Source organism: Thunnus maccoyii, chromosome 1, assembly GCF_910596095.1.
Source record: "Thunnus maccoyii chromosome 1, fThuMac1.1, whole genome shotgun sequence".
Lineage (NCBI taxonomy): Eukaryota > Metazoa > Chordata > Actinopteri > Scombriformes > Scombridae > Thunnus > Thunnus maccoyii.
The window spans coordinates 7,690,952-7,835,130 of NC_056533.1; the positions used below are offsets into that span (position 1 = coordinate 7,690,952).

At 38.7% G+C, this 144,179-nt stretch overlaps 4 long non-coding RNA genes across 5 annotated transcripts; 1 reads left to right on the forward strand and 3 right to left on the reverse strand.

The window, feature by feature from the left end:
- Positions 1 to 14,734: 14,734 nt before the first annotated feature.
- LOC121899473 lies at positions 14,735 to 20,122 on the reverse strand. The gene is made up of 5 exons (XR_006096713.1): positions 19,911 to 20,122; positions 18,292 to 19,260; positions 16,349 to 16,442; positions 15,722 to 15,808; positions 14,735 to 15,636 (listed from the first exon to the last, which is right to left on the reverse strand). It is a non-coding gene; the product is annotated as an uncharacterized LOC121899473 (long non-coding RNA).
- A 15,051-nt stretch (positions 20,123 to 35,173) lies between these two features.
- LOC121900977 lies at positions 35,174 to 74,153 on the forward strand. Its single transcript, XR_006097153.1, has 2 exons — positions 35,174 to 35,890; positions 73,623 to 74,153. It is a non-coding gene; the product is annotated as an uncharacterized LOC121900977 (long non-coding RNA).
- An 18,680-nt stretch (positions 74,154 to 92,833) lies between these two features.
- LOC121896890 lies at positions 92,834 to 97,232 on the reverse strand. The gene is made up of 6 exons (XR_006096139.1): positions 96,305 to 97,232; positions 95,462 to 95,522; positions 95,333 to 95,364; positions 95,177 to 95,219; positions 94,187 to 94,334; positions 92,834 to 93,571 (listed from the first exon to the last, which is right to left on the reverse strand). It is a non-coding gene; the product is annotated as an uncharacterized LOC121896890 (long non-coding RNA).
- Positions 97,233 to 97,320: 88 nt separating this feature from the next.
- On the reverse strand, positions 97,321 to 99,260 carry LOC121896931. Of its 2 annotated transcripts, XR_006096144.1 has the most exons (4): positions 98,849 to 99,260; positions 98,594 to 98,764; positions 98,274 to 98,396; positions 97,321 to 98,141 (listed from the first exon to the last, which is right to left on the reverse strand). It is a non-coding gene; the product is annotated as an uncharacterized LOC121896931 (long non-coding RNA). The 2 variants fall into 2 exon arrangements; XR_006096142.1 differs by having other exon boundaries at positions 98,594 to 99,260.
- Positions 99,261 to 144,179: the final 44,919 nt, after the last annotated feature.

The following is a 144,179-nucleotide window of genomic DNA, read 5'->3' on the forward strand; positions in this document are numbered from 1 at the left end:
GCTTTTTTGCTGAGAGGTAGATGAGAGGATTGATACCACTGTTTGTCAAAATTAATATGAAGTTGAAACCAGGAGATGGTGAGCTTAGCTTAGCATAAAGACAACCTGGCTCAGTGTGAAAGTAAAGAAAAATCTGTCTACCAGCACCTGTAAAGCTCCCTAATTAATACATTACATCTTGTCTGTTTAATCCATACAAACAACACAATGTTAAAATGACAATTAGTGGTTTTACAAGGGATGGTGTGTGGGACTATTTCTTGGCCGGGGCCAGAGAACTCACTGCTCCCAGCCAAGAAAGATAACCACCTCTGGCTCCAGCTTCATATTTAATTAAACAAACAAATATGAAAATGGTATCTGGTAATCTTCTCATATAGCTCTTTGGAAAACAGAAATTAAGCATATACTTCCTAAATTTGAAACTATTCCATCAAATCCACTTTGAAATTTGATACAAAAAAAAAAAAAACAACCTTCTAATGCCCTTATTTTTTTGCCTCATGATCATCAGATATAGACTTTTCTTTGTTGTCTGTACATCCATACAGGCCTACATCATGTCACAGCATTCACTCTGGTGTGGCAGTGTGAAGTAGTGCCACAAAGCCTCTCTTTCCACATATTAATGAGCCGTAAATGTATTTTCAATATACTTGTAAAACATACATTGCAAATTTGAGTAATGAAAAACTCTTCTTAATCAATTCACGCTTGCTTTATTTACTCATATATACTGTATATATTAATACATGTACCTATTTGCTGTGGGTAAAAACAAACAAGAAATGCAAAAAAATGAAACAATGTGAAACTGAGTCAAAGTTTTTCTCCTATAAACTGTTTCAGAACATATATAGCATCACTACCATGCAAAATGACTGCATTTCAGAGTAGCCTACCCATTCTGAAAATAACAGTAAATGTCATGTCACTAAATAAAGGCAGTGAAAACTGAGAAAAACAGCCCTAGGTTCAAAGAGTTTACTTGCACAATAGCAACTACTATCTATCATTATACAATTATATTGTTAATCTAATTATAATTTAACAGAGTTCCATATTTGTTGTAAATCCATTGTGCATTAGGTTGACACTTCCTCTGTGACAGTAGCAGCTGAACAAAAATCGTCCCGGGTAATTAAATTAACAGGGGAGCTTTTTGTTTTATTTTGGCCCAGTATCCTGACTCTATAGAGTGCCTTTGAAATGAAGGCAGGCACCACGTCAATAGATTTTAAAATAATCACTCTGACAAAATATGCAAAGACATACAATGTCATATTTCAGCAGCGAGAGGAGAGGATAAGCAACTCTCAGACAACAGTATTAGAGCGTCAGTTGAGACGAAGGGAATAGAGAAAAATGCCATACCCTCAGGTACATTGTTGCTTTGTTGCTCATTAAACTTGCATTGTTTGAAGTGTTTAGCTGCTGAGCTTGTTGACACAGAGGTGCCACGCGATGCATATGAGGCAAACAAGTTCCACTGCCAACCAGGAGCTGAGAGCCTATACTGGCGCAGTAATGAGCCTGGAGAAAATGTAAAGCAGGGGAAGATGAAACAGACTGTGTGATCCATCAGCTGTTCAACCTCGTGGCTTTCTAACAGCTCCTCTGAGCTGCAATGAAAAAGCTGATTGACAAGTGGAGCGGGTTGGACGGGGGCAGAACAGTAGCTGAGAGACAAGATGGGGTATCAGGTGGGGGAGAGCTCTGGGATTTTCACAAAAGCACATGTCTGAAATATTCAATTTAGTACTGATCAACAGTTGCCTTTTTCAAGCTCAGATTGAATTATCCTATATGGCAATGCCATTATGTTGGGGATTATTACATGCTCTCCAGGAGATTTGGTTTATTCATCTCGCCTATTGTTGACGATGACTGGAGCACTCCCCAGAGAGCAGCCCAGAGAATTGATTTCTGACAATCCATGATTCACCTCCTCGAGTCCCCCCTCTTCTCTGATACTTCTGCAAATCAACTTAAAGGCAGAGCCTGACAGCTCCTCACATCGCACTCCATATAAACAGCCATTATTTCTTCAGAAAGCTCTTTTTGTCTTGTACGGGGGCTTCAAAGCCAGCACATCCCTGTTAAGATGAGCCACGGTTTAGAAGGCACACAGTGGGACTTTGAAGCTGGGAAGACGTACACGACATGGAAGAAGGGATGAGGCGGGAGAGGCAGGTAACTTTCTCTAAAGCCAGATTAGTTATAGCTTTCACTGTTCAGCATCCCGGATGACAGTGTTAGAGCAGGAGAACGACCCCTAACTGTCAAGGTCACACAGTCAGGAGTTTGGGTTAATTAAAATGTATACATAGTGATGTTTAGTTACCTTTCATTTTACTGCCATTAATGTAATTTCCTTACTGGCAAACCCCACCATCGGCTTCTCCAAGCAGGTTATTTGCTTTGTTGCTGAGAGTTAGATGATTACAATGCCATTCTCACATGTTCATTCATATGAAGCTGAAGCTGGGAGACAGTAAACGTAGCTCTTAAGCTGAAACTATTAGCTTAAAGGTAGAGTCAGTCATTCTGGGAAAAACTGTTTTTGATATTTGAACTAAACACCCAAAGAAATACACCCCTCCCTTCATGCACCTTCAGAAGCTCTGCCCCCCAAATTCACGGATGTGCATCCAGAGCAATGCATCAGCTGGATAGTGACCTCTGTTCTTCTCACATTTTATCACAAGCAGAAAATTTTACTTATGTAAAATTCATAAAGATCTTTAAAAAAAAAAAAAAGGGTGGAAAAATTGTTTCATGTGAGCATAAAAAAGTCCTGCCACACTCTCCACCTCTCTGCAACCTCCCCACTTCTTAATCGATCTGTGTTCAGCGTCTCGTCCACAGAAGCAGCCATCAGTCAGCTGAGAGGACAGTGACTGGACAGACTGCCTTCACCAGGCTGACTGACAGCAGAAATTTCCTGAACCAAAATATGTGTCGACTCCACTGGAGGAAATCAACAGTGTTTGTATTTATTGATTAGCTGGTAGTTAATAAGTTCAAAACACAGATACAGCGGGATATTTGTGTGATTTATACAGCTGCCTGCTCAGATTATGCTTCAATAAACACAACAGAAACAGACTTGGAGCATAAAAAAATGTGGGGGGTCTGACTGATACTGTATCGGATTCAGTGTGGATTGACACATTTAATAAAACAAAAACAGAAGCATATCTACTCCATGAATTCTGTGTGAATTGACCACAACCTCTCTCTCTCCAGTTCGCCAGCCCTCCCTCACCATTGAGTGGATGCTGGATAAGGGAGACTCTCATGTCCTGACAGACAGCTGCTCTGATGACTTCCTCCTGTCCTGTGCACGAGCATGTACGCTCCTTGCTGATTGGCTGGAATGGTGTTGCGTGGCTCAATCCGAGCCACTTTGTTTATTTCCCATTTACAAAGCCAGGGCTGTGTATGAACACTCGAGATATTCGCTGAATTTGACAAAAGTGTGTTGAACAATCTTTCTCCAAAATCACTGACTCTACCTTTAAAGACTGAAAGCAGGGGAAACAGCTAGTCTGGCTCTGTACAAAATATACAGCCATGTTAGCATCTCTGTAAGGCTGTATGGCACATTGGTGCTTTGAGCTAAATGCTAACATCAGCATGCTAACATGCTCACAGTGACAATGCTAACATGTTAATATTAAGTAGATAAAATGTTTCCCATGTTCACCATCTTAGTTTAGCGTGTACATATGCTAATATTTGCTAATTAATACAAAAAGCTGAGGATGATGGGAATGTCATCAGTTTTGCAAGTGTATTTAGTCATAAAGCAAATTGAAATTTTGACTTGATGATGATCATCCTCAGCGAAAATGAATTATAAATAACACATTTCATGGCAATACATTCAACAGTTGAGGCATTTCACTTAAAACCACAGATGTGGATCTCATGGTGGCGCTAGAGGAAAAGTCAGGGGACTTCCAACAGCACCTCTAAAGCTCACTAATTAATATGTAATGTCTCCTTTGTTTAATCTGTACAAAAAAAGTATTGTAAATGAGATATATGTTAATCAGTGAACTTCAGATCTAGCCAGGATAGATGTCCCCACCTACTTTATCAAATCACAGCATTTAAGAACAAGATCCCAATCTAGGTTGGGTTTTTCTCACTGTAAATATGTGTGATAAACAGGCTTGGCCTCCAAGCAGATGCACTTAATCAATCACAAATTGAATTTGCAATGGTACAGATTCTTATTTAACGGTGTGTGGGCGATTCAACTGTGTCACAAGACATTCTGATGGATAAATGGTATAAGAATGGGCCCCCCTCCAGTCAACGCCTCTATGTTTCTGACATGGCCATTCCACGTCACACTGCTTGAAAAATGAGCTCCGTAGAGGCATGCAGTCCTGCTATGAGATTGCACTTCATAAAGGGGAACAGCTCACAGGGGTGAAATTCCACTGTAGGGTTATGGATTTTCCAGTACATCACTGATAGATTGCACTAATATAACCTCAATAAAGAGTTTGAGAACAACTTTATGGATGTTTTCCCTCTTTTGTCATCTCATTTTTCTCCTCTTTGATGTGTGCTCCACTTGATTTGTCTGTTTTTTCTCTTACTTTGTCTGGCTGTCACTCACGGGGTGCAGAGTAACACAGTCTCAACACATTAGTCATGGGATGTGAACCATGGAGTGTTTCATCCAAACTTTCACAACTAGAACCTCAAGCAGCTCATTTTGTTTGTTTTTGCTTCAAGCAGCAGCAGCAGCAAGATGTTTTGGAGACTGTGATGTGTACATTGTACATAAATTCCTGAGCAGCACCACTTGGCACAAAAGACAAGAAGGGTTCTTTAGAGCTTTCTCATTTAATCATCACTCCGAGCCATCTCTTCAATTCAAGATCAGCTACAGTTCACTGTAATTACTACAAATAATCAATGTTTGGGAAGCTACTTTGAAAGCATATTTTGCAAGCTTCACACTATATATAAGAAGTTGAACTACAGCAAATATACCCTAGGGAGAAATCTAGTTAATCTAGTTAACTCTAAATCTACTAAGAAAAAGTAGTTCAAATTACTTTGTAAAAAAAATGATCAAATTGACATATACAGGTGATACGAAATTATAACCAAATATAACAAAGTCACATGCCAGCAAAAAATTGCCACGCAATTGAGTTTATTGCAAAAAGTGCCTAGTTGTTCACAGGTCAGACACAAACCAAAAATAAAATAAAATACCACAGCCTTCATGGGAAAGTGCAAGGAATGTTAGTTTTTGTTTTTGTATACAATGTCCATCAGTCAGACACCTGCCGTCCAGAAAGTAGTGAGAGTCCAGGTGGGGGCATTTCACCGAGCAGTTAGCCAGGTAACTTCTAAAATAGCAAGCAACAACTTCTCTAAACATTTAATAGATAGCAATAATCTATACTTGTGACTAATTGACACCTAATATATTCAAGTTTAGTTTTACAAATTCAGATTCAAAACATTAACAACTACAGCCAAATATTTTTCACAGGTGACCTGACAATCCAGCTTCCTGGAATACCCCTGAAACGTAAACCTGCCCTAAACAATCTAATACAATCCCATCTGGGCTTCTCACAAGGACAAAATTGCAAGGACTGTTATATTTTAGTTGTAAACAAATCTGGATTTTGTATTATCCGACTACAACTAAAACAGTAAAGAAAAAAAAAGTAACTTGCACCTTTTTAGACCATTTGACTGGTCTAAAAAATGGGCACTATGTCTTGAACATACATACAAAGTTCTTATGTGTGAGGAACAGGAATAGAGCATAACTCTAATTTTTTTCAGTTCTTTCTCTATGGTAGTTCTTATCACTATGGATGTAATCCCATCTCTGACCACAGTGTGGGTCGAATTGGTAGACTGGCGCTGCCTGTATTTCTGCTCATTGAATCCATGTGCAGAAGAAGAAGCACAAGCAACATTGTTTATGAGGTATTTTTTATATATTTCTGAACATTAACATTACACAGTTCAATGGTAGCGCTTAAATCTAAATGTTTCAAGTCATTAACACTATGGATGTAATCCCACCTCTGACCACAGTGTGGGTTGCAATGGAAGAGTGACACTGTCTTTATTTCGACTCCACAGGCAGAAGCAAATCAATATCATCAATGTTATTTACAAGGTATTTCTATATATTTCTCGAGAACCAATAATCCAAACATCTTCACACATTGACATTGCACTTCGTTTTCTCAGCAAACCACCTGCCAGGTATGAAGTAGATCGGATGAATGGTTCTCAAGATATGTGAAAGACAAATACAGTGCTGCTTGAAAGTTTGTGAACCCTCTGCATAAATATGACCTAAAACATGATCAGATATTTACACAAGTCCTAAAACTAGATAAAGTGAACACAATTAATCATAATTAATCTTACATATTTGTGGGAGGCAAAAGTATGTGAGCCCTTGTTTTCAATTACTGGTGTGATCCCCGTTTGCAGCAACAACTTCAACCAAACGTTTCCAGTAACTGCTTATCAGCTCTTCACATCGGTGGAGGAATTTTAGCCCATTCCTCCTTACAGAACAGTCTCAACTCTGGGATGTTGGTGGGCTTCTTTGCATGAACTACATGCTTCAGGTCCTTCCACAGCATTTCTTAAGGATTAAGGTCAGGACTTTGATTTGGCCATTCCAAAACATTAACTTTCTTCTGCTCTAACCATTCTTTCGTAGAAAGACTTGTGCGTTTAGTGTCATAGTTTTACTGCATGACACACTTTCTGTTGAGCTGCAGTTCACAGACAAATACCTTGATATTTTCCTGTAGAATTTGCTGGTACAACTCAGAACTCATAGCTCCATCAATGATTGCAAGCTGTCCTGGTTCAGAGGCAGCAAAGCAGCCCAAACCACCATATTTTACAGATGGGATAAGGTTCTTAGTGACTTTTTTTCTTGCAACTCTGCCATGCACATCATTGGTGTTCAACGTTCTCCTGATGGTGGACTCATTAACATCGACTGTAGCCGCTGCAAGAGAGACCTTTAGTTTCCTAGACGTTACCCTGGGGTCTGTCGTGGCTTCCCAGACTATTACACGCCTGCTTTTGGTGTGATTTTTGTTGTTCGACCAGGTCTCTGTCACCACCTCTTCCTCCCTCTCATCAATGTCTTGCATGTTGGCAAACACTTGTCTTTACAAAGTTAGACCCATTGTCTGTGGTTGTGAGACTAACCTTGTGTTCCATCTTAAAATTTTTATCTTCCAACATACCAGCTAGAACATCAAACGTATGTCTCCATGTATGTCCATGTGTTCTTGCTGAGCAGACTGAATCTGGAGTGTGTTTTGGTCGATCCAATGAACAGTCACGCCCAAAAAGCTTGTTTTTTGGTTGACCATGCATCAGTTGTTGTTGCTACGTGTTCTTGCTGAGCATACCTGGTTTCAAAATATGGGAGGTTTGTTTGGTGGGGGGGAGACGGGGTTGGTTGAAATGAAAGATAACGTTTTTCTTGAGTTGACAATAACTATGCTCATTACTGTAAGTGCAACAAAAACTTTGCAAGTAAAAAGCCAATGAGTACTTTTTAAAACCACCTGTTCAACAAGCATAAACATGTAGAAAAGCGATATTTTCAACTGCTTTGCCCACAGTGTCCCATCTACTAACAGTATGTTTCACACAACCACAGCACGCTGTTTAAGCTAATGACACAAAAGCTGTCTGTATGTAGCCTAACTGTTTATCTGAGTTTGCCACGCATCTTAAAATCTGACAAATTCTTGCTCTTGTAAACTTAGCAGCAGACAAGATGAAACATGTGCTTCGGCTGCATTCACACAAAATCTGGCAATGCGGCACATTCCCACAGGGTTGCACGGAGGTGTCAGCCTGTTTATTTTCAATCAGAAAATAATGTTTTATTTATCTGATTCTCTGCTTTGTTCTCATGCGTTGCTCCCTCTCTTCATTCACTCTCTAGCTCGCTTGACCACCGCTGCTCTCTCTCTCTCTCTCTCTCTCACTCCGGTGTCATTGAGCCAAGGAGGAGGGGCCAACTTTGAATATTGTGTTTATAAAACACCAACCGACAAATCCTGCATAGTATGCCTTTAAACTAATAGTTTAATTACATGTAGTTCATTACTCCCAAAAACTGCAAATAATAGTGAGCAGAACATTAATTCCAAAAAATGGGATTAAATGGATGAATGTTTACAAAGGTCTCACAGTTGTTTCATTTATTAAACAGGCATAAACAGATGGGATTATGAATGTTAAAATTCATGGCATTTTTGCTTTAATCTACAGTAGCCTACATTATAGTACAGCAAGGCAGAAAGACCAGGAGGGGGGGAAAGGGAATGCAAGTACTCTTTAAGTTTGATAGTATTGTATGTGTCTAGAAACCCCAGGTTTCACTAGAAAAAATAATGTATGAACTATTCATATACACTGTAAACATACATATAGTGATATGGCAATAATGTTATACTGTAATCAGTGGTAGAAAGTAACTAAACATATTTACCAGAGTACAATTCTGTTGTGCTTACTTGAATATTTCAATGTTATGCTATTTTACACTTAGCTACATTTAAGTGGAATATACTCCACTACATTTATTTGAAAATGATGGTTTTATTTTTGTATATATCACAATTACATCCTTTCTCACCATCACTACCACTGCTCATTCTGTATATGTTGTGCCCTGTTTATATATCTCTATATGCACTTACTGTTTCCACTGTTTGGTTAATCTGTATTAAGTACTGGTACTTACTGTGTGTAATGACCACAAAATGTAATGTAATGTAATGTAATGTAATATAATGCAACATAATCTAATCTAATTTAACCACTGCAAAAAGCCTTGAGCAGGAGATTGGGTGGTTCATGTCTCCTACAACTTTTCCCTATAGAGTTTTAGTTACCTAAACTTAAGCAGACCTGGGGCCTCATTTATAACCGTTGTGTAACAATGTGTAACAACGCACAATGGCTGCTTTGGCATTGTTTAGGATGTGGTGATTGGAAGACTGCGGAGAGAGTGAATTTTCAGAGACCAGCAAGATATGCTGGCCAATGATGATGAGTGGCTTATGAGCCATTTCCGGCTTCCATGAGCTGTCCTCTTGGATCTCTGCGCTGTATTGGGCCAGCGTTAAAGAGACGCACCCGCAGAAACCACGCTGTGGCAGTCCCACTTCAAGTCCTGACAATACTGGGATTTCTGGCAACCAGCACGTTCCAAAGGGAAATGGCTGACAGGTCAGGGATACCTCAGCCAACCTTTAGCCATGTTATGCCAGACGTGTTAGGAGGTATAATTGGTTTGTCCCATCTGCACATAAAGTTTCTTTCCACAGTGGGTGAACAAGCAAATAAAAAAGCGCAATTTGCAGCAATGTCCAGTTTCCCTAATGTAAATGGAGCTATTTACTGGACTCATGTTGCTATAAGGGTGCTGAGTGAGAATGGATTTGCTTTCATTAATAGAAAGCAGGCGACAGCAGATATGGACTCAAGCAGTGGCTGCTAACCCCTTTCCCCAACCCACAGACCACAGAGGAGAGGAACTGCAATGTGTGCCACAGCCAGGCAGGCGCTGTTGTGGAGCGCACCATTGGGCTTCTTAAGTGCAGATGGCGCTGCCTCGATGCCACAAACTGGCGGCAAACTGTCCTGCAAGCCAGAAAAGGTGTGCCAAATTTTAAGAGCGTGTGCTGTGCTACATAACATGGCACAGCTACGGAATGTGCCTGTACCCCCTAACATGGATGGTCATGTTGGCCCCAATCCCTATCCGCAGGCATTTGATGTGATGCATCTTTTGTAAGACCATAGGGTTTGGAAACAAAAACTTATTTTTTGAGTACTTCTTTAAGTGTACAGCTTATGAAGGGTGATGCACAGGGTGCAGTGGAGACGCTGGGTGCACACAGCTCCTAAGCTGCAGCAGCACTGGCCCTGCCGGAACACACAGCAACTAAAAGATACAGAAGTGTCTTGATTATTGTAAATAAAGTCAATTGTTTTTGTGAATAATGTCTCAATTGTTTTTATGCATAGGTAAACAAGACTAATGTCTGTAAACAAGACTTAAATGCATTAGGTCCACTCATTTCAAACAAAAGCATACAAATTACATACCTGGTTCATTTGGTGCGTGCACATCTGTGTCCCCCCTCTGCCTCTATCACTGCTCCACTCAGGAGGGATTTCCTGATTATTGCAGCACCTTTTTCCTTGGTTCAACCTCCCCAATAAGGACCTTGATTTCACACTGAGTGAAACTTCTTTTTTTTGGCCTTTCTGTCAGCATTTACCATATCTGTCATAATGTAGTTGGTATGAATGAATATTTATTTTGGGCGTTTCACTGACTATTTATGGGCAACTATGGGCGTTACAAAGGTGGGACAAGACGCTTTCTCACGTGTGCCAAATTTCGAATTGATTGTGATTTATAAAGGCAAACCAGTGTAGGACATGTGTGCACACTGTGCTATAAATCAGAATATTTTTGTGTGTAAGCACTTTCTGTGTTTCATTTCTATGCAACCTTGTGATGTGAATTCTGCGCAGAGTTTTATAAATGAGGCCCCTGAACTGTAGGGTCATTTTGGAACACACTGACAAATACATCTTATTTTCACATTTAGTTGTGAGGTCTGGTAGAGCTCTCATTATGTTATTTTGTGATGCAAGGACTAAAGCAGGTTTCATATTTTGCAAATACATGTAGTTTACTCCAAAGGGGATTTAATGAGTGAATTTGAAAAGTCACTAGCTGCTCTCTTTGACTGACAACACAAACTCATAATTTAAATGAGGTAAGATTATGTCAGTTCAAAAGATATTAATTTTAAATATCTATATTTATATATTAAAAATACAGTCTATTTGTGATGCTTTGATGGTATTTGTATAAATATGGGGTTTAGAAGCTATAGGATCTCGTTCTCAACAATTCTGTCTGGACTAAACTAACGAGAATTGAATCCAGTCTCAGATCCTCTTAAAATAAGCCAGCATCTGTGGTCTGCACATCTGAGGTCTTGCTCACTCACCATGCGATACCTGCTGAGCCCATCTCCAAGTTTCCTGACCACTTGCTCCTTCCATTCGCTTCCAGTCCGAGACTCCGCTGTGCCCTTTTTCAACCAGGTCAGCAGGACCTTGCCCCCCACAGCTGTTACTGCACCACACAACCCTCCATCAGTCTCCCTTCTTTCTCTCTATCACTGTCCCTCCCTGCCACCTGGGGGAACGATTCAATCACCTATGACCCAATCCATCTTTTAATGATGTTCGGACACTCCAAGGCCCACCTGCACCCTATAAAAGGCTCTTCTCACAGTTTGTATTCTCTCCTTGGCGCATCTTCACTAAAACTGCAGGATATGTGTGTGTGTGATGGACCAGATGCATGTGTGTGAATAGCCCCTACGGCTTTTCCCCATATTCCTTCTCATCTGAGACCTTGACCAGTTTTTGGTTTGTTTATGAGTGCATGTTGGGAGAGTCCGGAGGAGGTGAGCCATGTGCCAGGAAAACCATATGGCACTGCTGGGATACAGACACCTGCCGTTGGACTGGTGAGAGCGCTCTCAGAATCATTAGGAATTAAAGGAATTTAATGACTTCACAAACAATGCAAATTCATTTCCTAGGTGGTTTCTTTTACCCCCACATAGATAACTTACTCCTTTTGCAATGCAACCTGGTGTGCCCTTGCTATAACTCTGTGTGGGGTGGTGTGTGGGGGGTAAGAAGGTTCTGTGAGGAATTACAACAAGAAACAGAACGACTTAGTGTGAAACATAAATGTAATGTGATTCTGCCATTACAACACCTAATGGACCATTTTCTAAACCCCTCCCCTAAATACTCATTGTCCAATCATAACTGAACAACCATGGTATGGCAGGCCTGTCAAGCTTTCTCTTTATGTGGAAGTGTATGCATAAGACTGTAGTAAGAGCAATATTTAGTTTCGGTTTGGAGGATGGAGTCTTTTTTTTTTAGCCATTCCAAAAGCACAAAACCACAAAGGCAAAAGTGTAAATGACTGGATAAAACAGTTTGTTTATCTGTTTATCTGCTATAAGCAGCAATCATTAGTTTGTCCATCTAACTAGCTTAATACCTATAGTAGGGACAGTATTAGCAAAACAATCAATGCTTTCTTTTCTGTGGAAGAGATTGAAAACGTTTTTTTTCCTTCTTTTTTTTTTTAAACCTCTCTCAGGATAAACTGACCTATCTTACCCCTCCATAGCATATCACTGAGGCTCAAATAACCTCTGGGACCCCTGCTGTGTCATGAAACGAATTTATGACACCCAACTGCAGCACTCACAGATTCTTTCTATTGATTCATCCGAATCAAAAGAACCTCAGGAGGAACACAGACACAAAGGATTAACAAAACTTTCCCTGGAAAAAAGACTTTAGGTTTTAGATGTGATTAAACGTCCCATCAAGTCTGTAATGAGATTAAAACAATCCTGCTATTGTTTCTCTCTCCCTGCCGCTCCTTCTTCTTACACACACACACACACACACACACACACACACACACGGTTTCATCACTTCAGAGGACATTACACTGACTTACATTAATTTCCTGGGGACTTCCTTAACCTTAACCATAACCACTACTTGCCTATCCCTACCCTAGTGTTAACATAACCCTAAACTTACCTTAACTTAAACCCAAGTCTTCCCCCTAAAATGAATGATTTACGTTAAGGGGACTTGCTTTTTGTCCTCATAAGGGAGGCGAGTCCCCACAACATGACTGTGTAAACAGATTCATGTTCTCACAATGTGAGGAATACATGGTCCACCCACACACACACACACACACACATACACACACACACACACACACACACACACACACACACACACACACACACCTCTGTCTCTCTCTCCCTCACCTAGACAAGACATACCAGGCCGGTCATAAATTACAGACTCATTCCTGAGTTTGAATTAACCCTGATATTCCCTTTCTAGTCTGAAGTCTGAATTAATGTTAAGTATCTGTCCAGCTATTCAGAAATCCAGTTAATATTACTCCGCAAATGTTCATGTAAGATGTTTCAATTCTGATGTCTGTGCAATATAAAATGACTGAGTTCGCCATTCATAGACTAACTGCATTAAATTACTTTCAGACTTTCAGACAAAGGACCAGGGGCATTTCACAATTTTTAGTGCGAAGTATTGAACCTCCGCCCCAAAACACACCCCTGCCTGCCAAACAGACAAAAAGCTGGGATCATTGTCTTGCTCGCTTCTTCTTCTTTCCGGTCTCTGGAGACACACGTCACATCTTGGAGTTTTTCCTCCTGTTTATTTTCCATACTTTTTTTGGGCTGAATCCACAAAGAATGGATTGCGCCTGCTTATAGCACCATGAATTGTGCAGCATTTGCACCCGCAATCTTTCCAGTTTTAAGGTCCTATTCAGAAAAGATTATGTGCTAATGATATGCTGAGTGCAAACACTCAGCTGTAAAACAAAAAGTTTTGCAGCTGAGTGCAATTTGCCTTTGTTTTGCATCTGTTTGAGTGATCGGAGTGGTTTCCAGTGTTTCAGGCTTTTCTTCACATTTCAGCACACAGACTGGTCCATAATGAAAACTGAAGAGAACATAAAAACCAGGTCATACTGAGTGGTGGCGATGTACTGTTGGGCACTGTATTGAATGGTGTTCCTAATATTTTGTCCACTCCATTAACATACATGATGGGGGCAAAATATTAGGAACACTTTTCAATATAATGCACTCCAGTACACCACCACCACCCACTACGACCTCGATATGAAGTTATTATTATAACTAAGGTTCAGGAACAAGACCACGCCCCTCTCTCTCACTAAATTCAATTACCTGCACCTCAGTAATTAAATCACCTGTGCATACCTATATAGACGTGTCTAACCCCTTTCTCTTCTGTTCGTCTCAGTTCTCACAGCCCTCCCCCTCAAACCCAATTTTTCTCCTCTCTCCCCTCTAAATGAACACTGGCTGTCCCAGGTCCTTTCTGTGTGGAGTTTGCGTGTTCACGTGGGTTTCCGCCGGTTGCTCCGGTTTCCTCCCACCATCAAAGACCTGCTTGTTAGGGTTAATACTTCCACATAAGTAATTCTTCTTGTCCTGTTTTAAGAACCACAGGGGGATGACGGAGCCGAAAGCTCATTGAGACATGCCCGCCACCCTGAGTCTCGACCCCTTGGTTCCTAGATGCTCCAGCTTCATTGTGATTCCATTTGGTCCCCGGTCATCCCCATGCCATCAACTCCCTTCATCCCTCTCCTCAACCCCATCATCCCACCGCACACAACCCCGACCAACCCTAGGCTCCCATTCATCCCCCGGCAATCGACCCCCCTTCATCCCTCTCCTCAACTCCCAATCAGCCCACCATACACTATCCTCATCCAATCCTGAGCCCTCTTGACAATCCAAATAAAATTACTTTTTATACCATTCAAATAGCGTGGTCTTTGTTAGTGAAAATAATCATAAAGTAGAATTATCACCTTTCTGACAATGTCAACAAAAACTGACAATGAATAAACTTTGTAAAAGTAGAAGTTATGGCAGAGCTGTTGTATTAAATTGCATTAGATTGCACAGGTGCACCTAATAAAGTGGTCAGTGAGTGTATATATTCATGTTACTACCTCATTTATTTATTTGTTAACAACATTTAGCTATAAATAAATGTTCCATTTATCCAGCGAGAAGTTGCTGTGAATGTTTCTTTAAATCAGAGAACCAGAGGTCAATGTGTCCAGAGAACTTACAGCTTTGGTTTATGAGAGTGAGTAATTTGATTAATTTATTTTCTCCTGATTAATTTATTATCTATCTTGAGCTATCTTGAGCTATCTTGTTGTCTTGGCATTCATTGTTAGTGGAAAGAAGGAGCCATTTTAGCTGGTAATTGTTGTAGGGATAAGTCTACTCCAAATCGCATCCTTTTCCTTTTCCTTTTAGTATGTACTGCCACTGCCCCTACAAAATAAATACTATTGCATGCAGTATGAATACAACTGGGACATACTACTTTCTCATAACATTGCGCCTTGAACTTTGACCCTCTTGTTCATACATCTGTCACAGACCGTAGCACAACATTTGAATATTGTTGAAAAATGGTTGGCACTGCATTTCTTACCTTGGAGATACAACAACAGATCCTCTTGGTACAGTAGCCCAGAATGGACAAACCAAACACTGGCTCTACAGAGAGCCTTTCGCGTTTTTCACAAGTTTCATGGCCACTTTAAGTTCTCCTATATGCTTGATAGGGAAGGGTGAGGGGAGGGGGTATAAAGTTGGTTGAAATCTGCAACTTCACTGCTAGATGCCACTAAATCTTACACACAGGTCCTTTAATGGTGTACAGTCATCCCGAATGACTGGATCAGCAACAGAGGGAGTTGAGACTACAACATTTTCCTGGCTTGCCGAAGGGATAAGCACTGGTGGGGTGATGGATGGCTTGCTGCCCAATGCCGCATCCATCACCCCATACCATTTCCAGGAGGCTTCTGTTTCCTCCCCTCCCTCTGTGCTGACCCCCCTCTTTAGGACACTCCAGATCCTGCAAATTAGATAACAAGAAGTTAATGATACTAAAGCATAGTAAATAGCTAATCAAATGCAAACACAACACTCCTGTAACTGACCTTGTATTTCTGCTTCAGGTTGTCCCACATCTTTTTTACCCAGGTGGTTGCACTTTGCCCTTCTGCCCATTATCCACCACAAACTTCCTAAAGGGACAGGGAACCCAACATGACCAGCAATGATAAATGTTCCTTTTATCACATTTTGGCAGATAGACTTAAGCGTTACTCATTCAAAACATTTAACAGGAGCATTCCTCTTTCCTGTGAAGAGGTCTTACTTCTCAGTCCTCCACCTTATCAAGGTTTCAGTATATTCATCAAACTCTAACATTAAAAATAAAGGCAACACTTTAGATTACAGTGGGTTGTAATTTAAAGTGTTACTGTAGTGGTAGTTCCGCTTTTGTTAATATAATTACAGGGTAACTACAGGGTATGCAAGTTGTAATCTAAAGCATTGATAGGTCCCCCCTTGTTACACTTAGTTACAGGGTAAGTATAGGGCATGCTTGTAATCTGAAGTACTGACAGTTCCCCCCTATTACATTTAGGTACAGGGTAACTGCAGGGTATGTGGGCTGTAATCTTAAGTGTACATTGTACACCTTGTATCATATTAAAAACAAAATCTTACATCTTTAACTTCAAACCTTTATTTACCATACTTCTTATTTCAAACTTAACTTTTTCCATCTTCCTTTCCACTTCTCATGAAGATGACAGGGTTGAGGTTGAGACAAGGGTAAAGAATATGGTACACCTAGGCCATATGTTGAACCTATAACGAAAAACTGCGTCAGTCTCAACAGTAATTTATAGTCTGAGATATCTGGATTTCTGACAGCTATGATGTTCCCCACTTGGTGAGAAGTCATAAGAATCAAAATGTTGGCCACACAGCTGCAAAGCCATCATCGCTGGTATTCTAGATTTGAATAAATACAATATTAATGGTGCACGTAAGGCTATGCAAGAAATACAGCTAACTAAAATCAGCCACTTGTTTCTAATTTGTCAACAAACCATTACAAACATGTGGCACAATGATAATGGAAAAGTTGAGGTTAATTTCCAATTATCTGGTGGAACATGCTTGCAACAAATAAGGCATGAATTTAGAAGCATGGGCGATTTTCCCTTTTATTTGAAAAGTCATCACAAGTTAATGTAAGCTCCGGTGAAGAAGTGCTGAAAGTTTAACCAGTGCAGTAGCAGATTAGCTTAGTGTAGGTTGCTATGTGAATAAAATCACCTGAACATGTATCAGCTTCTTAAAGACACAAACCCACAAGCATTATACTGTATTACATTGAATATAATGGCATAGTAAATTCTATTAGAGCAATCATTAATGTTATCTTTTAAAAACTGCAGGGTAATGATTTGCTCTTTGCGTTAGCTAGGATATGAACGTTCAGCGGCTAACAAACTGTTATCAAGCTAACACTTCAACAGCACTTTTCATTTATTCGGTTAACATTACATTTGACATGAGCCACAAACCAGACAGCTCTCTGCCAGTAAATATATTCAGGTACCCACCATATGTTTGCTGTAAAGTAGGTTAGCAGGGAACAGATTGGGTGTGTTCCTTCATTTCACCAGCGTATGCCAGAATGGTGAGCAAGCGGAAAACCTTTTCCATTTCTTTATAGAAAGTCAGTCCCCTATTGTGATCTGATATGAATGAAGTGTACCCATTCAAATCGAAATGAACTTTGATGACACTGATGTGAAAAGTTATAGGTCACAACTTTAAAAAAAAGCATATTGTTTGTCCTATCCAAATCTGCCACTTATTTGATTTACACTTTGTAGTTTGCCTGTTTGTTGGGAATATGTTGATACTAAGGTCATTTTGAAATAAAATCACATCAGGTTTATTAAGTACTGCAGAAGTCATTACTCCATCTTCCCTGAAACATCCAGATTTTTGTTCAGTGTTATGATTATAGTGTAACCTGTATTAATAGAAAAGTTACCCAGTAGTTAAAAAATAACTATAGTATGTTATTTGTAAGTTCCCAAATTGTTACCCCCTTATCTCATAACTTCATATCTTGCTCCACTGTACCTACATATATGTATCAGTACGTACTGTACTGGCACACCATTAATAAAAAAAGACTACATGGTAACTCCAGAGTAATTCAACTGTACATTGTGGGCTGTAATCGAAAGCATTACTAAAATGAATTATGTTTTCCAGTGAGACAAGGCAGGAGATTACTGACTAGTACTTAACTAATTAGCTAATATTCCTTTATAGGCGCATGCATCATCAACAACCCTAATTTGTTGTGAGGTGAATTGGTATGTCATACAGGCTAGCTAGCAATATAGCTAGCTTATGTTTTGTTTTTTTGACAAATTTGTCATTACTTAGCTAGTCCAGTTAGGTGACATTGCCATCAAAGTTCTCCACAAAAGTATAGGTAACTTCAGTTAGATACTGAGGTAAAATTAAGCTGGCTACCTGGAACGTTTTCTAAGCTTTCTAGGCTGAGGTAATTTTCCTTAAAATATAGGGTGACACTTGCACTCATTTATCCACTTAGCTTCTTGCAGCAATAGTATATTAATGTATAAATTATACAAACGAGTTGCAAAAAATATGTAGTACTTACACTTCAGTGCACTGTCATCTGTAATTGTGGCTTCCGTCATTACACTGTCAATGTGCTGTCATCAGTATGTGCTCTCTTGGTGGCTCAGTTGATGTGTCTTCCACTATGCAGAGGATTGTGGGTCAGAATAGCCAGAAAAGCATGCTGCTTACATTAGCCATTTTTGGCATACTGCATTTGACATACTATGTACTGGGACATAATAATTCTTTTTCTTGCATACTAAACATTATGGGTATTGGAACGAACCCCTAGTATGGGGGTGTGCTGACTCCAAGTGTCTGGCCACAGCGTCTAAAAGGGTCAGACTTGCGTCCTCTACACTGTGTTTTGCCTTGTAGGCAAACTGGAGTGGATACAGTCTCTCTGCCACCATGCTGGAGAGGTGGTCACACACTACTCTCTCCAAACATTTTCACAGCACCAATGTCAGGGCAACTGGACTGTAGTCATTCAGGTCCTTAACATGTGTCATTTTTTAGGGATTGGGATTATGGTGGATTCCTTCCACTGGCATGGAACACAGCCTGAATCCGAAAGGCACTGAAACAGCTTGGTGAAGACCCCACTTAGCTGAGTGGAGCAGTCTTTGAGCACCCTGCCTCTGAGCCTGTCAAGGCCAGAGACTTTGTGTGGATTGACTCTGCTCAAAAGAGGTCACCAACTGTTCATCTATGGTGAGAGCTTGGTGGCATGGGCCGGGGCTTGGGAGGGTCCAATTGGTTGGTGTGTTGCAGCTGTTAAACAAGCTGAAGATGCTGTTAAGCTGCTCTGCAAAGTAGGTGGAGTCGGGGTATTCAATCACTGCAGGTTTGAGGGCTTTACCCATCATGATGTTTAACACCTGCTATGCCTCCTTTGCATTTCCAGATACTAGTTTCTGCTCCATCTTGTCATTGTAGTGGATCTCAGCCAACTTGGTCTTCCTTCTGAACTCTTTCTCCAATTCCTTCACCCTGGGCTTGTCTCCTGTAAAAAAAAAAAAAAAGCCTTTTTCTTTTGAACCAGGCAGATTTTTATGTCCTTGGTGACCCATTGTTTATTATTTGGATGAAGAGCTAATTGTTTGGCAGGAGTGATAGTGTCCTCACAGTATGAAGAGGTCATTACATCGGTTAGTAAATTAAGATCACCACCACAATCATTAAAAAACAAATCCCAGTCAGTCAATTCAAAATACCCTATTAGTGTTTCAGTGGCCTCTATTCCAAACTTGAATGTTTTTTTGTCATAGGTACACCTCTTTTCAGTTGTGATCTGTACTTTGCTATTAACAAAAATGATGTTGTGGTCAGATTGACCTAGAGGAGGGCAGGGTTTTGAGATAAATGCATTAGGAATGTTGCCATAATTCTATGTTCTGCATTCTGGTAGGAGTTGTTACTGCTCCAGATTGGGTAAATGTGTGGTGATGTTGCATCTGTTAAAATCCCCCAGTAGAAATACAGGTTGTTCGCTAGTCCAATTGACAACTCTGTTATAACTGTCCGCCATGTGCTCAGCAGCTAGTGTGAAATCAGGCCCGGGTACAAACACTAAAATGACAGTTATCTGGGGTGACAGTGAACTGTCAAGGTAGTGCAGTCTAAAGGACACAGTCATCAATTCGCAGTGCTTACACCACTCAGTCTCTCTCATCATGAAGTTTGTTGCCAACTTATTGCTGATATCCATACAGAGTCCTCTCCCAATCGACTTCCATGTTTTCCTTGCGTTTGTGTCAAAGCGTATGATGTTAAACCCATCCAGATGAAAATCTGCTACATCCTAAGAGAGAAATGTCTCTGTAAACAGAAAAGACTGGTTTGCTGGTAGTCTGGGTCGAACCTCATGAGTGAGGAAAGCTGCTCTAATAAGAGGGAGGTAGAGAAAGAAGAAGGAAGAGCATGAATTATCATCCAGTCATACTGAGATAGGTTAGCTCTATCCCAGTTCCACGTCACACATTCTTAGGTAGAGTGTCATGTTTACATGATGGTCAGTTAATCAGTTAAGTCAGGTACTGCATTAAAACAGTTTGTTCAAGGACATGTTTCCACGGAAATAAAATTGGGCAGGGTGACTTGGAGCACCAATGCTGCAAGAATCACCAGCATATTAAATTATATAAATCTATATGAGAATTTGCACATATACAGCTTGTATCAGTGAGGTTAGCCTTGCCACCAACCCCATGAAAATGTCGGGGAGCATATGGAGCAGGGACTAAATTCTTGTCCACCACTGCAAAAAACATGGGTTCTATTTCCTGTCGTGCTGACTCCATCTTTCAACAAAAACCATTGTCAGTGTTCGTGTGGGAAGCTGGTGAGGGATCAAACCCATGTTGCTAAGCGACCTGCACTGATTGGTTGAGGAAGCTTTCCTACTGGCGAAACTCCATACTAGAAGGTGAAATTTGGGAGAGGGGTGAAAAAAAATTCTGTCAAAAAATTGTCTTACCTCTAACTAAGCTGCTGCGTTATAATTTCATCCTGTGTATGGAGTAATATCAGGCGATTGTAAGCAGTTTCAATGGTACGACACAGATGGGGAAAGTTTCCAATGATGGACTTTCTCCTCTTCAATGCAGTTGCCTTTACTGTGTAAATGACAAGTGTATTGATTAGCTAGTAAGCCTTGAGAGAACGGTGACTTGCCTACAAATCTGTGGTTTTGAGCAGTGCTACAAAAGGAATATTTATAATGTACTGACAAGATGTTTGTATTTAAATAGCAAATGGAATTTTTAGCTGGGCAAATTCTTAATAATTGTCTTGTAACAACAAAATGATACATGTATTTTTAATTTTAGCCTGGACCTTTATATTTTGTTTTGGCGTGACATCTCAAGGATTTTTTAAAAATCTTTTGATATTTCCTTTGTATAGTGCAATTTATATGATTTTCTACCTTGTTTTCCAGGCTTTAACTTTGATGGACAGAATCTGTCTTATCCTTTGACTGGGGGTGGTTATTTGGCTTCTATTGACATTTAGGTCAAGCAGTGAGACTTTTAGAGATGCTCTGATTTCCAGAAATGCTTGAACAGTATTCTGTAGTTCAGATTGATGCCCATACAAAATTAGAGGGGTGCCGGAAAATCATTGATCCGAGTCTGCTTGTAGATTACTGTTGTTTCCCTGGTTGCATGTTGTTTTTCTCCAATGTGGGCATCATGTTTATGCATGTCTCACATATGGCTTCAGCAGCCAGATGTGTCAGATGACTTTACACTTAATAGATGTGGGTGAGGCTTGGTAACATCAGTAAATGTACCAGTAAGGCTTTACCGCTGGCATTGTACTCTTGTTACAGTTGCTCCAGTGGTCCAAACCTGCTTGACAAAGGAAAGAACAGGGTTGTTACTGTACTTGTGCTGGAATATGTGTTACAGAGATTTGCATTTAGTGTACAGTGAGTGTGTGCAGAGGGAGAAACAGAGAGAGAAAGGAGGCAGGTTGTTGAGAGACAGAAGGGGAGTCAGTATTTTGATTAAACATTCATGAAGGCAGAGGAGGAGCCACTTACTGTCAGGTGTTAATTAAATAAAGGTCAGCCACTCAAATTTTGTTTATTGAAACAAGTTGTTTCCTAAACCACTGTACAGGAGTCTGCCCTTGTGTGAGTACACAGGATAACAGCTAAAGAATGTAAGTTGAAAATGATGAAATTGCCTCTAGTGAAGTTAGACAGAATACCTTAAAGAAATAGTTCAGTATTTTGGGAAATACAACAATTTTCTTTCTTACTGAGAGCTACATGAGAAGATCAATACCAGTCTTGTAACTGTCCTGTCTGATGAATAAGGCTACAGGTGGTTCACATAGCTTAGCATAAATGGGGAAACAACTAGCCTAACAAAAGGTCATGGGGGGTAAATGGACTGCATTTTTTTCTAGTGCTTTTCTAGTCTACTGACCGCTCAAAGCACTTTACAACACATGCACCCACATTCACACATTCATGGCAGCTTTTACAATGTTTCTGGACTGGAGGAGCTGGGAATCGAACCACCAACCATCTCGTAAGCAGACGACCTGCTCTACCTCTTGAGCCACTGCCATCCCAACAAAAAAGGTTAAGTTTTTACAGTTACAGTACGGATTAAACAAACAAGATATAACAAGTTAATTAGTGAACTTTTGTTTCCTTTGGGCAGATACAGGCTAGCTTTTTTTCCCTGTTTTAAGTCTTTGTGCTAAGCTAAGTTAGCCAGCTGCTGACCTTGGCTTCATATTTATAGACATTACAGATTAAAGTGGTATCAACCTCCTCATCTAATTCTTGCCAAGAAAGTGAATATATTGCCTAAAATGTCAATCTATATCTTGAAAGTGCTCTAGCTAAATAGGCTTCATATAGGCTAGATCACTATCTGCTAAATGTATGCATGGAGGATTAAGCTAGCTAAAAGTATTTCAAAGTATTACATTCTCTTCCCTTATATGCTACTTCTGTTACAGAGCTGAACTTAAAGAATGAATCAATCAAAGTCACTGTTGCACTAATATATAGCAAGCTACACTATTGTGTATGTGTGTGTGATAAAGGATTTCTTCACTGAAACCCATTTGCAAAATAGTTGTACTACTATGCATAATAATTATGTATTATGCAATAATTTAGTCTGGCTGAAGCACATCATTAAATAAATGAATTAAAATGTATTACACTGAGTAAATAATAGTACGTGAATAATATGTTATATATTAGTGAGCTACTAAAGCTCCTAGTTGCAATATTTCACTTCCCATTTATCATAGGACTAGAAGTGGTAAATTTTGTATTTGTTGTCATCTCTGAACACATAAATAGTTAACAGAAACTTATTTGGAGTGATCAGCTATTCCCTATTTTGTGAATGAAGGCCAGGAGCTGATGCAGCATTGCCTCTCCTATTATAAGTGCTCTTTTTTTGAGTGTATCGAACTGATTCTTGATTAACAATTGTAATCAATCCCAGGCTTTTACCACCTCAAGTCCACTCAGTAGAAGCCAATCTAGAAGACTGAATATTTTTGAGCACATTCACCACATGCTGCCCGCTATCACAAACCCACGGCACTTAGTACCAATCACATGAAGGGTCATGAATGGCGAATAGTGACAATCAGCAAATGGACCCAGACTGAACCAACTAAAGAATGAACACGCTTTGAATCTTTCACCTCTTATGCTTTTGATTTTCCTCTTAAATTACCCCTTAAGTTTCTTGAACTCAAAAGAAGAAATAAAAAAAAATATATATATATATATATATTTTTTTTCCTCACTTTATGACAATATCACATCCTGTATGTGCTTGTTCCTACCAAACGTTCAAACCTATCACTTTATGTACATTTCTCCGTAATTCAGCCTGACATATTTCATATATTTTAACTTAAATCTTCGAGAAGGTTGGTGTGTGTCACAACATGACTTTGTTAAAATAGACACACCAGTAGGTCGGGTCGAATTTAACAGAGCAGGGTACCAGTAACTGACTTGATATCTCTTATTTAAATCACAGGCGAGGATTTGCAGCTTCAAAGCATTTCATCCCTCAACTGATGTGACAGGTGGCACTTTTGGGCTCGCAATAAATCAAAAGGCAAACAGCACAGTAAGCTAATTATTCCTGGGTTTTAGGGATTGTATGCTCAGAGCTGCAGACCTACATACAGTCTTCCTGCATGCTCAAATATTTGCTTAGCGATCATGTTTGTTTGGATGTGTGGCCATTGATTTGCTGTGCAAACAAATTCCATGAGCAAGACCAAAATAGCACGTTCCACTTCACTGGCTGATTCACATTAAAGGAGGGGCTGAGGAAGAAGTGTTGACAGAAAATAACACCATATCTCAAAAGCCCAACAATGGTTACGGTGCTGAGGTAATGTTAAGCGTTAGGTCTCACTGGGCATGCAGAGAGGAGGGGCTACTTCACTGTAATAGCACCACTGATTAATATGGTAATGTGCTGTGTTCAGTGGCAGAGAGGTAGCTGTATTCATGGCCAGATTAACCCTTGAGGTGGCCCTGAGGCAAAAATGAGCTGTGGGCCCCTGTTGACCCTCCGTTCTTGCCAATCTGTGCACTGTGTATGCACCCAGACACCTCCAAGTGGTCATCAAGTACAGTACACACATCAGACTACACATAGAAGCTTAATTCTATTTTTGCCTAAAGCCCCAGAACCAACCAGTAATCTTATGCTGGAATTCTACCTGGTCCCAGGTCTGCTGTATGTCAATTAGTTTTTGGTAATTTAATTGAATCTATTTAGAAAACTTTGTCATTTGTAATAATTTTTTGTTTGTTTGTTTGTTTTAGTTAATATTTAAGCCCCATAGCAACTAAGACTGGGCCTAGAGGTGAGGAAATAATACAGAATCATTCAAGTTGAAATTTTGCTGCACTGGTACATGTTCCCAAACAAAAACATTGCAATTAATTAAATCAAAAACCACAATGAATGGTGTGGTGTTAGATGTCCGCTTTGACCGGTCAGTAATCTATCCTTAGTTGTATTCTAATACTCTCTGGAGTTGTCAGATAAAGTATTCTGTCCCTCTTGCTATTTAATTTGGAGGGGGGTGGGGGTGGGGTGGCTTCTGTCCTTCCTCTTGTAATATATAGATCGTTATTTATTTATGCAAAAAACACTCAACCCTAAACAATTGTCCCTCTACCATCTTCATTGTTTAATCTGAATGCAAATGCAGCCTATTTGACCATAAATGTGGACAAATGTGGGAAAATTTGTAGCTGAGGCCTGCTGACTGCCTCAGCAACCGCTATGCATACCAATTATGTTCTGGAAGAAGTCTCTGTCCCACAATCCCTCTCTCTCTCTCTCTCTCTCTCTCTCTCTCTCTCTCTCTCTTTCTCTCTTTCTCTCCCACTCTTTGTGTCTCTGTCTCTCACTCCACCCTTCTTGTCTTTGGTTTTGCAGTAGCTGTCGCATCGCTCTTAACATTGCACTCACATTTTTCTGAGGCATCACCAAGAGGGAAAGGTTGAAAATCACGTTAATAGTAACTGCAGGGCTGGGACAAAAGGCAAGGGGGGTATATTTATTCATTTATTTTATAGCTTATTAAGATTGGGTCTCAAGGACTTGCCAACATTTTCTTCACCCGCAGGCTCATGCACGCAATGTATGCCCTTGGCAGAAACCATGTCTGTGTTACAGTACAGTGTGTAACAGAACATGATACATTGACAAGCTATTTCATGAGACAATCAATTTCAACCTATGATACTGTGCTTTATACCACATGAGACGTTTGATAATACTAGCATGCATGACTTATTATATACTTCATTATGCACATGCAATCAGTACAAAACATCTATGCAGCTAATAAAATATAACATTTCAAACGGCAGCCTCTTAGAAATTGTACCTTTAGGCATGACAATAATGTTAATGAGCACCTGTTCAGCGTATATCTGTACCTTCTCATTTTGTTGTTAGCAGATTTAAATGATTAATTGAATTTCTCCACATGTTGAAGCAGTGCACATGAGGCAATAAGAGCAACATTTGGCATCTTAAGAGTTTGAAGGCTGTTGTCTCATTTATAGCCTTTCCAAAATCAAAAACACAAGAGAAAAGCGTGCCTGGCTCACTAGCTTAGTAACCTTCCTTAGCATTTACTAAATCATTCCTATTTTGTCAGGTTATAGACCTGCTCCAGGATGCTACTCTATATCAGAGTGTAGGTTAATGCTTTTGTCCTGCTCTTTTTTGGATTTGGGGGAGTTTATACTCCAGCAACCAGCCAAACTTGTTATCTGGGATAGCATTAAAAATTGGTTTGTCCTTGAAACATCATGTAATTAAAATGATAAAGCACAAATTGCTCTGTTTTACTCCAAGTATGTAAACTAATCAGCCAAACAAAGAATCAAGTCTGATCTTACATTTTTCCTGATAATACAATCAATACTGACAAGCTCTGTACTGCATGCTATTTCTGTATTTACATGTCATCTGAAGGGCTCTTTAACTCAAAAGGTGAGAGAGTGACATGAGAGTGAGTAACTATGGTTACGGGGACGCTCTGTGTCTCTGTCGCTCTGATACTTTCTTGGGCTTCCCAACAGGCAAACAGGTTTTTAGGTAACCTACTACTATTTTAGGCGACATAATGTTTTTATAAATATAATTTAAAATATGAAATAGCAGTTCTTCTGATAATCATTCCCTGTCCTGATCCACCCAATTATATACTGTTCTTGACGCATTTTAGGTTTTCATAGCACCTTCAATCTGACTAGACTAGACTCTAGAGTAGTGCAGATGGCTATTTCTCGACTTAATCCAAGAGGTTAGGTAGTGTGGAAATGCAGGAAATTTGTTTTAAATTACAATTTTTTGGAAAATTGAAGTAAAATATGTTTAATAATCTGCAGTGTATATCGAAAATGCTACACAATAAACACACATTAGCAAAAACAAAAAGTCTTATGAAAAAGGTGTTGGTTCATAAGGGCAGAGAGAGGTCGAGTGGGTCAACTGACCACAAATAATGCTCATTTTATTAAGAGCAAAAATAAGAAAAAATAAGTACTACCACCTCCAGGGAACAAATCTCACTCCAAACTGAAGTCCAAACTTGGCAGCCCTGATTATACCACCACTGTGATTCCACATATGCCATGCAAGAACATAATGCTTGATAGGCGTAGCATCAGGTTTGAGGGGGGTTGGATTTAGCCAAATGTCAGTTGCAGATGAAAGAGTAGCTGTCTTTACTTTTTGCACCCATAAAGCACCAAAATGACATATGCAGTAAGTACTATTTGGAAGTATTTCCTAACTGGGCATCATTCTAAATAAATGAATTTAAGATCCACATCAGTTGGAGCAAATACAGACAATAATCCCCCGATGTTCAACATCAGAGAAAACTGCCTTTACAGCTCACCTTTATGTAGTCCTCAGAGCTAAAAATGTGAAGCTATTTGACTTTCTCTCACTTCAATGAACAAACACTTGTTTGATGGGAGGGATCAAGTGCGCCTTGTGGGTAGAATCATCTCTTCAGCATCCCTATGAGATCTGAATGTTTGGCTTATGGAAGAAGCACTAGGAATGCACAGTTGTACTGTTCAAAAGTGCTTTTGACTTTGACTGTTTAGCTTTTGTACATGTCAGGCTCCTTGTTGGCATGTGTGTCTGGATAAGTCCCCAGAGTGAATTATCGCACCTCACTTGTCTTAAGATGTGATGTGTGAAAATAAGTCAAGGCCAGCTAATTGATTTAGTTCATGTCTCTGGGGTTTCTTTATTAGAGTGCTTTTAATAATTTTATTTAGTGTCTGAGATGACAAGTAAATGTTATCCTTTATTTTCTAGTTTAAGAAGCACTGATGATGAAAAAATAGACTTTATGGTTACACTGAGGTACAGTGGTATTCTTGTTCACAATAGATAGAGATGAGACCATTACAGGTGTTTCATAAAATCATTACTGTGGCAAGGAAACGGAGCAGATCCTTGCCACATATGTCCAGTAATTTTGAGGGTTTTTTTTCCCAGCAGCACAGTGTCAGAGTCAGGGCTCAGGTGGTACAGAGAGGTGCAATTCAACTAGACAATTACCGCAAAAACCTGACCAATGCTCTGTGGGCCTGTAAATGAATTTCCTCTATTATTTCACTCCTGGCAAGAATTTTTAATAACTGCAACTCAGGCTTTTTTTTTTGTTATCAAGGAATAGATTAGTTAAATGTCATGCAAAACGTAAATTAATTAATAAACAGCAGCTCTGGATATTATGCTCTTTGTATTAATCAGTTTTGCTGTGTTTAATGTGGTGCCCCATACAACTACCAGGCTCTGATTTCTTGTTTGGCCCTCTAAGCAGGGGAGGCATGTGATTGGCACAGTTTATTTTTTTACTGAGAGAAGTACGGTTGCACAAGAATGAATGACACAGTTATAATGGAATTGCGTTCACAAATATTCCAAGGTCTGAGTCAAATCTCTAACAATCACATGGAGTTAACACTGCACCTCGGCTATGTTGTAATATTATGAAGATGACAATTAAAGTTGCCATATGAACTTTAGAGACTGTCCTTTCAAGAAAAACTACACAACATGTCATGATATCAGTCACACAAAAACACCATATAGTTATGTTTGAGTGACAGATGCCATTTAGCGGCCGTAGTAATTATGACCTGGAGCAGTGGTGCAGTTCAGATGACATCTATATAAGTTGACAATTTTCCTCATTCAGAGGAGGTGGTGGGTTGGTTAATCCAACAGTGGACTTTGCCGCAGGAGAATACTGTTTGTTTCCTCTTTCCAACCGTGAGTCAGAACAGTCTTTTTAAAAATTGTAACTATGATCATCCTTTAACCCCCTAACCAACGCATTCTGTTGTTTAATTTGGAGGAGGATTTGTTGGAACATTACTTTTTATCCTCAGTGTGGTTATGTTGAATGACTTAGCTCCATACCATAAAATAACAGTATGTAACAGTGTACCTATTCTGATTGATAGTAGGTGATAAGAGACAGAGAGCAGGGCAGGAAACTGGATCCAAATCAACCTACCATGGAGCCCCTTTAAGGTCTCTTTAACTCCCTGGACCCCGCATTCCCTTTGCATCGTTTCATATGCTGAAATAATGGAGGTACTGAAACTGGGTTTTATCAGAGGAACATTCTTCTAAGATAGGGCCTCAAGATCAGATCATAAAGCAGGATCTACCTTAAGGCTCTTATTATGTCAGTTGATATTGTGCTTTAGTGGTGCCGACTCCCAAACAAGTTTTAAATTAAATTAGCACAACCAACAGACACATGGTAAGTGTGGAGTCCAGAGGGTCCTGGGTTAATTTTTACTTTTTACCCAATTGGTAATCCAGCCTTGTGGGGGAGACACATGAGAGCAAGAGGAGAGGTAAGACACGTGGCTGACAAGTTGAAGAAAGTTTGAGTAGCTGTAGTAAAACACTGTGGTTCTCTGTCACACATTTTTCTTGCTAATTTGGGTTTATTAGGTTTCATATTACTGCATATGTGGGTGTTTGAAAGTATTAAAGTCCATGATTTACTCAATTTGTAGCCAGGCTAGCGGCAATAGGGATGCTAATTTCCCATAGTGAGGAGTGTGTGTTTGAAGACAATACTGGATTCAAGGTCAGGTAGACCCCGCGGTGACCAGGTGGGCTGCGTGGGTCCTCTGATTAAAACTTATGTTGAACCACTCAAAACCACCAATAACAAATTATACTTTTTCTTAAGAATGTTAATTTAATTTTATGTGAAAGACGTATTTGCAAGTGAATACATCTAAATTTAGGGTGTGTATTTAAATTTGACTACTAACTGGTACCAGGGACAGAGAGAGCATCACACCTGTACTGGCATCCGTGCATTGGCTAGCAGTCAAATATAAGACTGAGTTTAAGGTTCTTTTATTTGTTTTTAAAGCTTTACATGACCTGGCGCCCCAGTACATCTCTGAGCTCCTCTGCCCCCTTTCCAACCCCAGATCTCTCAGATTCTCAGACCAGCTGTTGGCTGGGGTAAGGGAGATCACGCGCTTGCCGTAGCCGCCCCAAAACTTTGGCAAAGTTTACCTTTTGCAATTAAGTATTCCCCCACTGTAGACACTTTTACGGCTAACCTTAAGGCTCACATGTTTTCTTGTGCCTTTGAGTTTATTTGTGTATGCATATGGGATAGTATTGTTATGACATCTCTACTCCTTTTTTGCTGTTACCTTGTTATATGGTTTTAATTTACTTTTGTTATTTTATTGGACAGCACTTTGGTCAACTCTGGTTGTTTTTAAATGTGCTTTATAGATAAATTTGATTTGATTTGATTTTTTTTTTTAATTTCTGATAGTATTTTACCTGTTTTAAAGGGCAAATACCCTGACTTCTGAGCCCATCACTCTAGTCTTCAGTTCATGGTGTCCTCAGACACAGAGAAGGAAGCTACACCACATTTTAACTGTATCCAAACACTAAGTGAGCGTGACATCTTAAGCCCGTCAGGAATACAGTATTACATTCAGAAAGCATCAGAATTTCTGCAGCCTCTAAGGTCACTCACTATTCTGTTCAGTATCACTTTCTACACAATCAATAGACCAAAAAGTTCAGAGTGCACAGAGAAACAAAAGAAACCAAAACCAAGAGCTTTACTCAAATCTATACAGCAAACACTCTCACAAGAGGGACTCAGAAAGACACAGACAAATCTGTCCCACTGCAATACATTCGGAGACATGGAAATGTAAAATGCCACGGGGGAAGTTGTCCTTCTCTTCCCCGACACAGACTCATCATTATGAAATAATGGAATTCTTGTGTACTGTTATTGTTTAGGGTTCTTTCAAATGCGACAGCGACTGTACTGTAATTAGAGCGTAAAGCTCGTAGGTCTGAACAATGTGAGTGATGTTTTCATGAGTTCTTTTGTAGCTCTTCATCTCCCTTAACTTTACCCCATCTATCAGAGCTTAAGAATTAATCAATGTATTTATAATGGCCTTCAAGCCCTGTGGCATCTCTCACGGCTATGCAACCAAATAGGATGCAAAGCTGTGATCCTCAAAGAATTTCCATCACAGGAATAATGCGGTCCCAGGGCACTGCTGCAAACGCTTGCCCCAAGCATTAGGCACAGATAATTTAAACACATAAGCAGGTTCTTAGCGCACCTTAATCAATGCCAACGGTGTCTTTTAGTTGGGAGGGAGGGGAAGGCAATAAAGAGATAACACTGGTATAACCTGGGGACTTGCTGCAGAAGAAATATGGAGCGCTGAAGCCCTCTGGGTAATGAGAAACAAAACTCCTGACAAAGACTTCTCCTCCCGGAGTTTCTGCACCACAGCAAAGTCACATAATGAGCAAGATCACACCGCATACATTCGATGAATTCTTATGAGTACAGGAGCAGCTTACCAGAGTGCCGTTTGACACAAAAATAAACAGTGCAATAAAGTTAACATGAGCATTCTCCAAATCAGTGTGCGGCACATGATGTTTGAAAATAGCTATTTCGGAGCAGACATGTCAGTGCAAATATTGGCAATCCTTTCAAAATCCCATTGCACTGAAATGTTTTATGATATTGTCAAAAATAAAAGACATAAAAGGTCAAACAAAGCAGACAAGTGAAATTCCATATTACAGTGTGTAATAAAATAGGCCAACAAGCATAATTCAAAGACCCTATTTTTAAAAAAAGTGGAATTCTTCAATGTAGCACTTCCTGCTGTAACCAGGCATCCACATCAACAGCCCCTTCCCCCATCTCCCATGAAACTGATATATGAAACCATTTCCCCAAAACCAAACATGCCCGAAAACATTATTAGTGCCATTTCCTCTTCCGTATTAAAGCAGATCGGAGAGAGCCTTTCCCGGTGATGAAGTGCCTTCCTCTTTAGGTCTCTCTCACATCACAGAGGAAATGTGTGAGATTTATCAGTGTTGGCCCTCTCAGGAGCTTTCTCTGTGGCAGAGGAGCTCTTGGAGGATGCTGTTGTGCTGCTCTTTCTCAGGGAGCAGGTGTACTTTTGCCACAAAGGGGCTTTGAATTATATCTTTGATAGCATTGTCAAAAACACAAAATGAGAGATGGATAACTAGAAAACAGCAGAGGTGTGTGTGTGTGTGTGTGTGTGTATAAATAGCATGCAGAAAGCTGCACCTACAGCTAAAAACACAACAAAAGATGTATCGATATTAAACTCATGGCTCCATCCATGCGCAGCTTGTTTTGAAAATTACCTAATTTAAAGGCTTTTTGGTATTATTCATTCATTATACATGTTTTTGCCTCACAGCTCGTTCTCCCTTGACCTTTGTGAGTCTTCTGTTTGTAATGCTGCCCTTGCATGTACTAGACCAATCTGTGCACCTTTTTCTGTGCCTTAATGATGACCATGAGGTCATAGCCTTTACCCACTGCAAGTAATTAGGCTAGCAGGCAATTATATAGGGACCTGTGCACTTATAGGACAACAGACAGAACTTTAGTTTGAGCTACAGAGGCTTTGCAGTTGCAACACAGATGTCCTAGCAACCACTTAATCTAGAGAAGGTGGTGGGTCCATTCAGGAAAGTTAGAGGTAATAGTAAGCAGATAAGGCAGGTGTGTTCCAGAATCGATTACTGTGACACAAGCAACCATCTGTTATCTTTCTGAGCCCCTACTCTACTCCAATTCAATTCAGTTTGAGCAGCAGCAGCAGTCTTTGGATTTTCAAATTCGCTAACTTTACAAACAATCAGCCAATTTATGATGCATCTACCAGCCAATCACCAAATATGATCAGATACCGTAAGTTGGCTAGTAATTAGTTCATCCATCCCAGGGTTTCAGGGTCACAAGGGGCTTCAATCTGTCCCAGCATGCAGTGAGCAAGAGGCAGGCCTGGACAGATCTCCAGTCTATTACAGGACTAACACACATACCGACAGAAAAACACATTTACACTCCAGTTCACACCTAAAGGCAATTTAGAGTTTCCAATTCACCTAACTGGCATGTCTTTGGACAATGGAAAGGAACTGGACTGCAACTCACATAAAAAGAGCTGTGAGGCAACCACTGAACTACCATACAGCCCTATTTGGTACACCTGTTTCGGATGTTATCAGCCCATTAAATGGCAGTTGTTATCAATTGTTTTAACTACCATGATAATGCTTCAGATAGGGCAGACTGCACCTACTGGTAGCTGCATCAACCCAGTGGAATAGGACTGTAATATGCCGCTACGTTACATTACACTACGCACTATGCTATTACAAAATAATTATGTTTTATAGTGTGACAACACTGTGGTTAAAGATCTGGTTAGGTTTAGGCACAGAAATCATTTGCATAAGGTTAGGAAACAGATCATGGTTTGGGTTAAAATGATCACTTGAAACGAGGTTAAACGTGGCAACCGTTGGTAATGAATGCAGTAAAATGCGGTACAAAGTCCCGGCATTATGGTAAAAATGTTGAAATTGAAATGGGAAGCAAGCAGTGGTCTCAAACAGTTGTCTATTGCTGCTTTTGCAACTTTTTTGACATCTAACTAACTATATAGCCATCCACCCAAACACGCCTCCTCCTCCTAAAGGCATGGATGCGGCGCAACACATCTGCTGCATCAGAGCAAGTCCATTCTAATTAACTGAATCTGCTACAGTGACCATTGATGTCGCGCTCACCCGTGTGGGCATCATGCTGCTCATCTCTATTTTTACACGGCTGGTCTATTTTTTTTTTCTCTATGCACGGCTACACAGTCCTCCAACAGGTAAAAACTACATAGAACTGTGTAAAAAAACAACTACAGTCTTTGTGTAGGAAGTGGGAGCTTTAACTTACCCATTTTCCTAAGTATCCTTAGTGAAATCTCCTAAGAAAACCATCATGCACTGTGCGGCCAGATCTCCCGCTCTCCATAGAAAATGAATAGGATCCATCGCCTTGACATCCATCAACGGATCCAGTGTGTCTGCACTTTAAGAAGGTGAGCTTATATTGACGTCATATGAACTACATCACTTCTCCGGGTCATAAATACTACTACTATATGGTGTCTGTAACTCAAAGGTGACCTCCAGCTTACCAATAGATTATAACAGCCTACTGAGCCAATTAGGAGGAAGAGTAGGGCCATACTACTTTAAATCTATGGGTCCCAATGACAACTAATAATGTCCATTTAATGGACTGATAACATCCGAAGCAGGTGATTTGGTACATAAAGTCTAAATAGGTGAATGTGATGTTATCTTAAATTAATTATACTTTCTTAATCATCATTTATAATCCAATCATCCCTATCTAAATATGTGTTTTAGAGCATTTTTCCACCTTGAGGAACAGAAATCCCTATCAAATGCCATATCTATTCATGTTTCTTAATAATGCCCAAAAAAAGAACTACTGTACAGTAAGCTCACTGAGAAGCTGACAGACATTATTTGAACACGCAAAACTATAGTACCAAACCAGAGAGTAATTAATAAATCTGCAATAATAGAGTTTTTGGCCGCCTGGTATAATATGTCAATGTGTTTTCAAGATGCAAACATTGACAGATTATCAATTGTTAGGGTGAACTTAGCAAATAGTTTACAATTTAAACATCCAACAAATATGTAGCCAGGTTAAAAATACCACATATTTTAATAAAGTTTATGTTAAGATAAAGTTAATTAAGGTTGAAAGATACATCATAAATATGGTTAAGAACAGCTAATTCCTAAAAGATCAAAAAGTTCAGTGTAATAAATAAGTTTTAAAAATATACAGATGTATAGTTATAAATATTTTGTTTTATTTTGAAGAATTCATGGTCGTAAAAGGAAGTAGTATTACAGAGTAAGTTTAATACTGGTCATTCATTAGTTGAAGCGGGTGGGATCACTCACGTGTATGTAAAGAGCATAGACTGTATAAAAATATGGATGTAGTTACCGTGACGTCACCCGTTGGTTTCTGAAGAGCGGTTTTGAAGCTCAAAGCGCGCCACTCCGGCCGTCGCCATCTTGGCAGTGCGTGACGCTGCCTAACTCCCAGTCAATCAAAAATGGGAAAAGAGGCGGGCCGATTGGCTGAAACAAACCACCTAGCGGCTGGCGGACCTGTCACTCAAAGCAGCCATGTCCTTCATTATTCATAACGTTACGGCTTAATAAAACTTAAACGGGTGAGTTATAAAAACATTAACCCCTGGACAGTTGTCATGAACTGAGAAATTAGCTATAGAGATCAAAACCGTTTTTTGTACCAAGCTGTAGACACGTTTATTTCTGCTGTAAAGTTGGGCATTTTAACATGGGCGTCTATGGGGATTGACCTATTTTTATAGTCTATGGGATTGACTCGCTTTTGGAACCAGCCTCAAGTGGCCATTCAAGGAACTGCCATTTTTGGCACTTCGGCATTGGCTTCATTTTACAGCCCCAGAGGTTGCCGCTTGATGAGGAGACGGGCAGCGAGAGGAAGTAGAGTGTGGGTGAAATTGTGTAAACGTGACGAACTGAGTAGCGATGTGTGCGCAGTGTTTACAAACAAATGTGTAGCTTGTGTCTGAGATTATCTACCCGACAGTTTATGTCAGGATACTCATGCTACATATTTTCTACGAGCAACTGAAGACACTTCTACTCGAAGTTTGTTGTACAGTTGTTCAAGTTTGTTTGTTATTAGCTCATTAGCCGAACGTGTGTTTGTTAGCATTCATTAGCAAAGTGAATGGACTCATAGCCACTATAACTAACACACGAGTGATTTATTAGCATTCATTAGCACAGTGAATGGATTTATAGCCACTGTGTAGCTAACCCAGCTTATGCTAAAGGCTTTAGTTAATCGTTTTCGACGTGGAAACCCTGAGGATTTATCGGACAGTGCGATGAGCTATTAAGTCATCGCTCAGAGATACTTTTCACTACATGGGCCGGACCCGCTATCTTGAGACTTCAGCGTGTATCCTGTTCCTTCCCGGAGACCGAGGCTGGTATAAACTGCACCCTGTTCCTTCCCGGAGACCGAGGCTGGTGTAAACTGCATCCTGTTCCTTCCCGGAGACCGAGGCTGGTATAAACTGCTGATTGGAGTCAGACTTCATGACCAAGGTACCACATTTTATTTTGTTGCTCTTTGAGTGAAGCGGCCAAATAGCTTTGGGCCTCTCCGTTCACAAGCATCAGGCCCTGCAACGGGGTTATTTTATTTATTTTAATACCTGTTGGCTTGTGTGTGGCGTGTGTGCTTGGTGAATGTGGGCCCATAAACTTTGGTATAAATTTAAACCCAGAGTTAATCTAAATTTCACTTTGAGTGCCTTGTTTTACATTTGAAGAGAGTCATCGCCATAACTCAGTTATTGAAAGAGGCTAAATATTATTTCATTGTTTTTATATGGGAAATTTGCAAAAGTAAAAAAGAGAAGTTCATTATTTCTTAAACTAATTCCAGTGTGATGTTTGGTTATTTCTTTAACTAGAGGTATTTAACAGTGGATATTAGTGGCAGTTTTGTTTAAAGGAGTGATACACCTATTTCATTGCAGTAGTCTAATTCATCAGGTAGATTACAGTACATCTTGAATACAAGGGTTAAATGAAAGTGAGCCTAATAAGTGTAATACAGTTCATTAGCAGTGAATAAAGGAACCCAAGACAAATACCAAAGTATATAAAAATAAAAGAGAAACAGAGTAACATCTAAGTATTATTTATTGTACATTAAGTTAGTTGATTTTAAGAACTCAAGGCCCTTCCCTGATTAGACCAGGGAAAATACATGAATATTTAGTATTTAGTTGAAATGGTGTTTCTGGCACTCAGATGAATGTAAGTATAATATTTACTCTCATTTTAGCTCAGTTTTGGGTCTCCACTAACTCCTGAGGGAAATATCTGCCTCTTTAACTGCTAAATGCTCCACTATGTTTACCAGCCAGTCCCATTTTTTTCTGTCTATCATTTGGGCTGAAAATGAGGTTTTAGAGACCAGTGAAACTGAATCTGAACAGTACAGTTGCAAGGCCGTAAAACAGAAACAATCAGCTGAAAGGTGCTAAAAAAACTCTGTAGAGCTGCAGAGTCGGGTGATAGATCTCTCTGAGTTTGTCACTACAAGTGACACCTTTCATATGCAAGTAGCCATGTGATTCATGGTTAATATAAAAATATTAACAATCTCAGGAGTTGCTTAACAGCTCTGTAATGTAGGCAAGTGAAGGCAGATGAAGCCATCCCTCATCGAGAGCATGTCTCAGGATTACATCCCCTCTTGCTGGGAAGCATTTAAATTCTCCTTTCGGCACAGTGACACTTCAATCTTTCCCCTGTAATTACACATTATTAATGTTATGTAATTTGGCAAGACAGAACCTTGGACGCAGTGACACAGTTATTGACATTAGCTGGTGATGCTTCTTTCCTATGGCTTCAATGAAAAGGCCGTGCCTAATTATGGTCCGATTAGGGTTTTTATCTCTGAGGCTGAGTGTGGTTCTGCTGACAGCACATGGACGCAGCTCCGCACTCTGTTTCCAGAGCCAGGAAGCTCAATATTTTCATCATGTTAGACTATATTAGAGCTTGTAATCTTAGTAAAGTAATGCATCATCTATTCAGTGGTTGTTGGACAGTATCAGTCTGTAGATACATAATTTTCAAATGTCCTCTCTCATTTTATCATCTGACAACTGAGGAATACTCAACACATGATTGATGTCTGCACAGTGAAAGTGGAATGGCTTGTAAAGGCTTCAGAAGCGTTGGCCTTTATTCATCCAGAGAAACAAAGACACAAGTTTTATCACCTTTAAAGAAAGAAAGCAGAAACTGGAAAATGCTCACCATCTTCAGAGAGCAATAAATAGCAGAGTGAAAGATGACATTCTGAGATGTCATTTCTATCAGTAATGGCTTGGTAGCGCTGACATGTTAGCTCTCTATTGTAAGGTAATTGAGGTATTATTACATTGTGAAATTGGGTCACTTTTATCCTGGGAGGAAATAGGCAACAAGACAGCAAAACTTTATTTCACAGAGATTGCCATCAAAAGCACATAGAGCTTTGGAGAGATGATCGATACCCCGAATCAGAAGTAGTGACTGTGGGTCGTGACCTCTGAGATTATTTCAAAAACCCTGTGGTTTCTTTGTGACCTTTTGTAATATATCATTTTGTCATACAGTTTTCTTGCATTTTATTTTTATGGGTTGGAACTGTTTCTTTTTTTTTTTGTTTGTTTTGTTTTTTATACTGAAGTCACACTTTTGTGCCAATAATGACTGTCTATTATTCTGATCATTTTCAGAATCAGGTCAAAAATTGCTTCATCCAAAATCATATTCAGACCAGACAAAAACATGTGCACCTGAATAGTAGAGTAAGATGTCTTTAAATAGAGATAGAAATTTCCAAAAACATTTCAGAAAAAAATATCTAATCAGATAATATAGGCGCAACTTCAGTGCTCTGCCTCATCAGTTTTAAAGGATATTTTCGTTAATTCTTATTCTGAAATTATTTTATGGCATATTTTGTTTTCATTCGATAGCTGAAAGTGCAACTGCTGTTGGGGTTATGTGGTATGTGTGTTCACTGGTAGGATACCAGGGCAGTATTAACAAAACTCCAGCTCAGTGAAAACTTATTCGGAGAAGAAAATGAAGGTGAACACTGAATTGATGACCCAAACTGTCTGCTGTAAACACCCATCGCAGTTTACAGACCAACTTCCTGTTTAAACTTTGACCTACTGTACTCACTGTAGTTGTGTGAGCATGTTTTCCTTTACGATGAGGCATCATTACTGACATTTAGGATGCACAAACTTTTGGGTTTTATCTCCCAATAAAATGGAGCCTCACAGTAGTACAGGCAGGCACAGAAGTCATTTTATGGTCACATGTTCTATACACCCACCAATCATGTATATCTACGAGAGGCAGATCATCTATACTGTAGGTAGGTTCAGTCTGCATACAATAATGCTGAGTTCTGTCCTCGCTGCTACACTGCTGCAGGCCTCAGAAATTTGCTTCAGATATTTGTCCTGTCTGAAGTGGATTAAATAATCTGGCTAAACTGTCAATTTGTTTAAAACCTGGTTGATCACGTGAGCACTTTGTTGTAGCAAGGTCACCATGCTTCCAGATCTTAGCAATTCCTTTGGTAAGTACAATGTTATCATAACTGATGTAAATAACGGGCAAAATTCTGAAAATACAACCCTAGTAGTAATAAACCAGAGTTACACTTTAACTGCAGTGACCTTCCTCAGTATTTTGGAAAGTCTACACTTCTTTACTTTGGCTCTGTCTTGCTTTGGCTGCAGGATGACCCATTGGCAACCATATTAAATACACACTGAATGTTACACAGCTATTTTATTTTTAGTTACATGCGTTTGGATGAACAGTTGTTCAGCTAATATGAAGCCAAGGTTATAATTTTTGTTTTCAAAAAGTTACTAATGAGATACCATATTTAATGCATTTGTTTTTATGTCAACTGGTGTAGTATGATGACTTACAATTACTTCTACATTACTGTGGCTCTCTCTGTGGTGAGCTTGCTGGACCTGGACTGTAAAACCCTTTTGTTTACTGAACATTTCCAAGCAAGATTGAAAAGCAAAAGCTGTACCCAAGAGTGAACATCCAAGGATAACTCAGATCTTAAGGTTGCACCTCCACAGAAATAAATATGCTTATTGCTGCCAAAACATGTCTTTGAGCAACTATTGCAAGGAGATATACGTGTCAAAGTAAAACATCAAGGGTTATACAATGGAATGGAAAAAGCTGATCCTGGGATATGTCAAAGGTTATCCATATATCTTTTAAAAGCAGCAATGCACTGTCATTTCCAACCCCTTGTGGGCTAGGAAACAACATATCATCTAACCCTTGAGAGCGTCTAAACATGCCTGTGCACTGCAAGGCCAGGGTGGCATGAAATCAGCCACTCTATGTGTAAATGGACTGTTGGATTCACAGGTGACTGGACACTGCTGTCATTTTGAGAGAGAAAAAAAAAATCGAAACCATCTCAACCAATTGACAGACTCAAAACAGAAGTACTTATGTGGCTTTGTCTCTGCACATTTTTTCATGGACAATTCCAGCAGCGTGTCCTTAAAGTTCAAATAATTTACTGAGCAGAAAATGCAGCATGTGTGGTGTGAAAAGCATGGATATGAGTATATGTACCTTTATTACAGCCAGTGTTTCTAAGCTATTGCAACATGTAAGCAAGGATAATTCAATAGTATGCAGTGTATACACAATACAGGATGTACAGTAGATGCTGAGGTGAATATGACTGCCTTTGAAAACAAATTCAACCTCTTGGAATTTTAAATTGTGGCTTTTTAAAAATTCATGTTATTACAAGTCATGGTAAGGTATTTAACTTTCATTGTGCAAGACATTTTTACATTGCATTGAAATGCTGGATGCATATTCAGGGCACATTAAACTACTCAGAAAATCAAATATTAAACCATATGACTCAAATTAGGCTTGAATCTGTGCCTGGAGAAAAAATTCAGACAAAAACAAACCCACTCCAACTGTAACTTAATATACTGAAATCTAATAAAGGAAAATACAAATACCTTAATCTGTGCCCCCTCAAAAAGCTTGTTTTTTATAGTAATTTTGTCAGCAATTTATGTCATAGTGTCAGTAGTATCTGCTAGTGGAAGTATTTTCTTTAAAAATATGAGGCTACAAAATGTTTAGTTCGAAACTTTTGTGTGTACAAGGACAGCAGACAGGCCAGTGGAATAAAATGATATGTTCAGTATAAAGGCACATTGGTGAGGGCGAGGCCAATGGTTTTGCAATATCATGATCCGCTCTCTATTTGAAATTTCACTCTGAACGTGATCAGACCTTCAGTTGATGTAGGAGTTGTGGCCCACAGTTTAGGTTCATATTTTTCAAATGGTAAATGGACTGCACTTGTATAGCGCCTTTCTAGTCTTCTCACCACTCAAAGCGCTTTTACGCTACGAATCACATTCACCCATTCGCACACATTCATACGCTGAATGGGTACAGGGGCTCCATGCAAGGTCCCAACCTGCCCATCAGAGGAAATCTAATCATTCACACACTGATGGCACAGCCATCAGAAGCAATTTGGGGTTAAGTATCTTGCCCAAGGACACATCGACATGCGGACTGGAGGAGCCAGGAATTGAACCGCCGATCATCCGATTAGTGGACGACCCGCGCTACCACCTGAGCCACAGCCGCCCTCAAGTATGTCTTAAAACAGTGCTTACATGCCCACATGTTCATGAAAGGGTTTTTTGATCTACATAATCATTCCTTCTGTCCATACTGACTGTGAGGAGATCCCTTCCTAAAGCAATTTCAAAGTAAGCGATGGGGGGAAAAAATCCATGGCCCTCATTCTGTGTAAAAATGCATTCTGGTGTTCAACAGCAATCTGTGTTTGACAAACCAAGTGGGTATATTCCTTTGTGTTACTGTGCCTCTGCCGTGGCTTAGCAAGGAAACTGTCAAGGAAACACAAAGTGGGAATTTCATTTTAAAATCATTGTAACTTCAGAGATATTTGTCTAACCCAGACCACAGAGGCCTCATATTACATTGAGCTGAACTTTAAAATACATTTTTACACAGTGTGAACACTGTGAATTTTCTCCCCTATGACATACATTGAAATTATTTTAGGAAGGGATCTTTTTGTAGCCAGTATGGACTGCAACAACATTGACCAATAACCCTTATGACCAATAACTTATCTGGTGTTTAGTACTGTTACCTTGCCAAGATCATGGCTTTTAACTGTGATTGGAGACCTCTAGTTCTAAGTTAATATAGCCTGGCTCTAAACATAGTTGGTAATGTTAACAATGTGTTTACAGATGCCAGCAGAAATACTTCAGTAGGCAAGGCTGTGACTATGTACTGGTACTTTCCACAGACAAACAAACCGTGGTAGAGTCTCTCGTAGGAAGCACACTATGACTGGTTGCCTCGGAGTACCAGTACCACGACCACACATGCTTTTTGGAGGGATTATAGTGAGTCAGTGTCCACCATGTCCTCGAACACCATGTAGCCATGAGGTCATGCCCCACACAAACGCCCCCCAACCACTTACCTCCCCACTCTTCTGTTGCATGTGTATTTGCCCTTTAAGAAACTTGAAAAATACAGAAGAACCAGAAAAACTGACTCTTGATGTAGAAGTCACAGCACCTTGAAGGACCATTGTGTCTTCACAATGGGCCATTTCCTATATAGACTTACAGCTGACAGTGGAATGAATGAAGTCCCGTTAAACTCTCAAGGGAGCAAAAAATTCACTCTAGTAGCAGCAGGGAGCCATTTACTGAGAGGGATCAAGTGATTTCTCAATTCTAACAGTTACATAAAATGACATTTTGCCAGAAAAGGACCACTGAGAACCAGTTGCATCAATAACAAAATTTGGTTAGTACAGCAAACTTTTACTGTACATTTTATTGTAGAAAACATGCAATGTCCATGAATAAATGGACACTGAAATTCCACTCACAATTATGTTTCTTAATCAGATTATATGAAAAATAAAAAGCCAGTGATGTGAAACAGGACAGGATGGATAATAGAGTAGACTGTGCCTGTATTCTAAGTGACTGCATGTTTATAGTCTATGAATTCAAGTGCCCCCTCCTCTCTTATCGCTCCTGCCTACAGGCTTCTAAACATAGTTCATTTATGCTGGAGTCTGTCAGTCAGTGCTATGGTGTGGGCACTTCTCCTGCAGGAATGAAAAATTTTTAAAAAAACATCTTTTGGTGAGTTCTGAAATTTAAACATCAGCCTGCTGTTAGTATAGGCCAAACACGGTCAAACATCCAATAAAGGAGTGTAAAAATTGACAGATGAAGTGATACCAACATGATATAGTCCTTCAATGTAATATGAAGTCTTAGATAGTTCAAAAATAGATGTCCATGATTATATTTTTACATTAAGTGCAGCAGAAACCTTATACATAAGCAAGGACACATTTGTGCAACAAAACACATCAACTGCCGGAAATTGATACTAGACTTTGATTGCTATCGAATTTTCTATGCTTTTAAATGGTTGGTAAAAACAGGATAGTCCATCATTGAGGAGCTTCATGTGCAGCCTTTGATATTTGCTCTTTGATATTGACCACACAATCAATAGAGCTTTCCTACTATCAGAGCTGGTAATATTACTCGATTTTCACAGTTAGGTAATATTAGTCCCCTAAGAGCCTACCTATTGATCTGACCACACACAGCCTTTTTACTATCAGGAACACTTCCTGGGATCCAGTATGGAAACTATGCTACTGTCCAGTTAGTGAGGCAGCAGCAAAAAGCCTGGTTTTCATCTTCAGAAAATGTCTTTCTTATTATCTCATAGTATCTGTTATTTGCCAAAAGTAATTAAGGCTGGGCTGAAATCAAGGCAGGAAAATGTTAATCATGGAAAGACAATTAACTATAGTTGACTGAGATATAGTAATTAAGAGTCTGTTTGAATGAACACCAAAGTTAATATAATACACCCAATTTGTACATAAATGATGGGCACTGATGTGTTGGCTGCCTCATATCTAATGTACTGCAATAATGTCTACACATCTGTGTCACTGTTCTACTGTACGTTTGTGTGACATTATGCAACCTTATCTGTGAAGTGAAGTTTTGTGAACATTAGCACCATGGAGGAATGTTTTCATGAGTGGGTCCAGGTTTTGTTTGTATCATACACACACACCAGGACGCACATGGGCAACGTGAGTCACAGTCTACAGCTGTTTCATGCTAGTCTGCTGATCAACAGTTGGTGGCAATCATGCACAAAGAAATGTAAGTATGCCATCAAAGGCAGTGAAAAAGAAGACTGCTAGTAAGTAAACATGACTATAAACAATGCAGGATTTACGATATTTTTAAAAATCAGATTTGGAAATATTTTATGAGGAAGGAAAGGCATCTAACACATTTGTGTTGTATTTTGGTGGGTAACACTGAATGCAATCATAACTTTTGTTGGTTTAAAGGGGACATATTGTGTATATTTCCAGGTCTATATTTATATTCTGAGCCTCTACTGGAATATCTTTGCATGATTTGTACTTCAAAAAATTCCTTTTTTATCTCATACTGACCCTTTACACAGCCCCGTAGTTCAGCCTCTTTTTGAAACAGGCCGTTTTAGCTCCTTTGTCTTTAAGATCCCCTTCCGATGGGCCCACTCTGTTCATCCATATGTGTTTGAGCCTAAATCCGATCCAAAATATGAGTGAACAACACAACCAACACATGAAAACCCTTAGCAAGAACTTTAACAACCAAGGCTACTGAATGGACAGCTGTTTATGGGCATGTGCTGACATCAGCTGGTTGGCAAGGTAGAAAAAGACTTTGCAAACAAAGCATTCAGGGCAGATTGAATTTGGACTTACAGTGAGCATTTCTACATACGTTCCCCTCAGGTTTTGGAACTTTTACCATATTTAGCATGTGTCATCATAACAGTAATAACAGAAAACCAGAAAAGCATGATATGTCTCATTTAAAGAAACTCCAAAGGGCACCTTTAAAGTGAAAACAATTAACATGATTTTCATGCAAGTTAATGTCACTCCCTTCTTCTCCCTGCTAACTCATACCGTGTAGTAATAATTCAACCTGGTGGCCAGTTCATGACAGGTAATACTGTACATTTGCTGTTCTAAATACTTGTTGCTCTTTACCAGGAAAATTCTCTGATATATGATAAGTAATGCATTTCATAAAGAAAATAAAAACCAACACAGGACAAAGTAAAAATGAAAAAAACACAACAGGGTAGTGGCATTTTATAATTCCATTAGTTAGACATGGACAGAGAGAAACCATACACATTTATCTTTGTTTGCTGTTTGTTCCTTCTCTTTTCACTTTTACTTATCCTATACAGTCAGTCTCCTGTTTATACAAAGATCACTTTCAGTTCAAGATACTGTATAACTGCAAAGTTGGAGTGAGAGAATTTTTGTTTGCTTAAAACACCAAAGTGACTTAGCAGCAGTGCTTCTGTGCCAAAGAGAATCACTGAACTAAATATTTACCACCACCAACAGAGCTGGATTTATGTTGTTTCTGCTTCGCTCCATCTGTTGTATGTCTGCTAGCAGTTATGCATGGATTTCCACAAGTGAGTGGGTGAGGTTTCTCCTTTTCAAAAAAGTATATAATTTCTGTAAAGATTCCAGTAACACCATCCAACTTTGTGTAAGAAAAGGCTAAGCCTCCAGAATGGACCAAATCAAACAAAATAAGTTTTGCTGTAATCTGTCTGAAACTTGATGTGCTTCTACTCCTGTTTACTGAGGCAGAATGGAAAACTTACTGACTCACTAACTTACTGAAAAAATACAGTGTTAATTGTTGATTTGCAGTTGTGGCAACCTAACAAGAAATGATAGAAAAGGAAATGTAGAACAGAGCCATAGCCAGGTCATACTGAGGCCATGAGTCCAAGTTCCCCCAATACACCCCCTATATCTTATTTATTCAGCCAACTCGTCAATTGTACTTTCTGTAAAATATCCCTCCCAAAGTGAAGTTCTAAATGATGTTTCAAAATTCTCCAGAATTGCTTTCCTGGTAGTGTGGAGGAGTAATGCTGAAACCTTTATAGGGCTAGATATTGATCCTCCTTATTTCTATAGTAATGAGTATCAAAAAGGGTCATGTGTGGAAAGCTGGTATTGAATGCTTGGTCACATTCTTTCTTAACCTTGTTTTCTTATTTTTTGACTCTTTGAGACTGGATATCTCCTCATTTAAATCAGCAATTTTTTCTAACTTTAGACTATATTTTCTTTAGCCTTTTATCTAACACTGATGTACTGAGCAGCATTTTTTTAATGGAAAAAAGGTCATAACCAGCCCTAGTTCTTTCTTAAAAATAGTCAAATTTATGATACTATGTATGACCATGTTGGAATCTGTAAATCAACCATGATGTATCAATTCCACCAAGGTTGATGAAAAAGCACAAATTCCCAGATTAAAAAAAAAATAATAATAATAATAACACTAAAGCCCAAATGGAGAGCTGACAGCATAGAATTGGTAAAGGTAAGCACCTACTGAATGTCATGTAGTTAAATGTATGCTGGGGAGTTTTTGACCAATAGTGGCGCTATGGAGCAAAGTTTTAATTAACGGGTACACTCCTGTCAACTACAGGACACGATAATGCAAATGCGCAATGCGTGTAAGCCATAAAACACAAAGAAAAAGAAAACAAACCAATGAAACATCTTGAACAGACTGACAAATGGCTGGAAATGTTTTATCACTTTCTGGCTAGGACTGCACATCATTGTTTGCCCAGTGTGCTGGTAAATGAATCTGGCATTTAACGTAAAGATTGTCCATGATTAAGACAGGGCTAAATGTCATCCCTCAGGTTAGTGTTTGAATATTTACACTTGTGACATATGTACATTTGACTTTTTTTCACACATATATTATAATTTTTAATTTAAATGTTTAATTTCCTAATTTAATTTAACTTTATCTTGAATTTTCATCCTTTATATTTTCTCATTTTCACATTAGTCCTTTAGCACAACCTCGGGAGCACGCCACATTACATTTCATTACACATATTACTTGTGTATGTGACAAATTAGGCTTTGAATCCTTGAGATCAACCACTGATTGAGAGTTGCTGGCAGAAACGTGCCAAGAAACAACTGTAACGTCACTAAACAAAACAACAAAAAAACATCAAACACAGATGACCCAACCATCATACAGAGCCCTGCTCGTAGTTACATGTTCCTCACTCAACCTTTTTCACCGTAGCATAGTAAAGTAGTGCATGCTCCCAGTGAAATCATAGGCACATTTAATAATTTGATCAAGCAAATCGTTTTAATCTCGCAGTAAATACACAGATATAATCATCTCCTTGTCTCCCTGAGTTAAGAGAGGAACAGTCAATTCATGTGAGAGGATGGGTGAGTGCTTCTGTGATAAATTGGAATGAAATGCAAAGCAGCTGGATCCGGACTGACAGCTCCGAGTCAATGAGCAGCCAGGTATAGAAGCGTAATATCTCCTAAGAGTCTATTTTTCTGACTGACAGACAAGTTCACCCGGGTTACTGTTTTCACTGCGTAAGGTGATTCTTCAAGCGTGCAGAAGCAGGACCCTCTAAGGGAAAAAAGAAGAGACGATACTGTCAAACCGCTCGTTGAGGAACGAACACACAAACATGAAAAGTAAGATTGAGACATGGATGGTGCCGTTTAAAAAAACTGACACAGACACACTGACTGACAATCATCAAGAAACTGTTTTGCAACAAAAACTACTGCTTTACAAGCTGTATTTTCTCTTGTGACTAGTCTTATTCTGTTCACTGGCTCGATTAATTTTATTTATAATGATTGTCCTTGTGCACTGAATGCAGAAAAGCAAGTATTTCCCACTGGAAGGTAGTCTGTGAGATGACTGGTATTTTGCATTTATTGAGCAACCATAGCTGCTGTTTTCCACAAAGAGCAGAAGAAAATGATGTTTAATGTTTAAAAGATAGATTCTAAAGTATCGCTTAAAGCTTTAAAGTCATCTATCATGCTCACTAACAACTGAAACTTGATAAACATGAAATAAAAATGACTTTGTGTAAACAAGTCGTTGTGATTTTATTTCATAAAGGCTTTGGACTTCTTTTTTTATTACATCATAAACAATAATTTCTGGTCACATTAACATACTAGACATTATGTTATGATGTGACAAGAAAAGGTAACCATTATAACAAGATGAGATATTTTAAATGATTGGTTTCTTATTAGAACAAGGTTGGTATGTATGAGAAAAAAAGTCATAACAATAGAGAATTTTGTTTACTGTACAAAGAAAAATATATTGTCATTAAGTCAATCTTCTTGTTATAAGGATCTCATTGTTTTACAGACCCACTTCTTCAAACCTGAGCCATGAACAAATGTCATTATTTGACAGGGGAAAACTTCTGTTGTCTCTTTGTCTGACTCTGGAAAAACAAACACTGATTTCTTCACCATTCTGCATTTGTATTTTACAACAGGTCGCTGCATCCTCCACGTTATGAAATTCCCACCAAGTTAATGAGCAGAGACCCCATGACTTGTCCAAACAAGCTGGAGGCTTGGTTTATGCATGCTGTGTTAAAAATGGAAATCTAAATTGTCATGTTTCAAGATGGTCACATTTTGAAATCAAGTTTGGGGTTTCGAGATGTTTGGGGTCAGGTAAATAACTGATAAGTTAAACCTGCATTCATTGATTTTGGCTGCTCGGAGGCAGCACAACAAGCTGCAAACGCAACATCAACATATTATCACCTTGTAAAGTTGACATGGTGAATTTGTTAGTGAACTGTTATTTACACATGCAGCAGACACAGAGTTACATTAGCATTCATTTGGAATCAAGTTGTTTTTTGGGGTTTTTTTTTTCCCACCAGATAAGTGTAACTCCAATATTCACTCTGCTTTTAGCTCTGTTTTGGTCTTTACCAACTCCTTAGAAAGAAATTGTGAAACTTCAGCTGCTTAATGCTCCAATTTTGTTACCAGATAGTCACTTTTGTTGTGTGTCTGTTGTTTGGTGCTGGGCAGGTAACATACAACTGGTCTAACTTTTTCAATTAAACAGGGTTAATGAGTGGTGGGAGTGAATCAGAACAGCTGCGGAGCGTAAAACCAAAACATTGAGCCAAAAGATGCTAAAATGCTGCATAGAGCTGAGGGGAACTTCAAGGTCAGGTGATAATTCTCTGTGGGTTCCTCACTAGACACCTAGTCATTTTTTCAATTTTTTTATATGAAATATTGATTAGTGCAGCTTCAAGGTTAGGCACGGAATGAGAAATGAGAGCAAGACTGCGCTCACCATTGGTAATTAAAAACTAAAGATACTCTAAAACCATAAGGTCTACTAAAACTATTTGCCAAAAAAATCATAGTTTTGTACTGTGGTTGATAAAGCACCATTTAGCCAGAGTATGTACTAGAGCATTTGTCTCCTACTGGGCAGACCTCACTGGTCTGTGCAGGCAAATAAGAGAGCAGGCTGGAGATTTATGTGCCGCACAAAGTCAAGATTCTGCTAATGTGGAAAGGCATGAAATTTAGTTTTAAAAGTGTTATTTTGCCTTGTAAATCTAGTAACTACATCTCAAGTGGTTGCTGCTCAGATGCTGCTCAAACTACTCAGATGCTCAGATTACATGGAACAGATTGTATCATACTTACAAACACACACAAACAGAGCACAGGGCTGTTATAAATGATGCGTGCACAGTAGGTATTTTAACAGGGATCACTCTGTACCCCGCTGCCATTTTCAGCTGCACTTTACAGTCAAAGCAACAATACACCTGCTTCATAAACTAATTTCAGCAGGACTTTCAGTGTGAACAGACCTACTGTCTGTTTCACCCCAGTGAGGCTGGCTTGGGTAAAAGACTTATTTCTTTTTCTGGTTCACTGCCTCTGATTCCAGCTCTGTATAAACATCTAGCCTCGCAAAAAGTCTACATCTTGCAAGCTCAGTTTTTGCAAGCTTAGATATTTGCCTAGAAATCATTCACTGTGAATCGATTTGAGCCTGGCAACAAAAGCTGGACCAATCAGGAATGCAGAGATTTTTTTTTTTAATTTTAATGAATGTTTCCAGCATCTTGTTGTGAATGAATTATTAAAGATCTAAAATTCAGGATGATTCAGCACATGCATGCTCTAGTTCTCACCTCAAATCTGTTTAGAAAACAACTGGTGAAATTTGACAGCGTTTCACAACAGCAGTCATGTTTTTCCAGTCTGAAACCCTGAAGCGAAACCCCAGACTAGCACAGCACAGTCGTGAGTTCACCCAGTCAGGTGCAAGAAGGGTTCAGACTGCTGTTTCAATGAAGGAGAGCACCTGCCAATCATCTCCTGGGTGGTTAAAGAAGAAAGATAGATTGTAAACACACATAACTTTGCAGCACAGAGTTGAACTGTATTTTAGTTTTGAGCAGGTTTGACTTTGCTGCTGCTTGCTTCCTTAACACTACCTTCCAGAGCATCTTCATGTCCCCAGCTGCTCTATATGAATGGTTTGATTTAATGGAAGGGGCCTTTGGTAAGTGTTCAAGCTGTGAAGTTCTCTGCATTCAGTGATTGGCCTCCATCCCCAAGCTGCTGCAGCTGCTGTTGCTGCTGCTGCTGACATCGTCAGAAGTCCTGATAATCTCCCGGTTATTGAGTCGGCTGTTTTTAGGTGTGTGGTAATTCACTGAACCTCAGAGATCAAGGATTACAAGACACTTTGGGCCACTGGCCAAGCTAAAAAGGCAGACAGATGGGAGGGAAAATGAAGCTAGGTAAAGGCCTAAGCACACATCTTAAAAGACAGAGGGATATAAAAGTATATTTATCATAAATGCTGATAAAAGTCAGCTTGAGTGGCAGTTAATGTTAATGGGTTTTTTTTACCTGAAAAACATGCAGAGAAAGTGGAAGTAGTTTTTCAGCTACAGCCCTAGCAACAGGAGCAACAGCCTTATTGCCTGTAGTCTTCCTCTCAGGCTTAGTGTTGCCAGATTGGGAAATTTCCAACCAATTCAGCTACATTTCATGTAAGTGGGTGGATAATTTTTTTTATTTCAGCTACTTTTTGTACCATTTAGGTTTCCTCCGACAAAACATTCAGCTATACTCCAATAAGTTGGCCCCTGCCCTCCACTGAGAGGTACACAAGGCAGGACACTGACTTTACACGCAGTGGCTCATGACTGATGACCAACAAACACAATGACATTTCTATTTATTACAGCTAAACTTTTCCTATTATCATCAATGGATGAAAAAACAAATGAACAAACAAAGATTTGGCTACTTTTAAGCCATGGTTTGATTTGTCAGTCAAAACTGGAAACACTGCAAACGACAACCTCCACCAAGAAGTTAGGGCATCCTGTATGTAGCCTGAGAGGCAAAATACAGGGCAAACAAACTCAGGTAGCACTCGTTCCTGTTTATAAAGTTTAATTTTATAATTATGTATATATAGGCTAGTATTTAAATTTTCTGTCTCTCTTTCTCACTGCACTTGTACCTGGTCAGCTACTTGAAAATTTGTACCACGGCTCTTTCAGAGTCACTGTCCTCTAACACGTGATTGTCTCGCCTTGCTTATAAGTCGATTTGGATGAAAGCATCTACCAAATAACATTATGTAAATGTGTAAATCTTGCTGTGAGCTCACAATATTGAATATAATAATGATAATAATAATGAGCCGACTCAGATGAGCATATCAAAATTGTATCCACTCCGCTCTTCTATAATCTGGATTATAGTAGCAGGACTGTCAGAGGACAATAACTGAGTCACTTTCCAAGCAAAACCTTCAAACATTTTCTAATTATCTTTAGATTTTCAACAGTTGGTCGGACAAAATAAGACATTTGAAAACGACTGAACTTTGGATTTGAAAAAATGTGATGGGCATTATTTCTGACAAAACAATTCATTTATTAACAAAGAAAATAATCTGCAGATTAACTGCAGCCCTATTTTGTTACAAACAAAAAAAAATCTATGCAAGTTTTTTTGATTTTCTCCAAATCGTGTTTTTATATTTAATTTCTGTATGATTTTAACATTTACTAATTCTAACACTGAAGAATCAATCAAAAGCACTATCTGTTCTGGTATTACTGTAAGTGCTTTCCACTATCTGTATTCAGTCTAGAAAGTAAACAGTGTAATACAAACAAAGCAGATCAGATGACAACTTACTGTTCTGTGGAGAAGTATCATCTCAGAGAGTCTGAATTAAACTCAGTATACCTGCAGTGAATAAGCTCTCAGGGGATTAGGAAAAGCTGGAGGGTGACAGCTGACACCAAGAAAGCATATAGAAACAAATAAACATACCAGAGTACAGGACACTTGAGAAATCACTGGGTTTCATCTATTGTCCCCACTTGCAGCCACTTCACCAGCAACTTCACTGTGTTTCATGAAATTTTTAAAACCACTGTGTCCCATTTTTAAATGTCCAGGTTAATTTGCCCTATTTCCTTTACACATTGGAACTGAGCAGATCAGTTTTTGTGCCACAAGATGCAGTGAACCTTTGACTTCAATTTCCTTGTGCTGGCAGACGTAAATTAGAAGACTGTTTCAACGGCAAGTGCAGCTCCCTGGCCTCCACTGGCCAAGGCTTAGATAGAAGCTGAGGGAGGCTGGTGTAGTTAGTGAAGGATGACTCTGAACCCTCTTCATTTAGTCTGTTTTGGTCTCTGCTTAGGGTTTGTCATTTGAAGAGCCTCAGCTCCAACTCATCACAAGGTTCATATATATTCAACTCTATCTGAAAATGATATTCACATGCCTGCATGTATGTTGAAACAGTTTTTGGTTGCTGTAATTGTCCCTGGTTGCAGTTCTTGCTCTGCATAGAAATGTATTCACAAGTTCAACTGAAGCTGATATGATTCTTTAGCAGTCTGAGTTACATAAGTCAAGTGGAGATCTTGTTATGTCTGTCTGGTGAAATGCAAGGTTGATTAATATCATGTAATAAGATTTTAGAAATTTGTGACATTTGCACTGATGGTTAAAGTCACAGCACTCCTGTTTTTATCTCAAATAAATATTAGAAAAGTTTTGAAAAATCATAGCGATATGAACTTAAAAACTTAAAATCCTTGCAACAGCCCAGAATAGCACTTGTTACAATAATAACAGCAAGTGTGTTAGCAAAGGTTACAAAAAACTTTAACTGCAACCTCAACATACATTTATCTAACACATGTTGACAGTGCATCAAAGTGAAAGCAGTTAATCCTGCATTAATTGATTTTTTTCTTCAACCTTGGGGCAGCACTACGGAGCCCCTGAGTGGTCATAGAGAGAAAAAAAATATAACCAGGCCACGTTTTACTACATCATGCAGTCAAAATGCTATTGCATGCACATGAGATAAAATTTATTCCCATGTTTTGATTAATTCATGGGCACAAGATACAATTTGCTCCCACCTTTCTGGTTAATTTGTGAGCAGGAGTTACAATTCGTCTCCACATTTTAGTTAGGCAGAGAGGTGAAGGAGTGAAGGAGTCGGTTCAGCTGCTGATGATGTTTGACAAGCGACTGATGGCTCCACAGGACAAACACCAATCCTCTAACAGTCAGAAGTTTTAAATCTATTGTCATCCTGCTAAATCTAACACAGACAGGAGTTATTAATATATGTATAAGACTGTGCTGTCTCTGATTTCAGACACTCTTTGGAATATGACCTCTTAATTTTCCATTTGAAAAGCTGCAATAAAAAAAAAAGACACTCCCATCACTAATCACAGTCATATGCTTATAATAATAACTTCCACTTTATTTCACAAACACGTCAAAACAAGTAGAAGTGTCATGACACTTACTATATGCTTGTTTTTAATCTTGCTTTAAATGTATTTGAGGTGTTTTTGCCACAAAAAGCGTTATATAAATAAAGCTCATTCATTCACTAATTAAGATAAGATAAAGCTTTATTCATCCCCCGTGGGAAATTTAGGTGCTACAGCACCAACAGATACAGGATAGCAGCAGAATATAGTAGCTTATATAAAAGCAGAATAGAGTAAATAAACACTAAAGATAGAAGCAAACAATAAAATGCAATAAAGCAATAAAATGTAAAAAAAATGTACAGTGTTACAGTGTTAGTATACAGGGTGTGCAGGGATGTGTAAGATGTACAAATGTGTAAATATGTGTAAAATGTTGGATATGTTTAATTTATGAATGTGCAAAATGTGCAGATGTGCAAATAATTATAACTGTCACACAATACAGGTAAATAATAGGTAAATAGACACTACATGAATCAACAGCGATCAAATGTACAAATGTTCAAATAGAAAATAAAATAACTGATAGCTATATTGAGTCAATCATGGCTTTGCAGCATTGGAACACAACATTATAAGACATTGCATTGTTAAGGCACTTCTTGGAAATATTCAACATTAAAAAAACTAAAGACGAGTACGTAGAGTAACGAGCACACATGCCCTCCCAGACACCTAGTCAATTAGGGGACAAACATCATCCCTCAAAGTGGTATACAACTCAAGTGCCTGTAACCCACTTGTTGGAAACCCCAAACCTCTCTCTTCAATTAAGATTGAACATAAATCAAAAATATCAGTGTCACATGGAATTGAATTTAGGAAGTTGCAGCCTTCTTTGCAGGTAGATAAGTCAGTCTCATTCACAGGAACAGGCAGGTCTTCAGATTCCCACAAGTGAGGTGCCAGATACATGATGCCAGGTATTCCAGAGGGCACATTTGTGTCTGTGAGGGGACAAATGCAATGGGCATTCCAGATGTTGCTTATATCATTTAACTTCTCCTAAAAGGAGATATTGGAGAAAGAGAAAAAAGCCCAGAGAGGAAATATCAATATTTACCATGCTTAAGACTGTTGTCTTGCCAAGTGATACATTGACGTATATCATGAGGGTCATTATAGTAATGATACGAAAGTTAAGTAAACTGCGGTTGAATTTCATGATATTAACTGGTTCTCCCCCTCCCCCAGCTCTTTATTCTTTGCTTTGCTTGCTCCTGTTACGTTACTTCTTTCTGTCTCTATATTCTACATTCTCTTCCCATGTCAGCTCTTCCCATTATCCTCCGTGAAAATCCATCTGTACATCCATTAATGTATATGACATTCAACTTAAACTTGTCATAGGAGTCTAAGTGCCATTTAAAGTTAGGTCCTTCAGAAAAGTACTGCCTGTGTCTGAGACATCGTCTCCGGCGATGGTGGGAGTTTTCAGGGTCGAGTTGTGCATTTTGTGTACATCCATCAGTAGCTATGAAATCATCCAGGGCCTTGCAATTGATTTATTATGAGGTCAGTTATCTCTGCCAAATCTCCGCATTGATATGACCTTAATGTCTGCCTTAATAACAATGACTAATAACATTACTAATAACAGTGCCTTGACTAGCAAGGTTCACAATATGTCTCCATAATGCATCCCAAACTGAAATTAAACTTAATTATTGAATCCCTATCCATAATTACATGAAAAAATACCAAACAAATGTAGCTAAAAACTGTCTTGTTGAAATTCCTCCTTCTTGTCCTCCTGGTTTTATGAAATTATGATTTAGTAAAACAAGTACACAAACAGGGTTGGGACGGTTACTTTATAAATGTATTCTAATACAATTACTAATTACTTGTTAAAAAATGTAGTCAGTAACCTAATCCAAGTATCACAATATTAAAGTAACGTAACTTGATTACTGTCCGTAACTTTTGGATTACCTCAAAACCAAAGATGCAAATGAAGACAAGAGAAAAGAAATATCCATAAGATGACTTTTACTTAAGTGTGTTCTGTAAGAGAACAGAACAATGCAACCTTGGAAAAGAAATCTTTAGCATCAAAATGTGTCCTCTACTCAGCGTACTTTTAAAGAAAAAATAGTTTTTCATTAAGCAAATTCAGGCAGTAGCTTATAGACCTACAATGAAAGTACACAACTCATGATGTGCATTACAGAGAACATTCTCAGGGAAAGCCTCTGACGAAACAGTGCCTGGACTTCACTGTGTGAAGCTATCACACAAGCATTCTGTATGTTGCAGCAGGGGGAAACCCCCGCCACGTATTGGCTTTGTCCTTCTCCACAGCTCTTCTCAGCGGAATGGCAGTGGCAGACATATGTGGCAGCATCATGGGCTTCACCTTGTCCTTTTATTCGGTTCTATCTGCGTGATACATCTGAGTTTTCTCTAACTCATTCAGTATTGAACGCGCTCAGCGACCAGTGACACACTGTCAGCTCTGGGCACATTACGCACACACACAGTCTTCATGGTGGAGAGCTGCTGTGTGCTCTACAAGCGGTCACATACTCAAGCCCTCTTTTAACTTATTTGTACCAGTCTTTGGGACTGCCACAGTGCAGAACGACTGTCCCTGCCTACTCTGTCAATATAAGTTCACTGTGTGTGAAGTGTGTGTATGTGTGCCCACTGTGCGCACCTGTGTGTGCCATGTGGTATCATCCTTTACTCACACCATCGTGTATCAGTGAGTTATTTTGCCCTCTTGTTCCTGCTCTGCTTACATCTGGAACTTTTATAGTGCATGGTGGTATATCTTTCTTTATTTTAAAATGTATTTTTAAATTGTAATCCTAATAATCTGCTAATAATCCCTCTTCTCATTAAATGTATTAATAATCTGATTATGTTTTTTTTTCTGTAACCTTAAAGGAATACAGTTACCTTTTTACCTAATTATGTAACGTCGTTCCACGTATTCCATTACTCACCAAGCCTGCACACGAACTGGAAAAAAAAATATGATGTGACCGCTCGGGCTCTGTACAGCACAGCAAGCTGCTAACAAAACATTGACATACTGTAATTTTACATTTTGTTATAGTAAATGTTTTAGCAAACATTTGCCAGCTGCCTTGGAATCAGGCCACCTGGTGAGTGTAAATCCAATATTTACTCTCTTTTAAGCTCTGTTTTAGCCTCTACCAACTCTTTGGTTGCTAAATGTTCCACTTTGTTCACCAGCTAGTTGCTAATTTTATCTGTCTGCCGTTTGGTGCTGGGCAGGTAGTGTACAATGGTTTTATCTGAGCTTTTTGAGTGAAACAGTTGCTTACCGCACCCGGAAACATAGCTGATGAGAGCGGTGAAAATGAATCTGCCAAAAACAACGAGGTGAAAACACTGAAAAGTTCTGTAGAGTGGAGGGGATGGTAATTCTCTGTGTGTTTGTCACTGTGAGGGACCACTTTCACATTACATGTAGTCATCTGATTCATTGTTATTATAAAAATATTGATTTTTGTGGTTCAACTTACTGCCCGTGTGTACACTCCTGCAATTTCCCAGAGGAATGGACCTTTGTGATAGACATGTCAAATGAGCTGACCTTTAACTTCTAAATAATTCAGTTTTGATAAGAGTTTAACCATGGATTTGTTTACAACCTGTCTGATGGTGTGGCATCTCTTGTTGTTTGCCTTCTGGGACTCCGTCCTCTTCCTGGAGGAGTCTTCCTGCATCTCAGCTTGTACTGTAGGTGTGGCAGGAGGTTGCTTTCCTTCCCCCGGTGGGTTGGTCATAGTTTCATTATTGTTGTCATTATTATCATGTTGTTCTTCACAACCGTCCCCCTGCTGTTTGTGGTATTAAAGGACTAGCAATCAATGAGACCCTGCTGTTAGTGGGAAGCTAGCTAGGAGTCATCTACCCTGGGTGTCTTGGGGAATGAGGACTGGGTGTCGCAAAGTCAAAATTGTGCTTATACTGTGAGTCTTCTTTAATTGTCTTCATTGCACTCTTGTGTATTTATTAACTAGTTTTTCATTTGGTTCTCTGTTGGCAACCAAAAGTTAACTGTATTAAAACTATATAGGTTCCTAACACAGAACTGTATCATACTTTTCCCCACTGAAAGAATTTGCTACATAGCCTGTAATGTTGAGTGAAGCACATACTGTATGAGCCAATTATATGGATTTCAAAGAACAATGATACAAGATGATGACTGCATTTCACACTGGAGGCTATGATACACAAGACAAATGTGGCCAGCAAAAAAAAAGCCTCTTAAAATGCTATTGAAGTCCTTGAAACCCTATTGTTTTAAGCAGTAAATGTCCTCACTGTTATGAGCAAATCAATGACTTACCATATCAATTAACAAATATCACTTACTGTAGAAATTATATCCCCTTTTGGGTGCCAAGGGTGCCACGTTGACAAATGATATGGTACATGTGTGTATGTTTTCAATATAGTGCAACAAAGTCTGAATACTTCCACCACCAAATTTCTGGTAAAACGAGAGCTTATTAACTTGCTGTTGTGGGAAGGTATACTGTCTGTAAAATGACAAGTGAAATTCAGAACACTGTGAATGCAATTTCATATAACCTCCCATGATGCTGTCTGCACCATGCAAGTGAGTCATTCAGATATTGAACAAGTGTCTTTCTCAACCAGGGGAGTATTATTATGCATTATGTATTATTATAAATACTCAGTCAAAATGGTCTAAGGCCATTGATGCAATAATGTCCTTGTATAACTATTTTATTGTATGCATTAACAATGTATTACACCAGGTGCACCATTATTTTGGCAGAGCATTTGTATTGATGTAATCCTTAACCTTGGAAAGGGATTCTTTGCTTGACAAAACTGGATGGAATTTTTTCTAAATAAAGCCAAAATATTTTGTTGTTAGTTGGGCTCCCTTCATCCACTGCATGTTATACCCTTTTTACGCTAAAATTAGTGCATATATGCAGGTTTTTTAAACGTGGGTAAACTGTGGGTAAAGTGGGCTAACAGCTAGTTAGCATGGCTAGCATTGTTAGCATAGTCGTGCCATGCTGTGTGTAGCCCATAGACTGCATAAAAATAATGTGTAACCACAGTATTTCTGGTTTAACAGCACCATGCTGGGCAGGTGAGAGGTGTTTACGGTGTTTGTGTAGCCAAATCACTGCTGTAGGTTGTTGTCCTACAACACCTAAGAGCATTGGAACTCTCAAGGTTTTGACTCAATATCTAGCTTTCATTATAGGTTCAACGAGGGAGAGCAGTGTCTAGTGACCCAAGGACAGAGACCAGAGCAGAGTATTGGAAAACAGCAATTATTTTTCCCCACAGTTCAGCACTAACACAGTATCAAGGGTAAAATACCTTAAAAGCTGAGAAAATTAAATTATTTTAAAGCTAGACAATAAAACACTGTTCACCAGGATAATATGCCTTAAGATCTAGAGTCGTTAAATTATCTTAAAGCTGAACAATAAAACCGTGCACCAGGACAATATGCCTTAAAAGCGGAGGGAGCCAAACCATTGTAGAGCCAAGCAATACAAGCTTAAAAACTCCCAGGATACAGTGTCCTAAAATTGAAGGGATGCAATATCTAAAATTGCTATGTCTAGGCTAGCAAACCTAAGAGCAGGACACCGAGACAGGAGGCAGCAAGCAGTGTTGGAAGATAATTTTATGCGCAAAGTTGTAGCTGGGAGGCTTGGGCCAGGGTCTGGGCTGGTAGCTGGGAACCTGGAGCTTCGGCTGGGCGTGAGGCTGGGCAGAGGGAATGGAGATTGGAGCCAGGCAGGGGGATGTGCTGAGCAGGCACTACTATTTACTGAACTTGTTGTAGCCAAGGAACTCCCAGTTAGGCTGACACTAGTACATCTGTTATATCATAAAAACTTTGGTTACTCACTTGCTCAGGCTGAGGCTCCAGCCTACACCCAGCAACTGTAGAATCGGGCCCTTAGATACAAGTATTGGATCAGCTCCTTCTCAACCAGTATCCATTGGGTCTCAACTGGCATCCTCCCGGCCTTACAAACACCCCCCTCCCACCTGTAGCTCCACTTCCTAGTTACTGATTGGTTCTTCAGTGTCCTGGCCCCGACTGAGGATTGGCTGTTCCAGCTGTCAGTCCTACTCTTCATTCAGGTCAAGTGTCCAATTGATTGCACTTTTAGTCCGGTAGTTGGTACACTACAGCAGAAAAAAAACTGTACAATCCAAGACAGTTCAAAACAATCCCAAAAACAATTAAAGCAAAATAATCCAAAATACCATGAATAATTCAAACACAGCAACTAATAAATATGCATGCAAAACAAACACATCAAATCAAGAATATTCTGCCGTGTGACATTTGTCTGCTCTGAAAGACGTCAAGGTGCAGGTAGTAAGTCACACAGCTGATGGACTGTTAGCCTAGCATGCTAATACATATGGATGTTTACCTATGGTCTCTGTGTAATAACAAAGTACATATTACTTTATTATAGAGAGACAGTCCGTGAAAATATTGATGAGACCATATGTTTACAGACATCCACAGATAGAAACAGATGAAAGAGCAGCTGGAAAAGGGGCAACAATTAGCATGTCCACCCGGGTGTCATGATTACATCACTGCTGATCAGAGCTGGAGCCGATAAATATCCGAAAATCCGGCAGAGTCATTTGACCTGGGAATGAATACAGATTGTACCCTTTCCCACCGAAGACAAAAACCAGATGTTATTGGGTGTTAGTGGTTTTTTGTGTCCATTGTGAAAGGGGCCTTATTGTACTGACAGTAAACACAGAATTTAGAACTGGACTGGCCAATTATCCAATGGCTAGTGGATCCATTGTAAGGGGGTGCAAATAGGTTACTGTCCATCACTCCATTGGAATAAATGACTTTGGGTCATCAATTCAACAATCACAGGTTCACTTCTTGGCTGCAGTGCAGAGAATAGGCAAATATTCCATTGCATGTTGCCAAAGAGTAAAACAGAATCCTGTGTGTGGCAGACACTAATTGCCAAATCTGAATGTAACACCAATGCAGTGAAAACACACTTAACTTTGTACTTCAATCCCACTGGGGTGGTCAGCATAACAGAATGCAGAAACGTCTGTGTGCACCGAGGCTGCACTAATGTATCAAACACAAGGGTAATTCATTGCAATTAGCGGCGACTCAATTAGGTAAGTAATGTCACCACAGCCCCTGATGAATGGCAATCTAGTCAAAGACATGAGTCGCATTTTCTTTGTCTGAGGGGAGTAGGCAATTGATATTCAGAGACAAAGGGACTACAAAGCATTATGACATTTTAGACACGGGATATTTAGAATAACCTTGCTATTTGAAAAAAAAAATGTTTGGTGTGTCAGTGTGGATGTGTGCAAAAGCACTACAGTAGTTCAGATGAAGGGTTAGTGGCTACATCTTAGCTTGTCCTTTGAAATGGCTCCATTGTGGAATGATTGATGAGTTTTGTTAGCTGCAATGAAACAAAAAACAAGTTTATTTGAGCAATAGGTCACATTTAATACTTAAAGAATCCAAACACTATACAGCTTAAACATAAATTACACATATGAATGACAAAATTCATAAACTGATGGGTTAGGGTGTGGATGTGTGTCATGGCTGTTCATACAGTTACAGGAGTTTTTTTGTAGTTATCGATGCATTGAAAATGACCTTGTGTTGTCCACTTTTGATTGTAGCTTGTGTATTTATTCCAGGGAAATGCATTCTTCCATGAAGAAACTGATGTCTCTTTCTGGACTCCTGACTGCTGGCTAAAACTAGTCTGTGGTGCTTTTGACAGTGACAGTATCATCATCAACAAGATATGACTCTCTGGCAATTGTGTTTGAAAACACTGAGCCTGTTGGGACCGTGGCCTCTCACAGCCCTAGTGTCGCTTTCTAGTGGCCTTTCAAGGGCCGTCAGGTAACTGCTGTTGTTGAACCAATAAGATACATAAGAAAAAGTTGTACTGGAATTTTCTGACAAATCAAATTTCAGTCATTCATAATTCTTCCACACATAATACTTCATATAATCATACTGTCAAACTTACTAAATTTCTCTGCCATTTATAGCCTTTATTTACTAGTGTTAATATCCTTTGACAAATACAGTAAATTAGCAGATTTTGTACTATCAATATATTACAAAATCTGGGACACTGACAGCAGAAGTACAGTCATGGAAAATCAAGATTGGCAAACAAGTACACAAGATACTAGGTTGAGGGGCAGTACTGGATAACTGATTAACTTGATATAGCAGTTTTCACACATGGAATAAAAGAACATGCTAAAGACAACAGCTCAAGACTTCATTCTAACAGGCATCCTTTAGGGAGGATGGAGACAGGAAGGCAATGGTCCAAGCTGGTGGTCAATGATGGTGCATAAGGAATGTCATACTGTACAGATGAACAGTCATATATCAGTACAAACAAAAGCTTGAAACATTGTAAACACAGTTACTGTGGGAAATATAATTTAAGCATGATCCCCGATGGCCCAAACAAGTGTGATACACACGTTTAGTGTTATGGTGGTGGTATCAACAGGACAAATCCAATGCTGATTTATAAATCAAAAGATACACCATAGGTATACATGGCATTGCCTCCTGTTAGCTGCATGCATACCTGCATCAGGTATAAATCCAGTTTAAAGGGGCCCTGTGGAGCTGCACTTGCAAACAAACAAGTTATGTTTACACTGCATTTTCCTCACCAAAATGCATTGTGTGTCCTTGAGGTTAACAAAAGTTTCCATTGTCTGCATCATGTTTACCTGCTTGCAATCATCATCTTTCTGCCTTTTGTTAGTGCATTGCTGTGTTTCTTGGTGCATTACAGCCTCCTGTAGATCATTGGAGAAGTGTGAAACCATTTAGCAGGACTGTGTAACACATCACCCACATGCATGTGCATCTTTATGCACGTCCACGGGACAAACTTAATGGGGACCCACTGGTTAAAAAACTGCTCCATAGCTCTAGTAGAGGTCAAACACTCGGGCTATCTTTAGGCCTAAAGCAGTATTTTTAGTACAGGGTTGAAAATAACACATTCTTGGATTCAGGGACTTCACTGTTCTGAACCATGGTGTTTTGCTTTGTAAACATGACATCCGGTTTACTGCATCTGTTGACCAACACAAGCTGTTTGAAGAAGCTTGAAGGCTGGCTAAGGTGTTGACATGCCCCATTAACTGGGAAGATTTGGCTAAAATCTGGGTTCTGCTTACTCCAATTATGACCTTACCCTAATTAAGATCATTTCTTGAGTAGGCTGAAAAGTGTCCTGACTGGGGTGTGTGTGTATACTGTATGTGTCAGTGTGCACTTCACCATAAAAGACATGCATGCATATTTACAGACAACCAGGGATGGAGTCCTACTGATTTTACCAAACCCTGAAATTCCTCTCTGTCATAACAAAGAAGCTTCTCTCCTGAAATGGAGGGGTGGAGCGTGCTTCCCTCAGGTAGCCACCATGAAGAGCTGGCAGATGGAGGCTGCAGCTGTTCCCAGGTAGGAGAACAGGCTGGAGATTGGCTTGCATTCCCTCTGGACCAAGCCCATCTCAGTAGGGAATTCACAGCCAGTCCTTTTCACATTGGCAGCCTCTCAGACTGGGCTGCAACTGGAGCTAAAGGTTCACACCTCTCCCCTGTACTGTTTCCTCCCTGTGCCTTTTTTCCCCCTCATTTGAACCTGAGGTGTGCTCCATGATGCCTCTCTGCTTCTGAAGCAAGAGAGAAATTAAACACATTCAAATTTGTATTTAATTAGAGTCATACAGGAATAGTTATTCTGTTTTCACAGAATTAGTTCTGTATTTGTATACATTTTTAATCTAATGTTGACACAACCTGGAGCGCTGCTGCTTCATAAATGTAAGACGTGACACTGGAGCTGAAATATTTACTTACAATAATAGAACAAAGAGAGACTGGAGTTTTTAAACAGTCATAGAAAGTACAATTAAGAGCTCTGCATGTCAAAACAACTGTGTCAATGAGGGACTGTGCATAAAAGCTCAAGGACACAAGGTGTAGGAAGCAAGAAAAATACTTCATTTATTTAATTTATCTATTTGAAATACCAAGGAATAACCAAATTACTCTAGCTAATGATAAGGCAAAATGTAAAAGCAATACAAACTCAGTCAGGGTTTCAGCTCACAACAATGACAAACCTGCCAGGCTAAATTAAATCCAACAACAGCACTCAAAGCGACTTCATAATTGTGCCCCACAATTAAAAAGCAAAAGTACATTTTTTAAACCTGCAATAACAAATTCTTGGCCACATGGGGTGCAGGGGAAACAAGCTGTGAACACAACACTAACATATTATCACCATATGAAGTTGTTATAGCAAACAGTTGCCTATTATACATCTAGCAGACATGAAACAATATTTGCATTAATTTAGCGTCATATTTATGATAAGTACCACATTAACTCTGCTTTTGGTATCCACCAACTCCTGAGAGAAATATCTAACCGTTAGTGCTCCACTATGTTCGCTTGTCCCCAACTTTGTCTGTGTGCCATTTGGTGCTGGGTGGGTAGTGTACAGTGGGTTTTTAGATTCTCACTGAAATAGCGGCAGCTACTACTGCTGGAAAGTGTTGAGAGTGAATTAAAACAGTGAAGTTTCAAGCCTTAAAACTAAAGCTAAAACATTGATGCTCAAAAACTCTGTGTAGCTGAGAAAAACTGCAGAGTCCAGTGCCAGTTCTCTATTGGTTCATCACTGCAAGCAAACCCTTTCAAATTAAACATAGTTATTTGAGCCCTTTTTAATATAAAAATATTGGATATTGCAACACCCATTGGAGTGAATTATACAAGTCACTGGGCAAAGCTCAAAAAGAATGACGGCATCGTATACTCCATTATTGCACATAATGTTGGAAGTTAAGACATCACCAGAACTGCTATTTAATTCTGATTATGAACAAGAATATTGTAAAAGAGTGAGGAGGCTGAATGCAGTAATATCCTAAAAAGGCACTAATGATATGTTAAGATAGTGAGGCTTGACTCAAATGCCATCCACAACTTAACATGTTAAGTTTCACTGTAGCTAACTTCTTATCAGCATGAAATACTTCATTGACTTTAAAGGTTAGTGTAATGATCAAACCCCCTGCCAGTAGATGGTGTAGCATATTAAAAACACAAAGCTGACTCATTAAAAATGAGTTTGAGTCAAGAACTAGATTGTACAGACAGCAAATGTCTTGCCTTGTTGAACTATGGCAAAAATGTAAATATTGTCCAACTAAATCTTTATTTAAATGGAGCGTCTGGAATAGTTTTGTGGTATTTCTTTGAATATATTATAATTTAAATGGTTTCAACGTACAGTGAATGCAGGAACAGATATGCACGACTGCTACCGTGTATCTTCAGCTGAAGACTGTTTTGCACACTTCACATCTGATTTGTCCCAGAGCTTAAAATTCTTCCTGTAACTGTCTGCTGCTCTCCATCTACATCTCCTCTTTTGTGACAAAAATAGATTTAATAAGGGGAATTGGTGAGGAATATGGCTTTTAGCAGGTTCACCTCACCTGTCTGGCAAAGGGTATTTAGTAATTTGTCCACTTGGTGTACATCGGCTAATGTATCACTTTAACCTCAATTGACCACAGATTGAGTCATTTGTGTTCAATTGGCATCATGTGATCATTGCAAAAACATTGTGGAACTTGTGTTTCAGCAGTAAAATGATAGGCTGCATTTTTATATACACTGAATACTAAGGTGTGTGTCAGGTGTTACTAGCTACTGTGCCATTTCACTCCCATTCCAGGTCATATTTCATTTATCTGAACGGCACAAAGGCACAAAGAAAACTCAGGAACGCAAGGCAAAGTTTTACACAACAGCAGTTTAAATTAAAGTAGTAAAAGATTAGCCAACACTTTTAGTCTTTTTGTGGCCAGTGTGACTTCAATAAGTTTTTAGGACATACTAAGAGTTAACGAAGCTCTGCCTCTGATGGACACAACTATAAAGCTATGTTTTAAAGGAATAAGCCAGTAAAAGTGCAGCTCCAGATAACATCGCAGTTGAATAGTTGAGGTCTTGTGCAGGGCAGCTGTCTGATATTTTCTCTTGTATATTTAAACTGTCATTACAGCAGTGTCAGAGCTAAAGAGACACTGCTGTTTTGGCACAAAACCAGAGTTCTTTTTTAATGCATTCATGGTGAATTATACGTTGCAGTTACTGTGTATCATTGTAAATACGCTTTTCTGACACAATAATTATGCTTTCATCATGCAACATGCTGAGAATGATTCTGTTTAAATATAACATAATTATTCCTGTTATTTCCTTTCACAGAGATTTAAGTGGACACTCAAAACAATATCATAATCATATAGAGTATATTATAAGCTCTCTTTTTATTTGTTGCTGTCTTTCAGAGTACTGGAGCATAAAATTGGAATATCATTCCATGATAGTACTGGCAGAAAAATCGTTTGATGGCTGCAACTCAATTGTATATTTTGTAATTACTATAAAAGGTACTGGGGAAGAACCAAAGCGTTTAAGGTGGATGGCTTTTTCATTTTCTAATTTGATGGCTTTTTCTTTGCTGTCAGCCCCTGTCTGTCAAGGCAGCAACTCAGGAGGCATTTACTAGCCACATCGATACTCCACACGCAGTATATTTTAAAGGAAATAAATGTGCTCAGAGGTGCCAATTAACAGCATTCAAACGGAGCACTCAGACAGGTCAGGGAGAGCATTTTCATCTATTGCACTACTCAAGGATGAGTTCATACAAAAGATGAGTTTTTCTTGCGTTTGTGCAACAAGACAGAGGTTACTTTAAGAACGAAGTGCTTGAATCACAGTAGAGAAAGTTAAACACGGAAAAAGTGTCAAGAGCTCTTTTATACTCATCAAACTATTTGATGACCCTGCATGCCCTGTATGGAAGCAGTTTACTCATTTATTCAAGCTTTTTCTCCTTGTTTGTGACTTGTCTTTTCATACTTTACTTACTTTACGCTACTGTTCTTCATTTAACCATAGCATACCATATCATAGTTTTTCTTCGTGAGACTGCCATGAATGCCCACTGATGTACAGTTTGATAATGGTCTTTAAGAGTCATCTAAAATTTGAAAAAAGTCTGTTAACATTAACATAACATTGTTTATACATCTGGCCCCAGGATAAGCATTTGGGAGCTGACAACTGAGGGCTCAAAACGTCTGTGCACGACACTGTTCAGTGCCATACTAAAATCAAGTTGCAGACGCTATGTGCTTAAGATAAGCAATCCATCACAGTCAACATCATTTTTGTCAAAGTTACATTATCATTGCATGCTAATGCAGTTCAGTGTGCGTATTGATTTGAAAAGCCTGCTCCTCTGTGACATGTGCTGGTAGTCTTGGGAGTCTTCCACTGTACATTTCACATTAAGAGGTGCTGTAAAGAATTTATCAGCGAACTTGCTAAAATTAGTTAACTGAGCAGTTCAAAAAAATTGTATGCACTAAGAAGTGTACTGTAGGGCTCCATTTCTAAGCTACTCTGAAAGTGACATTTTATGTGCAAATGAGCACTTGTGTTCAGAAGTTTACTTTTTGGCCATTTCTGTCCTTCATATTGCCCATGATAAATTGTTGTGAAGCAAAGTGTGCTTGCAGTCATATTGTTTAACACGTCGGGTTGGAGATTTAAAGTGTTTGTTCATGAACTACTGTGGCTTCAGAATAATTAGTGACTTTTTTAGACCACTAAGCCTGCTGGTTGAAAACACTGAATTTACTGTAATGACTTACATCCCGTTGTTGAAATGCACATGCACATGAGGCATACTGTGAACTGGAGGCAATAATGCATGACAAATTGTCCTGATATAGTCTGTCTGACATTGCAGTGGGTCCCTCTGGAAATGAGTAATTGGTTTCCTTATATATTTCACTGTATACTTATTATGACTTCATATGTTATTGTGACTGTATGTTATTATTGACTTGATTTTCACAACTTTTCACCATATCCAAGTGTACAGGAAAGGTATTGAGAGAGTAAAGAAAGAGAAACAAAAGGCAGAAGAAAATTAGGCTGCAAATTAAGCAAATTAAGCTGCAGGAACTGAAGATAGTTTACAATCTGATGTGGAGTTACAACCATTAAGCTTCTGTCATGTTTCCCTCTTAGGTGCCCATAATGCATGAGCATCAGTGACTAAGCATGGATGACTACCCCACACACACAATGGCATGACAATGATAGCTTGATATGGCTTTTGGTGTTTTCAACTACTGTAAAAATTGTACCTAAAAGTTTAAATTATGACCTCAAAGAACACTTTATGAATGTCTGAGATGCTCAGGATCTTTTCTTCATAGTTTTATGGCCATTTTTGTCATAATGCCAGTGGTATGGCAAACACATTTTGGGTCTTACCTTATCACATTACCTGCCTGTGACCCCTTTAAACGAAACAATATCTACTTGTGACCCCTCATCACCATTGATGAGCAGTAATCCAATAGAATTAAGCAGAAATGTTTTTTCTGGTTTGCTTGTTCATGTTTTCCTGGTTCCTCTCCTGTTAATTGCCTCGCAAGCCTTCAGATTCAAATTGTGAATCCTTTTAGGGGTCCAGACCCCTAGGCTGGCAACCACTGCTCTACAGTATATATCACCAAATTCTAAACCACACTTTTTGACGAACCACATGTTTTAGGGCACAGTGCATTCTTAAAATGTTAACCTAACAAACTTTTAGCAGGAAAAAAAATAAGTCAGTCCAGTTGAGCTGGGCTAGCCTAGTCTTGTTTGAAGTTAGTAAATTATGTCTCTCAGTGGTAGCCTCACTGTGCTTTAATTATTACCAGTGTACAGTAAGTTGTAGCTTTGCTAACTACATCGTCAGAGAAGCTTCCTTCCTTCTTCCTACACCACTAGAGACAACATTAAAGGGCTTAACAGTTTCTTTTTTTTCTTTGCACTTACAGTTTCTGACAAAGATAAATGGGTGAAAGGGTTTTGACCCTGCAGTGTGTTTAATAAATTAGATTAGACATTGATTAATTTGTTAGGTCAAATCACCAATAGCTTCATTAAATGTCAGTTTCTTTGGGCTATAAATTATTCATATTCATCACTAGCATTCAGGATTTAAATTGCACTGCAGGATGTAAGTTGATGACAGTGTCAAATTCCTCATAAAACAGCGTGTTTTTAGCAACGCATTACTGGATAAACAGCCACATAACCATCAACACGCTATAATTCAGGTATCGGTAAGCCTAAGGAGGGCCAGTCATTAAGCCTGTAGTCCAGTGTTGGGAGGTTGGCAGAGGGAAGCAGAGCCAACAGAATCCTGGAAGGCTTTTCGGTTTAGCTGCTTTAGCATCTGTCCCCGGGGTGGCACACTGCTGTTGTACTTTTTGAATATGTATGTGAGTTATTGGTCCAGGGAGAGCCACTATATATCCATGGAGCGGCGGATGGGTGACAATAGGGGCCTAGTCTTCTTTTTCCTTTATCTGGGCCTGTCTGCCTCCTGATGTATCTCTCAGCACAACTTTTTCAGATTGCCTCATCTATCATTGGCCTCAGATATGAAAATGTGGATCCCCTCATCGGGGCCCAGTCACATTGTTACGAGTGCAATCTGGAGGCATCATGGGGGAGGCCCTCCTCCGAAGTTAAGGTGGGAGAAGGGGAGGAGGGAGGGGGTGGCAGAGAAACAGTGTCAAGGAGAAGAAAGGAGCTACTGCACATCTCTCATCTTTTGTTGGGGGGGTGCACTCGATTTTCCTGTTTAATTTTCAGTTAAGTAATGAACAATATTGCTACCTTATCAGTGAACTACTATACCATACTATTCTATTTTAAAACTTACTACATTGCTGAAACCACTTGTATATCATGTATTTCACATGTTTAATGTAATAAAACTAATAAGTACACAATGATTCAGTTACTATCTATTTTCAAGGACATATGGCCAGCAGCATGGCGGCAATCAACACTGCGGTGTTGCTATGAAATTAAAGACGTGTTTATGATTATGCTCCCATGCCAAATCTCTTATACCCCGCATTTGTTTATTGGCTTCCCTTAATAATGTGTGAAGGGGGATCTTAATTAGATTAGGCTTAATAAAGGAGTTACCAATTTGCATTACACAAGGTCATTCATTATCTGTTCACAAACTTGGGAGGCCAGGTTATCTGTTGGTAAAACTTGTTATAGCTGCATGAAGTATGCACATCTCCAGAATTGGCTCTAAGAATCTTTGTTTACGTGAATGGCAGCATGCCTCCAAGAGGACATATTGTTATGGTTTATGGTGCCAAAGACTGTTTTAAGCAAATAAACAAATAAGTATGACCTCTAGGTGTCATATACACTGCCCTACAAAGTCAAGAGAGGAGTTACTATAGAACAAGTGACTTTTTTTTTAATGGGTTAAAAGTTTTTAGGCTGGCCTGCAAACTGTGTAACAGAAAGAAAGGTTGTAATGCCTTAATTTTTTGCTCTTTAGTCAGATTATTTTATAATAATAATAAACTTTATTTATATAGCCTAGCACTTTTCAAAATATATTTACAAAGTGCTTCATAGACATAAAAACAGAAAATGCACAGTGCAATTGAAAAGTAGAATAAGTTCAATGCAATCAAGAAATAAAAACATAAAAAAATAAATTAATATAGGCATAAAACAAAAAGATAAACGCTAATTAAAAGCCATTTTATTATAATTAGTTTTAAAAGAGAACACTGAAGTAGCTTCTCTGATTCCCAATCAAAAGTTACTCCCTGATTTCTGGCCTCATGGGTGCACTGCAAACCCTGGGAAACTAATGTCTGACTACCACAATCCCTGTGTGCTTTGGGTGCAAACACCATTATTTCAGTTTTATCATTGTTCAGTATTAGGAAGCTACTGGAAATCTGGGACCTTTTGTCTTAAGACAGGCTGTGAGTGAGGTAATTGAGTTGAGGTCTGATGGATTTACGCAGAAATAGATTTGTGTATGGTCAGCATAAAAATGGAAAGACACATTGGAGTTGCAGATAACTAGACCCAATGGTAACATGCCGCAGGTGATATTTGCATAGCTAGAGGAGGACGTTCCCAACTGATACAGAGAAGGTTCTGTCACTCAGGTAAAACTTAAACCAGTCTAGAGCAGCCCTAGTCATGCCTACACAGTTTTCTAGTCGATCAATTAATATGCCATGACATGCCATGAGAGGTCTAACAACACCAAAACAGCACAAAGCCAGCATCTCTATTTATCCTAATGCCATTTAAATCTTTTAGAAGTGCAGTTTCTGTACCATGATGAATTCGAACACTGGACTGAAACTTTTCAAAGAGTGAATGATCATTCATAAAGGATACGAGTTATAAATATACCACTTTCTCCAGTACTTTGGCAAGAAAGGGTAATTTAGATATGGGTCTAAACTTCTTTAGATTGTTGGTGTCAAGGTTTGATTTTTCAGTAGATATTGAACAACAGCTGATTTAAAAATTGTGGGAATAACCCCTGAAGATGAAGACTTGTTAAATTTTGCTAAAATATCTGAAGAAAAAAGGCAGAAATCTTTTGAAAATATTGCAGGTAAAACATCTAATTTTACCCACCAAAAGCATTGCATTTTCACCAATTTGTTGAAGAAAAACAAACTGCAACAACAACAAACTTTATTTTAATTATTTAAGTCCATACTTCATTAAATGTATGCCAAGTGCCTGGCACTGTTAGTCTATTATTAATATTTATATTGAAATCAATATAAGAAAATAATTTACAATTTAACACATTTAAAATATATGCTTTAAAAGTAGCTACTTGCACCAAGAATTCACATGAATTCTACATGAGTCAAAAGCTGAGATGGTAGTTGCTACTGTGCTAACATAGATACCTTAAGCAGGAATTTTGCTGGCATTTTTTTTCTCAATCATGATTGGATTGATTGGCCCATTCAGTTATATTAAACAACAAACTGAATTACTAAGATGTCAGGTTATTAAAATGTATATTTTTCAATTGCAGATAATAGTCACTATGGGGCAACATCAGTAAGTAAATTTAGTTTTAGGTTTAGCTCACCAGTTAGCTTTCACTCTGACAGATTGTAGTAAGTGTGACAATCTGATCTCAGTTTTGACCTAAAACACCTAAAACTCTAAAACATATTTTTGATCCAGTAACTGTGTTTTGGCTTTCAGGCAGGAGACGTTAATGTTAGAAAGTCTTTCCAGTGGGCTAACATGCTGAGATAAATGGATTATGAGTCCATGTGAAGTTTGTTTATTAGCATGTAAGGTCACAAAACTTCTCACCTGTTTGTACTAAAGCACTTAAAGTGTGTTAACACCCTGAGAGATTTCCTATGTTTTGCACAAAGAAACTCTTATTCACAGCTAGCCCACTCATTGACAAGTGCACACAATCCTAGAGATTAGGCCATTGCATTGATTATTCCCTAACAATGTCTAAAGGAGAGATCTGAGGTCCAGAGCTGTCTTGTCATGAAACAGGGCTGAGGTGAAAGCAATGAACAGGGGAGGAGACCTGTGTGCTAATCCCACAATCAACGGCGTCCCCACAGAGGGGTTTAGCATAAAAGAAAAAGCTGTAGCACTGCGCCAGTCACCCAACAGAAACCCCAGGTCATCTGGCAGGGGTTTCAACACCCAAATCACAGCAGCTCAGTTGAGCAGATTAAAGTCAATGTTTCCTTTCTTTCTCTTCTCTCCTGTGTTTTCTTGGTGTCTTTTATAGTCTCACATTCAACGCTGACATTACATAAGAAGGGGCTAATGGGTCTGTCATAAAGGGAGGTAATGAAGTAGATGGTATCCATGTTCGGTTGGTTTGTCATTTGAGACGCTCCTAAGATAAACCCTCAGGCCTTGAAGCTGTTTTGATGTGGAAATTGCAGCTTTTCTGCAGTGAACATTACATGTGTCAATGCAAATCACTTAAATCACTGATTAACAATAATGGATGGTACTTTCAAATGCCAACTGTCTGTATGGGTATATGAAATTATAGAGGGAAAAGGTGAATGTATGTCCAAACAATATGAGTCGAACATACAATTTCACATCTACAAAATGGATCAAACTGTATAAACAATAGCTAGGATATCGTTGAGGCAATTACGGTATGACTTCTCATACTGCACTGTCATACTGCTTGTCATACTGCTGCACACTGTCAATGCCTGTGTGACTTAGGAAAAGGGGAATTAATGTATAATTCATGTACAAATAAACCTTTCAATACACAGACAAATTTGTACCGGCATCACCATGGTAAAAGATTGACACAATGGGTACGAGTACCTCCCTCATGAGTGCACTTTCTGACAAACGTTCTCCTGCTTTTCCAATTATAATGACTTTGGATCCAGTGCTGCAGTGGATGTCAAATAATATCTCAGTGGCTCATCTCCTCTCCAGAGATTCGTTGCTGGTGTAAATAAGGCTTGTTTCGGGACATTCCACCACACTGTTGTGTGTTTGGTGTTGTGGTTGCAGTTATAGCCAGAGAATACACTGTAATAAATTGCTGTAAAAATACAGCCAAATTCTAACAGTAAGGTACTGTTCTTTCTGAATATGGTAAAATACTGTAAATTTTGATGCTTTTTGGAGCCAGAACCAAGAACGGACATTAACAGTAGGCTACTGTAAGATTTTACGGTAAAATACTATTTTAATTTTTGCCGCTGCAAAAGGGGCAGAAGCCACATGCAACCTGACGACATGACATCATATAATTACTGTTCATCTTCCTTTGTGGAATCAAATCAAAAGGTCTGTAACATCATACTGAGAAAATAAAACTACATTTGTTTATCTGGTTATCCAATTAGTGACCATGTTTAATTTTTGCTAACTAAAATTGGTATAATACTAGCAAGCACCTGGCAGGCACAAGAGAGCATTTAGTGTTCTTCAGCTGGTGGAAGTTTGAATTACAAGTATTTAAACATTATTTTCACTGCTGCTTGTAAGTCTAGTTTAAAGATTATATTTGGATGACTGTTCTTGAACTACACATCAGTGAATGCTAATGTTAGTCCCACCTGGTCTATACCTACACCTTGTTTGTCCCACTTGTATTTCATAATTGATAATAGCCTACTATCCAAAGCACATAACAATTGAAGTTTATTTAAATATGTAGGAAAGTTGATTAAGATATGTTTGCTGCTGAGCCCCGAAAGACAGAGTGATTATATTGGTTACCTTAGCTCAACACAAGTGTGTTGCTAAGCTGTAGGTTGCTGCAAATATACTGTAGTTTGTTGCCAAGCTGTACTAAAACCTGGGACATAATAGGTGATTTGTTACATGTTGTTTTCAGGTACTTCAATTCTGATTAATCCTGAGAGGGGAATAGAGGCCAGCCAGGGAAAGTAATGCCAAGAAAACAAACAAGCTCACAGTGAATCCTTGTCACCACTCTTCTGAAGAACTTTACATCACTTCATAAAGGGAAGTTAGTTGTCCTTCTTGTGTAAAATGTTTCTCTCTCCCATTCAATTATATCATTTCTCTTTCTCTCTCTATCTCTCTTTGCTTGATTTTCATTCTTGTATCTTTCTCACTCAGTGAGCTGTGAGTCTGGAAGCCTGATGCCAACCTTCTGCCAATTATAACAGATGACATTTGAAGGCATTACAAATTATGTTTCCTGCAATCTGTTTATTTGTGCTGTTTATTTTTTTAAACAGTAGTTTGCAAAGCAGTTGCTGTTCAGGCTCAAGATATTATAATTAACAGGTTTAGATTGACCTTTGAAAGGGCATGGACCATGAGAATTATTTTTTCGAACACATATTTGAATGTACTTGGTGTATTTAAAGGCCTTTGAATAAATGTTCACTTCCCCAAAGCTGTCACTTGTCTCATCCTCTTTTGTGCTAGATGTTAAGGGTTATGTGTTTTTAAATGTAAAACTGAGCTAATCTCATTACTGGACCATTAAGATTGGAGACACATTGTTTACAGTATATGTCTGCAATTTATAGTTGTTTTCTTAATATGAATAAGAAGGTTGTTTCCTCTAACAATTACAGTAAGAAACTGTTCATGTAGACAACAATAGCAACACTAAAAATAGAGTATATTACACCAGGCCTGGCTACAGCATCAAACTCTAAACCTCACAATCTGCTGCAGAATACTGTAATATTTTTTACTGTAATTAACTGTTAAAGTAAATTACAGTAGTAATACTGTAAAAAAAAAAAAAAAAAAAAAAGGTAAAATACTGGCAACTATAGCTGCCAGTAGTTTACTGTCATTTTACAGGGAAATATTTACACAGTGTATATTGTTTTTTTTTTTTTTTTTTTGGGGGGGGGGGGGGGGGGGGGGGAGGGGGGGGGGGTAATTTGGTTGTTTTTTCCCCAATAACCACATTATTTTCTTTAAAAATGCATTTTCTGACTCTAGATTCTTGAATGTTTGTAGAAAAGAGTGTAGAGAATGTTGTGTGTGTAGCTGTTATACCATTAGACTAAGATTTGTCTCTACTAGTATCCATCTCTTTAACACTCTGCCAGATGCACCTCTTTTTTCTGATTTCCATCGAGCTTTCTCTTTATCCAATTTTGTCCTCCACTGTCTTCATCCAAACCTGAAAATAACATTTATATACTACTAATTTGAAAGAGCAAATACATTTAGGAATGAATGTAATGTCTACCAAATTTTGATTTTAATCAACATAATTAGAAAATGTTTTTAATGAACATATCTGCAAAGTGTTCATACAAAAAGTTTTTGTAAAACATTCACTGTCAACATATTTAATTTGTTTTCTCTAATGATGATAGTGAATGATGATAATGAATCCTGATGACTTTGTTGTCATCCTACCTGCCCCCTACTGCTACCTTGAGGGTTTCATTTCAGTTGGTTACATAAATGTCACAATGATTATTGGATGGATTGCCATTAAGTTTGGTACAGATATCCATGGTGCCCAGAGGATAAATCCCAATGACTTTGGTGATACCAACTTTTCATTTAGTGCTACCAGCTCTTATCCAGTGAATACATCAAAATCTACTAGATGGACTGACCCAGAGTTTTGCACAAACATTGATGGTCCCCAAAGAATGAATCCTATTGACTTTGGTGATCTCCTGATTTTTCACCTGGTGCCTCAGCTTTTGCCCATCAGTGTATCCTTCTGAGGTGAGAGTCACAGCCTCAAACTAGTTAGTGCTGATGAAATGCAGCCCTGACACATGAATGGAAGTTGAAATGTAAGAGCAAACTGGGTGATTACAGTGTTGCTTAGGACAAAAGCAGATCTGCATCAGGCATTGTAATGAGTCTCATCACCAGAAAAGGCACAGCATGGGGGACGAGGCGAAGTAGAAATCACAGTTTGGAGCCAGAGACAGATCCAATTCCCTTACCCTGTGTAATTACTGAGGATCAGGCTTTATCAGTGGCAGACATCAGCCCTGGGATCTCAGCGAAAATGAGCAAAGAAATGTTCAAGGGAAGCAAGAGGAGGGCGGAGAGAGCACTCTCAAAAACTGTCGGCTAATGTTGAATGAGGGATTATCAGGTGTACGTCAAATATCGCGCTTCAAACAGAGCGGATAGTTAAGCCCTGAGAATTAAAGGGAGGCTGTGTAGTCCGCAGGCCCTTATCTTTTGTCATATGGGTTTTCTCAGAAGGACTGCTTTGATTGTAAGCTAAGGGTTGTCCAAATGCTTGTATTTTTCTTTTTTTTTTTTGTAAAGTTGATGAGATACAGTGGATCAAAGGATCACACGAGGAAGATATTCAAATGCAACATACTTCTGAGAGATTCTTGATAATATTACCTTGCTCACATGAATTTAAAGTTAAATAACTTCTAATATTCACCAAAAAGGATACTTAACAAATTATCAAACATGATTATACATCATTGCAATAAATGGCACAATACCACAACTCATAATTAGTCATGCTGTATTTGTGGCTTTCATGAGCCAGTTTCACTGATACTGAAACTAATTGGCTGTTCAAATTGTGTGAGGCAAGTGGCAGCAACAGACTATGAAGAATAGAGGAGTGGCCATGGATTTCACTACAAGGCAATGAAAAGCCTATGCAAAGCACTGAATCAGCAGATTGTCCCCAGTCTAACTAATCACTAGTCTCTCTTAAGCATACAGAACCATGGGGCTTGAGAGCATTTCACAGCAGCCAAATGAATGCATTAATGAATATTACATTTTCTGAGCTATCAGGGGTTGTGTCTGGCTGTTACACCAGGATAGATATCTGATGTCTTGGAAAGTTGTCCTTGGCTGTGTGATGGAGCTTGTGAATCATCAAAGTAACATCCAAAGCAGGTTCCATTAATGCAGGTGATCTAAGGTTTCCTACATCATAGGTGGATGCTATAATCATTTAAATGAGCAACTCCTCCAATAAAAAAAGTCAGTGTCAGGCTACATGGTAGAAGGTAAATCCTGTAAATAGCCAACGTAGCTTATATATAAGTTATATTACAAGGCCCTTTAGGGATGCTCTTAATTCTCCTTGTTTGCAGGAGGGTTGTTTTAAAGCTGAGATAATACTATTGATTGTGGTTTGCAATGATAAAGTCAATCAACAAAATCAACATACGTCTAATAGATATTATCTAGTCATGTCTTGAAGAGAGTGAATTCAAAACTCACATACAGGCTGAGCATATGTTTGTTTACAGACGTTACTGCATATTTTTCTATAATAAGACTATTAAGTCTATCTGTAAGGGAATAGCCAAAATTTTCACGAATATCTCCAGGCAGCACACACACCAGTTTATAAAAATCTATAACTTCCAAAGGCAAAATCATTTTAAGATCTTGCTCGCTTTTTGTCAAGCCAATTTCCTTCACAGGTATATTTGCTTTCAGAGAGTGCAAAATGTATGCGATAGGGGGCAGTGGGGCATTTGCTAGAAATACGCAGGTTAATAAGAAAGGATATGCGAGTAAGGGAATAGAAAATAGGCAATAAGCTACAGAATCATGAAAGAGCATGTCCATGTTATACAGTAGCAGCACAGTTATGGTGTGGTGTGCAACTTGACAATATGAACCTGCCAAGATTAGATATAGATGCACTTTTATTAAGGATGATATTCCATCAATTTCACAACCCTCACAACCTTATCCCCTCCAAACTGTGTTACATGGTAACACATTTGTTTGCAGTAGCAAATTATGTTTGGGGGAAAATGTTAACTGTGCAGGTTAATGTTTCTACTGTATTTGTTTTAGGACTGATATTGTGTGTATCCACTACAGTTTCACTGTCACAGTTTTTCATTTGGTTATTTGATAAATATCTGAAATGGTAGCACAAGTATGGTATACATAGGTCAAGCAAACAAAACTTTTAGTTAGTTTGGAAAAGACTGAAAGAGTGAAAATGTTACTGCAAACTACTGACAAAAATGGAATAAACATGGTGTATAAATCTAACCACCCTCCCACACAAACCCCCACACCTTTATTCTGTGTGTATGGACCTGATCACTTGTGCAGAAATACATACAAACTAAATTTGTGGGAGATATGTGGAGTGGGGCAATATGGCAAAAAAATATGAAAGCTTGGAGACGATTCATGATTTGAATCGTTTTTATCTTTCATTTTTTTCCTGAAAAATGCAGGAAGGATTAAACATGATCTAAACATAATATTTGAAGGCTTGCATTGGCAAATTGTTGAGCAAGAATAAGCACAGACATCCACTTCAGCACAGACAGAGCAGAAAATCAGTCCACTCACTAATTCATCTGCTCCTGCTGATGTACATTGCAACTGTAGGCACTGGCCCAAAAACAAATGTTGTTACAGAGTGCAGTTTGAGATGGGTTGTTTCTACAAATGTTTAATGTTTAAACACTGCTCACGATATTTTAAATATAAAGCATATCACTTCCTGTGAAGCCAGAGGATTTTCCCAGCACAGAGGAACCATTTCATAGTTTCACATCATTTATCAACATGCACATGTTAATAGAGTAGCACAGTTATTTTTATGAGAAAAAGGTTTTGCTTGATTGTTACATATTTTATTTGTACTACATTATTTACGAAGCAGCCTATTATTAACATTGTTTCTTCTCTTTGTCCTGGAGGGTTTGAGTATTCCAAACATTCACCACCCGCTGACCCACAACTGGGAAGTCCACTGTGCCAGAGAATATCAATTTTAACATGACTGTGAATGTATTGCCTCCTGGAAAGCAGAAAAATTTAATCCAGCTGCGTGTGCATGTGTGATTTGTGCATGTTGCTGCACAGCCTGTACCATAACGCCCGAGTTCTTTTCTGCGTTTCCAGTTGTCTTGTAACCATTCATTTCCCCTCTGTAATGGAAAGCCATGCTAATGAATATGAATTGAAACATCTGCAATTTCATTCCTGCCTCATATTGTCCTTTTGTTTTTCTCCTCCTGGCAGTGACAACATTTCCTCCAGCTCTTGGTTTACTGCCATGAAGCGCGGTCTGGTGCGCTGGGGGGTTTCATATGCTGAGAAGGTCACGTCTCCTGGCGATGGCTTTCATTGTCCTTCAGCGGCTCCTCTGACACTAATCTAGATGCATCAGTTTTAACTGCATGCCACCATTGCAACATGCATCCACAGAGATCAATCAATCCATTCTGTAATTTCATCAGGACTCTCTCCCGCTCTTCTACACCTAGCCCCCCCCCCACCCCCCCTCCCCCACATCACCCTCCCAAAGCGTGAGACAGACCATTCATCAACATTCCCATTGAGCATGGGTATTTAAAAATTGTTTTTAGAATGCATTGGCTGGGACTCCACGAAGGGTATGTGACACAACGGTGGTCAATGGATTTATAATGACTGTGAGTAAAGCCGTGTCATAAATATCACTCCACCTCTCCTCGCTACGTGATAGGTTATTCTTTTAGCCATGTGAATCCAATAAATCAAACAGTGGGACTAAATTGCTGAACATAGTATGACATACAATAAAATATACAACATGCACACCTTTAGCTAACAAATTAAAAGGCACAGTCTGCTTGTCAGAGGTGTGCCTGGTTTTGTACAAACTCACATCTCTTGGAAATATGCTGATTTTTGTGTCCTCTTTGTTTCCCTCCATAGCTCTCCCCTCCCTCCCTTTTTGTCATGTGAAGCACACAGACCAGATTTTCTGCATGTTTACCAATGACAAATGGAGGACACTGGTCTTTAGGGGCATGAGAGGAGGAATCAGGTAGACTGAGGAGGCTGCGGGCCTATAAGCTCCAGCGGCTTTAAGCCCAGGGGCCACCGGCTGAGGAGAGCTGTGATAAGTCTGGGCCGAAGAATGAATATGATCACACGGGACAAGCAGGAGGGAGACAATTGCTGTATTGTTTTCTCCAGCCTGCTGTTGCATCACAATACACATTCCCACTGCACACTTCATGAAAATGGATTTAGCTGTGGAAAAGGACATTTCAAGTCTTGCATCTTGTTAGAAAGAAACTTTGGTGTCCAATACACCTGAATGACTGATGGGGGTCATGAGCACAGATGTGGTATCTTAAAAAGACAAAATATTATGAATGTTTCAAGAAAAAGGTAAAGATTTAGTAGTGAAATCACCACTGCAATCGCTTCAACAAAGAGCTTATATATTAGGTTTAATAACAATTAGCAGCATTTTTTCAGCTATGAAAGAGGTTGTGCAATCAGCACTTTGATATTAGTCTTTTCAAAGTACCCTGAGGCAATGAACAAAGCTTTAAGAGAGGGGGCAAGTGAGGGCAAATGATCTGTGTCTATAATACAGTTAAATCAGTTAAAAATATTTTCTTCAGTAATGAGGGATGTCAGAGCAGAAGGTCCTGACTTTTAAGTGGAAGTTTGCATTCACATCTAAGTTCAGCAGCAGTGCTTTCAGCAAATGCCTAACCCCCGAACAGCACTATTTGAGAAATAAATGACTGCAAATGATGCTTATTTGGAGTGAGGTATATGCATATACCAGAGGTCAGAAGCAAATAAAAAAACACTTATATTTTCCTTGCACTGTCCTCTGCAACATTTATTTGGAAACCTGTGCTCATTTCTAGTTCTATATTTTTATTCTTGGACTCCACCAGAGTAGCTTTGCATGATTCACAGTTCAATCATATTGGCATTTGTGTAGCCCCTCAGTTCAGCCTCTGTCTCTTAACAGGCAGTTTTAGCTCTTGTCTCTTTGAGGCTACCCTGCCAATTAGCCCACTCTGTTCTGATTGGCCAGCTTTCCTGAAGCCTAAGAGGAGCAGCCATATCAGAGTCATGTTAAGTTACTGCTGATGCTTCACTGCTTCAAATTAAAAGCTTTTAAATGACTAAATAACGCAAGACTTTAATTGTCAAGAATTTACAGGAGATTAAATGCTTTCCTCACTGAATTAGCAGAACTTCTTTAGCAGCACAACAAGATAGCTAGCTATTCGTTCAGTGGATAAGTTAGAAATAATGCAGGGAGGAATAGTACAAGCAGAAACAGTCACAGTGATGATGATTGATAAAGAGTTGCAGATGACCAGCATGCCTCCAACAGGTAAACCGCTTATTTTACATTGCTGTGCAATGGAAAAACACTCACAGCATGCCAGCTCGACTCAAGTTATGGCTCAGCGTGACTACTCCCAAAACAATGGAAAAATGCTATGATGTAAGCAGAGTAGAGCAGTGAACCCAGGCACTGTGCATGGAGCAGATGACCATATAAAGAAATCCGTCACGAGCCAATGTCAGCTTGGGCTAAAAGTAGAAAAAAACATCGGAAACCAAGCATTCAGAGCAGTCTGAAACTGGTTCTTTTTGCTCACAGGGATTACTTCTACATATGTTTACCTCATTATTTTACACTTTGGCCACGTTTAATATGAACATCCGACACTGTAACATTATATATATATGACTGAAGCTAGGGAAAAGCATAATAGGCCCCCTTTAATGTTCATTACTTTGTAGAGCATTGCTGTGGATACTTACATACTTGTCATGGAAATTCTCAGCCTTTAAGGAGTATTTTTGTCCTTGGACAAAAATGCCCATTTTCAGGTGGCAGAAATGGCTGGCTGTGCACACACCAGATTTCTTCCCACTGCTGCCATACTAGAAACTTTGTTTCTTCACTGTGCGCTCAAACTTTTCAAACACATCAGGTCACTTGTGATTTCCCATTCCCCCATTTCAATCTAACAAAGCCCACCTCCTCTGTTTCCTGTACTATTTTCTACAGCAGTCATGTCTCCACCACAATTCCTTAGCTTAATTGCTTGTCTGCTCAGATTGTTACATGTTGATTTAGAGACTGATTACGAAATAGTAATAGATGGATAGAGTAGAATAGAGAGAATTAGAATGGGAGTATGTAATTTACTTGCACACCTGTGGACACTGAGACACATCACTGAATAGTTGTGAATGTGTGAATGATATTGGAAATAATTCATCACAAACAAAAACTACTGTCTAAAGAGGCCATGCACCAGATATATCATTATGACCAGAAATAATAACCTCTGTCCAGTTGAGTTTATCAAAAATGTTTTCACTGGTGATGAGCTACAAAATGGGAATTATTTTGTTAAGTAGACAGGGCTATTTTACATGCAAGTGCAAAGTTGGTGGAAGCAGAAATCCAGACTCAAGTCCTTGATTTACATCAAGTACCAATAGCAGGCCACATAAGTTTTCACTTATCCAGTGAAATATTTCAACATCTACTAAATCGACTGGCACAAAATGTGGTACACATTCATGGTTCCGAGATGATGGATCCTACTGACTTTGGTGATACTATGAGGATCATGTTTGTGGTGTTATGGGAAACGTCTCAATAATTATTGGATGGATTGCCATGAAATTTAGTTCACACATTCATGTCCCCCACAGGCTGCATGGTAACATCTAGCGGCACCAGCAGGTAACAATTTTAATTTGTCCACTACTTTGGTTTATGACCAAATACCTGCAAAACTAAAAACATGTCCATTAGCTTTAGTTGTATTTAGTTTTTTCTAGCAAATTAGCATATGACAGCATGCTAACATGCAAAACTACATTCAACATGCTAAACATCAGCATGTTAGTATTGTAGTTGTGAGCATGTTGTTAACATTAGCATTTTGCTCAAAGCACCACTGTGCCTGAGTGCAGCCTCACTGAGCTGCTAGCATAGCTATAGACTCTTAGTCTTGTCTGCAATATTTGCAATATTTGAAAAATACAAGGGGCTATTTTGTGTGAGTGCAAAGCTGGTAGAGGCACAAATCCAGACTCAATGCCATGTTGGCTGCAAGCCAATCTTCATTGCATTTGCGTGTCATTGTTTTGTTTTTGTTTTATTTGTTTTTTGCACTTAAAATGAAAGTATTTCATGCTGATCAGGGTAGAGTGGCACAACTTGGGTTGTGTTATGGAAATTCGGGATGCAGTACAATGTTGGTATTCATTTTGGCAAAAATTGTACCTGCGTCTCCTCTTGCTCAGACCGTCTCTTACTGGAAATGCAAAGACACTGATAATGTCATCAATACAATCCAACAATCCAGTCCTGCTGCTTACAGGATATATGCAGTCCTCACTTTCAGTTATTTATATCCCTGTTGCCATCAGACAGCAGCAGGACTGGTATGTGTGTTCCATCTGCAGTCTCTGATGTAAGGGATGTGCTGTACATGACCACCAGCATGGGGACCAGCGTCAGGCTCTAACAAGGTAAGTGCACTCCAGATTGGCAACTTACAGTGCAAATCATTAGAAGAGGTGTCCTTAAAGTATTTCAGGTCATTTTCTTTACTCAATTCAAGATCCAAACACAAATTTCTCTTTTTGAGGGGCTCTCTCTCAATTTATGCAATCATGGAAACAGCATGTTAAGTAGGCAATTGCATTTGTGGCAGAGGCACACTCAAAGACAGTGATGTGGTGGGGAAAAAACCTCTCCCTGACCAGAGTTTTACGGTGGAGGGCAGAAGCAGCAGCCAGATGGGCCACTCTTTTCTCTTTCTCTTGAGTGCCTCTCTAGTGGTAGGAATTGTCACATAAATTCTCTTCTTTTCCCGTCCATAAAGAGTTCTTTTTTTCACCTTGATGAAACATCAAGAGGTAAAGAGGTGAAAGAGAATTCATAAAGACAGGGAGAGACAACCACAAACTGAGGAGAATTTGCACATTGTGACACAAACATTGCATATTAAAAACTTGAAGGATTTTGAGTTGGAACAAGGAATTGCAGGGCAGAAAAATCTATTTTCCCTTCATAAGAATTGGTCCTGTGTTTCCTTGTAGCTAAAGCAGGTAGGAAAGGAAGCTCTGCAACTTCTCTCTTAGCATTTCAGTTAATTCCACTAGCTCTTGTCATGGCTGCCATTGTCATCTTCCAGGTGAGTTCTCTCAGTTTAGAACCACTAATCAAAAAAGACTTGCACCCCGTTTCTTTCTGATACTCACTTGATTAGCTAATCTTCAGCAGCGGTGTTCCCTCCAGGTCTGCAGCATTTGCACAGGGAAATACTGGTCCTCCCACAGTCTTCCCAGGGGCCTCCTGTCTCCCTTTGTGGGGCACTCGTTCCTCCCTGCTGCTCCACATTTACTCATAGGTGTTACAGTAGTGGTATTGTTAACTTCCTGTGATTGAAAATGACTACTGAATTTATAACCTGAGTGCAACCCTTTAGTGTACCAAATGCATATACCCATATATTAGACTCAACTTGACTGCCAATACTGATACCAGCTTGTACATACTCACTGCCCTCGACATCCTGCACATGCTTATCTACTGCCCGTTCATGTACCAGAGTCAGACAGTAGATGGTAGACTCTTTGCTTGTTAGCCTGTTAGCCTGTAGACAGTAGACTCTGTGCTTGTTAACCTGTTAGCTTGTTAGCCTATAGACACACTCAGTGCTAGTTAGCCTTTTGGCCTGTAGACAAGTAGATTACGGTGACCAGATGTCTCAATTTGTCTGGGATTGCCCTGGTTTCAAGCTGGGTGCCCTGAGTCCCAATATCTGTAAAACACTAAAATGTCCCAGTTTTCACCACAATTAAACTAATAATTACAGTATTATACTGGTTTTTAGTGCTTACATAGATATCCGGTTCTGTTCCACTTATTATTACCTAACCCAATATAAAAACAAACGATGCACCATGTGTCTGAATTCAACACTGATTTGTCTGTATGTGTGTCAGTCAATCAATGTGTCGTTGTCAAGGCTGTTGCTAGCCTTTGACTATTGCAGCTCTTTCTGACAGAACCTGTCAGTATGCTAACGGTTAGCTGTCATGCTAAAGAAAGAGCAGGTCTTTTCTAAAGACCTCCAGGAGGCTTACTCCTTCCTTTGCAAAGTGAAGCAAGGAAAATGTTGCATTCTACACACACTGCAAGAGTACGTTTTCGGTCGCACACGGTGGAAATGCTGATATTATATTAAGACGGCCAAACATTAGCAGTGGTTTCCCTGAGAGCTGAGCTCCAAAAAAGAAACTCTAACTACGAAGAAAGACTGCAAAGTATAAAGTGCCCAGCAATTTTCTTAAAGGTAACTTTCTTTAAAGGCTCTTTCTCAGTTTTTGTTATCAACTAGGTGCAATTATGATTTAATGATTTGACCAGGGTTGCCAACTTTGGGTACCTGGCTGGAGTGAGATTTTGATGCCATGTGCTTAATCATGCATATGTGCACGCACACATGCACTTAATTTACGTGCACATGTTTGGACTCAATTGACTATCAGGCTTTAAAACTGTATGCAGTTTACACATGTGGTGGGAGCGGGAGCTTTGGTCGAAGATTTAAGGATATAGCCTGACTACACCACAATAGTAGACATATAGTAATCCAGTAAAGGGCACACAGGTTCGATCACTAATGAAAGTCAAAGATGTGTTCTTTCCAATATCAAATCTACAATGTTTATTAGAATGTTCACAGTTTATATACATTAGTGTTCTTCACTATTTTTTTTCATGGGTGCTGCACTGGCAGGACAGACAGCCACACTAACTATGAAGTAAATCTGCCTACTTATTTGTCATTCCACAACATACAATATGTAATGCAGGAAATACAATCCGAATTAAAAATAGGCTTACCTTAAAGCTAGAGTATCTAATGTATTTTAGAAGCATTTTTGTTATATTTGTTGAAATTCTCTGTACATCCTAACAGCAATCAATAAATCAAATGAAAATCCAGTATCTGTGACTGTTGCAGGCCTGTAATAATCCCATCCAATCATTTCATTTGGGCCAAATAAAATGATTAGATGGGCTACCTGCCTGTCAGCGTACCAACCTGCCTACCTGCGCACACTCTGCCTGTGCACTCACTGCGCATGACCGGAGCATGGATGTATAATCAGAGCTGGATAAGGCTCTGCCACTCAGCCTTACAGCCAATTTTTCTCAGTGGTCACTTGCAGTATTGCAGCGAAAAATCCCCCTACGGCCCATAAAGCATTTTCCCCATAGACCACCTTTGTAAAAGAGATGTTTGTTTGTTAATTCAGTGGACCACACAATACGGAGCAAACCGGGAAGCTAGAAACTTTTTCTGGCATATGCGCCAGCCGAGCAATTCCTATAGGACTGAATGAATGCCATTTTTAGTCCAGTATCCAGGTCTTATAATACATCCATAGACTGGAGTCTTCCACAAGGCTAGGCAGACAAAACAGAAAGTTTGGAGGCCAGACGAGCATTTGGATGCCGATGGATAGGAAGTAACGAAACTGCATGAAGCGCAGAAGAAGAGAAAAAAAAGACTAAGATATCAACAGAAACCAGAATGAAAAGCAAAATGCCATCATCAGAATTTGCCTGGAGTGCAGGGGAAAATCAACAGTGCATAATCTTAAGAACAGCACCGGAGCAAAAGACTTTCAATGGAAGTGAACTTGGCTCCCAGAAGTGAAAAGCAGTGATAGATTTTTATGCATCACTGTAGCTTCAGGTCGGATACTGAGCCATTTCTGTGCCTTGGTGCTGCTCTTCACTCTGGGACTCAGTTTGGACTTCAGCTCTCTGATGGACTGGTGACTGAGGAGGCTCTGGAGGTGGACAATGAAAGACATGCGATATCACTCAAATTCAAGCAGGGAGGTAGGACCCTCAGATGGTCCTGTTTACTGTTTTCTGAAGGTTGTGCCTTGAGAGGAAGTTGAATGTGTGTGAGTGAGTGAGTGCAGGACTTAGGACAGAGAGCAAAGGAGGAGAGAGCTGCAGCAGGAGGGCTGTATTTTCAATTTTGAATCAGTTCTTTACTTTCTCCTTGTTTTTCTGCAATTTTTCCTCACTTCTGTCTCCTCTCTCCTGATTCCTTCACTCACTCTGAAAATATAAAAAGCCTTTCTTTAAAAATCTGAGTGAGTATAAAGCAGAACTTTAACTTGTATGGTGTTAATTACAGAAATTGTGGACAAAAAACACAGTGGGGATGCAACAGCAGTCAAGCTATCCAAACTATGAAGCTAATGTTACATTAACATTGCTGTAAAGTGGAGTAAAGCAGCAACACAAGATAAACTGGATGGTTAAAACACTAATGTCAATATAAAAAATTTTAGCTCCACTTTTTGCTGTAAAGTTTTTGCTAGCTACTTTGTGGTCCTTTGTCTGACATTGTTATTTGATGCTGCACATGTCAGTTAATGTCATATATGATCCTCTGAACTCTGATTCATTCGTCTGTCTCATGAAAGCAGCTTCAGTCTGCCTGCTAGCTTCAGCTTCAAGGGTTTGTTTGATTTAAACACCTGCATAGCAGGAGTGGGTGGTGGACTGTTGGTAGCTCCTTGTTAATAGTAACAGCTGTTTCCGTGTCTCATACAAGGATACAATGTTCAAACGGAAAACAAAACGAGTGCTCCTAAAAGATAGATCAGAAACTGCGGTGGGAATTGTTTGGGCAGTGTGAGAGCGTGAGACTAAAGGTGAAAGCGTGTGTCATATGCCAGAAGCATGAGAGTTGGCAACCCTGGATTTGACGTTTTAGTCTTTAGTCGTTTTAGTCAGTAGGTGTGTAAGCGCTGAAATAATTGTCCCCCATCCTAATGAAAACGCCTATGTTGCATGCATAAGCACATATATGTGCACGTGCATGAACGTATGGTACACTCAAGAGTCCCAGTTTGGGGGTTCGAAAATATGATCACCCTAAGTTAGACTCAGTGCTTGTCAGTCTGTTAGCTAGTTAGCTTGTAGACAGTTCCTCAGTGCTCACTAGCCTGTTAGCTGCAGTTCGTTTGATATGATAGTTAGACTAGTTTAGTGCCCGTTAATAATTGTTTTGCATTTTGATTGAAATTTCTTAATTTTCTCCAGATCATGTCTTACTTTGTCATGATACAATTCGAGTTGCTTTGTTTCTTTATTTACAGCATCAATACAATTATCACTTAAAGTAAATATAAAATCAAATTGATTTTATGAATTATCAGCCTTATTAAGCATACAGCCTAATGTTTTTGGAGGATAATGGAGCATAAATGTATTTACTACCACTTGATACACACATCTGGTTAGAGAGTCCTGCATTATAGTGGCCTGAGAGGTGTGCAACATCCAGTACTGAAAAACTTGAAATATTTTTAAATACTGGATACATTTAGAAGTCCCCACTTGAGTGTACTGAGACAACTCAAAGACTCGAACATCCCACCACTACTTTAGGATAGTTGTGGTGAGTTTTAAAAGCATAACTTGAGCATACAACATTATTAAATAACATAACAAAAGAAAATAACACTGCAACCGTGTAGTCCAAAAATAATGATCAAAAGGATGTGTATTTGTGTCTAATTTAGAAATAAAGGCATTGACCCAATCACCTGACCTGTTTTGCATCAGTGTCCTTGATTTTGCTGTGTATGCATGTGCATGTGTACAGCACATGGCACTGCCTAGCAATAGTTAAGTGGAGGGTGATGGGTGAAGTGAATGAAGCAATGCATGGTTCAGGATTAGCTATCAATTTTTGGATTACTATGTATGAATGATGTACATCACAGGAGATGACTTGAAGGACTTCAAAAATGTTCAATGCATACATCAGTGCTCATTTGAATACCTTCAAAGGCAATACTTTGATTAGAGAACACACTGTTGTGTGCAACACACTGCTTGTGCAACAAAAGACTGTCAAGGTGCAGTTAAAGACAAACTCAGGATAGATCAGGTTAATTATTATTACACGAATTATTGTCTGTCCTGCTACAACTCAATGCAGTTGACAATTTGTCACATGTAGACCTGATCTTTTCAATGGCTATAATATTTTATTTTACCAGTGTATCACAGGGGTCACAATGGACCCACAGTCCATTATCACCAAATTCTACAGTTCCATCAAACTCAGAGGGGGTTTTGTTTCACACTTATCTTATTTAAATGTTCTTTGTAGTGTGTTGTATACTGACCCTGATGAAGGCTACACAGCGAAATGCGTTGGTCTCATAATAAAGTTATTGTTTATACTACAAGTGTTGCTGGAGTCTTGACCCCTTCAGACTTCTTTCCTTCTTCATGCAATTGCAGTTGTGCCAGAAATCCCTACTCCATTCCATCAAACTCATGCAGATGAACAAAGATCACAATGGATTTTAACTAATGCTGCATTTGCCTGAAATACCATTCCAATAAAACACAAACTCTTTTGTGTATACCTACCTCTGGCCTGAATCCAATTTGGACTTGAAGAAAATGGGTAGGAAATCAAGATATGGTAGTGATTATCACAGATATACATGTATTTATACCCTTCTCAAACAAAAGAAAAGTTTCTGATTATCACTTCCTTGACACAGTGGCTGACAGACTGCCCTCACGAGAAAACCGACAATGTTCAAAAACTTTCTTAAAAATGACCCACATGTATGCTTTCTGTTTTTCCTTCTCTCTTGCGTTTTTAAAGAATCGGTTAAATGATGTTTCAAAGTCAATGTCATTAAATTAATTTCTATCCGTGATCGAAATGCCATTCACCAAAGCCAAGCAGCTCAGCCCAACCCTGGTCAAGAAGAGGACAGTGAAGGATGGTTGGCTAGTGGGTGTTTGACTCAAATGGACTGCACTTACATAGCGCCTTTTTACCTCAATGGACAAAGCACTTTACAATTTTTGCTTCTCATTCAAACATTCACACACACACCGTTGGCACTGGCCTGACCATCGGGAGCAATTTGGGGTTCAGTGTCTTTCTCAAGAACACTTTGACATATTGACAGGAATAGTCAGGGATTGAACTGCCAATACTGCGGTTAGTGAACAACCTGCTCTACCTCCTGAGCCACAGCCGCCCTGCCTCAAGTCACTGTGTCAATATAAATAGGGTGACTACTTGGTTAAGGTTTGGGGACGATAATCCCAAACCATAACCAAGTAGTTACCCCATAGAGGTGACAGATCAGAAAACACTCATACAATAAAGGTTGTTTTAGAAGATACTGACAGTTAACTTTTTTATGTATGTATGGAGACTTGTTGGGCTTACAGAACAATGCAGCAACCTTGACTTTATATAAGACAAACATTCAACTGGTTAACCAGTTCAGCCAAGCGCCAAGATAATTACTCTGTCTACACTATTGTCAATAATTAGGGCAACACCTGTTGGTTAGTGACAACAAATTACATTGACAGAGTCCTTGATTAAGAATATTCACACAGACTACATGTCAGCCCATTATCAAATGCTGAACACTGCTAAGCAGCAGTTGTGAGATGTACAATTATAGGCTATTGTGTGAGATGTACAATAATAGGCTCTAAATTAACACTCTCTCAACCCAGTGGGGACATGTGGTCTGAGTAGGGTTCTCCAGTGACCAATGAAACATTTTGACTAAAGCAGGAGGAAACCAATGTTTCTGTGATGTAGCTGTATGATAGTATTCCTCACTTTTCTGATATCTAGTGTGCACTACTTAAAGTTGACATTAAATTGTGTAAGATTACATCATTCTACATCGCTATTGCTATGCCATCGCTGCCAGAAGTAGTTAGGATGTTTTGACACCTGATCTGATTCTATAAAGTTCTCTACCTACTCATGTTAGACTTGACAGGATAGCCCACCAATTCTGATATTTTCAGAAATTATTGTGCTGGAAACTGTCCTTCTAATGTGGTAGCATTAGCTGAGGTGGTCACTGAGGAGTGAAATGCTAGAAGTGATTCTTTGGTCACATGTATTAGTCTTTTTTTTCGGTGAAATTATTCATCAGCAAAAGAACCATTAGGTTTTGATGAATAGTACCTTTTTGGGATTTCGTGATTAATTGATGATCAAATCCCCCAAGGCCTTGGTGGCACACTGAGCAGGTAATCACTTCTTTTCAGACAGCTCAAGGTACACCCAGGTGGCAAGGATGGGTTCCATTTTTTAAACTTCAATATAGGGAAAATGAAGACATTCACGCTGTCAAGCTGCTCCATTACAATCCTTCACTCTGCAGACCTTAACCCTCTCTTTATTAGCACTCTGATTCTCTTCTGAAGGATCCTTGGGTTGTGCTAGAAAACAGAGCTTTGTTTGGTGAGTGCTCACACAGGCAGTAGCGGAATCATTAATCCATGATGAAACAAGACCTGGAGTCAATCCAAGTCCTGCAGAGTGCAATTGTATATGACTAAAGGACACACTCTCTAAAAGACATGCAGTATTACAATATTCAAAACAGCTATTGATGAAGTACTCCTTTTAATTTATTGGTCTATTTTGTTGGTCACGCTGACAACATGCCATGTTTGAATCAGGAAATGTTTAAGTAACTACAGATGAATTACAGGAAATCTTCCAGCTTTCTAAAACCTCAGCAGTAGACGCAGCATTACTGTGCCTAAGCGCTGAAGGTGACAGAACACAACAGAACTTCAAGTCATGTTTTACTTTTCAGTATTTAACCAAGACAACTGTCTTTCATAAACAAAGTGCTGAGTGCCCAAACATAACCATAAACAAGTTTTATGATGCTTTAGTTATGAGTGAGCTATGACTGAATATTGTATTCCAGGAGTAGTCATGGTCAGAAAACAAATGAAATACATTGTCAGTGAACATGCTGATAAGTTCAGGGACAACATTTTAGCAGTTGGCATGTAAGATAATTAACAACATCTCCTCAGTAGAAAACCATCTGGGTAAACACACTTGCTTCTGCAAATTATTAGTATATAAACAAAATTTCTAGGAGACAGGGTTGGCACCTGATATGGATCCACACCAAAAACGAATAATCTGTTCCTTATTTGGCCCATGGTCTAAGTTCCAGCCAAATTCAATTAAAATCTGATAAGTACTGTTTGACTAGCTAATAAATAAACTGGAAAAAAACAAAACAAATTGAACTGATGACACAACCTCCCTGGTGGAGGTAGTTATGCAAATAAACAGAGGCGAGATCCATTTCAAAAGGACTAGTACAATGATGCATGTCAGATATCACAGCAATTCTTACCCAGCCTTCTCTTCACTACTTTAACTAACCACATTTTTAACATTATAACAAATTATTCCTCTGTCTCTGCTTTTCTTTCTCTCTCCCACCTCTCTGTCTCTGCAACTCTTCCTTCTTTTCTCTCAGTGGAGACAATTAAAGTGTGACAGGCCTTCATTTAACAAGAGCTGTTTCACCTCGTAAGGATGAACACATGGCATTCTAATTACTGGCGGACAACACCGGGGCTTCTTCACTGTTTTACTGGTTCTCCAATGCTGCCCTAATGTACCTGACAGAGAAGGCACACCAGACCTAAAATTACAGGGATTAATGTTTCCAAGACTAAACACTTCAAATGGGTTCTCTGATGTGAGTGCCATGCAGGGGAGCAGGCAGAAAATCCACTTACAGCGTCATTGCTTTGGCATTATTCACTCTTGAAAGCACAGCACGTTTCAGCAAGCTTCGTTGATGAATGTGCGCTCCTGGCCGAGCAAACTTTAATTTGGAGTGTTTAGTGTTAGCTGCACAATAATTGTCAGGATAAGGGCGAAGGCAGAGAGGAGGCCCAGAGGACGAGGCCTTGCAGCTGAAGCTAAGAAATGTTAAATGGTTTCTTTGATCTACCTATACTGCTTTTTGTTGAATGTACTGACTGTTTTTACCATTGTAATAAAATATTTAGACAGCAGAATATGTGGTGTGAGGGGATTTGCTTTTGAGTGAACTGATCCTTTAGTTTACTCCTTAGCAATACCATCAAAGTTGGCTCTGAGTGCAAGCCTATTTATTTACACATTTACTGAAGAAACATAATAAGAAATGTAAGACCTTTAAAAGCAGTACCTGTGATCCGGGTACAAGAAAACTCAAAAGAGTGTCAGCACACTTGACAAATGACTTGCACATTCAAACAGTCACAGACTATGCCTGCAAAGGTTCAAGCACAACGAGCTAGCAGCAGAAACAGATGCGTAGTAGAAGGTTAAGTCTTATTGTAATTCATGAATACTACTAACATTCAATCCAAACAGACAAAATTATTACAAAATATCAAATTCTTTATTTAAAACACTGCAAATGCTTAAAGTGAAAACATTTCATTTAAAACATTCTCATTTCCAATCATGTTATTTTCAGAATTACATTAAAATAACACAAAGCACATGAACTTATATGTATAAAACTAATATCAGTTATAAGTGCATTCAGTGTCACGGTTGTATATTAAAAACATGTTGTAGAAAATAATGTGTAGAACAAAGTATCTGGACAGTATATAGATCTGTATATTTTCCAATAAGGAAAGACTCAAACTTTTACAGAGTGGAATCCTTATGGTGGAAAAACAAACACTTAAGAATACACAGTCTGCAAATGCTGGGACAGTGCAACATTTTCTTTGTCTTTTGTCTACATTCCACTGCACTGGATTTAAAATGAAACAATGACTGACTTAAATTTAATTAGAGTGCATTTACATCCATGTTCACTGTTTAACATACAGTATTGAATGTATAGGAAATGAATCATTAAACACTTTAACATTTAGAAATAACACAATAACTTCAAAAAATACTGTACGTTTTTTGGTATAACATACTCAATATTGTCTGGACTTTCATAAATGACTGAAATATCAACGTTAAATGCCAATGACTCAAGGTACACACACAGAAAAAGTCTCTGGGCTGTACTGATCTTGTAACTCAATACCAACCACATACATTCACCACTACACATTTGGTTATCTAAACCAACCTGCAATCTGCTCCTTTGTTGGCAAAAAGTCTGTGGTCTCAGCTTGTTCACTGGTGGAATGCTCCCCTGTAGGCAAAGACAGATGGTCATAAAATATTTGACTATACAAAAAGTTTTTACACTGATAGAATTTAATAAAATATCTTCAAAATTAATCCTATCTCTCTGAAACTTAAAATTTTTAGTTTTTGTTTACACCTGATCAGAGAGTTGGTAAAACATTATGTTATACACTGAGTTGCCAGTTTATTACATACACTCCGCAATGCTTTCACGAAATTACAATGTTCAGTTTTTGTTGAAACTGTTGTAGAGAGGTGCTGATTCAACTTTATGATTATTTTGGAGGATGTACTGTGTGGTACTGTTGAACTTGATTGCATAATACAGAGAGGTGTTTTTGTTATTTAGCCTACCAGCATTGATATACAGAGTAGAAAAATATAATATAAACAACTGTCAGTACAACATAATGCAGTTCACAAACTATACCCTCCAAAATTTTCATACAAGTGAATCAACTCCCCTCTAAAACAATTTCAACAAAATCTGAACATTGTAACCTTTGTGAAGGTTGGATTTATGGCAGGACGGATTAGACTGCATTAGTTTTAGTTAGGTGTCCCTAAGAAACTGGCAACTGTGTGTATACTGTACATAATCTATTGAGAAGTGTCTCACCTAATCCAAGTTCTTCCACTCGAGCAAAGCAAGGATGACACTGTTGTTGATGACTGCCTTCCTCTTCACCATTTCTCCTGTCTTATAACTCACTTCGGTTTTTGTGGCGCATTTGGTTCCATCCTCTGGATTTATCCTCACGAAGAATCTTCATGCAAAAAAAAAAAAAAAATGGAAAAGGAAAACACAATTAATACATGACCAATATTAGATACATATATTAATTGTCTATGTGTCTGTCATGTATTAATTACATTTTGTGTAAATAACTAACTTTTTCTATTAGAATTTTTGACTGCCAAAACAGATGCTAAACTATCACATTTTTTGAGTGACAGTGTGGACCATTGTTTGGTGATTGAGGCTGAATAGGTGCTGTACACCTACATTGGCCTTGAGAGTAATTTCACCCAGAACACAAATAAACATATTTTAATCTCTGTAGTATCTAGTCATACCAATAGGTTTACTTGCTGAGGTTTTGAGATTTGCCTCAAGAGACTAAGGTGAAAAGCAGCAGTGCACACAGCTCCAAATCTTAAACAATGTACCAGGTGCCTGGTAAGTAAAGATCAGGATCAAAACAAACAGAACATCTGCACTCACAGATCTATGGTCTTCATAATTATTGTGGACAAAAACAAACATGTCTCTAGCTAAATTGCATTTGTTTTTGTCTACAATAAATAAGACTATAGATCTGTGAGTGCAGGTGTTCTGTTTGTTTTGATCCTCAAGAGACTGCTGCCATTCCATTACAATGAAGCTAAATAAAATTTCACCTGCTCATATCATCATCATCCAAAAATGGTGTTTGTGCTGGATAGCTTAAATTCCAGAAGATAAAAATGAAACCCACTACATGGCTAGTTACAGCGCGGAGGAAGTGAAAAAGCATACTTTTGTGATACAGGTAAACTAACAACTAAACATGTGAGATAAACTTTTAACCAAAAGCAATATGTGGAGGAAAAAAAGACAGGTACTTACTGTTGTATGAGTTCCAGTGTTGCACAGGCAGGCTCCTGGTATTCTATGTGGAAAACACAGAATACCATAGAAGTATCCAAAAAACACAGACACACACACATCTGCAAAACCCAGGTGTTCCTCCAAAACTAAGGCCACCTTTCCCTCAATGCTCACCATCCACTCTGTTGCAGAGAGAAATGTGTTCCCTAAAAGACAACAAATACAAATTGCACACTTTTAAAAGGCATACTCTAAATGGGACACATTAACCTTCCTCAAAATCATAGGTAAGTCTTCTCTTACCAAGCATCAACGTGGCTGGCAGGGTTATGTCTGTCTTGATGGATGGCTTTGTTGCACTTACCTTTAAAACACAAAAAAGCCTGGGATTACAACATGTTTAAAATAAATTAAAATGGAATGGAATTTGGTCCATAATGGATCTGTTAATGAAAGACACCCTTGTACAACTACTTAAGCTTTGAAAAAGTTGTCCATTTTTCTCTGTTGCTTATACAGTAATCACTCTCTTTTCCATTCTTATATAAAGTAACATTAACCACCAAAATTTGTCATTTCCCCATGAGATTTGCCTAACGTTAGACACTTAGCCACTGCAGCTAATGTAAGAAAAAATACATAACGTCACTTGAATTAGATGAATTAACATTACACACTTGGTGTTTGTTAACTAGCCAACTTTAGTCCTTTCAAATTCCATAAAAGAAATCTAACAAACTAATGCTAAAACTAAAAATGTGGCTAGCTATCAATGGTTTAATTAGTTTAAATGAATGCCAGTGTTAATGTAATAACTTCGTTAACATACAATGTTATTTTCTCAACTATTGGCAAACATTAATACAGCCTCCTCACCAGAGAATATCACATTAACTAGCCGTATGTTAACGTAAGCTAAACTTTGCTCTTTACAAAGTAAGTTTCATTTTAATTTTGCAACGCAATGAACTCACAATGGCATTTGTAAAATGAAAAGTCAGCTCAGTTTACTTTGAAAAAGTTAACATTACTGATAACATTAATGTTGACGAGCAAATGTTAACCAAGGTTAAGTTTGAGTGCACAGACCTGACAACCGCAATTTTTATCAGTATATTTGTATTCTTAAAACTTTTTAACTGTTACCTTGCTTGCTTGCTGGTCTTTCTTTTACTCTCAAGGAGAAAATTCTTCATGGACACCTCCGTTTGGTTTCATCAGATGTATCCGTATTCAGTACAGGTTGCTTCTATGGCTGAATCCCGTTACTTTCTGTGTGTGCCACTCCAGAGCCCCCTCCCCCGCAAAACCTGTTGCGCTACTGTGTTGGTTCCTAATCTAAACCATAAAGCAGAGCTTGTCAGTCCAGATGTCAAAAATGAGAAAAAGATAAACAACTTTAGGTCTAAATGATAAAATGGTGCATGGGCGCCAAAGTTTCTGTTTGCAGTATTATACTGGGTGATATACAGTAAGTCACCGTACAAACTACAGAAATGTGTAACAGTGTAACATTGAGCATGAAATCATGCCAAGTCAAATGTTACTTGTGTGAGAACTTCATGGTTTTAGCTAGCAACTAACAATATCTAAGTTAGCCTGCTAGTGCTAATTAGCTATCTGTAACCAATAACGCACAATACAAATACTTACTAATACTACTATGTCAATACAAATCTAAGACAATTGTTGATGAGGTGAACAAGGTTAAAGAAACAATAAAATAAAATAAAATAAAATAAAACAAAAATCCAAGTTCTAATCCTGTGACCGTCTTTATTGTTCACTTATTTTAAATGCCAAAAAAAAAAAATCAAGTATTTTTATATCAAAATCCCTCTCTTTTCTCTTTTTCCTGTGAAACATCACATTATTTTTGATTACTCATCTTGACTTTGGAGGTGTATATATACATGTATCCAATCAAGTGTGAAGTAGAGTAACTAGCTAACCTCTCCGATCATAGAAACCCACACTTGACTGTTAGCTTGTGGGTCATAGTAGCCAGTGGACTTGTATCATATTAGGAGGTTTGTGGTTTCCAAAAGAATTTATTCATGTCTCCCTTATTCTTCTCCTACTGATCTAAATACCTATCAACATTAGGATTTGAAAGGGGAAAGTTTCCAGCACCCTGCCCCAGGCCATCCCATCGCCCCTACCATTGTCCACATACCCATTCATTCAGACAAGGGTGCATACAGTGAATCCTAAAATCGCCACTAGGTAACTACTTGCTTTAAAATATCAGTGCCTAAGTGACTACAATAAGGTGGTCAGAATCAGATACCTGGTTGAAAGTGAAATTTGTGAACATCCCTGTGTTATATAATGAAAACACAAAACTGCATATAAATTCAGCACTTAGAAGTTTTTTTTAATGTATTACTTGAATGAGGATATGTATACATCACTTACATAATGCTTCAATGGTGATTTTGAGAGTGGCTACTGGTAAATGAGACAGTTGGTAAGAGAAGGTGATTACGAAAATGGATGGGAAAGATAGGGTGAGCGAGAGAATGGGTAGGAGAGTGTGAGTGAGAGAATGGATTGGGGATTCCGCTTTCTTCATCGCGAGGGTCTCTTGCATCAGCAAGGGACTTGTTATACACATAGGTCAAAGACTTTGCATTCTTCAACATCTTGTGAGAAGGTGTGTATTTGTGAGCTTGACCAGTGTGGTTGATTTTACATGACAGTAAAGCACAAACTACTGTTGTCCAATGCCATTCTGTTTTCTGTAACAATCTTTTGCACTATACTAAATACCCTTTCAGAACTGGCATTGCTGTGTGGAATGCATAATAAAGCCTTCATAGGCTTCATCTGTTCAGCTCACTGAACCTTAGGTCCTTACCTACAAGGCCCCAGAATCTGCCAATTCTGTCTTCTTGGCAGAGTTGCTTGCTAACAGTTACCTGGTAGTCAATGAGTTCCTCACTCAAGCTCAACTGAGGAAACAGGGCCCCTAGCTTTCCAACTGTAAAATAAAACAGTGTTGCCAACTGAACATTGTTGATTTATCTAAACCAAGCCATACTTCATAACACTTGAAGTATATCTTGCAAACTGTTTTTGTTGTCGTCAATTGGAAACTCTCCCTAATCTCTACCTGTCCCTGGAGTGATGCCAAGCCAAGATGCAGGGTCCAGCACTTTCAGGTAATTCAGGGGTTGGGAGTGGAAAGGAGGTGAACACCTTTCGCAGAACTGCTTCATAGAAGGTTCTCACAGTTCTACAACAGAGTAAAAAAAAAAAAAAAAAAAAGCAACAATTTGCATTAGATAGTAGCAAACATTTCAGGCACACTATAAGACCTTTCTCAGGTTGTCAAAAGATGATGATCATAATTATATTAAACTACAGAGTAATATACTAACTGAAAGATTTCTTGGTTGAAACAGGGATGAATACCTTTGTTCTGATGAATACCTTTGTTTCTGTTCCAATGAAGAGGTCTTCATCTGCCAACTGATGTCCCTCTCCATAGTCCACCTCCCTGAGAGGCACATCCATGATTGCCCTGGCTGGTATGAGCTAGCCCAAGAATCACCTGATCAGTCTGCACATCTCTTCAAGCCTGTGAATCTGTACTCCCCCTGACTGTAGACAGCACTGGTAGTCATAACAAAATAATAGTGAACTAATAAACATTATCATATGTGACTATTAATATATTATCCTCACGTTATCCCAAGAAGTCATGACACCCACCTGAAAGGCAACATTAAATTCAGTAAAGGCTTAAGGGCAATATATGGTGAAAAAATGCGAGGGAAACATGGCGATATGTGCTAAGTGGAGTTTACTATTACAGTCCTATCTGTAGAGCATCCCGCTGGCTCAGTTCTCTTTGTATGCATGTAAGCAGACTCAGCCATCTGGTACTGCAGTACCTCAGCAGCTTCAGGTTGTCAGAGTCTGTGAACTCTACAAATTCCTTGAAGAGCTCACATCTCTTTGCACTGAAAACAAGAGAATAATTTTGAGTTTTGTAAGTGGTCTCAGATTGCTCATGGTGTAATTATGAGATTAGTTATGAGGGTGTGTGTGAGGGAGAAAGAGAGAGTGTGTGTGTGTGTGTGAGCATAAATGAGAGAGAGGGAGAGAGAGATGGGGGTAGGCAAGAGAGAAATGGTATGTTATTATATTATAATACATTTATCTATTGTCAAAGTGGATGTAGTATATCCCAACCAAAATGTTCTCCACTGGAAGTTTGGTTGCTTTAATATCAGAACCAGTGGCAAGCTGGAAAAAGTGGCAAATGCATTGTGTCTGCCTTTCATTACACTTGCATTATATCAGAGTTGAGGGCAGTGAAGTTCTCCCATGGAATGCCTCTTTTGCTATTGGAAACAGGAAAACAAAAAATATGTCCACAATTACAAAATTATCTCTCTGACAAAAGCTGCTATGTAAATTTTGATCAAATGAAACTGAAATAAAAATGTGCTAGCTGTTACAATTAAATGCAAACCAGGTCGACACAGTGCAGTTCCCTCACCTCAATGCTACAGACTACTTTTCATACAAGTTTTCAGTATTACCCAAATTCTTTGTCGGTTTTTCTGTTGTTCGATTCATCACACAACAAAAAATTATTAAGCCTTATTAACAAAAAAAGGCTGAGATTTACATATACTTGCTACATCCTCATCAAGCTCCACAGCAATGACACCTGTTAAGCAAAAGTAACTTTAGGCTACAACATGGGAACATTAGCAAGGATTCAATTAGATTATCCTATTTATTTTGAAGCAACACAGTCTATTGTCTAACACATACCACCAAATACTGAAGCTTGGAAAATCCCCTCTATATAGCTTTAAGATCAAATTTATTCAAATCATCATAATTATCTTAATTCTCAAATGTTAGAATATATTAAGTAGATTCAAATACATTTTGTTCCTGTTTAACTATACAAAAATATGTAAGTAGCTATGTGGCTAGCCTTAACATAACCATATCTTACCTTTGATGAGTTGTGTGACTTTCGTTTTTCCTGCTGAGTACTTCCAAGCGATGGCAGAGTCAGGGAACATGTCTGCTGCACTACAGTTGAAATCATTGCATAAGCTGAAGGCCACATTACTTTTGGCGCAAAGCATTGACATTTTCAGCTCAGCTTTCACTTGATCTGCCTCAGAAAGATTTGTAGTTATATATGCAGTCATTGGCAGGGCATGTTTGTGCGCCTCTGGGGTGCGCTTATGCTTGGCAGATTTGTCATGCTGGCTCACATTGCTTTTCCCTCTGTGTGATACACTAAAATCCATGTGGTATATTTTACAAAAAGCATGACTTTGACTGACGTTGCTCTTCATTAAGTACAAGTAAGTCTCCTCCCATTTGGTGAAACATTTGCACTAACTTTTAGCTTTTTTGGCACGTACTCCATCCCTCTCACGTTCATCCATCCTTGAATCCATTCTTTTTCTTCTTCTTCTTCTTCTTCTTCTTCTTTGTCTTCTTTTATTGGCGGGTACCGTTTGATTGAATGACTTCTCATCACTAGATGTTACAGCTAATGTTCTAAATACTGTCACCTGCTTTACCGGAGGGGAATGTAGCAAATGTAGCAAACGCCTGGTGGTTAAGCCTACCGTCAATGTTAAAACCAACCTTTTTTTTATTTTTATTTTTTTATAAAGGTTAAAACAGGAGATTTACAGTAAAATATTTAAACAGAAAGCCAGTGGGACAGAAGGGTAAAATACGGGAGAATCTTAGGTAAAATGGTAGGGTTGACAGGTATGCTGATCCTACAACATGGGTGAAGGAGATGTGTTTGAAGGCCAATAGTTTTCTACAGCTCTGTGTCTCCTTTAGAGCTCTGTGACTTTTAACACGAGACACCACAGCTGCATCTTGTTAATGCAGTGACAACCTTGGGTCGAGTTACCTTTCATGAGCTAGTAAAAGTTATTTAATCTACTTACTCTGCTCTAGCTTGTGCATCATTGTCTGTGATATATTTGGGAAGATACTTATTCTGCATTATAACAGTATAAACAGTTTGCATCAATTTAATTTCTGCATCGATAGCTTTGAAGAAACCAAAACTGGCATTGCTGCTATAATAAAGTAACTCTTGGCCAAGAAAACACCTGCTACACAGATCCATGAGGCTGAGTTCTGTTTTTGGCTCCAGCAGACAGTGAATAACAGTCTAATAGATATAAAGTGGTCTGTTTGTCCCCATGGGAGTACAAAGTACACTTTAGATACAATTTGTGCTTAGTGGTCATTATACAGTAAACACGCTGAGGGGGTGTATGCTGTATATTACAAACTGATTATATCATACTTTGATATTAAATTACTCAAACTGGATTAGAATTAAGATCATCTCCCTGCATGCATTTGGACAAATTGTTATTTGAAAAGGTGGTTCCATTACCAAAATTCACCAATATTCAAAATACAGAATTGGAATATAGTATTACTCCCACATTTATTGACAACTCCTTTAAGACATACACATATACTTGACAACAACTAAATCTAAGTTACTAAGATTACTCTAAGATTGTTTACATCGGTAATGTTTCTAATTTCTCATTTCTATGGGTACAAGAATGTGCAAAGAGATATAGGTTTTAACTGTGTAGTGACCATGGGCTCCTACCTTTCACATTCAAATATTGTGCATACCAAAATGTGCAAATGATCAGTGTTTAGTATGAACAGGTCAGACACAACTCTAGTACCCTAGCGAGAGGGGTTGGATGGTTTTAAAGTCAAATGTGGAGTCGAAACCATGATTCCTATCAGTTTCATCCAGGTGTAAATAGGCCCTGTGGACCAGTGATTGGTGAGCAGAAGGCAAGGTGCAAGGGAAGGCAGCTGCTTAGATCCATCTGACGTGTTGGAGCTTGGTTAGGGTAGGACAAGGAGGTATGAGTGTCAAATCCAATAAAGAATAGGTCCAGTGTATCAGCCTTATCCATCTCTCACTTGAGTGCACTACTCATCCCACTTCATTCTTCCACCAAGTCATTCTGTTGTATGTTACTCTCTGTCTTAGTGCTGTACCCTCCAACATTTTCCTTGTCAGCTCTGTCTGTACATTCCTGCATGCTTATATTTTGATCCCTGAGGGCTTGTTTATGTTTATTTAATAGTACTTTAAAAAGCATGTTTGTAGGAGTTGCATGAGTCAACCCAAAATTGATGCAGTTTGTCATGCAGCTTATAAAGTCCATCACTGTCCTCCTAGCACATGGAGCATTTCCCATTTTTCTTCATCTGAGGCATCTTTCTGACCCTCCTTAGCTTCCTTCTTATATTTCCTTGTGGTCCCAGCAGTGGCTGTTGCTGATCATTGATCTTGTATGTGTAAACCATGGGGCACCGACAAGGTTTGAGTCAAATGCAAACATCAGCATGCCAACATGCTAACAATGACAATGCAAACTTCAGTATTTTTAGCAGTTATAATGTGTACCATCTTCACCATCTTAGTTTAGCATATTAGCACTCTAATTGCTAATTAGCACTAAACAGAAAGTGGAGCTGAGGCTGATGAGAATGTCATTAGTTTAGCCGGTATTTGGTCACAAACCAAAGTATTGGAAAAGTAATGACCTGATAGTGGCACTATATGGAAAGCTAATGGATCACAAAAGTTATTATAATTCATCCTGAGAGGCATATCCATATCTATAACAAACATCACAATCAATCTATTATTTGTCAAGACATTTCACTCCATTTCACTCCAACACTCATGGCAATCCATCCATAAATTGTTGAGATATTTCAGTCTGGACTAAACTGGCGACCAACTGAAATGACCCAGAAATGCAAGTACATCATCTTTGTAACATTGTTGAGTCATAAAAAGTGGATTGTACTTGACATCCAGAGTTCCATTTTAGTAGGCCTCTTGACAAACAACAAGAAGTGGGATGGTGAGGGAGAGGCAGCACTGGTTGAGACAACAGTCATAAAAATAGCATTACAGAATTTATGTGACAAATAGAGTAGGCGCAGACCAAACACAAATATAATTTTGCAATCCTACTGGGGTTTGATGGAGATACACTATGCCTCAGGTTACCAGTATGCTGTTCACAAGGATGGTCAGTCCCTTTACATCAGCAAGCAAAAGTCTGGGGAGACAGCAATATCCTAATAAAGGCAAAAAGAATCTTGTCTCTGGGTCCACATCCATTTCACTTCTATTTCTCTTTTACAGCTTGACTTCTCAGTGTAAACAAAGACGTATTGTACTAAGAGGAGCAACACACACTTATATGTAAATATTGCTCCCTTTTTATTATGCTCTCACAATGTGTGTGAAATAAATAATCTCTGATAAACAGCAGAGCCAGAATAGTGCTTGCAAACTCTTTGAACTGACAGAAAAGCTACAAGCACATAAAGAGCTTATTTGACAATAAGTGAAATGTAAGCTGCTATGTTGACTTTAAACATGTTTACTTTTTGTATTTTCTATTCCATTTCTTTTCTGTATCTTGGTTTTAGATGAAAGATCAGTAGATGTACATCAATAGGAGTAGGAGTAGAAGATCAGAAGGGTTACAAATCATTATCATATAGGGTATCTTTTTAGATGGTCAGTTGCCAACTTCACTTTGTCTCCAGTTTGACCTACGGTCACTATTAGGACTGAGCTGACAAACTCAAGTATTTGTGATCATGTTTGGAGTGAATCAAAAGAAAATAAGCTGCCAAACAGTGTTAGAATTATAGACTATGTAGTCAGAAAAACAAAGTTGGAAGATGAGGAATGATGACAAAAGGATAACAAGAATTTTCTAGCTCTAGTTTATTTTGTCCGTTATGAAAGAAAGACCTGACCCAAGGCCAACATTTGCAGCATAATGATCCCAAACCTGCTTAGAATCCTTTTCTTTTTTGGCATACGAGTGTCATGTACTGTTGCGAAGTTAAACTTCTATACCCTTTATACATTTTCTCACCGTAAACAGGAAGTCGTTTTGAAGGTTTTGTGGAAAGATTGTACTTGGGATAAAAGCATTGAAGAAAAATATATTTTCATTTTATGCAATATGCAAATTAATTGTAACTTTCTTAAACTAATAATAATCTGTTTTGTTTTTTGGGTTTTTTTTTTTCAGATGACATTAACCACAATACTAATAATGCTTTGATTAGAAATATGTTACATTTTGCTATGATGGTTGTTTCTTACAGTAGTTTATTCTTGGGGTCCCCAGGGACCCCAGTCAGTAGTCCTTGTATGTTAGGATGGGGGTTAAATTAAACATGGATGTCAGTGATCATGAGACAATTGAAGCAGGCCATAGTTAGGGCACCTTTTCGGGTACACAAGCATCTACTTCACTGACTTCAATATCCTTACTTTAGTACTTCTCACTACATATAGGGCACGCGTTTTCCTGATTTGGCACTGAACGTTGGCATTGTAAACTGGCAGGTGCAGAATTGTCCATTAGGGATATAATTCCTTGGACACTGTGCTGGGCAGAAACATCCACAAAAGGGTTTCTCAGTCACTCAGGGAGATGACTAATTCTGGTTGCTGCATTAGTACAAAAGTTACAGTGAGTATGTGTCTGTCTTTGAGTATAAATCCCCCCACAAGACTTTGATTCCTTGATAACGATGCCCTGAAGATGTGACTTGCGCAAGCAAACTTAATGATAGATAGGCGAGACGAATGGAAATGAGCCAGGATGTGGGGACTTCTAGAAGAATACACAGGTCAACTGCCTCTGGGATTCCACACTAGATGTAGGAGTTCTGGAGGCATTTACTCCCTTAGCCCACTGATATCCTAAGCTAACAAGACAATGGTATCTAACCAACTTACGGCATCTGTTGATTATTAAGCATCTAGATTAAATGTACGTAGAATGCAAGACTAATTTTAGAGGCAGCATGATTGCATACAATATCAATGGGAAGGTGTAAGGGCACAATTAGACACAAAGTCGCTAAGGGCAGCACAGGTACAGGTGTGTCCAAACTTTTGACTGGTACTGTGTGTATATATATAGGGTATAATAAGTAAGAACTTTGACCATTGGCATTCCCAGATAAAAAGTCAAGATATTGTTGTGGCAGAAAGAGGTGGATAAAAGAGGAATCAGTTGGTCAAGACACAGGTGTCAGATGGGGAATCTCTTTATTCACAGCGGCCCTACTAACAACGTAGTCAGAGATATCTTCCAACGTTACAGAATGTGACATCCCTTTTTATACTGAAGACAGGCTGTGTGTGTGTGTGTGTGTGTGTGCGTGTTGGCTGGATAGGTTTCATCCTGTTTACCAGACTCTTTGGCTAAAAGAAGGGGGGGACAAATCCTAAAGGGGGGGGGGCATTTCTCAATTTCACTTATCTTAAACTTTGACCAAATGTGAGTGGGCATCTCTGCACTATGTGTGTGTGTGGTGTACTTCGCCCCTTTCCCAATATTCCAGATGTTTCCTGTTTGTTTGGTGGGCTAACATGTTCAGCATCAGTACAGGTCATGATGATCTGGCTCTCACTCCAGGTCATAGTGACCTGGCTCTCATTCTCCTACAATATATAGGAAATTTCTTGTCCATCCATCCAGCAGTTGTTGAGATATATCTACCAAAGCAGTGGACCAACTGACTGATATTGCCATGCCACTAGTGTGGCTAAAAATCACATTTCTGCAACTTTCAGAGCATGTTTAAGTAAATGTGCGTGAGTTTGCCTGTATATGTGTGAGTGAGGTCGGTTCTTCCTCGTCTGGGCAGTGGTTTTATCTTAAGAAAAGGGTAAGGCTAACACATTCTGTTTTTAACAATTATAAGTGTGAGCCAAATCATCACATGTCAGTTCTCTCTCTCCCTCCTATTCCTCCACATTCTCCTCCCATCTTCCAGACTCTGCACCTCAGCCAAGGTTATCTCTTCCATCGATTCTTATCATCAGCTTGTCAATTGATCTATTACCCCTGCACCCCACCTACTTAATGCTAGCTTGATTAATTATTGTCCCCCATGGGGCTGGGAGTGGGGAAGCTGCCAGCAAGAATTCTTCAGATTAAGATGAATTTTCATTGTCTTTGTTCCCTGGAGTGTCAGAGCACACCAACTTGTGTTGAAACACCCTGAATTTAGAGAAGCTAAAATGGGTTGGGTACCCCTCTACTGACACCAGATGTGCACTCAGGGCTGAATACCCTACATAATGTATGATACTGGCTTCAGCGATTGCCTGTTTGTTTTTTTTTCTGACTTTAATTCTCAGTAGCATTCAGTATTATTTAGAAGCATCAGATAATTTATAAATGGAAATTAAATTCCCAAATCCAATTTACATTTTCATGACAAGCTTCATTGACACTCTGATATGTTTTATTCCCTGGTAGCATGGAGGAAACAGGGAGCAAGGTGAAGACAAGAAGAGAGAAAGAATAGTTTTAACTGCATTGTGCATAATGTTGGTTTCATCTTATTTTGGGCTTTTCAGCATTAAAACCCTCTTATTTGTTTTGTTTTGAGAATAAGTGGCTACAGCTAAAAATTTAGTCAGAGGGTTTGTCAACTGAGGGTTCTATCAGTCTCGGTGTTTGATGCCTATTTGTTCTGGCAGGAAAATGCCTTGTGGATATGAACAGATCAACATATTAACAGTCCATTAACGGTGCTGAAAATCTCTCCAGCTGCCAACAGCTTGCAAAAGACACTGCTTTGCCTTGAGCAACAGTTACTGTATTTGCAATGGCAGGTAATTCAAACAAAACATACACATCATTTCAGTAGACATTACTGTGCTGGATTATGAGTTCAGAGATTCTCAGGCATTTTGTGTTTTTTCAAGTCCTGTTCTGACAAAACCCAATTGGGATACAACATTTTACTGCAAAATTATGTATGTATTTATTTTATTTATTGTCTTTGATACACAGGTCAAGTCTTGGTCACTAGGTGCTGAGTGTACCTCTAGTTTATTAAAGTCAAAACTATGCTGGTTTATCTCAATTTTGGTTACACTTTATGACATTAATCCAGACTCACTGTTTTGGGACTTTGAAGGGCAGGGAGGATGCAGCAAACTCATTTTGCAAATGAGACACCTTGCATTCTTTCTGACTTCACCAGCAAAGCAGGGCTCTGTTAACTACACCTCAACATGACTGTTCACACCTGTTTTGTATAATAACCTCAATTTAAAAGTCCAGTAACGAGCTTTTTCTCAGCTTTCAAATATGTTGACTGTAAGATGCAGTCAAGACATACATCTGTTACTTTACTGTAATGTACAATTAGAGGAAATTTAGTGTACACCGTGCTCCCTCTGTACGATTTTACACATATTTATTAATTTTCACTTGTGTTGAGATCCATTCTGTGTTCTCCTACATATAAGGAACCAAAAGTACACACAGGCAGCATTATTGTACAACATTAAACTGTCCAATCAACATGAACCTTAGCTTTACCTTCAGGGTTAGGGTTAAGAAAATCAAACCATACCAGTTTGGCAGCAAGAAATATTAAATTTTGACTCTGAAACCTAAGCTTCTCTTACAAAAGTTACTATATCTTCTGTTTATAATGTTATAGAGACATAATTGCCACCAATAAATTACCAAAGGACATGCCAAGATAAGATTCCTTGGATGACCGTAGCCAATGACTGGCAGATCATCTTAGGAGCTGGCCTGCTAGCTGCAGAGATGATCAGCCAGTCTCATCCACCTAATAGGTTCTCACATCTCCAAAAATGTTGAAGCAAATTTTCAAGTAGCCATTACTTTTAATGAATCAATCTGTTATAGAGAGCGGAGCAGGTGGACCCAAATGCACAAGACTGCAGGCAACAGGAACTTGAAGAATAAATCTTAATTCGAGACTCAGGAACAGGATGCAGAGGTGCAGGCAGGCAAAACTGAACAAAGTATCCAAAAGACTGAACTGAAACGCAGGAAGCAGAAGCTCAGGTGAGTGAGTGAGGTGATGAAACAGGAGAACAGATAGGGAGCCGATAGGCTAAGGGAAACACAGGGAGCAGGGCAGGGCTTACGAGACTGATGCAGGACAGGTGTATAGAAGCGCAGAGGGAAAAGCAGGCTAGGGAGGAACACAGGAGGAAAAACACAGAGCAACAGAAAACCAAAATCCGAGAAATACAATCCTCTTCATAATAAACTGACATATAAAACACCACAGAAAAAACATGAATACAAGTCAAATACACAAGCAACATTACAACCTCTCTTATCCGTAATAAACAGAGGACCCAAAACTCTCTTAATAACTGAGACTGAGTATAAGCTGTGTGAGTACAGATTGGAATGAAAACAAAGACAGACTATAGGCACCTTAAATAATTATCATGCCAGATAGTCTCTTTTAAACAGCCAACTCAAATAAGCCTTCTCCCACACAGTCCAGTCTAAACAAACAGGGAGAAAAGTCTGAGGGCCTCTGGAGGACTGGTGGAGAATGGCAGCTAGAGACATAGAGCCAGTCTGTGACACAACCACATATTCGAAATCCAAATATTTAATATTGAGCCTGAGAACACATCAAAACTTTATCTGGTGACGCACAAACAAAATTATAATAGTCATGAGCCAATCTCATGTCTTCTGCAATCACAAATGCATGATGGGATAATTGTCACACAGGAGTTCAGCTCCCAAACCATCCGCAATAAAATGATCATAAAACAGGTGGAGCAAGAAGACGTCCAGTTATTTGGAGCATTCTTTGTATAGATGCAGACTGTGAATTGGAACAAAGCTTGAGCCATGACTGATGACACAAACACAAGTACAGACAAGAACACAGATTGATATTGATATTGATATTGATATTGATATTGATATCCCTGCAATGTTTGCCACCCAATCAAGGTATATGACCTACAGCTGCTGTGCTTTCCTGAACAGATAACAAGCCGCTTCATGTACAGTAAAGTGAATTCCCTCATAGGTATGTACAGCACATGTGAGAACTAGTTATATGGATTATCATAACAATATTTCATTAAATTAAAATATTTATTACCTTAATACTTTTAATCTTGCTGCTGGCATCGGGTCTGTATGGGGGGGGGGGGCAGTGTCCTTGTTAAAAAAAGAGCCTCAGGACAACTATTAAAGGAGCCATTTTCTCTGCTTCACTCCGTGCTGTCACTCAATCAGACAGAGAGCTCTTACTTAAAGACATCTCCAAGGCTGACATACAAGCAAGTCCAATGAAGGAGAAGGAAGTCATGAAACACCATCAATCTCCAGCTTACACAACAAAGGTGGAGCCAGAAGAGGCTGAATCAGACAAACTGCCATGGTGAAAAATAATAAGATGCAGCAGATCTTTCCTGTTGGGTAATGATATGAGTCTGACAAATGATCCAGACAGTGTAGTATAAGGATAAACAATCACCCGCTCTGTTGTCCTTGTAGGTCAGTAAGCCATGTAGGCCTTCAGGTGCTTGCTGCATAAGAACACACTTCAAGGAGATACATTTCTTGCTTCTAGTGGTCGATTGTGTGTGTTTAAGTGTGTGTGTGTTTAAGTGTGTGTGTGTGTGTGTGTGTGTGTGTGTGGCGAAGAGCTTCCTCTCTCACTCCTTCTCTCCAAGCATACAATATTCATCTTTGATCTCACATGCTCAACACCTACTGGACCATGTAAAGTCCTCCCAAATGATGATTAACTGCAGTAATTACTGCATTGTTTAGTGTCTATAAGGTGTGCAGATTCATTTATTCAATTATTTCACCCTCACAATCAACAGTTGCACCAAAAAAAAGTAAGTATTTTGAATAAGTATGTGCATTTTTTCATATCCACCACGTGCCATTCATCATGTCAGTATGAAACAATCAATTACCGATGTCTAAAATTTGGAGAGTCAGTGAACTGAAACTGCCGATTTCTATCTTGGGAGATGCCAGTCACCATGACATTTTCAAAAGCTCAATTATGTGGCTGCAATGAACATAACAGCATTTCTTATGAAATTCTATTGTACTACATTTAGATATACTGTACACCAGAATGTGCAATTGACCATTCACTAAGCTCTACCTCCCATAGTTAAGCTGTCATTTTGCATGGCACATATGCAGTTTACAATTAGAACAGTGGCTGATTTACCATTCAAAAGTACCACTCTTGTTACTGTTTGAAACAGTGGGTCCTTGAGGTCAGACAGTGGTAGACAAAGGAGGCTCCTCTACCTAACTGTCACTAGCAGATTTTATCAGCCGTAGCTAGAAAGGTGATTAATGTTAAGGTGATTAAACTAATGCTGGCTCCATGAGTTGGTTGAAAATTCTCAGGTGGACTTTTAAATGTTTCAAACTGACTTAACTGACATTGTGCTAAAAGACTGAGACTAAACCTGCAATCAGTTCAGAAGACATAAATAAAAAACGGCATTGTTCTTGTATTGCAGTGTAAAGCTAGTTTATTAGCATTTTAAGTATGATAAGTACGAGGTAGGTATCCTATATGTGTAAGATAGAATGTGAAATCAGACTCGTGTTTCATTCAACATAACTGTGTTTAGCTACTTAGTTTACACTTAAACTGGCATAACAGAGGTTTGATTTATGCTGACTTTTATTTTCAAGCAGTATGTTTCACTGTTAACACCACATGGGAGAAGGTTTGGGAAGTAACCAGTGTGTTCTCTGGAGGGGTTTAGTAAACAGTCAGTTGTAGCAAGACATGTTGCAGTTAATTTGCGATAGACAGTAATGACTGCTTTATAATCCACTGAAAGAGGTTTTGAGACAAAGATTGCAGCAAATAGCCTCAGCCAGTCAACATGATTATACAATGACACACACAATGTGCGTTATCGACTCTGATGCTGCTCGCGTTGTCAAGTATTCTGTTGAACAAAAGAAGCAAAAATATTTTTTTCAGCTGCCTGTGTGGCCTAGCTTTACTTTTTCCCCTGCCCTTTCTTTCCCTTCTCACAGTGTTCTGTCACCGCAGTGCCACTTACTCTTAAGGAGTTAACTATCCAAGGACATCGCTTAGGTGAAGAAACCAGCACAAGAGCAGGAGAGACAGACAGTCAAACAAACCAACCTGCAGGAAAAGTGAGAGAGCAAGTGAGAGTGAGACAATTTATTTCTTTTTATTTCCTTCAGAGGATTTTTTTTTTTTCCCCACTGGCCTTTCCTCTCTAGCTTTCTGACAAACACCCCTTACCCTGGCAAGCTCCCTCTCTTGCTCCCTTCCCCTGCTTGTCATATGTGGTTTCAGAGCGCCAACCTAGCTTTGCGCCTCCAAGGGAGCTTCAGGCAAGTGTCACTTTAAGTTACATGCGGCGCGTAAAAACCAGGCGCCGAGTTAACGGTCATAGATCTGTGCAAAATCAGGTCAAATGTCGGCGTCTCTATCCCACCCTCCTGGTGATTGTTACATTTGGAGAGCAGAAGCTGGTGATTTGAAAGGAAGAAAAGATGGCATAATCAGTGCGCTAACCTCCAGCTCGCCACCCCACTGTCTCTTTGCAATCTGCCAGAGAGTGAATAATGCAGACATAACATAGGACGGAGAGGGAGCCGCAGGAGAGGAAAGGAGTTATGTTGGAGGAAGTTCATGTCACCCAAAGTTATGTTGCATGGATGTCTATCTTTTCCATTTAAAGTGGAATGATTGCTGGAAACAACAGCTAAACAACTTGTGACATGCATCATCACAATAGATTTGGATCTGAAATGGCTCAAGACAATTATTCCTTAATATTTTTGTAAGGGATTTTTAGAAAATGTAAGAGAATATTTTACAAATATTTTACAAAGCATGTTTGCTTTTGCCTCTTTTATTGAAAAAAGGACAAAAGCAGACATGCATCTCAAAGACAAGACCCTGTGTTTTATCACTTTGCAGTGTTACTGTGAAATTAAAAGATCTGCAAGCCAGCATCTAACTGGCATCAAGGGCAGTATGTTTCCTGAGCTCTGTAGCTGGTACCTGAGTACTTCAGCTACATCTAGTGGCAAAGTTCCTGCCCATGCATTTAGTGAGGACTTGTGATATGTAATTTAAAAGGCAGTGTGAAGAAAAAGAGAATTGTATCAAATGACATCATATTGTTTTTACATTTAAAAGAGGAGAAAGGTAGAATGTATATAAATATATCTAAAATGTGAAACACAATAGAAAAATCAAATGAAGCTGGACAATAAAAATGTTTTTTTAAGGTAGGCACATTAAACTCAGGAGCCTTAGGGACTGTATGACAATTATTTGGTGGAAGGTGAGTGAAGTAAAGGGGGATAGTTATGCATGTTTTCTTTTTGCTGGGGGCAGGGTTGTCTAAATTTTGGGGAGTCTTTAGTGACTGAATGTCACTCACTTAAGAACACGTCATTAGTCACTATCCAATTGTCGTTTCCACCTCCCTGCTATTCTGTATCTGAACAGGAAGCAGAACTATAGTAAAATGTGTCAGAACAAATATAAATATGTCATATAAAGGGACAGTGACAGCTCTTCATTCAATAATAAAGAATGATGAAAATTATTTTTGCAATTGCTAATCCAACTACTATTATGCTATGTGGTGTCGATATGAAAATTATTATTCCAGTTGTATGTCAAGGTTTAAATTAGAGTACACCATCCTGAATTATTTATGCATTTTTACCTATTCAGTAGTGTTATATTACTTTGAGATATTGTGGGGAGGGTGTTTTGTGATTTTGCTTCAAAAGGAAGATCCATAGAGAATATTAATTATGCTGGGGAGGACCTTACTTTTAAAAAAAAGTTAAACACACAGTAATGTTCAGTCCCCCTCTACACCCAAATACTTTTCATATAGTCTCTAGTCAAATGCTTTTCACGTCTTAACAAAGTTTGGCTAATAGCTTGACAATACAACTTTTAATGCTTTGTTTACTTAGTCTGTACACTGTATGTGTGTATATATGTGTGTGTGTGTGTGTATGCATGTAAAAGAAAAAAAAATCATTTTAATGTCATAAATGCTTGAGGTGTCGTATTCATATTCGGCACAACAGATGTTGGGCTGTCAATGTTAAACCCCCACAGCCAGCAGACATTCATTGTACCTTATATAAAAGCTAACAAAGCACGGTTCATACCCTATAGACTATGTTTGCAAAAGACTGCAACAGACTGCGCACTGATCTAATGGTAATCTAATGGAAATCATGGTAATCTAATGGAATACATTTTGCTCTGCAGTGAAGATGAAAGGAACACATGAAAAGCCCCTGTGATTCAGAGCTGTTGGTAAAAGGCACTCTGCTCACATCCCTCAACAATAGTGTAAATCAGTGGCAACATCAGCAGTGTCAGAATCTGTCCTGACCAACTGCAAGAGGGAGGGAAAAAGACAGAGAGCTGGAAGTGACAAAATGAATGAAACACCTGATGAAGGAGTGAAATCTCTCTCCATCAAAACAGGTTGGTTAGTAATGTAAATGCAGTCACCTAACATAATGTAAAATGCATCCCATTCATTACCTACAATATATTTTAATTACAGAAAATGGCTTATATATTAATAACTTTGCAAATCCTGAACACTTAAATATGCAGCAGTAATGCATTTCTTGGTAGGGACTGCAAGTACAAAGCTGTGTATGATCAAGGTGTACAATTGACAACTTAGATTATTGTGGCAGCTCTGAGCAATAAAGCATGTTTGAACAGTTGACCTCAGTGCCAAGGGTCAACAGTGGCTCCAGTGCTTACCTTCACATAAAAACTGATGACAGATGAAACAAAGGAAGAAACATCAATCAGAATGTCACATACAGAAGGGCAAATTTAATTTTCTGACAGTAACTTTCTTTTATTTTAAGATTTTTATTGCTATTAATACTATTACGTACCATTATTTATTGGCCATTTTAATCACACATCAACCATTATACTTATCATTAAAGTAATAGAAATTTGGGCCAAAATACTGAGATTTATAGAAATAAGAGTAGACTCTAACAAACCACTAACAAAAGACATACAATTTTCAACAACCTACCAGTATGAGGACCAAAAATATATATATATATATATTTTTAGTGTAGGAGTAGAAGAAATGCCATGGGGTTGCAAGACCCAAAGCTTTTATTCACATGACAGGAAAAGTGTGCTCAGCCAATTCTATGACAGTCTCCCTCTTACACTACATTACACTGCATCTTGAAAGTAAAGTTGACATTTTGGCTTTTGCACCAAAAGAGAACTGCATCCTCTGAGGACCATGAATATGCTCAGTACATTACATGATGGGAATTGTGGTCTAATGATGAGACTAGACAAAAGGTTAGGGGTCACCAAAAAAGCAATATATATAGTACATTCAGCCATTAATTTTTCAAGATACCATTGAGTAAGGTGCTGATGAAGGGACAATTCTGACACAACTGTGTCACTAGACAGAAGACAGAAGGTCAGAGGGTCATCAAGGAATCATGCAACTGAGACCAAAGGCTTTTTCACATATATTGTAGTTTCTGGTAAATTACTGGGATAACCTTTCAGGCACCGCTAGTGATTTTCACTATTCACACACACAGTTCAGGAACATTTCCGTCTTGCGCCTTTTCATATATGACATGGCAATGCAGACGGGGCAAGAAACAGTCCAGCAGATTGCAGTAATGCAATACTTATGGATGACAATTGCCATAAAACTCAACAGAAGATGAGGGCTAAACTCACACATCTCAGATCAAACTTTCAAACATGCAGTCCTGGTCAAATATAAATCAAGATTATGCTACTGCACTGCCTATTTCTTGCCTCAAATCTTTCCAGAAACATATTTTAGTGTACTTTTTAGTCATAATATGAGAAAGTTTGTGACGTGGCCACCATGTTGAAAACAGTCGAACCAAAACCAAGCAACTCACAGTATGTCACCCACACATCAAGTCTTGTGATTAATTTGCTCACTCCATGTGAAAGTGACTTTCATCAGATGGATGTAACCCTTTACATGCTTTTCCCTTCAATGTTACTGTGTTCATTCATAACACAGCCATGCTGGCAGTTTCCCTGAAATGTTACTAGGTCTTGAGGTGGGAAATTGGTGGTACAGATTTCCCTGAATATCCATCCCTAATCCCATTCACACATGACCCCATGCAGGAAATGTTCCCAAACATTTCAGGGAAAGATTGAAGACTCAGAATGTATTTTAATATATTTCATGTGTTTACCTTAAAAAAACAAAACAAAGTGTGACATTGTTTATTTCCCCAAATGCACTTTCTCTACTGTATGTCCATTCCTAACCTAAATTTGGACCACTCTGCTGCTTTTGTACCCACTTATGGATGAATGCAAAAGAAAAAGGTAATCATAAAAAATGATGTACAGTAAGACAGTCAGATGAAACAGAATTTCACATTTTTACAATGTAAGTCAGAAACACGCATAGATCATTTTAATTTCCAATCTCCTCAGGCACCTATGCATAATTCTTTCAGTATGACCGTATGAGACTCAGCCAGTGGCCTACCTTGCTGTGACAAGAGGTTTCTTATCTCTACAGTGGAAGGCTTTGGATTTTAACGGCCTTCAACCAAAATCTGCTTTTATGATTTCTGCCAAGAATTCTGAGCAACCTTTACTACAACTACATGGTAGTTTGGCACCGAATGAGAGCAACTATCATGCTGGAGTAGCTTCATTACACATTTCAATGGGTTCATGTGAGGACGTGCCTCTGCTTTACATTTATTACCCTTTTTACACCTATGATCTGTGAACATTACTGTCAGCTACTGTGAAAATAGGAAGTGGCTGCTGCCTTATAATAGAGAAACATTACTGTCAAACGAAAAGCTCAGCAAAGCAAGTTACTTTTAAACACACATGAGCATGTATTTTATTTGATTTAATATGATTAGCATTTCAATCAAAATAAAGCTGATAAAGAATTTTCACTTTCTTGTATTCAACATTCACCATTTCAGCAAAATAATATTTAAGAAATGAAAACGTTGCAGACAACATTCTAGAGGATACTTAAGAAAATTCAAACCATCTGTCCTGACCACTACATCATCTAATGTTGTAGCCAGTGTGCCAAATGTTGACATGTGAGCGTGACAAGCATCTCACATGCAGCCCATGCTCTTTTCACTGCTTCACTATATTTTTTTCTAGACCAGCTCACATCCCTGAAGCGTAAAATTCACATGTGAATGTATTTAAATGCCCATATTTATTGACAATTAACATGAAATTTGTATTTAGTACATAGAGCAAAACTTGCTTTTTCATGTCTGTTTTGTAACTTCTCTGAGAAAGTCTGAAGCAGAACTACTAAAATACAGATGCATAGTGCTAGCACATTGATAAGACATGAGGGATAAATGTGCATTCAGCTTGTAAAATACAAAAAAAAGTCTCCAAAAATATTTTAAATATTATAGGAAATGAGGCTGCTGAAGAACAGATTACTTGAATTTGCTTCATTTCTGAAACACATCCAGTGGACTTTGTAACAGCAACGGAGAGGAAACGGAGCGATATGGCACAACTGGAACACAACACAGCTGTATCCAGCTGACATGAAGTGAAATATTAATCAGTATGAAGATGTGATCTGTGATTAGCTGCTCAGGTCTGTGTTTATAGTCATATACTTTAAATTATCTTATTTGTTTGAACTGTGTAGCCTCCTATATTTTTCTAAATGAGGATCAGTGCTATTCCTTTGTTCTAGATCAGAGTTTGTGACTTGTGTTGGACTCCATCATGGTTCTAAAACATTAAGTGGGTCATGGGCTGCTCCCTTTCCTGATGGCAGATTGTGTCAGCAGGCACTGGACCAACTGGCCATGAGGATCCTGCTTAATTTTTCACCATACTGCAATATTGTAAAGTATTAAAATGCATAGAAAAGGGAGAGCCATTAATAAAGTTAGTCATACACACAGACAGGAGCCATACCCCCTTAACACACACACATAGATTTACACACACACACACAAATATGCACATACTTTATTTGACTAAAAATTTAAAGCAAAGTAATGCTAATATATATTAGAAATGTAACTAATGCATAATGGAGTATTGTGCTGCAGTTTTCATTTATAATAATACATTTTTATATCAAATATTTTAACTACTTATTGCTCATTTTAGTAGAAGATGAAAAATTAGAAGAAAATTAAAATTAAACTCATTAATTATTCACATTTAAAACTGTGCTCTGCTGCACTCATTTGCATTGGTTTACATTGATCTGTTCACTAATATCAGTGCAGAGAATGAAAATAGATCACTCCTTACAGAGTCAATTGTAGACGAAGCTTGCCTTGCTTGGCCTGCTTTGTTTTTCAAGACGTTCTACATGGTTATTTTGGGAGGCTTTAATTTATGCTAAGCCCGTATTTGCCCCTCTGTGGATGCAGTGACATAATGCTATAAGTCACACTAGACACTAACAATAGCCACAGGCCACTGGTCAGCTCTGTTTTTAGATGACTGTTGAATCATTTGAAAAAGATGTCACTTGTTCGCTATTAAGTGCTTTGCCGTTTGCAGCCCAGGGCAGTGGCTAGCCAAGATAAATAACCTTCTTGCAATGTTAGCTGAATTCTTTCCTGGCTAAACAAGTAAGCATGACAAGGGCTGCTGCACAGTGGTGTTTTAGCATTGCTCCCCATTTTGGTGTCAAAAGAAATGGTTGACAAAGACATTAATGTTTTATTACTGCCTATAAACACACTGTCAACACAGCCCGCTGAACTCTGTATGTCAAATTATATGGCTCAGGCATTGCAGGCATCAGCAAAGATATGCTATCTATCAATACTCTGTAGTTTCCTAAGAGAATATTTCCCAGTCATTACTCAACCCTGGTGATCCCACTAGCACAGGAGTGCAATGGTTGAGAAATAGATGGTACTCAGTAGAGCACATATATATCAATTTCAGTGCATTTTTCTTTAGCAACATGTTTTTGATTTGATTTGTTCTTTATTTTTAGTCTAAGTTCTTTGATGAGAATATTAGTTTCACTCAAATTTTTGAGTATTTTGTTTGTTTTTGTTTCATCAACAATACCACTGATGACATTTAATCTAGTTTACATGAGTGAAATTTTATTTTAATTTTTCTCATACATTTTTTCATTTTTATTCATTTTATGTCCTCTAAGCATTTTGAAGCTACAGTTGTCGCCATCTTTGATGGTGTCGTGGCAACTGAAAAATCAGTTACTGTCTAGTGCAACGATGCACAGGAAATGACTGAAGGACAGGAAGTCTCTCTTCCAATTCTTATAGTATTTTAGACAATACATTTACCATAGCCTAACCATCAGGAAAGAATGTTTTAGCTCAAAGCATTTTTTCGACCTTTCTTTCTTGAAGGTAGAGTCAGTCATTCTGGAGAAAGACTGCTGAGACTGTTGATATTTGAACTATTAAACCCCTCCCTCCGTGCTCCTTCGGAAGCTCCTAAACCCAAATTCATGGACACACATCGCCAAGGCAACGACCAAAAGAGAAATATGGGTGAATTCAGAGTGATGTGTCAGCTGTAGAGTCACTTCTGTTCTTCTCACACATTATCATGAGCAGATAAAACTTTAAATGCATTTTGTCATATATTTCATTTTCAAAACTTGCTTTTTATTTTGTTTTAGTCTTGTTATAACATGGAAAAGTCTTTAACAAATATTTTTTTGTTGACACTAACACTGTTTCATATCAAGAGATGCAGTATTATTTGTATATATATCCTAAATAGGATGTGAAGTGCAGGAAATTGATTTTAGCTGATTCACACAACACCTTCAGTATTTTGCCCAGTGGTCATTAGGCTACCCCTCTACTATTGCTGCAAGTGTACAGTGGCAGTGTGCCCCCATGATGTTTGATGGTTTCACCTTGAAGGATTTTTATGTCAGCATGTGGCTCCATTCAGACTTTAATATATGTTATACTACCACCTACCTACCACCACACTCTCCTTTGGCCAATCAGTGCGCAAATGTTATGTTTGAGATCTGATCTGACAAAAAGGAGTGAAGACCATCATGTCCCAAATGAGCAGACTAAGAAAAACAGAAAATCCTGCTGCCAGGAGCTCTAAATCCAGGACAACATTTGATCAGCTAAAGTTCAGGTCAAAGCCCTCAAGCCCAGGGTGTCTCATATTGTTCTTTAAGGGGTTCAGCAAAATGTAAAAATTACTTTAGCTGACACTGAAATTCAAAAGGCAACACTCATAACTCAATATTGGATTTTAGAGATCGAAAAAGGCAGTTTTATGATGTCTTCTCAAGGGCTGTGTGGTAGAAATTCTCTAACCTCAGAATATCTCAGTGTTGCCTGTATCTGGTCTCTGATAACTTTTGCCATGACTCAAACTGACACATTATTACTATTACCATGTGCCAAAAGAACATTCATTTGTGAGGCCAAAGTGGAGACATGGCTTACCAAGATCTGCTTTAATGGGGTATGTTTGATTCTTTGCCCTGGCACAAAGGAGAAAGATTACAGGGTAATTAGGCCACTAGTTGAATGAAAAGGCCATGTCAGTCAATGCCATAGCACATAGTCATTTTAGTGAATTAAAAAAGTTTAAAATAGCTCAGATGTTAAATCAGTCATTACTTCCCATACAATTATTATTATTATCATACATTATTTCCCGTACAGTTTCTGCTTGTGGTTTAATTATTACTGCATTAATAAAAAGTGAGGGCCATGAACAATCCCTGAGCAACCTCAGCCAGTAAATTCCACTCATTAAGCATTAAGTTGCTGATTCTAAAACCTGTGGAAATTTGGCTTGAACTAGTAAAAATGCATATATGATATCAAAGTTGAGTGTCCCATTAAGCAGCCACAAAAATCTGAGTGAAAATAAATGTTCATAAATTATTAGAAAACCTAGTTAAAAAACAGCTCATTTTGCTGTGTAGACCATCTCTCAAGACTGAGTAGGCATGGCAGATCACGTTTTGGTTGACACTCGCACTGGCTACTGGAGGCTGGCTAACTACTATTGTAATATAACACTTTTACTTAATGAAAAACATAACCTCGCCTGGGCATCCCTCCCACTTTAGTTATTATTTGTTAGTGTGAGGAGGAAGCACCTTTATTCAATTTAATCAATGAATCAGTCTCAAAACCTAAGTTCTTGTCCTGACACTATATATGAAGACATTTATTAGTAGTTAAACATCTTGAGGATACGTGATAAAGCATAAAATGTTAAAAAAAAGAGTAATGATGATTATAAATGATAATAAAATAAAATAAAGAAAATGGCTGAGAAATAGTGGCTTGAAGTGTGTGACTGAAGGCTAATGTATTGCAACGATGCATGCTAAGGGAAAGCTAATTCAACTTCTCTAAAGAAATTATCATTTAATTTTAACGTTAACTGATATCAACCCTTGATCACAAAGCCATGTCTTACCTTACTGTAGACGAGTTTCATTGCTGCAGGGATGTTGTCTCAGCAGGTCCGGGTTTGCGTTGGTTCAGCTCAAGCGGCAACCTTTGGGGCTGAAAAATGAATCCAATGCGGAAGTGCTGCAGTTCCTCAAATGGCCACTTGAGGCTGGCACCAAAAGTGATTCAATCCCCATAGACCCTTACCATCTTTAAAGCAGAAATAAACATGTTTACAGCCTGGTACAAAAAACAGTTTTGGTCTCTATAGCTAATTTCCCCTTTAATGACAACTGTACAGGGGGTGATTTTTTTTTTTTATAACTCACCCATTTAAATTTTATGAAGCCGTAAAGTTATACATAATTAAGGACGTGGCCGCTTTGGGCTACAGGTCACTAACTGCTAGGTGGCTTGTTTCAGCAACCAGGCTTCATTTTGCCCGCCTCAGCTCCACTTCTTTGCCCATTTTGGATTAGCCAGGAGTTAGGCTGCACTCACACCAAATCAGGTGGTGCAGCGTTAAGCCGCAGGGTCGAGCGGAGGTGTGTAGGTTTGTGGGCATGTTTGTTTGTGCTCTACAATGTAACCGCTGTGAAACAATCAGAAAATAATGTTTCATTGATCTGATTCACTGGCTTTCTCGCTACCAGCGCTCCCCATTCACTTTCTAGCTCGCTCAACCACAGCTGCTCTCTCGCTCTCTCTCTCTCTCTTTTTCTCTCGTCTTTTTTAAAATAAGTCGGGAAGCCGACAGCAAAGTCTACCATTACTAATGTTATCAAGCGAAGAGAAATGTCCTCCCCTCGTCCTAGTAACATCTTTGTCCTCCCTCATGGCAGAGTTTACAACTCTTGTCAGTCTGATCTCCCGCTGTGATTGGCCACTGCAGCCTTCAGCCGCAGTGATGTCGGGTTGCTTTTCTCCAAAAGTTGACTCTGGCTCAACTTTCCAGCTGCAGTCCGGTGCAGCGCAGCAGCGGCCAAAATGGCCGCAGCGGAGCCGCACTACCCCCATTGAAATGAATGGAACAACTGGCATTTTCGCTGCAGCGCCTGATTTGGTGTGAATGCAGTCAGCGGAGTCAGGCACCGCCACCCACTTTGAGCTTCAAAACCACTCTTCAGAAGCCAATGGATGGTGTCACAGTGGCTATGTCCATATTTTTTACAGTCTGTAGTTCAGCTGTAGTTAGCTGCAGTGTCAGCTTGGTGCTGCAGGCCCAACCTAAATCAGTTTTGTTTTGTCAATTTGTTTTTCACTGCATGAGAAAATGGACGTGTGGCATGACAACGTGTGAAAAATGTCAATTGTGTGAGTCTTACGGTCAGTGTGTGAGAGTTGGCAGCCCTGAATTGTGTAATTTTCATAATAAATGTCCAAGCATAACCAAGCCCAATTCAAACCCAATATCAGGAAAGTTTACAAGAACTTAAATGACAATATTTCAAATTTGGATCAAAACAAATGTTTAATATTTTTAGATGCTTACTATTATGTACACAAGACCCTAACTTACATAGTTACAAGGCTGTTGTGGATTTGGGGTTCCAGCGGCCTTAAATATAGGCTAGGCAAAATGTATCTTTCCCAGCTATATCAAAACTCATTATTTTATGCATATTGTGTATGGAGCAGTCCTGATAAATGACTCAGTTTCTATTAGAAAGGCTACTTGGACAGATGGTCCTGCACCAGCTGGACCTCTGTCTGTGTGCATGTGCCCTATTAAATCTCAGCATTTTATCCTTTGTACCATAGATCTCATTTGTATCATTGTACATTTTTGCAACAAAAAAAAACATGATACTTTGAAGGAAAAAGAGGGGATGATATTTTGTCACAGCAATTATAACTTGATCAGATCGAAAGGGTATCTGTTTGAACAAGCAGACAGGTTGGGACGAAGCTCCTCCACATCTCATATTTCATAAGCTATCTTTATTGTGCTTGTGCACAACATTCCAATCAGTGATAGCAGAGGCCAGTTGAGGAGTGCAACACAAATTGTCACCATGATTGACGAGTTACACCAGAGAAAGGGCTTTTATCTTTTACCTCTCTTTCTTCCTTTAGCTATGTGTCCAAGCTCTATTTTCCAGAAACAACTCTGAGCACAAAAGTACAGGCGTGTGGACAGCTTGTTCTTGGTGACCGGTCCTGGCACAGCACAAGTTCAGGATGAATAAAGTTAAAGGGAGGTATACATTCTTAACAGGTGGAGTTGATAGTGGCTTAATGACCAGTCAAGTACAATAAGTGTAGTGGGTCTCACTCTGTGTTGTGTTGTGTAGTGGATGAGGACTACACTTCCTGGAATTGTCTTTCATCACTTGCATGGCACCATGTTATAGAAACCAAACGTTCACTGGGTCTCTCTTCTATAAATGCTTTCTTTACCTGTGTAATACCATTAACAAAGTTATAAAAATGCTCTAGGCTGGCCAACATGGTCACAACAATATAATTTAGCTGTGAAAGCAACACAGCAGCTCTGCCACACACACATGCCTCAACAAACTCCTCTAATGAGCAGATTTACAGATGGAATTTTTTTAATGGTTCCGAAATGTAAAAATATCAATATATATTTATTTTACACTGGTTAAACGTAATGTAACAGCTCATATAGCAACAAGACAAAGACAAACTGTGTTTAGACACAACCCGAAGCAAATTTTTCAAGCTTGACTGCTGGACCATGTGTGTTTAGTCACACCAAGTAGCAAAACACCAACTGTTCGATAGCTGTAAGCTAGCTAGCAATGGTAGCACAACATAGCATAGTAGACGTATATTCATGTCAATTTGCACCGTTCCAGGCAAATTCGTGTCTTTACATTGACTTTTTATGTATCATGTCACGTCTAAAATGCGCTTTGTGTTCTGTCGAAACACACAGTAAGGCTGTACTAAGGCACTACAGTGCTTTGAGCTAAATGCTAACATCAGCATGCCCAGCAGGTGTAATGTATACCATGTTCATGATCTTAGTTTAATGAGTAAGCATGCTGAAAGGTGCCAATTAACACTAAACACCAAGTATTGCTGAGAATGATGGGGATGTCATGAGTTTTTCAGGTACTTACTCAAACATCAAAGCACTGGACAAATTTAAATTTTGGCTTAATGGTGGTGCTTAATGGAAATGTCTGGGGATCACCAAAGTTATTACAATTCATCCTTAGGGAAATATGAATATCTACCAAATTTAATAACAATCCATCTAATAATTGCAGGGGTATTTCACTTTAAAGGTTTTTCACTGGATAAGTGAAAACTTTGACCAGCTGGTGGTGCTAGTGCTGGGAAAAGTCAAGGAATCACCAAAGTGAGTAGGCTTCATCCTTTGGGGACAATGAATTTTATTGTGATTCATTCAACAGTTGTTGAGATACTTCTCTGGACCATGTTGGACTGACAGACGAGAAAGTAAAACACCAAAAGTAAACTGAGCAAAAAAATGCATATTTTCCCAGTGAAAAGTCCATAACAAAAAGAGGAAGCAAAGCTATCAGAAGTTCAACACAGTATGTGAAATAGAACAGTTGCTAGACCTCCTTTTAAAATAAAGCATATTCCCTATACAGTAGTGTACAAAGTCTACATGAAAACCTACTTTCTTCCATAAAAATGTGGTAACAACACTGATAGGAAATATAACACCAGAGGTGTTAACCTTGTATCCCTCAAAATAAAAGTATCCACTAAATCCACATAGGATTTTACAGGAATTTATATGTAGTACCCATTTCATAATTTAGCAACAACATAGCCATTACTACTTAAGAAAGAAACTTTAACATCAGCAGACAGTTTTGTAACAGGCTGGGAAAAGGGGCTTGGTTGGCTTTTTCTGAGGTCAATCTATCCTTGTGTGGGAGGTGCAGCATTGTTTTACCACTAACAAGGTATTTTGCCCAAAATGTAACCTTAACTTTAGACATGTTGAAAAGTTGAACAGTGTTTCCAATTTTTGCTCTAGTGACAATCTAATTTGTTGTTGCGTCTTATAATGTATATCCACACATAATTTTAAATTCATTTGTGAGACTGTATTGCAGTGTTTGATTCCAGATGGAAGTAAATAGGTGTTGAATTAATGTAACGGTAATGTACTGTGAAATGCACACTTATTGGCGACAGGTCTACTTCATGATCGTGACTGTGCCACATTTGTTGAGAATTAATGCACCTACTTGCATTGGATGCAAATGACAAAGTATATAGGACAATTATTCTTCATGAACTTTTTTTTCCTGCATTAAAAAGGCAAAATGATAAACACACTAGTGTGCATCCACCTCTATCGACAACTGTTCCTCTCTGTGGCTCCTATGGAAAATCCAATTTTACACACCATGGCCCTTGTAGATTACTTTCTATTTCCTCCACCCAATTTTTATGAAGACATTGTGATTTTATTAACCAGTAAATACAGTTCTGTGTCACATAGTATGCATAGACATACATAAAGATCCATCAAACAGAGGCTGAGCGATAGAGATGCAGATGTTAAATCAGAGTGGTTAGTGCAAACCTGTTGTGGTGTACTGTATCCGTTCCATAGCAATAACCCCCAACCACCATCACAAGACTCCCTGAACCACTTGCTGATCAAATTGTACCTCGTCATTGCACGTGTATGACATTCAGAAACATGTCCATTATTTTTATTGTGCCAAGACGGCACAAACATACTCCAGGCAGATTAGTTCCACTTTATACACTTTGAAATGTTTTGTGCCTTGTAATATTACCTCCACCATGATGGAGGAAAAGAACATAAATGCAAATAAAAGAAGTGATGGGAGGCATCTGGAAAAGTTATGCAGATACTACATGTTCCCTGAAAATAAAGCAAACTGTCTAACTTTCTCTTCCCATGTTTCACAAACTGCCCCCAAAAACCTAAAATAATATAAATCTATCTATCTATCTATCTATCTATCTATCTATCTATCTATCTATCTATCTATCTATCTATTTAATTTTCAATTTCAATTTATTTCAAATTGCTTTATTGGCATGAACAAAAACATGTTGTTGCCAAAGCAGTTTACAGAAGATTCACATATTACATATACATATTAAATATGCAGGTGTCACATATCTATCTATCTATATTCCTCACCCTTATAACCCTTTTCTCCTTCTTTCTCTCATTTCACCCTAACACTGGTGTCGAGTGATGAACCATCTTCCATTAGCCTGGCTCACCTTCCTGAGCAGCCTGGCACTGTGAACAGTGATTAAGCACACTTTCCACTGTGTAACGTACTAATTCAGAAAAGGGCCCAAAGCATAACAGCTCCCTTCAGTGATCATATTTTTCTCGGTAATTAGTGTGGCATTTTTGTCTCCTGTGAGAGCAATCCATTTTAGCTATTATAAAGGGATTCTTTGTTTAAAAGTGCTAATTTGTTTCACAGGCATATTATTGGAATCACAAAAGCAAAGATTTATCTAAGATTTGTGTTGGATATGTGTACTTTCTATTTTTTTTTTTTTTTACTTAAATTTGATCTTTTTCCAAGGCCTCTCAAATGCAGTTGACATCAATGTGTCAGTCTGCATTTTTGCTAGTGTTTAAGCTGATTAGCCTGAATATTTCCTAACTCTTTTTGGAAAATACCAACATTATTATGCTATTTTGCACATAATTTCAGTTGTTAAAGATGCACTAATACAGATTTTATATATTTAATGGAATAAATGACTTTTATGTGAAAAGTGTTGTTTATTGTGACAAACTCATACAGAAATTTTACCCCACTTTGCAGTTCCCCTGAGCGGTTTTATAGCTTCTTTTAATTTATGGTTCAATTTTTGAATACTTTTTTGAAAACTTCACTGTTTTGATTCACTCTCACTGCTCTCATCAGCTTCATTTCAAGCTGCAGCAGGCAGGTGATTCCAACAATAAAGCTCCAAAAACCCACCGCATGCTAACTGCCCAGAACCAAATGGCAAATTGCTAAAGTTAGGGATTAGCTAGTGAACATAGAACATTTAGCAGCTGAACATTTCCCTTAGGCATAGGTAGAGAAAAAAAGAGCTGGAAGAAGAAGGAATATTGGACTTACATTGATCAGGTGGACAGAAGCCTGGCTTCAAATGAATGCTTATGTTGTACCATAACTGGTGGATGTGTAAATAGCAACTGTATGGTGCCAAGTTTATCAACTTAAAAGGTGATAATATGTCAGTGTGTTCACAGCTTATTTCTGGTGTCGCCAAGTGGCCAAAAATTTTTTATTGCAGGTTTAATGTTGTTCCTTCACAACTGCCACACATCTACTAACACTCCCTAATTTTGGGGCTTACATAAGCTTACTGAGTACCCACTTCAGGAGCCAAAGCTAGATTAGACTGCGTCACACTAATGGAAACAAATCCCTGTAAGACTTCTCTGAATTTATAGCATACAGTACAGCAGTCTATTAAATGGTGGTGTTCCCATGTTTCACTATAATCTATTTAGGCATTGTCAGTAAATGATGATTTCCACATGTCGTATGGTATTTTATCTCCTAAAACAAAAAATCAGGCATGTTTAGTTTGGAAGAACAGCTGCTCAGATCCGGCTGCTTGTTGACGTAATCAGATAATCCCCAGGTGGTTTGACCTGCTACAGACACTGTCATTACATCGCAGGACACTGAAAACTGTGGGTGTGTTCTGAGGTAAAGTATTATGCTTCAAGCTTCCTCTAATAGCATGTTATCCTTTCACCATTTATTTGCTCTGTGCCTGATGCCATGAATAGGCAACCACAGGAGGCAGACTATTTGAATGACCAAAATAATCATTTGGCAAAGAGAAAATCTTGATTTTTTTTTTTATAACAACATTAAAGGGGATCTATTATGCTTTTCCTTATTTTCAGTCATATATATATAATGTTACAATATCAGATGTTCATATTAAATGCGGCCAAAGTGTCAAATAATGAGGTAAATGTGTGTAGAAGTAATCCCTGTAAGCAAAAAGCACCAGCTACAGACTGCTCTGAACATTCAGTTTCCAACAGTTTTTTCTACTTTCAGCCTGAGGCGACGTCGAGTTGTGACAGATTTCTTTATATGGTCATCTGCACCACGCACAGTGTGACAGTTCACTGCTCTGCTCCGCTAAGATTATGACATTTTTCCATTGTTTTGGGGGTAGTCATGCTGAGCCATGACATGAGTCAAGCTGGCATGCTTTGAGTGTTTTTCCATTACACAGCACGGCAAAGTAAAATAAGTAGTTTACCTGTTGGAGGTGTGCTGGTCATCTGCAGCTTTTCATCAAACATCATCATCACTGTCGTTGTTTCTGCTTGTACTATTCCTGCCTGCATTATTTCTAACTGATCCACTGAACAAAGAGCTCCAAATATCTCCATATATTGTTATGTGCTAATGAAGCTCCGCTAATCTCGTGAGGAACACGTTTCGTTTCCTGTAAATTCTTCATAATAAAAGTCTCCTGTTATTTAGTAATTTATAAGCTTTTAATTTGCAGTAAAGCAGGAAATGTTGGGTTTGCATCAGTGGTAACTTAACATGACTCTGATACAGCTGCCCCTTGGCAGGCTTCCGGAAAGCTGGGCTCATCAGGAGGGGGGCCAAAGCTACTCTAGTGGAGTCCAAAAATAAAAATATAGAGCTGGAAATGAGCATCATAGGTCCCATTTAGAAAAGCCTTGTGATTTTGGTGGAGAGAAATAAACCTTTGTTAGTATAGGGGCTTGCAACACTGGAAATATGCAGATGAGAATCTAGAGAAAGAAGATACTGAGACCACCCTGCAACATTCAAGGCATTTCACAAGCTAATCCACTAGACGTCCTCGGTTATGTTGTTTATCAGTTTATGGAGCAGATGCTACTGTTGACTAATAAATTAATAATTATAAATGGAAGTGACTCCTAAAGATTCTGTTCATATACAACGCATTTTTATACTTTCTATAATCACAAAACATCTATATTAAACATAACTAGCTAAGGATGGTAGAGTTGGTTGATCCGTCCATCACTTTGGTCTAGACTGAAATTATCTCAACAACTGTTTGAAGGATTGTTGTGAAATTTAGTACAGACATTCTTGGTCCTCAGAGGATGAAGCCCTGACTTTTCCTCTAGCACCAATGTGAGGTTAATACTTTTGATTTGCAGTGAAATGTCTTGACATCTACTGGATGGAATGAATTTTGGTGCAGCCATTTAGGACAAACTGTAATAACTTTGGTAATTTCTCCTGCACCACCATCAGGTCATAATTTCCTGTTGCCTAATACTTTGGTTTATGACCAAATACTGATATTCTTTTCTTTTGTGTTATTTTAGTATTATGTATGTTGTAGCATTATGTATGTATGCATTATTATGTATGTTTAGTATTCTATAATCTATTGTGAAGCCCTTAAACTAAATATTACAAATTACCTGTTTGACATTTGATAATGATGATTGTGATATCACCAACAATGATGGTTTGCAGGTACGTGTGATGAATTAATTACACTATGGGAGATATAAATAGCCACAGCTGTGCTTAATGGTTATGCATTAGGAGGCTTGGTATTGTTTGAGGACCTTCACAATGCAACAGACAATTGGTGAAATTTGACTTTTACTTTACTGTTATTTTCATTGCCATGAGTAAAGACTGATGGAGCAGACACAGCTGATTACGGGCGTGCATTTATGGCTAACTGTCTAACTAACTCTAAATTGGAAATCAGGCTTTTGCATGTGCATGCAATCTCACAGTGACAGATTTATAAAACAGAACCATCTATGTGCATGGCTTGATAAATCTAAAGCAAAGAGTGTATATGCATATTTTAGTGTTCTGCCTCTGGCCCCTGCTGCTTGGAAATGTAAAAGCTGGCATGAAATGGATATGCTGTAAGTTCAATCAATGCAATATCAATATGTGACAGAGGGGAGTAAAACCAACATTTATTTATATGAAAATATTGGAAATTGTTACACTAACAACATAAAGCATGAAATTAATTCAATAAAAGCCAGCACAAAACACATTGTCTAGAAACACACAATGTGTCGTGGAACAACAGAAACGTGACCGAGTAAGTAAAACAATCCGGCTGTGAGATAATGAGACATATCGCTGACTAGATATGGAAGAAGAGATGAATAGATAACAAAATTACCTGAAATATTTATAACCTCTGTCTCTTTCATCATGGCTTTCCTCATAAGCCATTAAAGGGCCCTTTTGGGACCTCTTAATTGAGTTCCTTTTCGGAACAGAATATGAAAGGCTTCTTTTTATTCCCCCCACCCCTTTTCATCTGAAGAATGGGCTGATTAAAACGTGGAGAATGGAAGTTCTAGTGGGAAAGTTCATTGCAGTCAGGGGTGCAACTTGAGAGATTGACTCAGACTTCTGTAAGGCATTAAGTGGACACAGTTATTGAGCGTGGACAGACTAAAAACTGCAGCTTTACACACATCCTCATGTCCTTACTAGGGCCGTAGTTACAATTGAGGACACTGAGGTCATGTATTTTTTATGTGACTTTGGGGGTTGTAGCAACCTTTTAGTTTACCATCTACAATGAAAAACTTGGTGGATATTTTATATGCTGATTCCAGTATTTTTGGACTCAGTATTCTTAAATTTGAGTACTTTTTGACAACAGAAATATAGAAAAAATAATTCGAATTTCCCACCAAAATTTACACCTAGCACTAATTTATTGACTTACCACTAATTTGCAACAGTGAAAATGTTTTGAAAGGAATGTCATACAGATTGTGTTTTTAGCAACATAAGGAAAAAAAAATTCAAAATGTTTTTAGTACTTTTACTTCTGATAGTTTGTGTACATTTTGCTAATAATTATTACATAATTCAGTGACATTTTCATTGTTAGACTTCTACTTTTAATGTAGTTGATTATATTGCAATATTGCAATACCTCTTCCATCTCTGATCATCACACTGCCCTACAGTGCAACGGTCGTTAACTTATGCTATGTCCATCTCATTATCTTCCAGAGATGCTCTTCTAGCTTGAACTGTGTTTATTTCATATTCATAATTGTGTGTGCTGAGTTTGCTAGCTCCTAGCGTTTAAATTATACTCACCTGTTTATACCCCTCCACAGTTGTGGATATGGAATGACAAGGAAGGCACATTTGTTCCCTAAAGACAGCGCTTCACCTGAGGCTTAGTGCTGTTTTACAAGAGTCCTTATGCTGCCTGGGAGGAGGTTCTGTCTTAAAGGCTGAAGTCCAGGAACAAAAGTCTCCCTTGTGCAGCATGACTGCAGCATTGCTCTGCAAGATGTGCACTGATCTGTATCTGCGGCTATTTTTAGGTAGGAATATGGTAAATGCCCATGTCCAGACGTGGGTATATAGCATATACCTGTGAGAACGCACCACCACACCTCTGCTTTGAATATAATATATGCAGCAATTACATTTCATTCCAAATGTGTTGGCAGAACCACTTAGTAGTATGCAGACAGCTTTTAGAAGACATGGTTGCTTGTTGGGAAATAAATACTACAGAAATTGAATTAAAAAATCCAAGTAATCTTTCTCTTTAATTGGTGAATTGAGAGGTCTTGTACTTATGACCTCATTATTTCTAAAGTCCTATCTATTGCCCTGGCCATTACTGTACAAGTCCTTGCAAATTTTTTTTAGGTTGAGTTCACAACATTTGCTTTCCTTGAACACTTTAAATGCTTTTGGAAACAAACATACTAGAAATCGTCAAACTTAATTTTGAGCTCAGATAAACATTTTCTAGGTCAGTTTTAAATACATCTTACAATATTTAGATAAGTCTACAATGTTTTTCGTTGTTTGTTTGGTTTTTTTAACCTATGAATTTATCTGTTTTCCACTAAGAAGGTCCAAACGATTCATGTAACTATAAATGATGAAGGAGCGGCAAATTCACTTGCCTTTTTTAAAAGTAGAAATGAAGAGCCAGAGCATTGGAAGCAATAGTTTGACTGATTAATCACCGCTCACTAGCCATCTACAAATGCTGAGCAGATGGCCTGGCATCGCTAAAATTAAACTGCTAACAAATATGCAGGTAGCGTTGTGGATGTGACCTCCGTGGCAGCCTCTGTGTTGTTGTTAAGCTCCTCTATTGTTCTGTTGCCTCTGAGTGAGGAGCGATGGCCACTGCAACGCAGTGAAGTGCAAAAGCATTGTGTGACAAGTGTGCACCTGCATCTGTGTAGGAGAGAGGGAGGTGAAAGGTCAGGCATTATTTCATCCCTACTTTGATGAGATTTTTTTTAAATGCCTGGGGATATGATTTATTACATTACATGAATAGGGGAAAAACAAAATAATTTATATTCCTAGAGAACAGTAAAAACACTTTTTTTTAAAAGATGCATTTTTCTTTCTATGCAGCATTAGGGGATAGCAAAACTGTTGTCATCACACAGCACTCAGTGTGTTTATATGTAAACCATAAAAAAAGGGCACTGAATAATGCTCTGTTGTCTGGAACATCAGCAAATGCATCCATCCATCTGAGTGGATGTGTCTGAGGACAATTCCACAGTGCATTTCCTGTGCAGGAGAGTGTATGGCCGATACAACAAAATGAGAGGCCCAACTCTCTATAGATCTCATTAGACTGGTCATAACATTGCAACAATAGTGGAAGGCATATTCATCTGACTCCTGTTTTTTTGTTTGTTTTCCCTGCTCTCCCACAGCCTTAACATCAGCGCTTTTGCACCATCACTACCACTACCACTGCCCTGAGTATTCCACAACAGTCTGTCATCATTACAGTGTTGCTTATTACAGGGTATCTGCTAGTTTGGATATAAAAATCTATGAGCTTGATACCAAAATTTCACACATGGAAATCTGGGGAAAAGAAATATACATGATTTCAAGGGTGTTGAATAATTGTATGCCTTGTATTTGAGACTTGAGGTAGGATAGAACAGAGAGTAACCTTGGTGGGGTTTATATTTTTTCAAACCTAATGGCATGGATTCATGCATGAGCTACTTCTTTATTTCTTGTTTTTTTTGTTTTTTTGCAAGAAAACACTGGAGGATAATCTTTGATCATGAACAAGCTGATAATTGTTAAACATGGGGAGGGGGTTGGGGGGGTAACCTTGATCAGAGCTGAACCCTTTACACCCAATGGCAAAAGTGCATACATCGGCCTTTTTTGAATCAAACAAAATATTAACCGCAGTGACTTAATGCTGGTTATAGCAGGGGAATGCAAATTTCAAGAAAAACAAAAGTATATTTGTGTTTCTATTTGCCAGGACTGATACCGCTTCGCTGTGTATTCCCCATATTAATGAACCTTTCTATCACACTAAAACAAATTATCACCGCTCTGCATATATTACAAACACCAGTGTAAAGGCAGTATAATGGGAGAGTAATTATGAGCTGTGAATTGAGATATAGATTTACATCATCACTATGTGAAATTGTCAACAACAATATGTGATGTCTGTGGGGAATAGATAGGGTTTCTTTAGCTGTGCATCTTTTATGTCTCAATTACCTTTTTTAACTGTAACTTTATGTGGAAATGAACCGAATGGAAACAAAAAGCTTGTTTAATCTGATCCTTTTCCCTTTGCCTGACATGCAATAGATGTCTGGGATTAATGTAAAATCATGAGACAGATCACTGGCTGATGGTGTCATAGTTAAGCAGAGGAGGTGATGAAAAGAAAAGGAGAGAAAAATGTAATATTGATAGCTTTACACCTATAAATAGTCTGTGTATTAAAAAGATTCTACAGCCATGCCAGTGGCTCTGTGAGGCTGTACTTTGGCACAGTGGTGCATTGAGCTAAATGCTAAAGCCAGCATGCTAACATCCTCACAATACCAATGTTAACATAATGATGTTTAGTAGATATATTGTTTATCATGTTCAACACCTTAGTTTAGTGTGTTAGGATGCCAACACTTCCTAATTATCATAGACACAAAGTACAGCTGAAACTGATAGCAGTGTCATTATTTTGCAGGTATTTCATCATAAAACAAAGTATTGCTTAAATTAAAATTTTGACCTCATGTTGGCGCTATAGAAAAAGACCAGCAGGATTCAACCTCTGAGTGCCATTAATACCAGTGTTAAATTGGAAACATTCCACTAAAAGACAAAATTTTAACCTCATGGTTGCACTAAAGAAAACATTAGGGGGTCACCAAAGTCAGCAGATATCATCCTCTGGGGACCTGAATTTTGTGCCAAGCCATTCAGTAGTTATTGAGTATTTCAGTCTGGAACAAAGTAGTGGACTGACCAATCAATGGACATAGGCATCTCGGCTTTGTTAAAGGATTTATTTGATTTAGAGTGGCTAACCACCTCTGCTTATGCTTGCATTATTTGCTTGCATTAATTAACAACTAAACATTTTTTTTACTTTTAGTTGCAGTAAGACTGAATATACTGAATATAAATGTCACTCTTATGTGCACAAAGCTGACACTGCAAAATGTACTCTGGTGAATTCTAGCTCTGGACAAATGAATATCTGAATGTCTTCAACTGAATGGAGTACATCAGTTGTAGGATGCTCTGGACTGTAGTGAATGCTCAAAATATTTAAATCAATGAGGAAACAGTAGCAATAAGCAGAAGCAAGCAAAAAAAATCTGGCACGGTTATCTTCCTTTAGCACAAAAAACTGGACTACATATTTAGAGAGGTGTCTTCAGGTTTAGCTACCACTCATGCAATCAGCAATCCCACAAAAAGAGAAGCTTGCATGACTAACTGCAGCTCTTTGGTTTCTCCCTGCTCTTGCACTGCCCAGAGACACTCTTCTTTTAGCCTTCAAAAACAGACCAGTGAACCTTGAACCCACGAGCAGGCAGCCCCCTTGGCCTCAGCTGACTCCACCTCTGCACCTCAGCTCCTGTCAGGGGCTCTACAGCCTGCTGTGCATCTCAGACAAATGCCTTGAAGAGCTATACTGGAGAATATAACCAGGCTCCAAGCAGCACGTAATGGATGTGAGCTGGTGTAGAGCTCGCCTGAATAAATACACACTCGTGCAATCACAGTGCCTTGAGTCTTGGTGTAGAGTGTTCATTTGGTGGCACGGTAATCTGGAGGCCAATTGGCCTTCGCTTCCTTTCCTGCCTGGTAAGTACAGTGTGTATCTGAAAAGGTCACGGGAGAAATAGCTTTAGCTCTGATTTTTTTTTTTCTGGTGGTAGGTGTAAGGCTTGGATAATGTGGAGAATTTTCTATCATACGTAACTTGAAGTGAAAGGCAATTTTAAAGAAAGACTGCATGCTGAAATATACAATGTTGGGTCACTCTGATGTTACAGAAATATATTTCGAACAAAATGGTCACCAGGGACAACCTGAGACTGATTATTTTGTTTATATGAAAATCAAATTAAATTCAGTAGCCTTTTGATGCAAGGTTTTGGTGAGCAAATGATTTTTGCATTTGTTTATAGTAATACATGCTCTGGCAATGAGGCAAGATTTATTGTAAAAATAGTTATTGCTAGTTCAGATCTTAGTGTACAGTACCAGTCAAAATATGGACACACTTTCTCTTTCAAGTGAATGGGAAAGTGTGTCCAAACTTTTGACTGGTACTGTATATATTAGTCAACCATGTCTCCTACTGTATGAAAAATGTTCATGTGAAACTGTTGTGCATCAATGATTTAAATCAGATGCCCACATTCAGTGCAGTGTGTTGGAGTCCCCCAGCATGTCAGAGTCACTTTGTGTTGATATTTTAATTATTAAACATGACTGTGGTCTGTCCCTTTCTTTCACCTCTTGACCATGTGGCTTTAGTTGCCTAATTTGATTGATTGATTGATTGAGTGTTCTGCACCCTTCTAGTACCCAGCCCATATGGGTTTACAAGACACTAAACAGTAAACAGGATGGCCACATGACAAATCATGATGTGCAGTTCTACAAATTCATTTCAGAGCATTCAGGTTACATGACAGAAATGTAAAAGTGGATACACTGTTCTCTGTCTTCGCTGCCAAATATCTATAAATCTCACCAAAACAAAAATCTCCACATCAAAAAGCCAACTCAACATATCAGTTTCAGACAACCAAAACAAATCAGGATTCTTTAATTGGATCTTTTCAAAGAATTCCTGAAGTCACTGCAAAGTGCAATGGAATACAAAATTAAATTCATCACTGACAATACCAAGATCACAAAAAAAAACAAAAATGTTTTTCTTCAGGAATACCTTTATATCAGCCTACCTCAATTGTCAGCGGTAAAGTACCACTTCTTAACTGAGCACACAGTCAGAACACTGTGTTAGGTGAACAACTATTTAAAGTGGCTATAATTAATATATTCATAATAACCATGTAGCAAATGACCATGTGTAATGTGAAAGTAATTGCTTGAGTTCCCCTCAGCGCTGTAGAGATTTATAGTGAGTGTTTTGGTTTTCTGACGCAACCCGCAATCCACTGTACACTACCTGCCCAGGACCACATGGAAGACAGCTAGTGACCAGCTGCTGAACATAATGGAGCATTTAGCAGTTAAAGAGCAAGATATTTTCCTCCGGAGTTAGTGGAGACCAAAAACAGCTAAAATGAGAGTGATAATTGGACTAAAGTAGACTCCAGAAACATGATTTCAAATGAATGCTAATGTTGCGCTGTATCGTATTAGTATAGATACTCTGTATTTGATTAATTCTTTGTTGATGGTGGTTGTCTGGCATTACTTGAGTTGTTTCTGTATGCTGGTGGTGTGGCTGTCTGATTATGAATGAAGCAATTTCTTGCTCTCAGGTCTCTCTTGAAGAAAAAACATAGAGATCTCAATCCAAATGAGACTACCTGATTAAATAATGTTTAAATAAATCTGCTGGCTGTGTAAATAGGCAACTGTTGGCTCACAAGCTCACAATATCAGTGTAAAAGATGATAATATGTCATTGTTGTGTTCACAACTTTTTTTCCGATGCACCTATGTAGCCAAAAATCAGTTACTGCATGTTTAACTATATGTTATTTTCAATATATAAGGAATACGCTAAATGTTTTACAGATTATGTCTGATACATTGCAAATAAAACAGGTCAGGTGGCATAACATTATGCTTCCTGGTGGCTCTAATGTTTTATTTGCTAATACAAAATAGTTATTAATTGAATAGAAATACATTTGAGGTTAGTAGCCTGATGCTTAATAAACATGGTTCATTTGACCTGAATGGACCAAAATTTCAGATGAATATTGTAAATTTTATATAAGCTGTCAAGTCAAGTAAGGTCATTGTTAGTAGTTTTTAATATACAGAACTATATACAAATCCAAATTACAAATTTGTTTCAGAGGCCTTTATGATTAATTATTAAAAGTAACACTCAAAAACACTGTCTTCCTACCAGAGAGTTTACTTAGCTTTGCTTTGTTACACTAGGAAGAATGTCGCAAAGCAAGTAACTCCGATAATCTTGTCCAGTGATTGATGATATTGTTTATTTTAGCAAACAATAAGATTATCATAGCAAGTCACTCAATAAAAATGTCTTCTGTGCACCAGCTGACCTAACAGCGCTTGAATTTCATATGGCATTTGCTAACATGCTTGTGTTCAGCTCATTGTTTGGCAAAGCTTAAGGCTCACTTGGTTACCATTCTGTGAATAACATGGGAGCTTTATGAGGATTATGCCAAAGCTTCATGGCTCAAATTGGTTTTTAGGATGGAGAATCCAGACACAATGTGTAGACCACTGTCCTTTTCACGAGCCTTTGTGAATGTCACATGCTGGCGAGCTTGGCACAAAGTGTGTGAGCAAGGCAGCAAAGGCAAATGAAAACTGGCCATGAACACGAATACATCAAAGGAATGGTGACAGACATGGCAAAAGGGCAAAATCTGACACACGTTGGTTTCCAGTGGGGAACAGGCAGTTTTACGAAGAAACACACGCACACAGAGGAACTGCTGTTACTATTTGAAACACCACCCATTGAACATATGACACTGTTGCTCCTAACTACAGGCATTTACATCTTGGAGTCATTTCTCACCACTGACTCCTATTCCAACTGCTTCTTTTTTTATCAGTCAGCCTGTTCTACCTGCCAGTCATCTCAAGCTCTCTAAAATTCCTGCTTCTCCTCCTTGTCTCTCCTCCATTCCCCCTCCCTACATCTGCTCTTAAGGGGTCACTGCAGTTAGAGGAAAAACAGACCCAGCAGTGGATTTTCAATTGAATTGTCAGAAGCTGGCTGTTTTAATAAAGCCTGCCCAATAAAAGGGCAGGGAACCTTTTGTGAAGTGGCTTCGCCCATGACGCTCAGCTTGGGCGCTCTCCGGTGAACCTTGTCTGCCAGGACCAGCCTCCCTAAGATAAAAAGCACCTGGCAGGTCTTCACTGGATGAGGGATACTTTGAAAACACACAGAATAAATAAACAATTGTAACTAGATTTAGGCAGTAGTATTGCAGCTGTCATGTAAACACACTACAAGTATGTCCTAGAATTAAGAATAAGCATAACCCAATTAACCAAAGGAGATTATTCATCTTTTGAGTCCCTGAGGCATGTATACACCAATCTGGATGGAATAAATTAATCAACATGAAAAACAGTACACCAGCAATGTCCCTCCATTTCCTTTCTGTTATTTTGTGGTGTGAATAAACTGTTCTCATAATTTCCTGTGCATGATTTAAGATGTTAATTCAGTAATCTAACAAATAATGTATACTGTGGTTAATGGTGAAATTAAGTTATTGTCTATTATGGAAACACTTAAATGCAGCATTAATTTATGTTTTATTGAGTATAGGCAAGCTATACAAACACTGACATTATTTCCTTACTAAGCTGATATGGAAAAAGTGTGAGCAAACATTTGCCTGTTTAAGATCCAGCAGACACAAAGCAACAGTAGCAATCATTTAGAGATGTGTTGGAGACATTGGCATTTTTTACTCTCATTTTAGCTTTGGTCTGGTCTCCAGTAACTCCTGACAGAAATATCTGGAGCTGCTAAATACTAATGTTAATGATTGTCGTTTAGTGCGGGGTTTATCAGAGTTTTTTTGCTGAAATCTTACTGGAAATGGGGTTAAAGTGGTCGCAGTGAAACAAAATAGTAAAGTTGGGGACCATAAAACCAAAACAGTGAGATGAAAGACCCTGAAAAGCTCAATAGAGCTGAGGGAAACTGTAGAGCTGGGTAAAAATGTGTCACTACTTTCACATTACACGCATTCATTTGAACAATTAAAAATAAAAAAAAGCAAATATTGATTTGTGCAGCGTTAAAGTGAGCCTAAATTATACTAAACAGCAGTCAGTGTGGCCTCAACTGGCAATTACGGGTTAAGGTGGATGCTAAAATGTACTCTTAAGAGCAGCACATGTAGACTAGAATAATCAAGTACACAAAAACACGATAAATTTGGAGTAATATTGATCAAAAGCTGCTAACATTATGTAACATAAGCTACCCAAAGCTACTGGTCATTTTAGACCAAGTAAGGCTGTAGCAGCAAAACCATGGAGTGTATTAAATAAAGCAAGGGTGCGTTTTATTGATGATGAGTTTCATTTGTAAGAGAACTGATTTGCTGTTTCCTCTTTCAAAAGTGACATAATCTTGCTTACAGTATTCAGGTTATTGTGTGAATGAAAACATAGCGAATAACATCAAGTTCTCTTCTTGGTGTCTGACATGTCCACTATACTCACTATTTGTAATTTAACAAAAACTGTTTTTTAAAAACAGTAGACTGTTAATCCACCTCCAGTAGCAGCAATGGGGCTCACTTCTTAAAGTGGCAAGCCACCAAACACAGTGTTTGACAGTGTTATCAGTTCCATGATGATGATGACCAGCACTTAGGACGCTGTTTCTCTGCCTGGAGCAGCAAAATGAAAAGGCAGAGATTGAGGAGAGGCAAGAGGGCAGCGTCAGAATGGCAGAGGACTGGCAGGAGGTTGGCGAGGAGTGACAGGAGAGTATATGAGGATCAACAACAGGGAAGCTGCTAGCTGCTTTGGTTGTAGTGGCATAAATAGAATCGTCAAAGTGTTTATTTGTTGCTGATTTGTTGTCACTGTTGCTTTGTTGTCTCAGTCCTCATCTTGACTGGTCATGCTGCAAAACGCCTCCTCCCATTACAAATGTACTGCAGAGCCGATTATGGCACAATGATTATACTGTGTGTAGCTAAGCTTGATCTCTTTCATTTTGCAGTGTGCTACAAATTCCAGACTCAGTTTAGAGGAATGATCCAACAGATTGTAATGTCATAGTGCTCACATACACTCAATTCAGTACACTCACCGGCCACTTAATTAGGTATACATGAGCAATCTAATGCAATCCAATACAACGGCTCTGCCGTAAATTCTACATTTACAAATCTTATACATTTTCAATTTTTGTTGACATTGTTAGAAAGGTGATAATTCTACTTTATGTTTAGTATTGTATTGCACAGGTGTACCTAATGAAGTGACTGACGAGTGTATACACTCACCAGTCACTTTATTAGAAACACCTGAAATCTGATGCAATCCAATACAACAGCCCTGCCATAAATTCTATTTTTACGAAGCTAACACATTTTCACTTTTTGTTGACATTGTCAGAAAGTAGATCATTCTACTTTATGTGTATTATTGAGGTCATAGAGGGTGGTTGTGGAGAACATTATATTGATGTCCATGTATTAATTTATTAGAAACAAATCCTACCTACCATAAATCTAACATTGTGTAGCCAAAACCTCCATCCTAACAGGCTCACAGAGGTTTGGAAAAAATCTTGTTGGGATAGTAAGGCGTTTGGAGAACCTGATGAAGCCATTTGATTGGCTGTGAAATTCAAAAAGCACACCTCTGGCTAGTTATCCGAGTAGAAGTTTCCAACTCCACCTTAGGTCCCCCTGGAATTATTGTTAGCTTTTTGAACAACTTGATTTTCTCAAGATCATTGTGACTATAACAAGATGGAAGTCTAGCTATGTTAGGTTAGCCCAGACCTAATTAAGACATAACAAGCCTACATAAACCATAGAGATACACAGTATCACCAGTCTGAAGTCTTTCATGCATCTATTATGATGTAGAGTCATTACTTATGTATATCATTGTTTATTGACTCCAATCAATAACTCAATAAAAAAGCTAGAAGTGTTGCACAATGCATGCGCAAAGATTAACTACCAACAACAAAATCTCCTCTTCAATTAGAAGTAGATCCTTGGCCTCAAGAAATCATGATGCAATGATCTGCCTTTCATGTAGCTGCAGCAGCTCCCAGCCTGTCGAGTCCTCCTAAATAATTTGACATGGGCAGTAGGAAGTAAGATTACTTTATATCGGCATGTATTTCTCTTATCTTTATGGTGCAGTTTGGAGATAAGCACTGATCATCCATGCTGGCACTGTGTACTCACGCTGCATGAGATGCATACAATTATGCAAATGGGCGTTGAAAGTCATAAAGCCTTGTTCAAGCCTGAGAAACCCACCCTTTCTCTCCCTGCTTTCCCTTTCACTCCTGTTCCCCACTCTTTAGGTGGGAGAGAACCCAGAGTTTTGGGTGGCAGCGAAGGTGGGCTCGTGCAGCAGAAGTGCATTTGTAATAAGAGATGCGCCGGGAAAGAAGGCAAGCTGGGAAATATTTCAAAGCAGGAACAGGATGAAATGGAATCTTTCTGACAGAGTTGTATCTGTTCTATCAGCCAGTGTGTGTCTATGTATTCATCAACATATAGAGTGGTTGGTCAAGCCTCTCAGCTGGCTGATAACAAATTGCCTCCGCTAGGGTCAAGTATCAACACAGTTAAGGGCCTTGCAGCATGTAGGTGCTGTAATTATACAGTGCAAGTGGTGTGTGCACAAGCACCCTTACCTGTAACACTTTTTCCCCCTGCTGAAGAAATTCAAGGTAGCCTGTGTATAAATGCTCCACATGATCACATAAGGGTTTGTTCTGCATATTATGCACTGCAGATTCTTCATGTAACCTCCAGGTGTTCATGCACTGTATTGAGATCAATAGGTTTCGTCCTGATTCTTAGGCAGACAGTATGTGGGAATGAATGCAAAGGTTTCTATACCTACAACTGATAAATGTACATGAATAATTTATATTAAGGGTGTGCGGGTTACATCACAGGAACTGTCAATGATAATCAGATGATACTGATAAGATAATTTGTATGGTTCCCACAACACAAGGGCAAAGAGGATAATCATACTTTTAGATGAGCTGGGACAATACGTAATATAATGAGCATGATGTGGAAACCCTTCAATACAGTGCTGCTCTTCCCCCGGCATCAAGACATCTAGGATGGATAAGATAATTATCAGACTGCTTTGGCGTGTTCTACATTAGCTGTGCAGAGTGATTATAGAAACCAACTGAATTACAAGGCTGATTTCTGAACCATTACGGTGTCGGTTATCACAGACTGACGTTAATAAGGAATCCAGAGTTTAGCTGATGGAGGCCAGTTATGAGGACGTGAAAGCAGGACACCACATGTATTGCTTATGTTTTGTATTAGTCTGTTACCACAGTGAAGAGACATAGAAACCTAAGAGGAGACAAGATACAAAGCAATATGTTTTGATTCCAAAACATTTTTTCACACTTTTGTCATCTGTCTGTTTGAAAGTCTGCTTGTAATCGAATTCTACGGTGGCCCTGAGAAAACACAGACAAAACACAATCAAATGAAGAAAACATCTTCACCAATTTGACAAAACACATATGCAGCATAACAAGATGCGCTGAAAATACAGAAAACACAAGTAAATACAGAAATGTACTGGAAGTACAGAAAACACAACCAAATACAGAAAAACATGGCATATGCAGACAGCACAAAAAATACAGAGATGTTCTGAAAAAGTCAGATAAAACTACCAAATAAATAATCGTGCTGCAAATTTAGACAACACAACTAAATAAAGCAAGTTGCAAACTTGGAACTAAGTTACTAAAGGATGTTTGCAGGGTACATTAAAAACTGATGAACACACCCGGGAACGCAAGTTTGTGTCTCATGACGTTAACTACTCCATGATTTACACTATATATAGTACATTTACTATACCCTATGTCTATGGCATTTATCTGCAATAATATCTGAACATGCAATCAGAATGTTAAAACTGAAAAAAATGGAATTGTTGGCCTTTTTTCCAACACCATTGACAGATAGTCAACTCGAGCACATTTCTGTATTTGGGTGTGTTTTCTGTATTTAGTTGTGTTATCAGTGTTTTCAGCATGTTTTGTTATGCTGCATACATGTTGTCAAATTTAATGTGTTTCTCAGTTTGCCTGTTTTATTACTTTGCAGCATTTATTTTTTCCCTAAATGCTGCATATGTGTTGTTGAATTGGTGAAGGTGTTTTATTTAATTGCTTGTGTTTTGTCTATTTGCAGGTGTTTCCTTTAGTTGTAATACACTGCACTCTCAGGTCAACTGCAAAATTCAGGTACACTGGGATCAAACCATACCCAATGCTATGCAATGAAACAATTAAACTTAAAATCTTTGAACATACAGCTCAAAAATAAGCATGTCTGCACAGTAATAATCATCAAAGGAGATGTGACTTGTTTCAAAGACAGAATCTCTTTGGTTTATTTGTTTGCCTCTGTTGCTGCTCCTACCAGTAATCTCTGGAGAGCGGCTGTGTTTTTGGATTGATGCGGGCCGTGTAGGGAGCCCGGAGAGCGCTGCAGGCAAGTGTCACTTCCCATTGGATGTTCCTGGTAACTACTATACATGTTTCAAAACAAACAGTCACATGCCGGGTCTGAGATGTTTTCATATCTCCGACCTCGATGACTTTGACAAACTAAAAAGAGCTTATGGCTCACAAGGAGAGTGATTGGGGTGTGATTAGGTTAGAAAAACAAATGTTTGAGTACAGAGATGTAAAATGATCTCTAACCCTTGAGAATTACACCTTACACCTTAATACTGAATATGCATGTATAATGTGCTAGTTCCTACTGTGTCCACTATGGATAATTAATTAAGACGCTTGAAACGAGAAAGTGTTATGAAAATAACATATACCTGCTGGTGAAACACCTCTAATGAGGATCCTACACAATTATCACTTACAACTTGCCATAAATAACACTAGGTGGTTTGCATATTGTGTAAACAAAACAAACATAACAAATAAGGAGTGAATAAAATTGCATAAGGAATTCATAAACAAAGCAATAACAGCACTGTGCTTCCTCTACACTGTCAGAGAGAATAAAAAGTTGTGAAGGGGAAAAAAAAAGTTTCTTCTGCTCTGTTCTCCCTCACTGCAACTTCTGAGACATGTTTTCCCTCTCTCTCTGCCTGTGTAATTGCACTTCACTCTCAGATGCCTCTCAACACGTTTGATACATTGACAAATTCCCCCTTTCAGTGTTCTCATCATGGCTATTCCCTGGAAATGTACAAGAAAGAGGAGGAGGCAGGCATAGAAGACAAGCAGAAAGCAGGCATGGCTTCCCAGATGGGTTGTACCACATCGATTGACTGGTGAAATATATCTCATATCATATAAAACCAGCTCAGGGCCATGATATCTCTTTTGGGAAAAAACTATGGGTCTCCCTAAGGCTTCTG